This window comes from Ictidomys tridecemlineatus, chromosome 3, assembly GCF_052094955.1.
Source record: "Ictidomys tridecemlineatus isolate mIctTri1 chromosome 3, mIctTri1.hap1, whole genome shotgun sequence".
In the NCBI taxonomy this organism is placed as follows: domain Eukaryota; kingdom Metazoa; phylum Chordata; class Mammalia; order Rodentia; family Sciuridae; genus Ictidomys; species Ictidomys tridecemlineatus.
The window spans coordinates 57,149,324-57,293,502 of NC_135479.1; the positions used below are offsets into that span (position 1 = coordinate 57,149,324).

At 38.9% G+C, this 144,179-nt stretch overlaps 1 protein-coding gene and 1 long non-coding RNA gene across 5 annotated transcripts; one reads left to right on the forward strand and one right to left on the reverse strand.

Moving 5' to 3' along the window:
- Positions 1 to 526: 526 nt before the first annotated feature.
- On the reverse strand, positions 527 to 97,010 carry LOC144376174 (heparan sulfate glucosamine 3-O-sulfotransferase 3A1). Of its 4 annotated transcripts, XM_078042912.1 has the most exons (3): positions 95,625 to 96,997; positions 27,870 to 28,026; positions 527 to 3,574 (listed from the first exon to the last, which is right to left on the reverse strand). In XM_078042912.1, exons 1-3 carry the CDS (start codon positions 96,227 to 96,229, stop codon positions 2,939 to 2,941), a joined length of 1,398 nt encoding a protein of 465 aa, XP_077899038.1. In that variant the 5' UTR covers positions 96,230 to 96,997; the 3' UTR covers positions 527 to 2,938. The 4 variants fall into 4 exon arrangements, with proteins under 4 accessions (XP_077899038.1, XP_077899041.1, XP_077899039.1 ...); XM_078042915.1 differs by lacking the exon at positions 27,870 to 28,026 and having other exon boundaries at positions 96,911 to 97,010; XM_078042913.1 differs by lacking the exon at positions 27,870 to 28,026 and having other exon boundaries at positions 95,625 to 96,991.
- Positions 97,011 to 102,101: 5,091 nt separating this feature from the next.
- LOC144376175 (uncharacterized) lies at positions 102,102 to 108,282 on the forward strand. Its single transcript, XR_013436337.1, has 2 exons — positions 102,102 to 103,850; positions 107,073 to 108,282. It is a non-coding gene; the product is annotated as an uncharacterized LOC144376175 (long non-coding RNA).
- Positions 108,283 to 144,179: the final 35,897 nt, after the last annotated feature.

Below are 144,179 nucleotides of genomic sequence, written 5' to 3' on the forward strand. Positions count from 1 at the left end.
AGGTGAAATGATGCATCTGTTCCATAAATATTAGGTGTTACTGTTTTAGAGTCACATTTGTTTATTCACATTGCCTTTAAGAAATCTTCACTGGTAACAGGTCTCAGATGGCAGAACATGATGAGGGTGTTCAGGAGAAATGTATCCCCCTTTTAACTGCAAAATCAATAGTTAAGAATTTACAGACACATCTATGATTTGAGTGTGAAATGGATATTTGATCCAAATTACCACTGAGGTTTATTCTAGCTTTGAAGATCCTGTGGGAGGGAAATAAAATTAGTGTGGGATTAATCTTTCCAGAATAGTAAATATCCATTCTCTAGAAGCTTATTGATACCTGGTTGTTAGAACAAAATTGACTTGCTTTAAAACTATGTGCTGTCCATGTCTATATGTGGTCTCACAAGCAAACTGTTCAGCTTGAACCTGTAGATCTTTTCTGGATATGCTCCTGCAAAGGTATTCTACCTCTAAGAAAACTGAAGGAAGTTGGTAGTCATGACTTTGGAGAAGATGACTTGGAGAAAGTATGGCCAAACACTTTATTATTTGGTGCAACTAAATAGACAAAATAAATGGGAGGCCGACTCCATGCACAGCAGGAGTAACAACCATATTGAAGGCAGAAAATGAAACAGTCCTATTGTGGGTGAATCTTAAAGGATAGTGAGTCTGGATCATTTTACATTTTTCTGAGACCTATAACTTCAAACACTCCTCCTGGAAATCTTAGAAGTTTGACAGTTTTCCTGCAATGTTCTTTTTTTAAAAATAAAAGGAACAAAAACATCTATGGGTAAGAAGAGATCTTCGGCACTCAATTTTTGTTCTTTTATTATTTCTTCCACACAAAAAGAGGAAGGTTACTGAACGCAATTGTTAGATGCAATTGTCTCTTTGTGCAAGTCATTTTTTTTTGCATAATGTCAAGCAAACAAACACAAAAGATTCAGAAGCACAGACAAAATGAGTTAAAAGATGAGGAGAGTTTAAAATAAATATCTTCTTGCTGCTAGCGACATTCAAGTAGTACAAAAACAGGCTGTAAGTGTTGGAAAACTGAGGGCACAGAAGTGAAGGACATCAACTGAGAAAAGGTGACCTGGCTTTGGGGTTTACTTAACTCCCGTAAATGGAATACTAACAAATAAACCCACAGATTTGGAGCAATGACAAAATATCTGGAAAATTAAAACATTTTTTTTCCTTCATTTTAATCCTGTGTTAGGCTGTTCAAGAAATATTTACATCCCCAGATATAGCATTTATGATAAATGCACAATTGCACAGCATATTTAAAAAGAAAAAAAAACAACTTAATTTTGTTTGTTTTTGATGGACAACATTGGAGAAGAAACAATATTTTTTCATACTAGAGTATCTGGTCCTTTAAATCTTGGCAGATAAAGGAAACTTCCATGAAAAAGAGACATTTTTCCTCTTGGGTTTAAACATATAATAAAACGTTGCTGACAGGCTAATTATAAATGTTTTATATATTTTGTGCATATGTGCTCCTCTCTAGACCAATTTAATTCCCATTAATGCTAATCTTGTTAATACCACTCAGAGAGCAAAGGAATACTCTTAATAAACTCTTGATTTATTTGAGTGATTTAAATGCGGGAAGGCGAAGAACAGACGGGAGAAGAGGAAAAGTCACCATTTTACCCAGAACTGCATGTCTTAGAATATTTTCCAAATGTGAATGAGCAGTAGGTGATAATTGGTAGAAAGAGGAAATGGAGAAATAAAGAATAAAGGGACCAAGTATCAGCCCTCCACCCATGAAAAATAAGAGCATTGTCAATGAGCTGTTAATTGAGCATTTCTTTAGTACTAGCTCCAATGTTAACAGTGAGATATTACAAAGAAAGGTAGATTTTCTTTCTTCAAAGCGAGAGAAGGAAAAATGAGATTGGTACTGGAGGTTCTAATTGAAGTGGGTCTCTCTTAAGAAAAAAAAAAAAAGATAGCCCAAAATATAAGAATCCAGTGATTTCTGGCAAACTCAAGTCAAGTATTGGTCAGTTAAATTTTTGTGTCTCAAGGTATTTTGATCAGCCAATAGCTAAGACTGGCTCTCCAAAGAGGTTGTGTCCAGGTCTTAGTGGTTTTCTGGAGTACAACTATGTAATGATACTGGATGCCATAAGGCTAGCCTGGAACTTAGAAAGCAATAAGAAATCTCTGTCTGTCCCTTTTCAGATCATCCTAAAACTAACTTCTAAACTGGAAAGTTTAGTTCTCATTCTCCCTAGAAAAAAAGTGGCACAGAATAGAAAACAAATGGAAAATGGGATTTTTGTCCAGGATTCCTCATCTGACCTTACACCATTTAACCTCCCTGAGACTATAGTTTCCCTTATCTGTAAAATCTGAGATTATGATCCCCATGTTCTATGTTCTTATACCAACCTCTTAGTCCTATAAGGATCAAAACATGTATCTGAAAGCACTATAAAAACCTTGAAGTGATGTGAAAATATATAGTGTTATTAAATGATAAATGATTTATGAAAAAAAATGTGGCAGAAGAAGAAGGGAGAAAAACATAAAGATGGATATTAATTTTATCAGGGTCTTGTATTAGAGAGAGAAAAGGGATGGTGGTAGCGGGGAGATTACCCTCATGATTTTCTTCAAAAATTTTTTTTAATGGAAATTAAAATGCATATACTTGATGACTGGGTATGTAGAACATAAAATAAAATTGAACGTATTTATATGAGAGAAGGAAGGTTTCCTTTTCTGTTTATCCAAATGCATGACATCGATTGTACATTAAGATGGGGAAGAGGAGTGAACAATCATTCATTGCAAAAAAAAAAAATACTGAAACAAATATTGTCAGCACAAATATTAAACTGCCTTTTCTCTACCGATTGGTAAAAAAATATATTATATTTCCATACTTTTTTTTTTCTTTTTCTTTTTAAATTATATTTGTTATCCATCCCAGCCGAAGTCGTGCCCGGTCATCTGGTAGAACTTCAAGTTGAAGGGCCGGTAGAACTCGCGCAGCCTCTGCACCACCTCCTGGGCGATCTCGGGGTGGGTCCTGCCCTTGGTCTTGCCCAGGCAGTGGGGTTTGCTGCTGCCCTCGGCCTTCTTGAGGCAGGGGAAGCCCTTGGTCTTGTTGAAGTAGAAGTGCTTGTCGGTGATGATGCGCTTGAGGCCCAGGAAGTCCTGCACGCGGCCCAGCTCGCCGGCCGGGTCGCTGATGAGCCGCTCGCCGCTCACGAAGAGCATCTGGCCGATGGGGAAGTGGCGCAGCCAGTGCTCCAGGTGCTTGGCGTAGATGCCGATCTGGATGGCGCTCCACGACGTGTCGATGAGGCCCGTGCTCCTGTTTTTGAACGTCAAGCTCTCGAAGGTGGGGATGTCGGGCCGCTTGGAGAGCGTCTGCGTGTAGTCCGAGATGGCCCTGGTCACGGGGTCGCGCACCACCACGATGAGCTTGGTGTCCTTGGACATGGCCGAGATGCGCGCGGGCGCCTCCCGCGTGACAAAGTAGCTGGGCGTCTTCTCCATGGTGATCTGCCCGTCCAGGGTCCTGGGCATCAGGTCCCTGAGGAAAGCAAAGAAGTATCTAAGTTAGTGACGGAAGACCTTTACCTTTACGTACAGAGGTGGTTTCCAAGGACAGGCAAGTTCCACGTGGGATCTAATCCAGACTTCCTGGGTTTTCCAACTGCACCTCCCCTTTTACTAACTGTGGAGAAGTCACATAATCACTCTGACCTCTAGGTGCCGCATGCACGGAGTGGAGAATAATGTCGCCTTTTTCATGCAGTTGTTGAGATGATTAGTTGAGTAAATGTACCTCAACAGCTTAGAACTGTGCTAGGCACAGAATAAGTACTCTGTTTTTATTTTATTTATTTAAATATCTGTTAAGGTTTTTATTTTATTTATCTTAATATTTATTTATTTTTTTTAGTTATAGATGGACACATATCTTTATTTTATTTTTATGTGATGCTGAGGATGGAACCCAGTGCCTCAAGCATGCTAGGTGAGCCCTCTACTTCTGAGCCACAGCCTCAGCCCAAGTTTTCATTTTTTATGATGGATCTACAATGCTGGGAGAAAAATAACCTTGGTCAGATTCTTTAGGTAAATCAGAATACTCTGCTAATTTACATGATCGTGACGATTTCTGTCTTGTGGATTCTTCCTCATGAGTAATAGAACCATTTTGTCATGTTTGAATAGAAATCTCACCAGAGTCTGGATAGAGCAGTAATAAACCTAATTACACTGCTATGAGATTGTATTAACATATTCATGCTCTTCCTATCCATATTTTATTCTATTTCTGGTGACTGTCCATCTTGTCCCTGACACAATAATCCAGTAATTTCTCTCAGGGTATTCCTATGGACAAAGCAATGATATTTAACATGATATCATAACATAGAGTTGTCCTCCCTTATCCACCATTTTTCTTTCTTTGGTTTCAGTTACCTGCCCTTGACTGTGGTCCAAAAATATTAAATGGAAAATTCCAGAACTAAGCAATTAATAAATTGTAAATCATATGCCATTCAGAGTAGCATGATGAAATCTCACCATGTCCCACTCTGACTTGCCCAGGATGTGAATTGTTCCTTGGCCCAGTGTAGCCATGATGTTTGCATTCCTATCCATTAGTCACTTGGTAGCAAATTTAGTTAACAACTTGACTGTCACATTTGGCAGTGCTTTTGTTCAAGTAACCGCTATTTTATTTAATAAGAGCCCCAAAGTGCAAGAGCATCAGGTCACAAAAATGAATGTACAGATTAACTCTGGTACTAGGTAACAGAGCTGCAGGGAATATAGGGAAAAAAAAAAACATGAGCAGGAGAGAGAAAACCTATTTGCTCTTCCAATTTAAGTATGGTTCCATTAAAAGCGTTATTTATTTGAAATATGTGCTGTGTATTTTTTCCTAACATTAAAGCATTGTCTTTCTAATTCCAAGTTTTCTAAGAAGTAGATGTTGCTCCAATCAGTATTAGATAAAATGATTTGGGGAAATTTATTGCAATGACTCAATGTGTTTTGTCCTTTGATCTATTGACAAAAAGAATCCCACTTATAAATATCCTTATATTGCATTTACATTTATTCCTGGAATAAACTCTGTTGTTGATGGTGTGCTGTTAATTGCATATAGTTTTGGATTTGACTAGTTGTTATTTTGTTTTGAAGTTTTCATCCACATTCATTAGTGAAACGTTCCTGACATTTTTCTTCTGTTAATAGCTTAATCAATTGTTAGACTATAAATTATTCTATACTATTCTACATATAAAATGGGTTGAAACCATTCCATATTTTCTGTCTTTTAAAAATTTAACAAAATAATTTTCTATAAATGTTTTTTGGCAGTCATCTACAAAGTCATTTCATATTCCTATTCTGGGGAATGAAAGTAGCAAAGTTAATATGATCTGTAAATATTTTCTCACTTTCTTGTATACGTAATAGCCTTTTTGCAATGCTCTGCCTTGTGTTTTGTTGATTTGGGAAATCATTATTTTTCTAAAAGTCATTCACTAAGTAGCTAGAGTTATATCCCCATTTTCAACCATGTTTTTGTATTTTTTTTCTTTCCTTCTATCTTTTTGGTTCAATTATCTTTTCTAATTCACTGATCTTCATTTTTATTTTTCTAATGTCTCTATTTTTTAAAGTTATATTTTTTATGGTTCTTCAAACTTATTTTATGGATACTTACCTCATTGATTCCAATTTATCTTTTAAGTAATAAAAGCATTTGCAGGCTATATTTTTCTCTTCAGGTACAGTCTTGGTCAAAAATGCCCAAAGCTTTGACATGCATTCTTGTTATTATGGTAACTAAGTCAATATTTAGTGATTACATTTTACAGTTTGATTTCCCTCTTGATTCAGGCAAGCATTATCCAGGGGTGTGCTTATTTTTAAATCTGTTAATTCATCATCTTATTAATTTTGTAATCAGCGACTGCTATGCATTTGCAATGAAAGGACATATATTGTGTTGTGAGTTTGGCTTTGTAACTGCCTCAAATTTTGTCCCATTTATACCCTTATGTCCTGCTTACACCCCTTTAATGAGCATCCATTGTAGAAAATGTCAAACATAGAAGTAAAGAAAATTGCAAACTGAATTACAGGTACCTTACATTCAGCTTCAAAAATTAAAAACTCTAACCTTTTTCATTTATCAATCCCCTCATATCCATAGCCCCACCATGTCAACTGGATTATATTGACAACACAGGTTAGCATATCACTTGGTTTGTAAATACTCCATCTGCATGATTATCTGACACAAATCCTGCAACTTTTATGATGACCTTTCACTGATAATCCTTTCCTCTTAATGACACAGTTTTTCTGCTACTTTCATTTTCTTTGGTAATTTCAATGAGGTTAATTTTATCTTTTGGGGGAGAGGGTAAAAAGATCATTAGATATTTGATTTCTCTTGCTTTTATAATGGTTAAAAGAAATTTGCAATTTCTTTTTTTTTTTTAACATAACTGTGATGTTCCTCACTAGCCACTATGAAATATACCTTAAAGTTTGGGTATATTAAACAAACAACAGGGAGTTTGAGAGGGGACACACATTGTCCTTTGTCACAGATTATTAAATAAGATTATTTTCTTATTGCAGTTTGGATTTTAGTATCCAATTTTGTCTTTCACAAAAAGACAAAATTCAATTCTTTGAAATTTGTCCAAATGCATGGAAAAATTTCAGGCTATAAAAAAAAGCAAACATCGAATACATGAAGTGATAAGAAAGAAAATTGTTGATTAAAAAAATATAATAGGTCAGCATTCCTTCTTCTTTCCTATAATCTTTGATTTTGACTACTTTATTTCAAGTCTTGGCCAAAATCTAAAGTCCTGATAGCTGATTTCACTCCAGATCTCCTGGATGGCTTCTCTTGGGGGGTGGGGGGGATAAGTACACTTACCACTCCTCTCAGAGATTGAAGCTATAGATTATGCTGCCCCCCCCCAAAAAAATACTAAGATCTCTGAAAAAAAAAAAAAGAAGCCATACTTTAAATTATTTTAATAGAGTAGGTTCGGAAAAGAGCTATCCCAAATAGGAGTTTGAAGAGGAAGCAGCTAAAATAGGATTTTAAAAGGAAAACACATGAACTATATACTCTCATCTGCAGGAGAAGGAGAACCAACTGGTTAGCATGGGGTGGGGGGAGAGTTGGGCTGAATTACAAGCTGCCTGCAGGTTACTTTTTTCAAAAAGGATAAAGTGATAGTCTAAATAAATCCTAAACAAAATTTAGATTGTAAAAAAAAAGTTGCTTTTTTTTTTTAAATGGTCACACTGCAGGATTCTTTACATTGTAATATCCTTTTTTCAATTTTTAGATCATTTCCTTATTGCAATTTGGATTTTAGTATCCCCCCAAAGTACTCATCTTTCACAAAAAGACAAAATGCACGTGTAAACTGCAATACTGCATTTCAGGTATTTAGGAAAACTTGGAAATTGTCCTTTTTTTTTTTTTTTTTTTTTTAATCTGAGTAAGGCCCATGTTTTGACTTGACTCTGTGTAAGCACATGGGCCAGGATGGGCAATGAAGAGTCTGTTTCAGTAGAGGGAGAGGTTTTTAGAACTACCAGACAGGCTATGGGAGAACAAGGTGTGTGAGAAGACACATGGTGTTTCCCTGAAGGCAAAGCAGGTGAGAATTGAAAGGTGGGAAGATGAGGCCCAGGAGGACTTTATTTCTAGACTATGTAGTATATAGATTATTCCAACATCAACTCTAAATTATGAATAGGGTTTGAAGAATTCTTAATAGGTACGGGGGTGGAGAATGGGGTAGATACCAAAATTACCAGAAGAAATTAGAAAGGAATAGTTGATTTTCTTAAAGAAGTCAAACAGAAGCAGAGCTTTCACATGCAAATTAAGGATTATTACAAGATGAGTTATATACATTTGTTCTTTGTCTCCAAAGAACTCAATGACAATTCACCGTAGCCCCAATTGGAAAGCAGGCTAAGGGTCCACCAACAGATGAATCGTAGGCAGAAGGTGGTAAATCCACACAAAATGGAATATTATTCAGCCACAAAGAGAAAGGAAATTCTATCAGATGCTACAAAATGGATGAACCTTGAGGATATCACACTAAGAGAAATAAGCCAGTCACAAAAGGGCAAATACTGCCTGGTTCCACTTATATGAGGTAGCTAGTCAAAATCATGGAGTCAGAAAGAATGATAGCAACTAGGGGCTGGGAATGGGGAATTGTTTAATGAGTTACACAGTTTTAGTTTGCTACAACTAAAAGTTTCAGAGATTGACTGAGTAACAAAGTGCACGTATTTAACGGTACTGAACCTAAAAATAAATTTAGCATAGTGAATTTTATGTTATATATAAATATATAATATAAAATAAAAATATATATAAATATATATAAAATATATAAATATGTATATATATTTATCTAAAGTTTTGTTAAATAACAAAAAAGAACTCAAGAAAGGAAAAAGGCTTTAATGGCATTATAAGATTTAGTTACACAAAGGGTCATTTGGCCTTCCAGGTAATTAAACATGAGAACCAGTACTAGAGCAAGCTGTGGTTTTTTTCTTTCCTCTTCCTAGACCAAAGAAAAATAAAATAATTCATGACATTTTGTGAAGTTGATCTGAAATCAGAAAATTCGGTCTGGGGCCTATCTCTTCCCACTGCTTCTTGGGTGACCACGAGCTAGTAATTTAATGTCACTAAATTCCGTTTATTCTTATCCGAGAAAAAACAACAAGCCAAACGTCCAGGAAATCAGGATCTTAATGGAGAGCCATGCCTGCGTGACCGTTGCTACAGAGAATACATTAAGCATTGTTCTTAAGAAAGTGAAGTCCAGTGCTGTGATCTCCCCCACTGCAAAGGAGAACCCCATTCAGCACAGATAAGAAGGGTCCAGAGGAAGTCAGAGATAGACCTGGGGCATTCACACATCTGCCCATTTGATGTTTAGACAATGAAGCAGTCTGGTTTGAAGGCCATGAGCTGGCCGCTTTCTCTGGAAGGACAGAGACTAGCTTGTTATGGTGTGAGAGACAGGAGCTTAGTTTCTAAGGGGATACGATTTCCTTCCACACACATCCATCAGATGCAAACGCCGTGCCACCCTGCTATGCTGCAGATTTCATTTTTGATCTGATCAACCACCCTGGGTAATCTCTGTGGGCCTAGAGTTGTTTGTGCAGCTGTCCATCTCTGTTGTGGGAAATGTTAGGACCAAGGAGGAACCATGATAGACAGGCTAAATAGACTGTTCTTTTCTATTCAAGCCCTGGACCAAGTCAGTAGTTTAAGGTTGGAGTACTAAAATGAGGCTTTTCCTCTGACATGCTGCTCATAGGACGGACCTGCCTCATTGACGGTCTAAGAGTCACATCCTTCCTTTGGATACAATAGCCAATACATTCCTGCTGGCCACACCATGACACCTCTATAATTAGGAGCACCATCCAAAGGAGCCTTCAGTAGCATGCAACAACACGTATTTGTTATTTATCTAATATGTACAATAAGTATTTAAAAAAGAACCCACCATTGCTTCACCCTTCTTGAAATCCATGTGGGCCATTTCCACTAAATTCTCACTACCCCCATGTTGTCTTCTCCTTTCTCTACCCTCTCTCTAGAATTACTATTGGACCTTTCTGTAAGTAGCCTCTCCTAAATAAATAAACAAATAAATACTTCTTCCCCTATTACATTTTTTAATAGTGTTTTGTCGATGGGTCCTTCCAAAGGAAGAATAAAGATTGACCTTTGCCCCTTACTATTCATAAAAATCATTTTATATTGTTTGCATCTGTAAATATGAATGATAAATCAATGAAATGTTTGGAAGGAAATCTAGAATAACACGATGATTTTGGAAAAAAGCAGATTTTTTAAGTTTTATTAAAGGAGTGACTATAATAAAAATGACAAATTAGACTAAATTAAAAATAAGGACTTTTGTTTTATCAAATGGTACCACTAACTGACCAATAGGCAAAATTCAGAATGGGTAAAACTATTTAAAATACATTTATCTGATAAAAGTCATCCATAGTATACAGAGATCCTATAAATTAGTCACAGAAATTTGGTCACAGGAAAAACTAAATCAGCGTAAGAAAAAAATTGAACAAGAAACTTGAATAACAACTTCATAGAAGGGATAATATTCAAGAGTTCAATGAGCTCATGAAAAGGTGGTGCGTTCCATAGCTGTCCTAGAGATCAGGTAAGTATTATGATCCCCCAATTTTTCTTCCTAGCTGAGATTCAGAGCAGCTCAGAGCATGTTGAATTTCTCATAGTCAAAACATGGAAGGTGACCGGGATCCTCCCAATGCTGCTACAACATTATTTCTGCTACATCAGATAAGAGGTAGTCATCAGTCAAAGGAGCTCAGTCAAAGAGTAAACATTCAATGGTTCAGATGGAATAAATTCAACAGATGGAGAACAGGAGAGCCTGAGTTATCCAGAACATAGCTGAGAAGATCCTGAAAGACCAAAATTCTTAACACAATAAAAATGAGGTGAAGGAGTTTATGTGTTTGGACTGGGGAGTCGTATGAAATAAGACTGAAGAAATGATGTATGGTTACCGTCAGGGATGCATCAAATGTGAGGCAGGGTTCCAGTTAGAGTGGAGCAGGAAAAGAAGGCAGGTGGCCTTGCTAAATTGCTGAGGCTGGCTTTGAACTCTCGATCCTCCTGTCTCAGCCTCCCCAGCCACTGGGATTACAGGTGTGCACCACTGTGCCTGGCCTAAACCATGTCATCTTGAAGAAGTCACTTTCAGTTTCTTCATAAGCAAACATGATCCAAGCTTGAGGATCTGAAGAGCTGGATTAGAGGTGATGGTGGGAAAGTCAGGGATGGGTAAGAATAAGAGACATGCTTCAGGGTGAACTGATTAAGCTGGGGAGCTGATTTCTGAACGGAACCCTAGAGATGTTTACAAAGAAGATCTCCAAGTTTGAAAGGTAGAAAAATGATAGAAGATTTTTCTAAAAGGTCCAGTGATTTTGTAATCCTTTCTTCACTCCAAAATAGAAACAAGCTTGTAATTTTCTTTTTCAATAATAGAGTGAAACCTACTTTCAAACAGTAGTCAGGATTTCTTGTTTCAGGAGTTTAATGGAGACAAAACACCATTGGTTCTTTTCTAAAAACATGGCTCAGTTAAGTCACATATCTCCATGAAGACAATGTGGTTTTGGAGAAAAGGGATAAGAATTTCAGTCTTTTTCTGCTATTAATAAACTGTGTAATCTTTTTCCTTGCGGGGAGTAGGTTACCAGGGATTGAACTCAGGGACACTCGACCACTGAGCCACCTCCCCAGCCCTATTTTGTATTCTATTTAGAGACAGGGTCTCACCAAATTGCTTAGAGCCTTGCTAAGTTGCTGAGGCTGGCTTTGGACTCTCAATCCTCCTGCCTCAGCCTCCCCAGCCACTAGGATTACAGGTGTGCGCCAATGTGCCCTGCCTAAACCTTGTAATCTTGAAGAAGTCACTTTCAGTTTCTTCATAAGCAAAAGAAAGCTATTGTCCTCAATGTCTCTAGAAGTGTTCACCTCTAAGATCCCACGTAGAGCTTGGGACTTTAATCCATGTTAATTTCTCAAATTTGAAGTTTTGCACAGCTTTGAACGGTTTTGTGTTCTCCAGTGCAATTCCACCAATCAAATCAAGAGATTTGTATAAATAATTATGCAGGGCAATTCCACATCCACAGAATTGATTTTAAAAATCAATGAAGCCTGAAAGAATATAGTTCAGATAATTGATGCCAAGAGAAAAAGCGCTGAGGTTAGTTCAAGTGAAGTCTCACTCGGTACTTCCCTTGTGCTTGGGAGCAGGAGAAAGACCAGGAAGTCCATCAGCTTCACGGTCTTAGTGTATCTGATAAGGCAAGTTTGTGACAAAGGAGACCTGTGTATGTATCATGCTTCCCTGTGCCTGGAACATCAAATAAGATGTCACCCTGGAAGATGAAGTTCATGGATTGGGCTACAATAAAAATAACAGATGCAAGGCAGCTAGGAATTCGAGTTCAAAGGCTTTAGGAAGACTGTGATAAAGACAAAAGCAAACGCATATTTACTAAGCTTTTACCTTGGACCAAAGACCTGGTGTCATATTCCTCGAGTCTCCCAGCCACAGTGGAAAACTGGAATTATTTTCCTAATTTCACAGATGAGGACCTAGGTTCGGGAGATAAAATGGCTTGTCCAAAGACAAATGGTCATGAATAAGAGGGAGAGACTGAAAATGTAGGTCTATTTAGTCTTAAAGTGCATGTTCTTTCAATCTCTCCCAAAAGCCAGGCAGCATGAGCGTGATTCCCACCATTGATGTCACTAACCGACTTTGACACTCTGAAAGAACACATTTGAGGACTAAGTACATGGCTTCCTTATTTGTTGTAGAATGCAAATCACCCTTCCCTGAATCTCACAAGCAACTAATACACATAACGTGTTTTTCAAAAGCTGTCTTCTGTCTGGGAAGAATGTACTGCCAGAGGAACTCCCGAGTTGTAATGTAAAAGCAATTTACCTTGAGGAATAAATAAATCTGGCCCCATATACACATACTTTTCTTTTTTTCTTTTTTAGTCTGCACAGTTCAACAGGACCTTGTGTCTGTTTTTGTAAGCCTCCAACAGCAGCAAATGCTAGAGAGAGCATGCTCTTTTCATGGCCACCGCATGAAGGCAGTTCCAGGGGGTCCCTGATGGCATGTGCCTGGGAGGGGAGGAAACTGTTGCAAACACAGGGCTGTCAGCCCACTGTCCCTGGGGCCAAGCCCCACTCACATTCATATTTCTTTTCCTGCTGTTGCTATGTGAGACCTCACTCAAAACGTGACTTGTGAGGCTGGAAAGAAAACTCCCTTTAGATGATGTTTGAGTTGGCTTCTGTAGGAGAGGAAGATTGAGGTTTCTGACCAGCTCCCACACTGGCCAGCCTGGATGTGCAAGTCAGACTGTCATCAAGCTAAACATCCGATTTAGAGGCTAGACTCTTTGCAGTGCTACGGATAGTAGATTCCTCCCAGAACTCTGAAGGATCGAGTAACGAAAAGAGAAAAAAAAAAATGGTTCTGACTCTCACCAGGATTTATGATATGATATGCACAAAACCAGAGCCAATTTTAGGAAAGCAATACAACGTTCCTTGAACTCCAGAGGAGGAGAGACAAGCTGAGAATTCTTGATTGCTAATTTTGGGAGGTTGCAAAAAAAAAAAAAAAAAAAAAAGGACAGAGAATGAATACATTTGTGGTCAGCTCAGGTCTAAAAGCTATCTTGAGAGGGAAGAGGTAAGAGTTATCTTGATGATCAGTTCAAGGGAAAAATCGTTCATGTTGATCCTTGAAGTTTCCCAAGTGAGTCCACTCATTATCTCATTCATTGCGGGAGAAATTTTATAAATAGAACCATATCTTACAAAGCTTATTGCTTCACCAGCATCATCCCTTCTATGATTACTTCATTGGAAAATTCATGTATCCCTAAGATTTAAATGATCGTTCATAACATTGTATGCCCTGTCCCAAACTTTGTTTCAAGTGCGCTTAGGAACCAATGTGCTCCTTTTAGTCTACAGAGCCTAAGAAGCCCCTTGGTGAGCATAGATACATGTCATGCCTCCCCATAGTGGGGGCCTGTCTGTCTTAAGACACTAGTTGTATTTGGAGCAAAAAGTAATGATTATTCTTCAACCCACTTGCATTTCTCTAAGCAAAGTGCCTTCTTAATTTTTTTTTTTAATCTGGGTGTATATCTTGTCTTATCCTTGTCCTGCACCTGGTACTTTAAAAAATACTAGAATTATTTTTTTTTCAGAGTTTGTGATTAAAGAATTTCATAAGCACTCAAATGGAAACAAAGAAACCACAACCCAGATACGGACAAATGAAGAGGTTGGGGAGTGCACCTTGAACTTCAGTGGGAGTGCCCAAAGATAGTAAAACTTAAAAGGAGAAAAAGATCTTTATACTCAGCTGAGTTTTGTTCATTAGAAGTAATATCAAAACAACATTTTTGGATATGCAAAGATCTAAAAAAACTTAACACCTGTGTAAATTTTGGAAAAACCAAATTTACAAGTTCATTTTAACTGAACAGCAGAGGGGTGGGGATGTAGCTCAGGGGCAATGAACTTGCCTAGTAGGTATACAGTCCTCGTTTCAAAAGCAAACAACAAAATGAACAACAAAAAGAGCAAAATGAAAAACCCCAGAATGAGGAAGTTGGAAGTCTGTGAACAACAACAACAACAACAACAAAAACCCAAACATCTAAAAATCATGTAGAATAAAAATAGGCCCTTAGGAATTATTATTAATGCAGCTATAAAAATGAGTACAAATAGCAGGAATGAAATAGAACTGTACTAGTTAGATCTAGAATCTAAAGTCTGGTATTAACAAGCCCTTAAAGAGCCTGTGTGTAAGAAAGAGAGAGAGAGACAGAGAGACAGAGAGAAATGGGGAGAGGATAAAGATAGAGAGGGAGAAATGGAGACATTACAAGCAGAAAGAGGAGAAGAAATCAAGCAGGTGTGTGTGGGGGAGACAGAGAGAGAGAGAGAGAGAGAGAGAGAGAGAGAGAGAGAGAGAGAGAGAGAGAGAGAGAGAGAAATCATCCAGAGACAGAAAAGTTCAAAGTCTGCTGTTTCCTAAAAGGCTCCAATGAACATTAGAACTAGGAGGAGCCTCAGAAATTCCCTAAAATTCAGCTCCTTAATTTCACAGATTTGAAAATTCTGAGAACTGTCTCTTTCTGTAGCCAAATGGACTTGAAGCTGGCCTTAGATTCTGTCTCCTGACACTTAGGTCACTGTTCTATCTACATGTTGTCCTTCTGCCTTAATTCTGGAAATATAATGTTCCCAGGGCTCCACCCCCCTGAAGTTTCAAGTCCCTGAAATATAAAATATTAAATTCATCCATGGAGGTAAAATTCCCTGTCATGTTTTGAACCAGGAAAGTCATATTAAATGTGTGTCTTCACTTTAAAGGGAGAGCCAGTTTTCTTCCACTTATCTCGTACTTTTGACCACAATATAGGGTCAACAACTTAGAAGAGGGAAATGGAATTCTTAATCCAAGTGGGGAGATCAGGACTAAGGGGAGGCACTCTCTCGAGTCCTTGGTCGTCACTGCCACAGCAAACCCTCCCGACGTAGGCTCATCTTGGCTCCTGACAGGAGTTTTATAAATGATTAGTTCAAGAGCTGCGCTATCTGCTTTTGTGCTACTAGGGACAGCTGCTTCAGAATAGAGTCTTTTCATCAGCCTGGAATTATCAGGTCTCTGCATATGTGCAGCTGAAGATAAAGGGGGCAAAAAACGTGCTTTCCTTGTTTGGAAATCAACAATCAAAGGGCAGTGGAGAAGCTAAGAGAGGACCATGATAAAGATAAATCTGAAATTTTAAAAAGGATCTTTGTTATATTTTGGCCATGATGGGTATTTCTTTTTCTTTATTTTTTTCCTTTTTTTTCTGTTTGTTTTATTCTATTCATTAAGATCTAGACACAAAATAGGTGCTAAGTCAGAAGGTCTTTTAACTTTGAAATAGGAAAAAGGATCTTACAGGCATGATTTTAGTGGTGGTATGGGACTTGGACTACCTGGTTATTCTTTCTAAAATCTGCTGTGAGTACTCTAGTGAATATTTCAGCTTCCTTGAACAAGAAAAATGATATACTTTGTGTCTAAGATCCAAACAGAACTTCTGGAATAATTTCACTCTTATGGTAAAAAAAAAAAATCTCCAGAATAAAAAGGTCATTCTGAAATGAGGCATACAGGCAAGACAACCTTCAGGAAAGCAACCGATGAGTCGCATCAGCACAAAGGGGTGAAACCACCTAGCCATAGAAAGACAGACAAGGTGGATTCTAGTTTAAGTCCACAATTTAGAAAGAACCACAAATCACATACTCACATGCACAAATTCATTACAGGAATCATCACTCAGACATTAGCACCGTGCAACCTGCAGCCCTAAACAACCAATCTTGTGACTAATTCTGATCAAGCTCCAGGGAAATGCTTCTCCAAACACCTTGCCTTGTAATCTTCAAACCAAAAGTTCTGAATGCTGAAAATGTGCACAGGTTTCGTTGCTACAAACACTGAAGAGGAACAATGCTTCCAGAATGCACAAGGATTTAAGTAAGGTAAGTTAGCTAAGAGGAAAAACAAATTTAGCAACTTACCAAGTGTTTTACATCAGGTAGCATGAAACCACTTCGAAGTATTAAAGTATCATTTCCTAGTATTAATGAGTGTTCACTTCTTTGCTTCACCTCCTATTCTAGTAAATTGTCCTGGAGGAACTCACCCCTTACCCCAGTACTCACAGCATTTGCACATGGAGGCAGAAGGGCATTTCATATGGTGAAATGATTGGGGCTACCCAGACACTCATACATAGCTGGATCTTGGTGAAACAGGTCAAGCATGACACTAATTCTTTCTATGGGTAGCTAGATGGATGTTAAAAACCTGAAACTAAGAACAGTTCTTATTTTCACAAAAATAATTAGTAAGAATCACAATTTTAAAAAAATTCATAAAAAGTTCATTTTAAATATTTGTATTTCAAAATTTTATACAGATGAATTATACTTTGTATTTAGTCTTTGGATTTTGATAGTTTACTTGGAATATTTTTGAGAAAAAAAACACAACTTTTGAAGACATGAACAAAATTTCTTTTATTTATTTATTTACTTTTGGTATGAGGGATTAAACTCAGGGGCACTCAGCCAATGAAGCCACATCCCCAGCCCTATTTTGTGTTTTATTTAGCAATAGGGTCTCATTGAATTGCTTAGCACCTCACTTTTGCTGAGGCTGGCTTTGAACTCACGATCCTCCTGACTCAGCCTCCTAAGCTGCTGGGATTACAGGCATGCACTACTGTGCCTGGCAACAAAATTTCTTAAATTTTACATTTATTTTAATTTAATATTTTGATCAGAATATATTCCAGTTCATACACTTGCCCTTCAAAAAAATCTTTTTGATCAAGGGTCAATGAGCTATGACCCACAAGCTAAACCTAGATATTTTTTTTCTATTATTGGATGACTTCATTTATATGAAACATCAAGATAATTGAGCCCAGAGTGAAAAAAAAAAAAAAAAAAAAGCAGATTAGATGTTGCCAGAGACTGAAGGGAGGAGGAGGTCATGAAAATGTTCTGGAATTAGGTAGTGTTGGTGATCAGCTATTTCCATAAATTTTATTGAAACAAAGCCATACCCAATTGCTTATGTATTGTCTAAGGAGTTTTGAACAGGATTGAGTAGTTGTGACAGAGAACATATGGCCTGCAGAGTCTATAATATTTATTGCCTGAACCTTTTCAGAAAACATTTCTCCACCCGTGATTTAGACCATTACCGTCAATAGAATAAAATTAATATAAAAAAATCATGATTGTAACATAATTAGTATTTTGCTGAAACTGAGGGATGAAAAATAAATCGTGCTGTGTAAGTTCATCATAGGTCATGATTTGTGTATGTCTTTATTTTATTACTCATCCAAACATTGCTGGCCATCAATGGAATACCCAAATGAGCAATAATAATTAAATTGAGTCATCTTTGGTATTTTGCCAATTTTCTGACATAAAAAAGAAACAATAGATTGAAGCCTGTTTTTTTTCTATTTTGTTGTTATGAAAGAATATTTGTCAAAATAGGAGAAATAGACCGTATTTCGTTTAATCGTATATTAGCTTGATTTATGACTTTTTAAATGTTTAGACATATGGTATGTGAGCCTTCATCTACACTTTTGTCCAGGGACTTGAAAATGTTAAGGGTGGGCCTGAAGAAAATCCAACAGGACTCAGAGAAGCCATTATAATGAGAAGCGAGGCAGACAGATAGGGCTTTTGGTTCCCAATAAGCCTGAGGGCTGTCAGCAAATGAACTTCTCAAACAAAGCACTCTACTTGCGCTCAGAGGTTCCACCACAGCGGAGATGTCACCCACATCTCACACCTGACTGACTAAACAGGGATCCCCCTCTCAGTGCAGGAAAACAAAACATCACAAATTCTAGGATGAGACCAGAGAGAACACAGTTGCCTTCCAAATGAGCTTTTTCTTAATTAATTAAACTTTTTTTTTTTTTTTAAATCACACAAGTGAAAAAGGTTCATTAGAGAAAAATTAGAAAATTCAGAGGGGCACAAAATTGTCCACAATAAAATAACTCACCCATCCATCTGGTGTAGCATTTTAAAATACACCCATCCAAACTTTGATCTATTGTAGATCTTTATGATTGATTTACTAAATAAAATGATATTATCTATATATTTATTCTAAATTGCTTTTGACCTTAGGAATAAATAGAAAACATCACTCCTACTATTAAATCCATTTCTACCTCATTTCAAATGATTGTGCAGTATTCTACATACTAAGTGCCAATAAAGTGTTTAATGAATCCTATGTTGTTGAATACTTAGCTTGTTTTCGAAACCAATATTTTTATTCACATGTTTATTTCCTTGGAGTAGAAATAATAGCATGCCTATTTTAAAGGCTCTTGAATCATATTGCCATGTAACTTTCTATATAATTTTGTCTTCTAATGTTGCCATGTTATTTAAAATATTTTAGTTCTGTTTCAGTATATGTGTTTTCTTGTGTACTCATTAATACTGTGTTATATTGCATGATTGCTACCAGTAAAGATAAGGGAAACTTTTTTTCAATATTTAATACTTATTTTTAATGCATGAACATTTTCCCAGATTATTTATGAAGAATATGCTTTTTAAGAGCTATTTCCTGGTTATGTTTTGGTTTCATTCAGCTTAGTATTTTACCTATTATTTTCCACTGGCATGATTTTTTTCCCCTAGATTTTAAATATTTTCTTTATATTAATGTCATTTACCCCTTATTCTGGTTTCTCATTTCTTATTTCTCTTTTGTTCATGGTGTTTTCAATTTTCTATGATTTGAAATATATCCATCTTTTTCCTACCTCCATTATGTTTTCTGAGTGAGGGCTTTCTTACTTTAATATTAAGTAAATAAATATCTATGTTTGATTTCATTTTTATTCATTTGGATATTCACTTTAAATTACAGTTATGGTTGAATTCAAAGTATTTTTTCTTTTGGAATACTAACCAGGTATGTATCCTCCTTCATCCAGTATGCCACTGTGTCAGATACTAAATTCCTTTATAAACCTTATTTTTGTGCATGAACTTTTAATATTCTGTTCTATGTTTATTTTGGCACTAGTAGAACCCTCATTTAATGCAATTTTATACATCTCAAATCTAACAAGAAATTTTCTATTTATTCTACTTTCGCATGTAATTTACTGGATATATTCTCTTCCAAATGGACAGCAGAATTACAATTTATTTTCCCTTTCTCTTCTTCACTTCCACTAAAATCTGAATTTCATGAAATGTCAGGACTAATTTGGAAAGAAATGACATTTTTACTATACCAAGCCCCATCAATCTAAGAAAATTATATGTTTCATTTATACAAATGTTCAGTTGAGCTCTTATTTTATATTTAAATTAGCATGTAGTAAAATTGACTTTTTTTGGAGTACAACTCTGAAATGCAAAATATGTGTAGATTTGTGTAACTTCTGCTACAATCGAAATATGAGAATTCCATCACTTTGATATCATGCAATTGCTTGGTAGTCTTACCTTCCTCTCAACCCTTACCTCTGGCAAATACTGATGTGTTTTCTGTCACAATAGTTTCATCTTTCTGAGAATGTCCAATGAGTGGAATTTTATAACTTTTTGAGATTGGCTTCTTTCACTCAGGATAAAGCCTTGAAAATTCATTCAGGCGGCTACATGAATCAATAGCTTGTTCCTTTTTGTGGCCAAGAAGCATTTCATTGTGGAGATACATTACAATCTGCTTATCTATTTTCTGTTAGAGAACATTTGGATTGGTTCCAGTTTCCAACAGTTATGTACAGAATTATTATAAACTTTCAGTACAGATTTTATATGTAAAAAAATTTTTTTTCCTAAAGGCAGAAAAATAGCAAGGAAGAGAGTTACTGGGTCATCTGATAGCTGTATGATTAACTTTATAACAAATTGCCAACTGTTTTAAAGAATGATTGTACCCTTTTGTATTTCTCAAAGCAATGTATGAGAATTTCATTTTCCCCACATCCTTGTTGGCACTTTACATTGTCAGGTACTTTTTTATTTTTTATTTTTATCTTAACCATTTGATAGTCATGTAGTGGAATCACATCGTGGTTTTCATAATATTTTCCTAATAGCTAATGATACAGAACATTTTTTCATGTGCTTATTTGCCTCTGTTGAATGTTTATACATGCACACACACACACACACACACACACACACACACGTGTGACCACTATATATTTCATATATAATTTAGAAGTATTTTATTTGATAAGGGATTTGGAACTTTTTTTTTAGTTTGCAATTTTCTCTTTATTCTTTTAAGAGTGTCTTTGGGTGAGTAAAATAATTATTTTAATAAAGTCCAATGTATCATTTTATTTTGTGGATTATGCTTTAGTACACACATATGAGTTCTTTGCTTATCCTTAGGTATGAAACCTAGGATGGCTCTGTATAAGCAAGTCACCCACCCTCTTATGGTGATTATTCCAAAATATTTTCTATTTTTTGCATCTTTTTTGATTGAGATATTGATGTTTCATTTTATCTAGAACCTTAAAAATTAATTTTTTTAAAGACACAGACATTATATTTCCTATCCAGTGATCTTTTTGACACTCTTTGTCTTCCAATAAATCAAATAGATGTATATATTGACAGAATTATAGTAAGTAATGTCACATGAACCATGAGACATCTTTGTGGTAAATCTTTCTATTGGTATATAGTTCATCATCAGTAGCCTAAAGTAATATGTGAATCTTAAAAATGGGTTAGGCAAGATACCTAAAATGTAGATGAAGATATGGATATGACACAATCCATATTTAAGCCACCTGTTATGAAGTAAGAATAAAATAATGAAAGATCATACAGAGTGTGTCATGACAGATGGTCTAAACTTAGTCTCCCAAATCTGTCCTTAGATCTAAGTCTGACACTGGGACAAGTTCCGATCAATTTAAGTTATAAGTTCTTAACTTGAGTGCCAAGAATGAGTATCAAGAATCAGTGACCTTTCTTTCAATAAGTATATTTAAACATGTGACAATGAGCATGTGAGAAATTCCATCAGATACTCTAAAAAGACCATCACATTTCAATAAAGCACATTTGCATTCTCTCTACCTTCTCCTCTCAAATAAAGATCTCCTTAACTTATGATAGGAGATATCCTGATAAGCCCACTGCAAGCTGGCAGGAAATGTCATCATATGGAAATGTAACACTTAACCTACGCACCACCCTGGTAGAGCAACACAGTACCGGTTGTTCACCTTCTCAATCTTGGGGCTGACTGGGAACTGTGGCTTGCTACAGATGCCCAGCATTATTAGAGGGTAACCTACTACATACACCTAGAACAGGAGAAGATCAAAATTCAAAATTTGAATTATGGTTTCTACTGAATGTGCATCACTTTTGCACAAAAGTCAAGAAATCATAAATAGAGTCACTGTAAGTTGGGGACCATCTGTATGTATAATTCACTGCTCATGCCCATTAAGTATTTATTAAGTGAATGAATAAATAAGTACTTATCAAATTGCTAGTATGTAGCTAATGACAAACTTGATCTTAAGTGCAAGATCTTGATTTAGCAAACATTTACTAAGTGTCTACTTTGGCCATTTATGCCCGTAGAAGATGTAAGTAACTACATGGGGAAAAGAAATAAAAGACAATGCCCCTACCTTCAAAGAGCTTACCATCTAGTTGGGAGATTGACATAATAGTAAATGTACCTCATTGGAGAGCTAATGTAATGGGAATGTTTATTACATTCACAGAAGGAGAACAGAATATGCCTAAGGGATTTAGAGAAGGCTTCATGAATAAAGAAGTGTTTGATGCTAACAGATAATGAGAGTGGGCCTGTGGGTGGCCTTCAAAGAATCTGATTGCATAGACCATAAACTTGAGATAATACAGAGTGAATCAGATATGGAGGATGGGAGCTAATCACCAATCATGCTGTATGTAAATTCATCTTATCACAAATTTTCATTACAGTTTCTCAGGTCCACTTGGGACAGGGAAGATTTTAGAAAAAAACAATGTTTGAAGATATAGCAGTGTTAATGAATTGTGGCATATTCAGGGAACTATACGTGACTCAGTCTTGCTGGACAGTAAATAATTTATAGAAAAAAACCAGTGCACATATTATGTAAAAGACCGTCTGTCCATTGTAGTCCTATTTATAAAGTTCCCAACACAGGAAATATCTTAGTCATTTTCACCTAATCCATCATTAGAAAAAAAAATGTTAAAAAGAAAAAGAAAAACCTTCTGGAATATTCATATAATGTACAATTTTATAGTATTAAAAAGATGGAACTTCATCTGGTTGTAATGACTTAAAAAGATCTGTAAAATAGTTCTGGGTCATAAAATAAGCCATGGGATAATAGGCTATTATCTTACATTTGTGAAAACAGGCAATAAGGAAACAATGTGTGTTAGAACACGATTCGGTGAGTCCCAAGTCTTCATCCTGCTTTTTATTCTTGCCCTTTCCCATGAACTTTGCAGCTTTTTCAACATGGGGGGATTTTTTTTCCATACCTTGATCTATAATTCATTTGTGTGACTTGCTTTGGTCAATGAAACATTAGTTATTATAATCTAAGATGAGGCTTGGAAAACCTCTTACATAGTCGGCTCTTACCCTTGTGCCTTGCCATCACAGTGAGGATATGTCTGGAACAGACTTCTGGAGGATGAAATACAAAGTTGAGTCACCCTTGTTATCCCAGCAAAAGCCTCCTTAGATCAGCCTTCAGCAGCTGAGTCCCCAGCCATGATCAGCAGAGCCATCTGGTTGACCCATAGCTGACTACATGAGAAACACCAGCTGAGATCCTAAGCGAGCCTGGATCAGCTAAGCCCTGCAGACTTGTACAATAAATAACTCTTGTGTGTCTCTAAGGTTTTGTGGTAATGTTATGGAACATAGTTTAGTTATAGATAACTGGTCTGCTGTATTTATATACAATGTAAGCTTACCAGAAGCATAGACAGATGCATACCAAGCTACTAACAATGGTTACCTCTAAGGAATGAAATCGTTAGCCACTGTTGTGTTTCCAAGCAGTGAACGTATTGATGCATCCTCAGACATAGAATAGCTACTACTTTTGGTTTTATCCATTTTATTTCCTTAACTTATTCTTAAAATGCCAAAAGAAAAAAAAAAAAACTAGAAGAGAAAAACAAGTCAATCCTGATAACTGCCTAGTACCCAAAGATTGTTTGAGTAGAAGTAGTTCTGAGATTGTTTATTGAGTGTTTTAGAATACATAGTTTTTCATTCTTGTCTACAATGCTGATAGTGAAAGTGTCCCTTCATCTCTATATTGCCCATTTTTTCTTTTGCAAAAATGCAAGTCACCCCTATTGTGGGTGGTGAGCCACCAAGTTCATGATTGTGTCTATTATGAATAGGGAAGGCCCTAGTATAAGAGAGTGTTTAAAATACCTGAAACACTGAGCAAAAGTCTTACAACTGAGAGTGCTTAGGATAGTGATCATGACGATGATGGTGATAATGGCAATGATGATGATGATGAAGGTAACAATGATTTTAGCCAATGAATAGCAGATCACCATAAGATCTATCAAATTCCTCTAGGTTGTTCTAGTTTGGCCTTCCAGATGATTAAAATAGTTCAGTTACTTTACAAATAACTATATACTGAGGTGTATGGTTATTTCATTCATTCATGCCAATGGTCTGAGAGAAGATATGGCTACTGTTCAAACTTCACCAAGTTCAGGAAAAAAATGTAATTGCAAATTATTGTTGATTTCAATTGGTTCAGTCACCCTACGTTAAATTTCAACAAATACTTTTAACTGCCTGCAAGGCACTTAGAATAATGGTAGGCATCTAAAATATCAGAGAATTGTCTTCTGGCATGAAGCACAGATTTGTTAGAGTAGAATGGAAAAATCACAAGCAAATTGGTCAGGTTTGAGGACCAGGAGTATCTAGTTCCATCTTCTAATAACTGTGTGACCCATGGTATCTTAATTTCTCCATATCTAACTCTCAAAAGCCATTGAATGGAAATAATGAAGGTACTTTTGCTATAGAAGTCAAGTTTGGATATTTGCTACCAGCTCCCTATCTTTACCCTGAAATTATTAAAATGCCTGGGAAAGAAACATGGAGACTTGGTAGGCTGGTGGAATTGACACTCTATATTTTTAAACCAGGAAATTTTAACTCACTACTAGCTTTCTTTTCTCCAGTATGTTTTTATTTTCTGTCTGCTTGAGTAATAATATAAACAAGATCAGATATACTTTATTTTGAGCCGTTCCATTATCAGCCAATCCTCTTAAATCTATGGTATGTTGGAGAGGAAACAGATCTGTAGAAGTTATGTCACACATTCACATATTGGGAGACGCTGGTGAGGAAACATAAAGTAACTTGTCATTGTTATACCGACCAAATAGGTATAAAAATCTTGGGCACTAACTTTCAGGCCACGGCAACCTCTAAAATATTTCCCATCCATGTATGTCTATCAAACCAATTCATTCTGATTCCAGTTGACAATGCTGATGAATATGCAAATGTTTCCATCGAGAGTTTTTAGAAGATTGCTTACTTATAAGACAACCAGTAACTATATCCCTATGCGTCACGTTTGATTAGCATTTGCTATGACGACCTCAAACTTTCCAACCCAAAACACTTCATGTGCATCATTCCAAATTCTTCATCATTTGTGAAGATTCTATTGGGCTTTTCTGGTCCCTCAGTCACCCCTACATGGCAACAGCTATCTGAGGTGTTAGACCTCCTGCTTCTTAGTTTTAGCTCACAACTTGCCTCTTGGCTGGGTAGGTCAAGACTACATTAAAAATCTCTCCATTTTGTGTTCTGCTTTCAGATTCTTTGCTAATAGCCTATTTCTTTAGAGGGGCACAAAAACTGCCTGAGATTCTCTGCCCCAGTAAGCAGGATGTTCTCTGCTTTCAGATGTCTCAGCCCTTCCCAAATATAGTCTTGATCTTGGGAAAAGAGGTAATTAGCCTGATGGGGAATAAACAGCCATTTCAGCAGTTTTCTCCCTACTGGGTATTGAAGTAATAAAGGCCCAGGCAGGTCAGAAAGAAGTTGAGTGCTGTTGAGTCTCAATGCCCCACTAAGCTCAAACATCAGCTACTGGCACCCGAAGCTCATTAGTTCTAACCCAACACAGCTAATCACCCAGAGTGATGAATCAGCTTTCATGGACACTTAGTGAGGCATTCATTAACGTTTTCACCTCAAAGTGCCCTGTGTGGCCTTGCGAACCTGAGTTCCACAAGTTGACATAAACTTGAAGAAAGAGTAGGTCATCAAGCACTATAAATAAGGGAACATGGGGCTTACTTTGTGAGGTCCTCATAAAGATGCAAATTGCTCTTATGTATTTCTCTTGGAAGAACTGAGCCTATCATTACAGGTGATGTCTCTCCCTTCTTGGTAACCCCAGAACTGGGAGAAGCATTTTGAGATCTGTGCACACCCCTGTCCAGGTTTCTCAACTTTGGTACTGTTGACATTAGTTGTGGGTCTGTCTTCGTGCATGGTGGGATTTGAGAACATCTCTGCATTTACCCGGTAGATGCCAAAAGCATCCTCCCTTCCCCAATTTCCCTTTCAGGATGTTACAAGAACCAAAAATATCTCCAGATATGGCCAAATATCTCCTGCCCCCTGGTTGAGAACCACTGCTTTAGAAGATTGCAACCAATATTAAAAAAAAAAAAAAAAAAAAGAATAAAATAAGATATAAAATATCAGACAACACACTGTAAGAGTAAATACTGTTCCATATACATGGTTTTTGTATGTATTTGTGTATTCATATAAATAATGTGGATGATGTAAAAAAAACTAACTTAAAGCACTGATAAGAGTATCTTGACTCTCAAAAAAAAAAAACTATTATTTATCTATGCTAAGAGATGGATTTTGTTTTCCACTTAGAAACTTTCCTTTGTCGTCAGTAATATATTTCATACATTATGTTTTTTTTTAAATTCAATATGCATTTCATCTAAGTCTATGAGTAATTATTATTATCATTATTTTTACCTTACTGAGACAAGTTTGAAAATAGTTTTTAAGATGTACTGATCTCACTGAACACTATGGCACATATCTGTGATCCCAGTCACACTTGCCCCAAGAAGACTGAAGTGGGAAGATCAAAGTTTAAGGTCTGCTTGGGAAATGTAGCAAGACCCTGTCTAAAAACAAAGATGAAAAGGGATGGGACTGTGCTCAATGGTAACTGCCCCTGAGTTAAATCCTCAGTACCATCCTTCCCCAGCAAAAGTATTGATTTTATGAATTTTATTTTTCCTTTATTATTACTTTTTACTTGTGGTCAGAGTTTAAGCTTAATACTATTTAAATTTTCTGGAAAATCTTTTACATTTTCCTGTGACTAAATATATAAGTGTTTTATAAACATCTGAAAAGGTGGCTAGTTAAAATAGGAAGCTTTCTGATAGCTACTTATTAAAATCTAGTGTGTTTTTACAGTTCCATATGTTTATTCACACTGTTTCAGTTATTCTGGCAAAGATTCAAATGGGTGTATTAGAATTATCCACCCGAACTATATTTTCAAAAATCTCTGCCTGCTATATGTATTATATGCATATCAGTTTCCTGGTTTTGATGTTTTACTATAGTTACACAAGATGGTGACATTGTGGGAGGCTGGGTGAAAGGCAGACAGAATTATTTTTACATTTATTTGCAATCATGTAAATCTGCAGTTATGTCAAATAAATAAGTAAAAAAAAACCCATAAAATAAAAAACTGTATTTCTGAGAGCATCAAAACTTCACATATTTTGAGGTTCAATGATCATATCATCTAGCACATTCAGGTTCATGAATATTAAGCTACAAACTCTGTGCTAGATTGATAAAAATGATTCTATTTCATTTAAAGTATTTTACCTTAAATTATAAATAGTCTGATGTTAATTGGACCCATCTTACTTAATTTTTATTTTCTTTCTTTTTATCTATTTGAGTGTGTACACACACACAAATCTGGAAAGTCAGTTTTAGCCATCCTTACATTTTTAGATTTTACTGTATAGTGTTTTGATATGTCTGATATAAAATAATTCTCACATCTGTTTAATTCCCTTTGTGTTATATAATTTTAGTTCATTCCTCTTTATTTGGGTGGCTTCATGTTCTTTACACTAACCATTTGGATAGCTAAAAATTGTTAAGCCATAAATATTTCCCTTTAAAACTACAAATCTTAGGCTAATGTTTTCGGAAATTTGGGAGAGGCATCCAGTGCCTATTTCCTGCTTCTTCTTTGAGGCAACCCGTTTTTCTCATCTAATTGATCATAAGGGTTTTCCTGTGTGTTTGTTGTCCCCTTTATAACCTTAAATTGTTCTTTTTTTGGAATCAAGATACTTTGGGTCCATTTTTCATTATTTTCGTATGGTATTCAGTTAATCTTTTACAATTGCAGGCTGTAAAATTGCTTGAAAGCACAAATTGGCTATTTTCTCAACATTTCTCCCACTTTACACTGAAACCCTATAACACAGAGGAACAGAAAAGACGGACACTCACACTGCTTCCACCAATGGGTTCTGTTCTTTCAAATGACGGATTCTTATGTTTGATCACGTTTCTCCTTGCCAACCACAAAGGGCACCCGGAGGTGAATCTATATTTATACGTATTTAGGGCTGAAAGGTACTGTGCTTTTCTGAGTTCCTCGGGAAATCTGTCAGGGGAGAGGAAGGGAGAAGAGAATGGCTACCTTTGGTCTGTGATTTCCGTCGTCCAATTAAAAGTCCAATATCCCAGAAGGAGGAGTTAGAGTGTGAGTGAGAGCAGGACCTCAGGTAGGCTGCACTAAGCATCCAACTGTCCCTGACATGATCCCCTTGGAGGGTCCAAGATTAGTGCTACAGCCCCAAACTGGCCATCTACAGGTCTGGGTGATGCTTCTTCATCCTGGACACTTGGTGTCTCCCCAGGGTGTCCTGGGGTCTGTCCTTGGTCACTGGGTTGCAGCATACCCATGCTCTACCCTGGTGTCTGAGCTCCTGAAAGTGAGCTTTCCCTTCATGGTTCTTGACTTGCTTGCCCATCCTCAATCAAAACGTCCCTGCATCGTATCTTAGAGAGGTTAACAAAACTTTTGGTAGGTGGATGGTGACTGGTCTTATTCCAATATTGAGAGTATTTTTTTTTTCTTGTTGCCGCTGTTTCCGTGACTATTATTCTGGGACTTTAGGAGAAGAGACCTATTCATATTACCATATTAAAGTAGGATGTGTCTTTTATTGTTATGGTTTTTTTTTTTTTTTTTTTTTATATTATCTAGTGGGTGCATGCTATGGTATGTCCCTAAGTGTTCAGGGGCTGAAGTCTTGGTTCTCAGTTTGATGGAAACCTCTATTATTATTATTTTTTTAATTTTTTCATCTTTCCACATTTTTTTTAAACTTTTTTTTTTAATTTTTTTTTTAAAGAGAGAGTGAGAGAGGAGAGAGAGAGAGAGAATTTTTAATATTTATTTTTTTTTTAGTTCTCAGCGGACACAACATCTTTGTTGGTATGTGGTGCTGAGGATCAAACCCGGGCCGCACGCATGCCAGGCGAGCGCGCTACCGCTTGAGCCACATCCCCAGCCCATCTTTCCACATTTTTAAAATTGTCTTGATGTGTTATAATTTGGCGGAACCTTTAAGAAGTGGGTCCCAATGAAAGGTATAGAGGTCAAGTGGGCTCCATCCTCCTGACTGGATTAGCATTGGTCTGCTGGTGTGAGAGTGGTTGATTCTTACAGGAGTGAGTTGTTCAAAGCAAGGCCATGCCACAAACTTGACTTCTGCAACTTCTGCCTGGGGCTATTTTACTTTGTGTTTCTCTGCCATGTTGTGAAGCAACCAGAGAGCCCTTGCCAGGGTGACAGCCCTGCTATTTGAACCCTCTACCATCAGAATTGTGAGCCAAATCAGCCTCCTTGTTCTGATCCAGCCTTGGGTATTTTGTTACAGCAACACAAACCAGACTAAGACCGTGCATGACTGATTTTTCGTTTCCTTGAGAAAGAAAAGGAAAACAAAAAGTCTCTGTACCTGAGGATACCAGACAGATGGGGATGAAGCAAGTGACGGGTAGTTGTGAAAGTTGTTTCCTAGGGTGACTTTCAGGGCTGCTTGCTGCACACTGTGTTTCTGCTTTAGCAGTATTCCAAGGACAGGGGAACTTACTGCCAGAGATCTCCTGCAAAACTGTAGTGCCAGCCCCAAATAGCCTACCCTGTTTCCACTCCTGCAGCCACAAGAGCGGAGGCTGTCTGATGGTTAAGAAGCAGCAAGCCCAGGGCAGAAACCAGATAGGCTGGGTCTGTGCCTACCTTCGGCTCCTCACGTTCATCCTTATAAATTGATTATTTTTTTCTCTCTCCTGTCTGGGCTTTAAAGACCCAGAACAGAGCCCTGCTGCCTCCACAAAAGGATACTTTAGAGAAAGAGGAGGGAGGGAATGGAGCATGAAGAGAAAAAAAAAAAAAAAAAAAGAGAGGAGAGAGATAAAATGCTCAAGGGACATAGAGTTGATTCTGTCTAATTATACTTTTTAAATTCCCCTAATTGCTCTGTTTAATTATTGATGTGGAAAGAGTTTCCTTTTAGGGAGGAAGCTGATCAAGAGCCCTCAGGACCCAGCAGACAGACATCACCTGCTTTGGGTTTGGTAATTAAGACATTATCAGTCACCCCGGGAATGGGGCAGAACCCTGGTGAGGAGTGGCGCTCCTAGCTCCAACTGCCACCAGCAAAGAGACAGCTCGCCACACAGTGCCAAAGAGTGCAGGCAGAGTTTTTGAAAATGCATCTAAAATAAGTGTGCAGCCGAGCCGTCTCTATGAAGGGTGACTGACCAGCAGAAATGGAAACAAATTCTGCTGCAATGGATTCCCATCCTGCTCACTGATTTTTCTTCCTTTCATGAACAAAGGTTTGTTCATGAACACCCCACTCTTCTGTAGCGGATCTGGTTTTGCAGGTTACAGCTCCCTCTCCTTATCTGTAATGGTTTAAGAACTTCAAGTCAAAAAGGCCTAATGATTTGTGTCAATAAATGCTGTTTTTTTTTTTTTAAAAAATGTATCATTGAACTACAACGCATGGCGCAAACAGCACTAACCATTTTCTCATTTTCTTACCTGACATCTATCAGCACTCCTTCCTCTTGGCCCCCTGGAAAAGGCAGTGCCTCCTGGGGTGACCCGAGAGCAGATACCATGATGCATGTGATTGGGATAGGATATAGCAATTGGAATGACTAGACTGACCTACTAGATTCTGATGTAGGATTCAGTTCAGTGGGGATCGCACAATCAAGGAAATCATAACCCAACATGAGCAACAAATTGTCTCTTTATCTGCAAAATGTGGAAGCGGGATGCATGATGTCCAAAGTCCCTTCTACATCCATCTAACAGTCTAGGTTTATAGTCAAGAAATAAAAATTCTGATAGACAATAAAAAGGTGGGAAATATGTCAGACACAGAGGTGCACCAGCAACTCAGATGCCATCCAGCTTTGAAAGTGGAGTTAGCTGACAGGTGTCAGCTGTTACAGCCATTAGTCTCCAACTCAACACATGCTCTCCTCCAGGTAGATCTGGATCAATGACAGAACAAAGTGGTGGTACCCAGACTTTAGCATAGTACTGAGACTCCTGGCATGAGCTATCTTTACTCCAGAGTGCCTCACCAGGCAGAAAGAGACTGTTAAGAATCCAAGAGTTTTGCCCAAAGCACCTTGCTTCCCTTCTCCTTTATAGATGGGCCTCCCTCCAAACACCTTCTGTACCTCTAGCTCCATCTCCGATCTACTTCCCAGAAAACTCAAACAGTGGAATACCATGAGTTGCAAACAAAGAGAAATACAACCCAGAGAGGGTGTCCTGAATCTCATACCAGGGGGACTGGAGAATGTAAAGTCATGAAGGGAGTGGCATTTGAATTTACCTTTGAGAATCAGTGGGAAGTTTAAGAGGTAGAAAAAGAGAAATCGGGGCTTTTCATCAGATGGGTGAACACATGCATCAAGGAACAATGATATAAAATTGCAGGATGTGAGGCCATGGGTAGAGAATGGAGTGGTGGGGGTGGACCAGGGAGTAAAGCTTGGAAATATGGGAGCCAATATAAACAGCTGTCATAAATGCCTCATATATACGCTCCTATTGGCTTGTAGACTCTGATAAAGGAAAATGGTAGCCCTTGGAGAATAATGAGCTACCCAAAGCAATAAAATATGGAGAATTCCATAGCATAGTACTTTTGACAGCCCTCAAAAAAAGATATTTTACTTCTATGTAGGTGGTTTCCTTGAACAAATAGCACCTGCTATTTGTTAGGGAAGAGAATGAATTGCTTGTCCCATGGTACAGTAAAATCAATCATATTATAACATCAATCTATCATGTAAAATTCACTCTCCAGGCTCACATTTTAAGGAAAGAAATTTGAAGTCTACTTCTCCAGGACAGAAAAAAGACCCGCTCATGGGGTCCTGGAATAATTTCCTTAATACCAGATTCTAACAATAAGGAAGATTTCTTTTTATAAATAAAGATTTGCATTGATTACAAAAACAAACAAACAAAAATAATGCATTCCCCCAACTGTGCCAAGAACAGAGTCCTATGAGGTTTATTTGATAAATGTCACCAATTGTTTTAATATGGGAAAAACTGTATGACAAATCCCATTTGACTTCTCACTGTGAACCCTGGAAACACCCCTTAAAAGTCAACTTTGTTGAATCAATTTCCCATTCATATTTGATCATGCAATCCTCCTATTTTTGTAACTTCTATGAGCACTATGGAAATAACATATGGAATATCTTTTGTGGATTGACTTTGAGGAATTCAATGGCCTTTCATATCAAAATTTGATAGTAGTAAAAACACAAACAACAAAAAAAGAATTGCCTTCTAGTTTCACAAAGCTTCATCTCTTATTTTTAAACTTCCTACATCTAGACCCAAGAATAAAGGTAGGACTTTTTTCCCAATCAGGTATCAGGAGGGTTCTTCCAAGCATCAATCAGTGGCGATTCCTGTTAACAGCAGGACCTGAGAGTATTCAATTGGCTGTTCTGAAAAGAAAAACTCACAATTGGCAACACACTTTTGAATGTATGAATAAGATATTCAGGTCTTAGGGTTTGCTGAACTGCCAAACAATTGTCTGTGGAAAGAGTTTCTAGAGTGCAAAATTAAGGCACATTTATATAAAGTCATCTTACAGTTTGTGACTACTATGCAATAATATTCATGTGTTCATTTTTAAGTTTTAGTGGTGGAGTTACAATTGTCCCTTACTAAAATGATTACTAAACCATTCAAACCTATTCAACATAGCTAGAGAAAAAAAATGCAAGCCAATGAGTTTTGCATTCAAACTAAACTGAACACAACCCTAGAAGTTCCATGGAAAAGTCTGAGACTCACCTGATGGGCTAAGAGGGCGGTTAAAAAGATGGGTGCTAAATACTTTACCCATTCAGTCAGTAGTAGTTCTATTATATGTTCAGAGTTGGCAACAGATTGTTCTTTAAAGAATGAGCTCTACAGTGGAAACCACAACTGTAATTGACCTAGGGGTCTCTCTATCTAGTTAGGTACACACTACACATACACAGAGTGTTAAATCAGCCAAGTCATCAGAAAAAAAAAAAAAGGTAAGCCTACAGGCTTGATATCTGCAAGAAATGCTTTATTTTTCATTTCTCTGAACAAATACAACAAAGTTCCCCAAATACTCTCCTGCTCAGACATACCCAATCCCATCTGAAATCTAGTTCTTATTTTTAGCTTTGAATAAACAGGAAATTGCAGGGCTCAGTGCCTCCAATCATTTTTAAATATAAAGGATGTCTATAAATAGGTCCAAAAAAGGTGGCTACATAAGGTCATGGGTTAAATGATAAAAAAATCATAACAGAAATGACAACAAGGTAGCTCACACACGCTACCTCTAATCCTGACAAAAGCCGAATGCGGCAGGAATTATTATCTCCACTTTCCAGATGATGAAACTAAAGTAACTTGGGCACAGTTACCCAGATGACAAGGGGAGGTGGCAGAACCTGAAATCCAGACAGCCGACTTCAAAGACAGCACCGTGACCAAGGCAGAGGATCACACCAAAATTAAAAAATTGTGCATAAAAAAAAAATCTGTTAGGATATAGGACAAAATAGATTTTATCTCAATGCTTTTCAAGGATAAGCTCCCTTTGTGGGAGTTGGGAGAATGTGCTACCATGCAAACTTTAAATTTAATTATATTCCTGAATCGTAGCATTTCTCTGCTTAGTCCTCCCACTGGCCACAGTCAACATGATCCAGTCGGTCAAAGTGTAACAACTCAATCTCTCTGTGTCTGTGGCTTTTCATTCTGTGAGTGTGACACGTGAATACAAGGCAGGCATTGCCCCTCTTCTGTGTAGTGGTTTTAGGTCATTGACTCAATTCCCTCCTCTTTCCTCCTGAGATCATTTCAGGATGGGCCAGGGAGGGTCTTGATTGGTCTGCTATGTCTGAAAACAAACCCAATGGCTTTGACATCCTGACAAACACAATGGAGATGCTCTTGGGTGTTTCCATGTGGTCAGAGAATCCACCTAGTGCAAAAAGATAGCTACAAAAAAAAAAAAAAAAACCGAAAAAGGAAAGGAAAAAAAAAATCTGTCACAACTTCTCCTACATGAATTTCAAGCAAAGCATGAATTGAGTGTGTTCAGAGAGTCAGTGACCACTCATTAGACATGCTCAACAGTCAAGCCCTTGCTCTTCAAGATCAAGAACCCAGAGTGAGATTTTCATCAATGTTGCTTGTAGAGACAATTCCTATGTTTATTACCTCCCCTTCCATCCGAACAAAAGTTTGCAAATGGCGGCTATATTTGGGATGGGAGGGAAGCCTACAGGGTGACAATCCTAATCATATTCCAAATATCTGATGGAAAATAAATAGGTTGTGTCTCCTTTAAAAATGGTTCAGACAGAAAAGACCTCCTTGAATGTTATAAACTTGAATAGGAAAAATGTCCATTCTCCTTCCCCACCCCCACCTCGTTCTCAGCATCTTTGTTTGAACTGAGTCTCAAAAAAAAAAAAAACAAAAAAAAAAACATGTAAATCTTGGCCCAGACTAAGCAAATCACCTTAAAAAGGAAGGTTAGAGAACTGTTTATTATTTGAAATGTCTCTCTCCAGACCTTATTTTTGATAAATTGGCTTCAGCTTCATTACTTCATGATATATCTCCCTTGACATTTAATTATACTTACTCCAAACACATTAAGCGAATCAGTCTGAACAGCTTCTTATTAATATGCAAATTTCTCCTTTGAAAACCCATGAATCTGTGAAAAATCTCTTTAGGCTTCCATTAAACCCACTCAGGAAGTTGTATACCTCACACAGACACTTGCTTCATTCATGGACTCAATGATTCAGCATTTACTAATTGTCCGAGTTAACTATTCTGGCCACATCAAGGGGAGGTGGTAGGAAAGAGAGGGAGGACAGGGAACCAAATGGGATTCAGAAGCTGAACACTTAAAAGATGAATGATCAGAAGACCAGGCTTGAATTAGTGGCTGGTAATTAGAGTTGAAAACCAATCCGCTCTGCAAGCACAATCAGCCAGATGAGTTGAAGCAGCCCACTTGGAGTTGGAAAAGCCACAGACTCCTCACCGGTGATTCCTCCGGTAATTGCTGTTCAGGATGGAGAGGGGGGCTCCCGCTAAACTTGGACATGGGGTCTCCTGTGCTCATAAAGATCTTCCACGCTCTGTGCCCTTGCAAGGGCTGGCTGCACACAGGTTCCTTTACAATTGCACTTGCAAACTGACTGATGGTCATCAAACAACGTGAGAGAACACAAATAGCGTTATCTTAGTTAGCAAAGGAACACAGGGAAGACCTGGAGTTAGCCAAGAGGAAGCTCAGAGCTCAATTCCACCAAAAGTAGTTTTAAGGTTGACAAAGAGGAGAGAGAAGCAAGTTCTAAAGAGGAAGCCAAAGTCACAAAAATCAGAAACCAAAGACCAGCATTGCAGGAACAAGCTGAAGACCTGGTGAACAAGGAGAAGAGTTTTCCAAGAGAATCCAAGGGCTGATTCCAAGGGCCTCAGGATGAAAGTGAAACATGGTAGAAATCAATACAGCAAAGGAAAGTGGGTATTAGGAATTTACAAGAGAGTGAAGTATTCTTCAGTATCTGTTGACAGGACACCAAAGATGAGGGAAGACAACCATTCTCTATAATCCTATCAGATAGAAGTCTGAAACTGGGGACTTCTGGGAAAAGAAGATAAAAGCATCAAAAGCAGCATGTAGGAGTCAGATTTTTTTTCTTAATAATCTCTGTTGAATATTTTCCTATGAACTATTTGCAACTAAGCAAAATGATATTTCATACACATGACATGCATATGCTAAAATGTAAAGCATATACTATGTCACTGAAAATAACTTGCTATATCTCCTCTATTTCCATCATGACTCATCATTTCCACCTGCTATAGTATAAAGCATATATATATTTTATGTGTGCTCTACATAAAGCATGAGAGAATCCATCTCATACATGCACCTGATTTCTTGGTTAATCAGTAAATAGTCTTCTTGCCTGCTCTAGACATCAATCTCATTATTTCATTATTTTACCAAAAAAAAAAAAGAATAAATGAAAAGAAAGAAAGAAAGAAAGAAAGAAAGAAAAAAAGATCAATATTGCCTACTCCAAACTGTTCATAAGGATTAAATTGAATAGGATGGAGTTTGGTGGGGGTGGGGTCCTTTGTGAACTGTAAAAAGAATTCCATTATTACGCAGAGTAACATCTATACAAGTTGGGCTTTCTCATTTACACAGTAGCTTTATAGATGACCTCAAGTGCTGAACAGAAGTTTAACTGCTTAGAAAGGAAGAACTAATATTTAACAGGTATATGCTACAATCTGGATAGCGATTAAGGTGAGTTGTGGAAGTTACCTCACTTTATCCTTACAACAACCCTGAAGGAGCAAGAGAATTAAAAAATAAATAAATAAAAAATTTTTAAAAGCCACTGTCCTGAGTTCTGTCTGGAAGAAAAAATGCCTGGAACACAGACCCTGCTTTAAAATAATCCCCAAACCTTTAAAGTGAAAACAATAAAAAAATAAATAAAAATACCTAAAAATTCTCATAATCTGAAAAATAAGCTTACATATCTAGATGTATACATATATAACTACATATATATAATATATATACATATATGTACATACATATACACATACATATACTTTGCATGTGTGTATGTGTGTGTGTCATTTAACATGAGCCACATCACTGCTAATGAGTTTAAAACACATTATAAATCTAAAAAAAATAAATATGATAAATATAAACATAAACATAAGATAAATCTGATTGTATAAGGATAGAAAGATGTTACTTTCATGGAAACAAATTCCTGAAGCTCTGGGTGGGGTATATATATTGTTCAAACAGGATAAGAATGAATGAAACAGAAGACCAAACTAAAACAAACAAATACAATCTAAAGTGACATTTATTGTAGTCTAGGATCATGTACAAAGTTCTTTTCTTGTTTGCTTAAAACTTCTGCCTTATATTTAATGACATAAATTGGAAGAGTGTGGACTGAACATATTAAGGACTGAAAGTTCCAGAGCTTCTCTGAAAACATTTGTAATGATGTATTAAAGCAAGGTAGAGAAAGAAATTAGGGTGAACTCAAGAAAAATAGCCAGAAAAATATCTATTTTAGTAGCTTCTTTTTTTTCTCAACTCAGTGGACCCTGGAGCCATCACAGCCATTAAGGTATTTGGGGTTTTGATGTTGTTGTTTGTTTGTTTTTCATACAATAGCAATATGCAAGGTTTCTGTTTCTGGGCTGCACAGACAGAAGAGCACAAGAGGATGGGTGAATGCACAGATGTGGAAAGTCAGTGATTCAAGTTCAAATCCCATCTGTGCCACTGAGTAGCTGTGCTAACCTGAGACTTGTTTCTACACATGAAGTTAAAGTTACTGTATTGCTGATAGAATTAGAGTAGATACTACATTTAAAGTGCTTGAAATAAGGACTACAAAACACTCTTGGAGGATAGGATACCTTGGGTCACACTTTGCAATCCTTGGGGCTTTGAATGGACTCACCCATACAGTCAGTTCTGATCATTCCAACTAGTTATGTGTGTGGGCTCTCTCTTATCCATCGAGGAGGTCCATGGAACAGGGTAGAGGAGACTGTGGCTGCGGGGTCACTAATCAAGACCTCTAGAGACCAAGCGGGAAGCAGGTCTGATTTTATTGTGCAGCTACAATGTATATATACTCAGGAAGCAGCTAAGCAGATTACAGGCAGCCACCAATGCAATTTCTGGCCAACTGTCCCTGCAGCGACCAATCCAGGTTTGGGCTGTGGAGCAAGCGCAGAGATTGCAACACGAGGCCTCACTCTCAGGACTGGGTCTACAGGATAAGCAGTTTGCCGCTCGACATGCCTAGCACAGGGGAATGGTTTGCCACTCAGATGCCCTTAACGTATGCCATGTATGCAGTACTCCATGCACTTGTCCCCACACTTATGTTCTATAAAGCTACTGTGAACAACTAATATTGCAACTTGTGTACATTGAATACAGCAGGAGTAGGAGCCGTTTATTGTAGGACATGAGGGGTAGATATACATTCCACACAGCTTATCTTAATTAACATAAACTAGATACAGCAGTCAACCAATAAGGAATCTCTACACTTAATGGCTCGCTGGCATTACTTCACAAACCACTCCCTCTGGCAAAATGCCAGGCGCCATCTTGACTTGTTTACAGACCCTAACAGTATACATTATCAATTCATTAACACTGAGCCACGGCCAAAAACACTACAACACATGCCTTCAGGATGCTTATCTAACACATGCATTTTTTTCTTCTAGTGTTTAAAGAGATTCAAGGCTGAACTAGAATATTCTGCTTAAGGGCCAGTTTAACCTACTTAGTCTCAAGTTTTCAATTCTGAGGCTATTTCAATGAAATTGAAAGAGATACATTAAAGTAGATTGGAAATAATAATCTAGAGCTTATTAGGTATATCATTATAATATATTAGTTTATAATATAATTTTCTTCCTAATATCATTTAACTGTTACATAATTATATCATATATTATATACACTATTTAAAGTTTTTATAGGTGTTCCTCATCTGGGATAAAAGAACAAAATGGATTAAGCAGTGAAATTACCAACCAAAAGCATAAAAATATTTTAAAAAGTCACTAAGTATTTTTTTAAAAATAAGAAAAGCAATTTATGGCATTAAAGTTGAGCAAGAAAGCAGACTGTCACCTCTCCTGCAAACCTCAAGCAATTTACTTTTTCAACTCCATGCATACCCTCAAGTGACTATGAAAATGCTGCAAATATTGATCCTGGAATTGCAAATCTATTTTAATTTAACAGATAAATTTGCAAAAGCAAATCTGGGAATAATTGAGGTTAGACTATATTTGTTAGATGGAGGAATAAGAAAAAATGTAAAATTTAAAACTTGAAAAAATTGACCAAAGATATTATGGTAGGTTTCTTCTCCCAAATCAGTTTTCCTCTCTTATAAAAATGTGTGTAGGCTATAAACACACTCAACTCAATGACAAATGGCAAGTTGATATCATATGGCTTTCTTTTTTGCTAATGAGTAGCTTCTGGACTTTTCCTAGCCTACTGGCTATACTCTGGGCCATGAAAACAGGAAAAAGAGCAAATCCACACATTTCTTAATGAGATTCTCTCATTAAGCCCACAAACTGAAATATCAGCGATTTTTTTGTGTGTGTGTGACTCCAGAATCTTCACGGAATGACTTAGAGAACCATAGAATTATGCATTTCGCAGCTGCTAGGCAGAGAAGGATATTTTTCAGAACTCACAAGTCAAAGTCATACACTTGGGTTTGGTGATACTTCTATGGTTCAAGCAAGAAAAGTTATACTTCCAACCATTCTCATTTATTTTTTCCCAGAAGTTCAACTTTGGAGCCCAAACTATAAAGGAAGAATTTAGGTTTGAATTTCTCTTTTCACATGGATAAATCTGCCAGCTTTACCTATAATGTCAGTTCCAAAATAAATAAGCTCATACTACTTTGTAATATTTCCATTTGGAGACAAAAAGAGGTATATAAGTTGTTTTAAAAGAAAGGCTAGGACTAATTTTTAATGTACTGAAAGAACATGATTTTCTTTTATAGATGGGGAAATATGATTTTTCTTTGTTAATGTAAATCTTTTGTGTGTGTGTGTGTGTGTGTGTGTGTGTGTGTGTGTGCTCCATGAGACTAATGGCTACCAGCTTTTTGTACGCTGCCACCTAGATAACAAAGAGGATGCATAGACGCTCTGCATGATTCTAAAAACAGGAAGAGAAGTCTTTGGGAATTAAAACACATATTCCATAATATAAAGCAGGTCGAACTTGACCAATAACATTGCTAACTGTCCCCACCAGTGCTCCACACCCCAGAGTAAAAGAACTGGTCACTTACTATTGGCTTATTTGAATACACAAGAAATTTCTTGTCATCCAATCATGAAGCCAAGATAGATTTTCAGGGTTTGCAATCTGTGCCGTCATACAGACGCCACACTCAGGCCCCCATGTTAAGAAGGGCTCTGTCTTTAATTTAATGCCCTGACATTGCATTCTTAAATTCCTCCAATCTTTTTTTTAAAGGAGCCCTATATTTGCATATTGTGCTGGGCCACTCAAATTATTGCCCGGGTCCTACAAGGAGCTCATGAATGTCTGAGAAGGAGTTACATGAATTTGTGATTCTATGCTTCTCCCACCTGCACTAACTGATCTGATCTCATCTGTGAAGGACAGGACCTCCCCCTGGATCTAGGATGGCTCTCCTACACAGACGTGTGTGCTGTCAATTTTGTGCCTCTGGATCCATCCCTCTGCTCGGGTGGGCTGTGATCCAATCTCTCACGCACTACCAGAATCAAATGCGCTGGAATCACAACTTCAGCTCCCCTATGCACAGGCTGAGTTTATCTTTATTTAAAGAATGAGTTAACAGACAGGCAGGTTAGGAATACAACCTTTTCCAGCATAAACAGAGTGGCTTTCGCTGGCTCGAGCCGCATCACGCGGCATATTTTATGCCTATGTATTTTTATAAAGCAGCTAGAGAAATAAAGTGATCTTATATCATCTAAGAACAACAATCTAACTCTGTGTTTGGCAGCCTGCCCTGAAATCCTTCCCTTCACAGTTCTTCCATCTCTCTCTCTCAGACTCCCGGGGCAGCCTCCTGCCTGTCCCCATTACTTTGCACAAAGGTGAATAAATCAATGGGAAGCTCTTATTATCTTATTTTCTCTCTGTTCCTTCCTATTCTGTCCTCCCCATCTCGAATGGTTTGAGAGAAATTAATGTCTGTGTCTCCGGCAAATGTATTGCAACTATAATTCAGTTTTAAAACAAGCATACTAGCCGTGGCCAAACCTTGGGTAGAAGGTTCATTTTTCACATGAGTAATTGAATCCTTCCATTCAATTTTCTTCCAAGTATTGAAGGCAACTGATGCCGTGCTGCAAACTCTTATAAAATTTCTACCAGACACCAATCAGCAGAGGATAGAACTACCTCTGATACAGGGGAGGGAACAAGGGAAAGCAGATGACAGTGGCAAAGTATTTTTCTGTAGTTCACAGGTATGAGATTGTTCCAAGGCACTGAAGGTAATAAGAATTTTTGATGTCATCAGCCTCTATGTCATCATTATTTCTGTTAAATTTAAAATCTGGGATTAGGTGACAATACCACTGAATTTAACCGAGTTTTCAACTGATACAAGGAACAATATTTAGCAGACTGTTTTACCCTGCCAAGATTTTAGAAGGTGTTTTCTATCAAGAAATCTCTATCTGATTTACAGTTGTGTATTTTAAAAGGCACATCACATTTATAGTGTTTCTTCCATCCAAAAGAAGTGGTTCTTACTATTTAATGGTGATGGTTACATCCTACAACTGTGTTTCAGGGAACAAGGTTTACTGTGGTACTAGAAGGATAAGATACTCTGGGTTTCTACAAAGTGATTCAACTTTTTTTTTTCCCCCAGACAATTTTATTTTACAAATGATTGAAAAGACATGATTACTGTCTGGGCTCCAAAATTCATCCAAATTCACTATGAAAGTAGACTCACCATTCTGTAAGTCACTGAAGTTGCCTCTGGTTATTTTATTAATGGTAACATCGGCTTTCCCTGGAAGTTCATTCTGCTAACCCTGCTTACTCCTTAACTGTCTCTTCTTCCTATTTCTGGTCTTTATATGCCACCTTGGTAATGGGACTTGAAAACTAACCACCAGTAAAATAAAATGGAGTGTGAAATTTAAGAAACCAGGATCTACATCGGTGACCGCTCCTACAGAGCTAAGCACCACATCAAGGAATTCCAAAAGGGTAACTCCCCCAGCTCCATCATCTGAGCAGAAGGGAAGTTCATCCAAGGTCCACCGCTGAGAAATTCCCTGGGGTTTGATTTTGGTTTTCGTTTCTTTGCAGTGATTCTGGGCAACATCAGAGGATGTCCAAGCAGAAGACTCTATCTGAAGAGGGTCAGGGAAGAGTCTATGAAACAAAATCTGTCGGCATTCCCCAGGTTGAATGTTAGTTGCCGCTATAGAACGAAGCACCCCAAAACTCCATGCTTAATATAATACATGACATTTATGTGCTTATGATTCTGAAGCATAGGAAGGGGTGGCTAAGTGCTGCCCTGCTCCCTGTGATTGACATCACACACAAACACAGATAGGAGAGATTGCTCATCGACCTGGGGAGACAATCAACGAATGCAACCCTCAATGTTCTTCTGAACCCAGACTCTAGCACAGATGAGGATACTGAAGGTCACTTGGCAGAGTTAATGGTCCTGATCCATAATTTCACTCCACAGGTAAGAGGCGTTTGCCAGAGAACACCTTTTTCCTTAAACATCACTGTGTCATTGTTACTATATCCTCATTTCAAATTGATTTTGAGTTTCAAGTCTGTGCTATCACCAATCATCAATGTGTGAATCGAACAGCTAAACTTGTATAGGAATCTGATCATATGCAAATCCTCAGAATAGTCAAACAATCAAGCTGAAAGAGGACAAAATTCCCCTTTATTTATCTTACCTTTCTCAATTCAAAAGAGATCTTGGCTTCCAATATCAGGAAAAGGAACATGTCAGCCAAATTTCCATGGACAAAATAATATATGATTTTTCACTGAGATTCTAAAAATCCAAAGGATTCTCAGAATAATTATTATTTTGCACAATCTTTACCTTCTTCCCTGACTTTAAAAACTTACCACCAATCATGTAAGATGAGATTCCACTCTATAAGGTTCCCAACTTGCAATTGTAGAACTATAATGCTTTGGACCTTACTTAGTAAATAAAGTTAAGGTCTCTCCATAAAACATGGTTTATACTTGCAGGTCTAGACAGATTTATCCTTTGGAATTCCAATGAAAAGGTTAAGTATAAATGAAACATGTTTTTGTACAAGACAAAGTAAATTATTCCTTTTTAATTTCCAATTGACCTCTGATTATCAGGTTTTTATGACAGATCACAATGTCCTCAAGCAACAATCTATTATGTTCTAGTGTTATATGTGTCAGTAACTAACTGCAGGACATCGGGCAAGATAATTTTCCTTTTTCTGAATTTCCATTAAGGGGTTTAGGGTTGAATGTTAAAGGCACATTATGGCTTCAGTTAAAAGAAGGAGTAGAATATCATCTTCATCAACATTTATTATTGCAAAATATGCTGTAGGTCAAAAGTACTTTCATGTAATTATCTCCCTTGATTTAAATTTATAGGGTCCCTTACATCTTCAACATTGCAAGCCTTAGCAAATTCAAAATGCATGCTTAATTGATAAAAGATACTTTTAAAAAAAAATAGTTTGCCTTCAACAACGAGTTTCAAAATGCTCCTACAGTGGAGGAAATGTATTTCCTCTAATATCCGCATTACGTAGGAAGACCACACTTCATTTTCAAAATATTTTTCTAAACTTAATAAGTGTGACTTCCTACTGAACAGTCAGCTTTCCTGCACACATTTCTGCAGTTCACTGAGAGAAATTCAGTGTAGAAGGAGATCAGATTCCTACAGAAAAGGCATTGAATCTTTCTTCTTAGAAGATTATTTAAAAAGTATGAAATGGAAAGGGCGGTCTAGGGACCCCCACATTCTTATTGAAGCAGAGCAACTTCTTGTCAGTTTAGTTCATTTTTATTTTAGTGTAAAGTTTCCTTTGAACTTAGAGTTCTAAGGTCATCAAAAGTTTGAAAAACTACTGCTTCAGGGAGCGCATGTGGATTTGTAAATCCTGCTGTATCTATTTACATATTGCGATCTCCCTCCTGATACTATAAAAGAATTTTTTTTTCAAATGAAAACTATGATATAAGCCATCAGATTGACCTCATCTACCCCCAAAGGCCTCCTTTAAGGTTCTACCCTGTGGTTTGAATGAGTTTTGAATGGATGTCAAAGATTTCCTATCTCCTCTGCTAAAGAGGCTAAGAAGCCAAGCCAGGGGGGCGGAGGGGAGAAATCCCAGCCATAACATTTCAAAGGATTCTCAGATGTTAATTCTGACCCAAGTGCCAGAGTGATTCACTGGCGGGTGATGCAGAGTAATCTTACTTTGGACTTCTTAATCCATGTTCTATTAATGGATTTTAGCCACAGCGCCAAAGGTTAGGAATTAAAGACCCCATTTCCACCTCTTTTTATTAAATTATTCGAACCGCATCCTGGGTAATTCATCACTGTCTCGCTGGCTCTTGGTATGCATGTTGGGAATGGAAGGGCCCGTTTATATAATCACCGTCTCCATCTTCCAAACCTATCCTAAGAAAACAATCCCCGCGTCCAGTTTCTTTGAGATTTGAAAGGGTGATTCTTCCAATTCTACATCCTGAGCTGCAGGACAGTCAGTTCCAAGACGCTCTTGCCCCTTGAGAACTCTCTTTCTTTAGTAGAATCAAATCCCTTGCCTTCGTCTTGACAAGCTTCCATGTTGTTTGAGGTTGAGCCTTTGAACATCTTGGCCAGAGGAGCATCTGTTGGCTGTTTACACAGTGTTCATTCAGTGGACACAAATCCTGACTGGCCACTTGAAGTAAGGAAATGGAGGTCAAATACTTCACACAGACCCCCAAACCCTCCTGCACCTGTGAATGGTGTAGGCTTTCTCTGGTTTCTGTATATTTAATAAAGTACACCGAAGAAATGGATGCCTTGACTTCACTGGTAACTGTTCATGAACTCAACTGTGTGCACTGAAAAAATTGACACATCTAGGTCCTAACCCTCAATGTGACTGTATTTCATAGAGGCACTTAAAGGAGATAAGTAGGTTAGATGCAGACATAAAACTGGGGGCCTACTCTGGTGGAATTTATGTCCTCATAAGAAAAGAAAGAGACAACAGGAGCATGCCCACATAGGGGAAAGGCCATCTGATGGCACAGTAGAAAGATGGCCATCTGCAAATCAAGGCAAGAATGCAGGAAAGACCAATCTGCCAAGACCTTGACCTTGAACTTCCTGCCTCCAGAACTGTGATAAAATAAATTTCTTTTAAGCCAGTCCATCTATGGTACTGGTTATTAAGATACATATTTGGTTTTCCTCCTGTATCACTGCTCCAAAAACCCTAGAATCTCTGAAGTGGTCAGTGTCTTTTGCATGCTAATGAGATAACTCCTAACTGGGATTCCTGGACAGCCTTAGTTTGGAGACTAGTTGCCAGGGCAACCAATAAGATCCCAGGGCTGAACCTTTCCATGCCCCCAAAACACACTCTCCAGCCTGGAGGGGAGAGGGGCTGAAAGGTCAGTTGATCATCACTGGTCAATGATGTGATCAATCATAATGAAGACTATGGAAAGAAAAAAAGAAAGAGAGAGAGAGAGAGAGAGGGAGGGAGGGAGGGAGGGAGGGAGGAAGGAAGGAAGGAAGGAAGGAAGGAAGGAAGGAAGGAAGGAAGAATCCAGGGAGCTTCTAGTTAGCTCAAAACATGGAGGTGCTTGGAGAAAGCATGGAAACTTTCTATCCCTGTCATGAACTCAACTGTGTTCCCTGAAAATTGACACATGTAGGTCTGTGAATCTCTTCCATTTGGCTGTTCATTTATATCCTTTGGAACACCTTTTATAATACAGTTAAATAATAAGCAAGTGAAATACTTTTATAAAAAACAAGTAAAATGTTTCCAGGAGACAATGAATTGAATCCCAAAATAAAGGAGTAAAAAACCTCGATATATATAGCCAGCCATTTTTTGGTCAGAAGTAGAGGTGACAACCTACTAATTAAGACTGGAATCTGAATGGGTGACAGTCTTGTGGGACTGAGTTCTTAGCCTGTGGAATCTGATGGTATGAGTATGTACAGGTAGAAGAGTGTAAAACCTGAATGGGGTAGGAGGACACTCAGCTGGGATCTGCTGGAGGATCTAGTGTTTGGAGTGTTGTGCTGAGTGGTCTATGGGAATAGGAAAAGAACCATTTACCTGTCTAACACAGCCCAATAGTGCGTTACTGCACAGCTTAGATACCTGAAATTACCTGCAAGGGAAGTTTATAGGAGACATTAGGGCTGCTTTTTAAGTATCTGAAGATGGGGGCTCCTATAGGGAGAATCAGATTTGTTCTCTGTGCACCTAAAAATGAATGCAGAACTGCTTGGAAAATGTAAATAGAAAGAGTCTGGCACAATTATAAAATAAAATTTCCAACTGTTAAAGCTGCTCAAAGAAGAAGATGAATGGGATATATACCCAAAGGAAATAAGAACTCCTCACATAAGTAACCGTTTATCAGGATTTTGAAGCATCACATAGAATATCAGTCTACAATAGAAGATGATTTTAAGGTAATAAGAGTAAGATTAAGAAAACTTCTCATCAAGGACTATCTTTAAGTGGCTCCTAATCTTGGGAAAATTGCATAAAAGTTTCTTAATCTCAGTTTACAAAACATCTTTTGAAGCCCATGTAATTTTGTGAAAATCAAAAAAGAATGTATCAGTGTAGCACTATGAGTAGAAAGCATCATCATCATCATCATCACTATCACCACAATCACCATCATTACCACCACTATCATCACCATCATTACCACCACTATCATCACCATCACCATCATCATCATCATCATCATCATCATCATCATCACACTATATGTGGCATCCAATGACAATATCCCCAGAAGTGAAAAGATTTCCATACATATTAGACCTTACATGCATAAAATTAAAAATGTAGAAATAATATTTTTTTCTTAGTTTGGGTTTGCTTGAAATATACAAATATAAATATATGACCATTAAAAAGGGAATCATATAGAGTCATTAAAAACCCAACTCTGGAAGTTTGTGCTATCTCAGGAGAATAACCAAAAGCCCAAGGCAAGTTAGACAGAATTCTCTTTTCCAGGATGGGTGAGATGGCACTCAAACCAGTGCTAAGTGCAGAAAAGCACAGGTAGCACAAATTAGTCCTTCAGTTTTAAAGGTCTGGACACTTGACTCCTTTCCTGTGAGTCACTCTTTGAAGAAAGAGCTCTCTTTCCGGGAGCAGTTTTCCCTGCTTCTCATTTCTTTCCTTCATCACGGTTCAGGCCCTGTGCTGCCTGGTACAGCCCAGCCTCTTTGTGTGCTCAGTCTAGTTCACATTACTGTGGAGAAGTGATGTCAGAAGGCTGTGACTCAGGTGAGCCATAAGGAGCAGATGGCACCTCCGCAAATGCAGTGTGTCTCTCTCACATCCTGCTCCTCAGCACAAGAGTTAATTATTATAAATGAGATGGATAATAGGATGAGCAGAGATCCAGGTTTTCCAAGGGGATCTGCAAAGCAGCATCCTCCAGAAAGAAATGCATCCACAACTCCAAACAACACAAAGGCACCCTGATTGGTTATTGTTTGGGAACATGGTGCTGCTCCCTCCACTGCGGGTGATTGTCTTAATCTGATTAATGAAACAATGATGCTAATGGGGGTGTTCAGCTTGCTGCATCCTGTGGCCGACCCAAGTGGGACAATTCCCTCTAGAGCATCAATTCTCAGTGCCCTTGTCAGATAATTGGTTATGAAAAGACGGATGCATGTGGCAATCTCGGGTGAAGGAGGCTGATGTATGTGCTGTTAATGATTGAAATAATCAGTTTGGTCATAACTGGCATGTGTGTTTGTCAAGTGGCAAGCTGGAGGAGAGCATTAGCATTCCTCAGGCACTCTGCCTTTATCACCAGGCTGGTGTCTGACAACTACCAAAGATCACCCATGAATAAATACAGGGTCTTACCCAGACATAATTAAACTGCCAATGCAGATACACCTAAATAAAATTGATATCTTAATGACACCAGATAGGGCCCCGAATAATGAAAGTCGTGCCAGAGGGACACGGCACAATGAATGGAGAGATCAGCGCTCACTCCCTGAACAACTCCTGGCAGAATTTGCTGGTTATCAAAGTAGAGCATTTATTTCTGGCTTTTTCTCTTCCCTTAGGATGCCCTCACCATCTGAGAAGCTTCCCTTAGTCCTTCCAAGCTGTACTTGGGAGCTAAGTGTCTCTATGCCTAGGAGAGGAATTTTTGTCAGTTGGCACATTGAACTGGGCTCCTGGGATTGTGGTCCTGGGTGTCCTGTGACCTCCGAAGTAACACAATGGAGTTTGGGACATGGATGAGTATAGGCCTTGAACCAAGACTGCAATACCTCTCCCAATGCATCCATGGAAGAAACCGCTGTTGCTCATGTCCCTGTCTAGATAGAGCATCGAGCACAATACTCAAAAACTAGCAGGTGAGTGTGTAACTCCAGTCTCACTGTCGTGGGGACTGCTTGAGGGTGGGAGTACCTATGTGCATTTTCACTGCTTCTTACCACCAGGCATGCCTCTCCACTTTCCCATGATTACCAGGCAGATGCTCTCCTCACCAAGATGTTGCGTGTTCTCATTTTCTGGTCCTTTATCTTTATATGTCACCCTTAGAAAAAAAACCAAATCTGTCTCCTGGACTTCGTGACTGCCCGCTCTGATTTCCAAGGTCCTGCTGTAGATTTTCCCTGCTGAATTTTCTATGGAAAGTACACCCCCAGTCCTTTTCAACCTTTTACCTGTGCCCTTTACCCAAATCTGATCACTTGTAGACTTCAGTTTTTCACACGGACAAGAACTTGGACAAGGTCACCCTTTCTCAAACCATGTTCTCTAGAACACCAGGCTTCCCTCTCCAGGAAAAGTAGTAGATGCTTAAAAAGTATTTGAGAATGAATGGAAATACATGAGCCATAATCCTCTGATTTTTTTTAATCATCCGTATGAAACCCCAAGATTATATTGTATGCAACAATAAACAGGCTCATTTAACCATCATTTAACCACAGGATTCGTGTTTTGCATGTTTCCTAGGTACCCCTCTCAAAACACATATTAGACTTAGTGACTACCACATTTCCTTCTGGTTATTAAGTTTTATGACCACATCTCTTACACAGAGACCAAACTCTCACTCCCATCCATCTCAGGGGAAGAAAAAGAGTCTTCAACTTGGTCCTTGCCCAACCCTAGCATCTAGCACTCTTTCTTCTTTTTTTTTAAGTCCTATGACCATAAAAAGTATCTATTTGGTCTTTATGACCCTGTTCTTGGCATTCAGTCCCTAGAACCCTGAGATTTTCTGGAGGAATAAAAGTGTCTTTTGTATGCACTGCCTTGTGGCTAAGTACTCTTGAACAGCTTCAGAGTGGGGTCTGATTGCCAGAAGACCAACTCATGTATTCTGGTTTGGATATGAAGGATTCCCCAAAGACTGGTGAGTTGAAGGGCTGGTCCCCAGTGCAGTAGTGTTCAGAGGTGAGGGTATTTGGGAAATGACTGGATTGTGAGTGCTCTGACTTTATTAGTGGATTAACCTATTGATGGCTTTGTAGCAGATGGCATTACTAGGAGGTGGTGGACACCACAGAAAGTGGGACCTCACTAAAGGGGGTGGGTCCTTGGAAGTCTGCCCTTGGAAACTGTATTTTGTCCTTGATCTTTTTTCTCCCTCATTTTTTTCTTGAAACCAGCCAACTATGGGCCAAAACCCTGAGCAAAAATAAATCTTTCCTCTTTTAAGTTGTTTATGTCAGATATTTTGGTCATAGTGATGAAAAACTGTTTAATACAGCATGATTGGAGAGCTGGATTTTTGATCACCACCTCCAATCCATGCAGAGGAGAGAGGGGCTAGAGATTGAGTCAAACCTCAAAAGCCAAAGATCCCGTAAATCATTCCTACATAATGAAACCTCCATTTATGAAAGCCCTAAGCTAAGGTTCAGAGATCTTCTGTATGGGTGGACTTCAAGGTGCTTGGAGGATGGTGTACCCCCTAGAAGTTGTAGAAGCTTCCCTTCCACTAGGCCTTATTCTAAGCACCTCTTCCATTTGGCTGGTCCTGTGTTGTATCATTTAAAAGAAGCCAGTATTGGTGAGTAACTTGATTTCCTGAGTTTTGTGAGTTCTTCTAGCGTTCTGTTGAATCTAAGAAGGCAACCACGGAAACCCCAACTTATAGTGAGTCCGTGAGGAGTCCAGGAGGAACTGTGGTTGACATACGAAGAAGAAACATTCTTACAGGACTGAGACTTTAACTCCTGGGGTTGAACGCGACCCTTAGATAGAAAATGTCAAGATTGAATTCAATTGTCAGACACCCAGCCAGTGTCCAGAGCTGGGGAAATGGTGGGTGGTTAGGAAAATGTCAACCCCTTTGGGGTCAAATGTGATGTGATGTTGATAAACTCATCTCAAAATTATACTCTTAAGTTCAAAGTCTCACTTTCATACTGTGATGTTTCACATTTTCATTGTCTTAAATGACTTTGTAGCTATATTACTTTTACATATTTCAATATCTTTTATATTGTTACCATCCAGTTTGGGGTCCTATAACACCATGTCATAGGTTGGATGATTTAAACAACAAACATTCATTTCTCACAGTTCAGGAGTCTGGGAGGTATGAGATCAAGATGTGGCCACATTCACTGTCTCTTTGTGATTTATAGAGTCACCTCTTTGGGTTTTCCTCACATGAATCTCCTCTCTTGCTCTTTTTGAGGGCACTAATGTCACCATGAGAGCTCTTGCCATCACCTGATTCCAATTACCTCCCAGAGGCCCAACCTCTAAATACGATCATACTGGAGGTCAGTGTTTCAACATAAGAATTAGGGAAAGCCAGGTATGACAGTGCATGCCTGTCATCCCAGCAGCTTCGGATGCTAAGGCAGGAGGATCACAAGTTCAAAGCGCGCCTCAGAAATTTAGTGAGGCCAGAAGCAATTCAGTGAGACCCTGTCACAAAATAAAATTTTTTAAAAAAATGGCTGCCTTTTTAGATTCAACAGAACACTAGAAGAACTCACAAAACTCAGGAAATCAAGTTACTCACCAATACCGGCTTCTTTTATTTTTTTAAATAAAATTTTAAAAAAAATGAGGATGTGGCTCAGTGATTTAGCACCCCTTGGTTTAATCCCTAGTACAAAAAAAAAAAATAGAATTAGGGGGCATGCAGACATTTAGCTCACAGCATGTCTCCACTAGGTTTCTCAATACACTGGAGAATGTTCAGATTAACAAACCAACTAGAATTTTGATCTCCAGTCTATTTTGTCCCTAAACCTCATAGTAGTCCAACTCCTGTAAATGAACTGGTAATATTACAGGACCCTTTATTCATTTCATATTGATGACCTCTAAGCCCATCATCTTCGAAAACTCCCACAGGCTATTGATAAATGTTCTACGAAAAGAAGAGTCAATGTTCGTATGTATAGATGTATATGTGTGTGTGTGAATATGTGTGTGTATATATGTGTGTGTGTATATGTGTTTATATATGTGTACATGCAACATAAGATTAAATTAAAATCATTGTATTTCATTTATTTCTCAGAGTCTTATATTACTGGCATGAATTGTGAATCTTCTAGAAGGTATGACGACATAGAACATGTGCAACTGATGACTGAAAGGCAAAAATTAAAATATATATATATAGGGCAAATGGACTGAACTTTAAATAACATTTCATTTCACTGTTGTCTTCAGTGTCCAGAGTTGGGGAATTGGTGGGTGGTTAGGAAAATGTCAACCCCTTTAGGGTCAAATGTGATGTTGATAAACTCCATTTCAAAATTATGTTATTAATTTCAAAGTCTCTCTTTCATACTGTCATGCTCCACAGTAACCACTTTCATTGTCTTATATGACTTTGTAGCTATATTACTTCAGGACTATGACAGAGGAGTTTGCAGTCAGTTCATTTCTTCCTGGGAACATGCTATTCCACATTTGCCAACCTCTTCCAATGGACCTGCAGCCAATGAAATGAGAGTAAAGGGCTGTACATCACTCCCCAGTCTGACACATCCACAGACATCCTCCAATGTTTCCCACTTCTGGTTGCTAGGATGGAGAGAAGCCTCTGAGGTTGCTGTTTTAGAAGCCCTAGTCCCTAAACAGAGTCACCTGCAAGAACACCTACATGGTCCATTTTACAAGTTGAAATATAAACTTTTGTTACGTGGACACTCGAATGATATAGAAACTCATTCAGGGCCAAGACCAAGAAAAGAAAAGCGAGTATTTGCCTTGAATACCAAATTTAAGTGTAGGTGGGGGTAGGGGTGGGAGGGAGGGCACCAAAAAGATTCAGATATAAAGACAAACAAGAGGCAATATTTTAAAAATTCAAGTCAATGTGGCAACATCCTTCATGAACAGACTATCAATATTTTAAATACTCCCAAGATGACCATTTATTTGCTCTAGCAGCCACCTCTGAACTGACAAGAGCTTCGTAGTCTGCACATAGCAGTAGATGAACTGCCCCTCCATGTGACCATGCTACTGCCCTGCTTCTCAAGAACTCCAACCTGCTCAGCCAGAGTCATTCACTTTCAGACTCCAAACTCTTTTCCCCAATAAAATGAATTTTGCTCTTTAAAAAAAAAAAAAGTGGCATTCTTTATGTTCTTTTAAATAAATAGTTTTTGCTTTCATTTTCATGTTTGTGTTTAAACTGCTTCCCACGCCCAGAATTTCATCCTTTATCTTCATCCTCATCTGAAACCCTTATCAATCAAGGTCCAACTACTTCCTCTGTACAACTCTACCATAGGATCTATTCTCTACACATTTAGAATTTCCTGTGAAAGTTCCCTTCCTGTTTTCTATGCTTTTTTTAAAAAATATTATTAAATTCAAGAGTTACTCTGTAAGATTTCAGGTCTCAGCCTCCTCTATTCACCAAAGCGGCATGCTTTGTCAATGTGTGTGGATACTCTTATTTCTCTTTTTTTTCCTCCCTCTATAAAAAAGAGCCAACAGACGTAGGCACTTACTGATTTGATTTCGACCTGATGCTATCACTGTCTGATTAGCAATTACTGTACTGGGTTCTTTAACATGTTAATTTCCCTTCGGCTGACCAGGGTACTTATCCTCTAAGAACCAAACATGTCAGGGCAAAATATGATTATGGTATTGATTGACACATCTTCCCCATTCTCAAGGGCAGGATGGACGGTGAGTCCAGGGGAGGATCTTTCTGCCTTTCCTTAGGTGGTTGACTTTGGCTCTATCTTGTCTATAAGGAAATGTGTTTTCTCCAGAATTCTGCCTACTGGCCAAAGAGAGAGCGCTGAACCGAAAATGATCAACTACTACAGGCAGGTCTGGAGAGCTTTTCCAAGTGTGGATAAAGACAGAGAAAAGTACAACTCATACTTCTCCTAATCCAGCGTCAGTATCAGCTCACGTACTTGTGAAGTGGAAATAGATGGCAGTAGAGGGAGGTGGTGAAAGGCTTAATGCGTTGTACATTTTCCTTTGCACGGAAGTAAATTTGAGCCTCAATATCAAGGAACCCATCACTCCCAGGGTGCTGACTTTTCTTCCTTTCCCTTGAGCAGCGAGGGAGATTGCAATCAATTATCTAGAAAAGTGGCCTGTTAGTGTCATAAGTTCAAGGCTGCTTCCTGGTCTTTCCATGGTCATATAAATTTAAATTCTCTTTCTTTTTTTTTAATGAGGCAGAGTCTACACAATAAGTAAGGATTGCTTTGGCCCAAAGGCACATAGGAAATGTAGTTAGAATCCTAATGACAAGGGATTCCAGTGTGTCTTTAAGGTTGAGCATGAAGCTGGGGATGTCCCTCCTTGCAACAATGACAGTGGAGGGCTGCAGTGAGGCGAATGAATTAAGTGTGATGAGAGTCCAGGGCACAGGACACGCACCCATGTCTCACCAGCAGCAGCCCTAAGAATGGCCGCAAGACTGCCTTAATAGAGCTAGCTGCACCCACTAGTGGTTTAAGCCATCAGAGGTCACTGCTCATCCCAACAGCTTCACAATAGCATCCACAAGGATTCCCTTTGTGAGGACATTGTACTTTCTTTTTTTTTTTTTTTTTTTTTTTTTTTTTAAAGAGAGAGTGAGAGAGGAGAGAGAGAATTTTTTAATATTTATTTTTTAGTTCTCGGCGGACACAACATCTTTGTTGGTATGTGGTGCTGAGGATCGAACCCCGGCCGCACGCATGCCAGGCGAGCGCGCTACCACTTGAGCCACATCCCCAGCCCCGGACATTGTACTTTCGACAAGGACAGTGAAGTGTATGTAAATACATACATGCAAACTAACATCTTTTCTAGCCTTGGTTCCTTCAGGGTCCTCAAGACCTGTGCACATCGGAATACATTCTAAATTTAAAAATCCACATTTCCAAATTCTAAATGGAAGTTCAAATCCCCCCTCGATTTCTTTAATTTGATTCCTCATTAATCAAATACCTGTGCACATCACTCTTTAAAGCTTTCTCTTCTGAGATGTCCCTGGTCAGCTACTTGACCACTTTCTGATTGCTCCTAGAATTATTTCTAGATACATGAAGTAATACTAATTCCTCAAACTATGTATTTTTTTTTTTTTTTTGGCATGGGGTGGGTACCAGGGATTGACTCAGGGGAACTCTACTACTGAGCCACATCCCCAGCCCTATTTTGTATATTATTTAGAGACAGGGTCTCACTGAGTTGCTTAGTGCCTCTCTGTTGCTGAGGCTGGCTTTGAACATGTGACCCTCCTGTCTCAGCCTCCCTAACCGCTGGGATTTTATAGGCATGTGTCATCATGCCTGGCCCATAATATGTATTTTTTAAGTTCTTCATTCTCCTATTCTCTCACCCATTTTCCCTCTCACATACTTTCTTTTAAAACTATAAGTAGGCTCTTGGCTTAAATACCTAAATTTTTATCACACGTCCCCTAAAATGATCCAGAAGGGCATGTCTTCCTTTGATACCCCTTACATAGAGGCGCTGTAGGACAATGCATGATCAGAGAATATTTCTATCAATTCTCTAGGGAGGGATCTGTAAAGTAAACTAGGCATCCAGGCAAGGGGTGGATCTCAATAGGACATAAGGAGACTCGAAAAAAAAAAATCACATATTCAAAAGGAGAAAGAACATTCTTGGGGACTTCTTGCCCCATCAACAAGATATTGTGAACATTTAACTGAAGGGTTTTGTTTCTCTCCGAGTTTCTTCTGAATGGCCAGCCAGCGTGCGCTTCAAATAGGATAGAAGATTAGCGATTCTGTCAGTCGAGCCGCAAAGCCCAAGGCCAAAGTCTCATTGGTTTGAGCAGCTCTGAGCCTTCCACCAATTCCAGAAAGGTAAGCAGGGAGTTTCACAGTGCTCGGGAGGTAATTGCCAGTTACTGCTCTACTGGTTCCAATTTTAGCAGCAAATGAGCAATGTATAATGTATCAAGCTTATTAAAAAATAAAAAATGAAGAATAAAAGTGCTCACAAGGGGGATGAAAAATTTGCGAAGTTTTACAAGATCCAGTCGTTACCAGGGCTAACATCTGACAGCCGCCAGGCCCTGCGAGGAGCTGATATCTCTGTGACACTGTCACTGGATGGGAGCTCAGGGGCAGCTCCCTGCAAACCTCTGAATGGTGCAGGGCTGATTACTGCCTTCCTCACTGAGGGGGAGCTAACTGGAACTGTCAAGTCCCCAAACCTTCCAGGGAAATCTAGTTAGAAGAAAGCTCAGCCTTCCTTCAGAAGAGAGATAAAGCCAGTGTTTTGTTTTTTCAAGCAGGAAAAGGAAATGCTCTTTCAGATTTTTAAGACCTGCTGGGATAGGATAAGATGCCATCCTTGAGATTCTATGAGATGTCACCTCCTGCCACCATCGCCTCCATCCCCACCACCTCTCCAACTTCTTATCTTGAAATTAAACTGCGGCAGTATCCTCATATATCATCTCCCCCCCCCCATTCCACTCTATCCTGCAGGGAAGTGTGCCAAATTGCTCTTCCTCAAGCTCCCTGATAACAGTGCTACTTGCAAATCAGCACCTGGCTGATTTGCAAATAATGTACTAACATTTCAATCTGGAACTCCCCCGGCTGTTTCCAATTGGTCCCACGCTACCTCCCTCTACAGCATTATCACCCACCTCTCCCCAGCTTACGACCTGCATTTCTGCTGATCCGAAACATCATGGCTCCTGGGCCCAGACTGAAACTTCTTGCCTCCTTACCGGTCCCTGTCTGCCTGGAGCTCATCCACCCTCCATCCACTCCAGGAACCTTCCGCTCAGTGCTTTTCCTACTACACGGTTCACAGTGCAGGGATCAGAACAGGTGCAGGGAAAAATAGAACCTCCCCTTGTTTAAAGGAGGGGGGTGTCACATTGAACGGTGAGTCCTGGTGACTTACACAGATTCTTTTCAGCAACTCAGAGAGACACACAATGGACATAGTGCCAGTTTCTTGGATGGATGTTCCACTGGGAGCAGGTTCTCTCAGCAAAACAGGAAGGAGTGCTGGGATTTGCCAGTCTCCTCCCAAAGTCTCACATCCCACAGGGTCCTGTGGAGTGGATACAGCTTGCCTTATATCTCTCTAGTCCTGAATGGAGAGTTTACTTCAGCTGATGTCAGACCACCTAAGAACCTATTGACGTGTGGCCAACCATGGTTCCAATGTGTTCCCTAAAGTGTGCTAGAAACTCAATCCCCAAATTCCTATGTTAAGTGTATTTGAAGGTAGGACCCTTGGGGATCAGAAGAAATCATGACAGTAGAGCCAGGAGGATGACATTAGTGGCTTTATCAGAAGAAGAAGAGAAGCCTGAATTAGCAAGGTTGCTCCTTCTTCATTATGTGGTGCTCCATCATCTCATGATGCAGCACGAGACACTTGCCAAGTGCCCAGCAGGGGCCAAGGACCATATTCTTGCACTTCCCAACCTCCAGAGTAGTGCGTTGGATTACCCTTTATTTTTATGAATGGTCCAGTCTCAGGTTCTTTGTTATAACAATAGAACTATGGACCAACACATGAAGTTTAAGACCTAACTTCCACCGAAGACTTTGCAAGACTTTATATCTTACAAAGTAAATGCTTTGTTTCACAAAACAATGAAAACTAGAATGATATTTAACAGATGGCGCTGGGACAATCACCTAACTAAGAAATAAAGTTCCAGTGGCACTTTAAACCACATACAAAAGTCAATTCCTGAGGTGTGAAGAGTTAAACGTGTAGCTATATTAATTTAAGAATTTGAGGGAGAAATATGCACACATTCCTAGAGAGGTGTTTCCTAAGCATAAAAGCCAAGGTTCAAATTAGGAAGTAAGAGATGCTATTGGCTTCATGATGTTTCCTTCTTCTCATGTCCCTTCCACATCCCCATGCCAACAAAATGAAAGGAGCATAATAACATTCTGGGAAGCCTTCCTTTTAGCACTGAACAGAAGTGAACAGCAACAATCCATATTCCGCTTCCAGATACCTCTGTGGATATAATCCAGATGGAATCAGGTTAAGGGATGGTCTTGAGGTCCCTTTGGTAAAACAGCGTTGTGTGGTCAATGGTAAGTAGGGGCTACATCAGAGCCTCAAATTCTCTACATCTAGGGAGGATTAGAACATAAGGAAAAGTCACAGGACAAACAGAGAACCACGGTTCTCAAAGACAGCAATGCTTGTCCCCAGCAGGAAATCCTCAAAACCTTGGCAATTCTCCCTGAAAGAGCAGAGTACAGTATAGCCAGTAGGTCAGACCCAGGCAAATAGCCTAGCCAGAGAGAGGGAGCAGCTGACCCCAATTAAACACACCAACAATAAACTCCCCAGGAACAAGAGCACACGGAGAGAGCAACCATCCAACCCAGCTGATTCATCAAAAAAAAAAAAAAAAAATGAGCAGGACCCAGGGATGTTTCTCTGTGGGTGTGTGCTGAGATCCAGCTTCTCTTCCCCTCCCGGCAGTGGCTGAATCACTTAATTAGAATGGATTTTTTCATTAGCTGAACCTCCTGTTTATCTGAAGTGAATCACACACTCTACTTTCTGAGCAAATTAAAAGCCTGAATAAAACCTTGAACAGTCAAGCATGAGTCAACAGATAACAACCAACCTAAGTTCTAGAAAGAGAAGCCGCAAGATTAGAGGAAAGGGAAAAAAATCCTAACTAGGAAGAGACGGCAAAGGTATGTTTTAGAGGGAAAAATAGAACCAACAGAACCGGAGGTACATTTTTAATAAGACTTGTCCAAAATTCACAAAAATCAAAAAAAAGGAGCTTCGTCAATACAAAGACAGAACTGGAAATACTAACAGGAAGAATAGCCTATGAGGTAGATAGAAAGAAAAAGGGGTCAGGTAAAATCATGAAAAGAAACTAACGATGCAAAAGTAGACAGATTATCAATGTGGAAGGCAAACTTAAAAGCATTTTCTCCCAGGTTGCAGAGGAAAGCTATCAGGAGATAAAGAAAGGAAGAAAGAAGGGCAGATGGATTAGAGAATACAGCTTCACGATGTAGGTAATTTGGAGTTCTGGCAAAAAAAATCTCCAAGCCCTTGCATCTGCAGATAGAAAATGTTCACCATTTACAAAATTACTTGCAAGGATGATCATGTGATTGTGAAATTTTCAATTTCTTTTCTTTTTTATGTTTTTTGGTACTGGGGATTGAACCCAGGGGTGCTTAACCACTGAGCCACATCCCCAGACCTTTTTATATTTTATTAGAGACAGGGTTTCACTGAGTTGCTAAGTGCCTCACTAAATGCTGAGGCCGGCTTTGAACTCACGATGCTCCTACCTCAACCTCCCAAGCTGCTGGGACAACAGGTATGCATCACCGTGCCTGGTCACACCCAGCCTTTTTAATATTTGGAGACAAGGTCTCACTAAGTTATTTAGGGCCTTGCTAAATAGCTGAGACTGGCCTTGAACTTGTAATCCTCCAGCTTTAGCCTCCCAAGTAGCTGGGATTACAGGCATGCACTACTGTGCCTGGCTGTAAATGTTTGAGATTTTAAGAATAAAGGCAGAATTCTACAAGTTAACTAAGAACAAGACAAAAGAAATTGTCTAAAGCCTTTACTTCATACCACCAAATACCATAAGGAATCAGATAATCAGCATGCAGAATTTTGAAGAAAAATACCTATGACTACATTTTACAAAATTTCATTTGCAAGGGAAGATTTTTTTTAATTAACTGGATATATAAAAATCTTTTATCCTTTTTTCTTTCATTTCAGAGTTGGCAAAGAAACTTAGGGCCTCCCACATACTAGGCAAGGGCTCTACTACTCAGCTACAATCTCAGTGCCTCCAAAGAATCTTAATGAAATGCTAAAGATATTACCTAAACTACAATGAATCCATAGAAATCAAAATAAAAATGTATAAAAACTTATGTAAAATTTTAAACAGAAAATAATAGTTAATTTTTAAAAATCAAGGAATGCAAATAGATGATTAAAAATGAAAGCAGATTCAGATGGTGGTTACCACTAGGGGAGCAGGGAAGATGGCAGAATCTAAGAAAGGCACAGAGAGGCTCACCCATAACTCTACCAGTTTACTTCTTTACACAAAATCTCCAACTACAGCTGTGTCTGAAGCCAATATGGCCAAAATATCAAGTCGGATACATGAGAGATTGTTTGAATCATTTGTATGCTTGATGCATTATATATAATTTGTTTTTAAAGAACTGAATAATGGAGAGACAGGAGAATAAAAGGCTTAAAAATCAAATAAGCTGAATGTGAAAATCTAAATTTTTTAAAATATCAGTGTGAAAAATTTTCATCCAATGGCTTAATACTTGAGGAATAATATCAGTCTGTGTTCAGATGGTGCCTCTACCACTTAATGGCTGTGTGACTTTAGGCAAATGACAATGTCTTTGTCACTCCCTTTGTAGGAGGGCTCATAATGATACATGTCTCATGCAGTGATTGTAACAATTATGCAATTCAATGAATAGGATCCGGAATACAGTTGTGTTAAACAACGAATATGACTCACACGCACAAAGGAAAATGAAATGAACCCCTAACATCAGTACAGGTATTAAGAAAACAACAAAAGATAACGAGCAATGTGCAGCTTTGCAGAGACACAGCTGCAACAAAGCATCCCTGAACAATTTTGGAAAGTAAAATGAGTAGCAAAGAAGTTAGATAAGCAAGAGAGAGGGAGAGAGAGAGAGGGAGAGAGAGAGAGAGAGAGAGAGAGAGAGAGAGAGAGAGAGACCAAGCAGAATTGCAGAATTTAAGGTCAAATGCACTAAATAAGAGGGTCAAACCATCTTGCTCAAGGCCAATTTAACTCTATTAGTAAATATCATAGATAAGTATCACTACATAATTAAACCTTATAATTCTATTTTGTTCAAAGTGCAATTGCATGACAGGTGCCCGATACAGACTCTGGCTTTGAACTAGAAGTACTTAGTACTTCAGAAAAAAACTTTAAACATTTTCTTCTTTTTAAAAGAGAAATGAAAATGTGCACATTAAAGTAACATTCCTCAAATTCACGCACTGAGGAAGTATTGGTGAAATTCAAACTTCAATCCCAGCCATACCGTTCAGCAAAGTGCAAAACCTTGAAATGTTTAGCCCATGGAAAATGCAGGTATAAAAGACACACTAAGAGACAAGAATCAAATTGCTTCCATATCCCCCGTTTCTGTTTATAACACATCTCAGGCAGAGGTCCCCATTCCTTAATGCATAATAGAATCATCTTGGGAGATTTTAAAAGAGGCACTGATGCCTTGGAGCCCACATTAACCCAATAAAATTCAAGTCTCTGAGGACCAAACCGAAACACTGGCATTTACAAGCTTTCCAGGTGATTGAAATGAGCAGCCAGCCCAGAGACCCACTGACCTGGTGCACGGGAAGCTCAAACTTTGGGTGTGGTGTACTTTTCTCCATCACCACCAAGTCGTCTCCCTTCCTAGGAGGTAACAGGAGCCTACATTTTTCTTTGCCTCTGCTGCTGATTTTCTTAAAAGCATTCACCCTGAGATACTGCCAGGCCAGAACCATTCCTAAATGCATTGGCAATAATTGTATCAGACATGCCGCCAGGCTGGAGACACGGGAATTCCAACAGGCGACAAAAAAAAAAAAAATCATACCAAAGGGCAGGCAATTCACTCACACAAGCATCAAAAAGACAGAACTGTGCATTTTGCCAGTGCCAAAATTCAATCACAAGGGTGCAGAGAGGAGACAACAAGGGGCAGAGAGAGGATATGGTGACCCTGATCTGCATCTGAATTTGCATCTCCCAGTAAACTCACAAGGGCTTAGTGGTGATGGGCTCCCATGGGGCCAGGGAGCTCTGCTGGAAGAGAAACCCACAGTTGATAAAGTCACAGTGTAAATGTCCCTTTTAGACAGTGAGTCCCGCAAGCAAACACCACCGTCTTTACCTTCTCAAAAATACCTAAAAAACGGAAACAAATGACAGATTTGACTGTGCTGTTCTTTTCCTTCTCCCCACCACCTTTACCACTGTCTTTTAGGGAATAATAGAATAGTAACGTTGGTTGTGTCTCTAGTCAAAAGGAGCTCCCACAGCCTGCAACAGTTTATGGAGCTCCTTCCATGTGCCAGGAGATGAGTCAGACATGCAACGGCTTGGCTGGGACAAGCCAAGCTCTCTCTTATGCAGGGGGCAAACGTGTCTGTTGTGCACAGACACCCTGGTCCATTCTGCAAACATTTAACATCCTGTCACCAGTGTGGCAGCCAGGGCACACACGAGGGACAGAGGGTGGAGGGGGACAGTAACCCTATCCAATTCCTGACATCGCAGCCCCCTCCCTCCTGGCTCTGATCTCCATTACATCCTGGGATTGAATGGCCCTATAAAAATGTCCAGCGTGAAAGACAGATTCAAAAAAACCCAAGAAACATTATCCTGATGGAAGTTCTTTAACATCATCCACCCTCTGTCTTCTGGCCCTGCCCCCAGACCCAACTATGCCCACCCTCCACCCCCCGACACACATCCCACCTCCACCCCTCCCCACCCCCATCCTCCCAGGCCAGGCAGAGAATTTATGGGCTGCAAGTTCTGTTTTTCTACGTTGATGGAAATCACTGGCAAACATTTCCACTGGGCCCAACTCCATCCAAAGAGTCAAATATCAAGGCACCCAGCTGAGTTCCAGGAGTCTGTCTTTATGAAGCCAATCAGTGTGCCCTGTGACTGTAAACCATCTTGTATTTACTATGACAGCCAGCATTGGAGTTCATAAAAAGATGATTTTTGCCTACGTTTGGTTGCCTGAAAGGTCCTAGCCATTTTTTTTTTTTTTTTTAACAAGAGGAGTGTGTATCAAATGCAAAACGCACAGCCTGAGAGTCTAAGTCAGCCAGCTGTTACTCTATCACTTTGGTGGGGTAAAGGCACCAAGTCAGACATAAAGGACCCTAAACAAGATTCCATAGATTCTCAGAGGTGCATCCAATGGTGGAAAATTATATATCTGTTATCTCATATGCTGCAGGTGGAAGGAGGAGACATTTTCTTCTTCCCAGATCCTGTTTCCTCCAGAGACAAGTGGATTTCATTTGGAAAGAAAGGGGTCTCTCAACCCTGGGAACAGGCAGAGTCACATCTTTTTTTTTTAATTTTTAAAATTTTTTTGTAGTTATAGATGGACACAATATCTTTTTATTTATTTTTACGTAGTGCTGAGATTCGAACCCAGTGCATCACGCATGCAAAGCGAGTGATCTACCTACCACTGAGCTACAACCCCAGTCCCACGTGCACATCTTTTGAGATTGGTCATGCTATTGAAGGAAATGAACTTGGAACACAAGAGGAGGGAAGGGATTTAGAAGGGACTAATTACTGAAGAAAGAGAAGGACAAATTCTCTGCTCCTACAGTTACCTGAGGTGTTCCTATGTGGGCTGGTTTTCAATGATTCACTTCACACAAATCATCAAACCTACGGATCTTACGTCAGCCAGGACTTGGGGAACTGGAGTAGGATTCTTGTGGATAATATAGGAGAAGAACATAAGCAAATGTAGATGCCATTTGTCCTGCTACTCTGCTATGATGATCCCCCAGGTACGTGTGCATAGGCTGGGAGGTGGGAGGTTCAGTTGTTCTCATCTCTGTAACAGTTTCATGGGTTGGAAATGCAGCAGGTTCTTTCTGACACACTCTGATACTAGGAATCACTAAGTGGATAGAGTCCAGAGGATAGAGAAGTCCAGTCTAGCTATTTTTCCCAGGCTGCTCTTAAACACCTGGGCTCAAGTGCTCCTCCTGCCTCTGTCTCCTAAGTAGCTGAGACTACAATCACTTGCCACTTTGCCCAGCACTCTGTACTTTTTAAGTACTATTAAGTAGATGTGAGGGAGCAATTTGAAAAATCACACAATTGCAACTGTAAGCACTGGCACCAGGCAAATAGCTTGTCTTAATTAATTATTGTTGAATGAAAGGGTCAATGACATCATGAAACATTTGAATTAGTCCCATAGACCCAAAGGCTGAATTACCTCTTCTTTTTAGGAAGCTAAAGAACGTAGACAACTTTTAGGAAGTTTTTACTCTTAATCCAAGAAAGCAATTTTGCTTCCATCATCAGCCCCTCATAACAAGGGTCAATGATATTTATGATATTTTTTTTCTATATACCGTGCTTTCTTCTGCCTGTTCACAGAAACATGCATTTTTACCCCTTGCACAGAAGATAACAGAACTGAAATAGAATTGAAGCAGTTTGAAGGCAAGTTTTCAAAATGTTCGGGAGCTTTTGGACAGAGATTTATATTTCCAAGGGTAATTATCCAATCGGAGAATACTTTAATATTTGATTCTAATTCATTTACATTTATTTTGATGACTTACAGCTTTGGACATGCTCTCTGACCATGGGATATTTCTTTCTTTGTTTTTTCTATTGGTGTAACCAAATTTATTTTAATTTTGCGTTATTCTCCTCTAGTTTAGAAGTTATTTATTTATTTATCACTATACTAGAGGTTGAAAGGGTTGAGGGAGAAGCACCCTACTAATGAGCCACAACCCCAGCCCTTTTTATTTTATTTATTTATCTATCTATCTATCTATCTATTTATTTATTTTGAGAGTCTCACTAAGTTTTTGAGGTTGGTTTTGAACTTGCAATTCTCCTGCTTTTTCCTCCCAAATTAGCAGGGATTACAGGTGTGCACCACCCCAGCAGGCCAAGTTTATTTTATTGCCAAAGTGGTTATATTTAAGAGGATTTCTGATGGGAGAGGGAGAGTATGGTAATTAACTTAAGAAAATCTAATGCAAGTTTGCAATCCTTCCATCAATACAAGGGTTTAAAACATTCTAACTGTGGTCTCTACTCCACCTTGCACTTATTCTAACCTTAGCCCTAGTAAAGATGTTATTCATCCAACTCATGTGTTTCCTTTTATTAATTTTGTAGCTATTGCACATTTAGATGTATGAGCATGTTTACCAGTTTCTTGGTTCATTGTTACTTTTATCACATCATGCTTTCCCTCCGGATTCAATTTTTTTTCTTACAGTAACATGTCATTTAGTAATTGCTTCAGCAAAGGTCTATGTGCAGTTAATTCTCTTTGTTTATGTGAAAGATCTTCGAATCTTGCCCTCTGCAAGTCTTATTAAATGAATCTTGGACCTATTCAGTCTAGTCTCTGTGCAAATCACCTTTTTATAGTTCCCATGTCTTTATCTCCTTGGTAAGTTTCTCGAATCTTTCCATTATTAATATTTTCAGGTGTTTTTGTTCTGCTCTTCAGTAAGTTTATCATTTAACTTTTCATTCTTACAAGATTTTTCTGCTGCTTTAATCTACGATGTATCCTAGCCCTTGCGTATTTCATTTCAACCTTCCAGATTTCTCATTTCACATTCTATTCAGTTCCTTTTCAGATCTCTTTTCTGCTGTCCTGATTTTTTTCAGCATGATTTTTGTATTCTAGTTCTTTAGTTCTTTGGACAAGCATGTGAGTGTCTTTCTAAGGGTTATATTTCTGACATCTGTCTTGGGGTTTGCTGTGTCTACATGGTTATCCTCATGGTTGGTTTCCTTCCTCACATGATTGAAATTTCTAATTGGGTACTCGTCCTCGACTGTGGTGGGTCATTCTGGGGAAGTCTCTTAAGAACCAACTTGTGAAAAAAATCACCCAAAGTAGTTTTTGTCTTTCTTTTGCCATTGACACCAAGAGTTTTGGTGGCCCTGAGACCAGTTCTTCATTGGTTTCTCATACTTCACAGGAAGCAGGAACCCAGACCACAAGCAAACACAGAGCTCGGACCTGGGGTTTTAATTTTGTGGGGGTGATTTTGGTTTGTTTGTTTTGTCCAAAAGTCTACAGAGAAGGAGCAAGCTTCCTGGCAATTTCTTCTGAACCTGAAAAAGGAAAGCTTTCTAATCTATGAAGCCAAGAGGTTTGGAAAGACATTTGGCTTTATGTCGAGAACATAGTTTTGTCTCTCAGGACAAATGCAGGTTATTGCCAAATCCTACAACATCATCAGCCTTCAGCCCTAGGTCCTGTCTCCTGCTTCCTGAGCCGTCACTTCCTGTCCCCCACAGATCACCTTTCTTTGAACTTGGGCTAGTGTCCTCCTTTTAATGATGGTGGTTGTTATATGTTATGAGCTAGGTGTTTATTGTCAGCAGGTAGAGGGAGGAGGGAAGCAGATCCCTTCTTTCCCTAGCTGAGTCCATCTCATTGCTAGAAATGTTTCTGAGAGAATGAAAAGTCTGAATTATGAGGCTGTCTAGGTACCGCATCCCTCTGGTAGAGCAGGGTAGCACTCACCATCTGTATGCTTTACTGTAAGACAGGGCCGATACACACACCATGGTGTGAAATGGCACAGGATGGAATCAGGTACACAGAACCAGAGTGAGTCAGGTGATTCACTGCTGGGGTCCTCTGGCCGGACCCTGCCAATCCTTCCATTTCACTTTATACAACAAGTAACAATTTTAAAAATGTTCTTTTTTTTTTTTTTTTTTTTTACAATTATCAATGTCTAATACTTCAATGCAAGAGACTAAGCCTGGAAGTAAAATTCTGATGTAACCTCAACCCCTGGAGAAAGGATGTGGAGCAAAAAAGAATGGTAAGCAGAAGAGCCCAGCCAAAGAATCTCCAAGCTATGTCCTTCTTGGAGTGGGCTTATCATTAGCACTGGCTGTAACCTCCCTGTTGGGACATTCTTTGTTCAAATCCATCTAAAGTGGGTCTTTAGCCATTCCACACTCCACCCACCTTCCTGCTCACAGGAGCTTTGTCTTGGATGTGTAGGCTGGCAAGTCTATTTTGGGAGTCGCCATTAATCCCACTTGGAAAGCAGCATAATGCAGAAGATAAAGAGTGAGCAGGTTAATAAACAGTTATTCTAACCTCCTCAAATCCTCTTATAGCTCAAAAGTGATAAGATCTTCAAGAATTAGTGACATTCGGATATTCTCCCCACATTTGAGAACCTCCAGCTGTTACCCCAGAGGGGATGCAAAGTAAAGGAATGATCTTAGGACCTGGAAGGTATAAATCAGGGTCAGAGCTACTATTATTCGACACAATGTCTCAGCTCTATGATATTTAAATTTCTCTCCCAAATGGCTGGGGTTTTTTTTCCTGCTGCAGCCAACTGTTCCAAAAATCACTGCTTTTTGTCCGAAAATGATAAGAATAGCCACTGTTTCGTTCTAATACACTCTTTCATGATAAAGATAATATCATATTATAAATGACTTTGGAAACAAGAAAAAGAAATCATTACTCATCTATAATTCTAGCATGCTAGTATTTGGCTGTATTCCTTTTTTTGTTTTCCTTCTGGCTTTTATTTAAACATAGTTAAAATCACAAATATGAAAAATACATAGACATTATGATTTTATGTTCCTAAGAAAACCAATCTCTCTCTCATGACAACAACTCTCTATTAAGGGCAAGGTAAAAAGTCTAGCCATATTTTACAGAAGAGGAAACAGAGGCACAGGCATTAGACAGTGAATTGCTCAGGATCCCAAAGAGTCTGGGGAAGCTTGTGTTTTTAAGCTCTCTCCTTAGATGTCTGCACACTCTCATATTTCATCTCACTCCAGTCAGAATGGCAGCTATTAAGAATACAAACAGGGATGGGGATGTGGCTCAAGCAGTAGCGAGCTCACCTGGCATGCGTGAGGCACTGGGTTCAATCCTCAGCACCACATAAAAATAAATAAATAAAATAAAGGTATTGTGTCCAACTACAACTAAAAAATAAATATTTTTTTAAAAAAGAATACAAACAACAATAAGTGTTGGTGAGGATGTGGGGGAAAAGGTACACTCACACACTGCTGGTAGGACTGCTGGTAGGGAATCCACATGGGCTGCTTCAGCCCACACAAACTAACAGGTGATAAAAACTAGAGGCACAGATGGAATTAATGGGAGAAAAGAGTGGTTTTGAGTAGCAGTGATTATAGGCCCAATCAGTTCGTGGCCTATTCAGAAGCAATAAAGTACAATAAAGTAAGGTTTTTTTGTTTGTTTGTTTTTTGTTGTTGTTGGGTTTTTTGGGTTTTTTTTTTTTTTTGTAAGACATACTTCTGAGGGAAAATTCCAGGAGAAAAATAGCCCCCCACCAAAGTACTATGTGGGATGGGAATAGTGAAATAAATATATAACCTCTGCTGAATACTGCTTTGATGAACATTAATTATTTGGATCTATACATTGTTTTATTTTGTTTTTATAACTCAATTTTCTCCTCTTAGTATTTTATATGGTTCTGTTGATTCATTCTTTTAGCAAATGCACTGCTCTTGAGATTATAGGAAGGAAATCTTGTTCAGAGGGCATCCAAGATGGTGTGGATTACCAATTTGCTAACTCCAGTTTGTCTCCATGGCTAATTGATAATGTTTCCTGATATTCTTAAAGGCCTGTGGAGTCTGAGGAGGGCGATAATGCCCAGAGGGATCAAAAAAAAGAAAAAAGAAAAAGAAAAAACAAAAAACATTAAAAAAAGGGAATCCCCAACTGGATAGATAACAGAAAGATATGTGATAAAACCAGTAGAGGAAAATGTTAATAGAATCTGGGCAGTGGGGAGATGGGTGTTCATGTAAAGTTTTTAACTTGCTGTTTATTGGAAAGTTCAATAATCAAGTAGAGAAGATATACAATCAATCCACAAATATATGAAAAAAAAAAACGTTCAGCATCGCTAGCAATTAAAGAAATGCAAATCAAAACCACTCTAAGATTTCATCTCACTCCAGTCAGAATGGCAGCTATTAAGAATACAAACAACAGTAAGAGTTGGTGAGGATGTGGGGGGGAAACACACACTCATACATTGCTGGTGGGACTGCAAATTGGTGCAACCAACATGGAAAGCAGTATGGAGATTTCTTGGGAAACTGGGACTGGAACCACCATTTGATCCAGCTATCCCTCTCCTTAGACTATAGCCAAAGGATTTAAAAACAGCATACTACAGGGACACAGCCACATCAATGTTTGTAGCAGCACAATTCATAATAGCTAAACTGTGGAACCAACTTAGATGCCCTTCAATAGATGAATGGATAAAAAAAAAATGTGACATATATACACAATGGACTTTTACTCAGCAATAAAAGAGATTAAAATTATGGCATTTGCAGCTAAATGGGTGGAGTTAGAGAAGATAATGCTAAGTGAAGTTAGCCAATCCCAAAAAACCAAATGCCGAATGTTCTCTAATATAAGGAGGCTGATTCACAGTGTGGTAGGGAGAGGGGAGCATGGGAGGAATAGATGAACTCTAGAGAGGGCAGAGGGGTGGGAAGGGAAGGGAGGAGACAGGGGGTTAGAAATGATGGTAGAATGTGATGGTCATTATCATCCAATGTACATGAATGAAGACAGGAATTGGTGTGAATTTATTTTGCATACAACCAAAGACATGAAAAATTGTGCTATGTGTAAGAAGAATTGTAATGCATCTGCTATCATATATAAATTAAAAAAAATAATTAAAAAAGAGAAAGCACAATAAAAAAATAATAAAGTGGTATTTTTAAACAACATGAAGACTCTATAGGAAAGTGCTGCTAGATAGATCACCCCTCGACATAATATTTTCCCCTCTATGCACTGCTTAGGGACATTTTACTAACAGTCTCCAAATAGGATCAGAATGTACTGAGATGAACCCATTTTTGAGAGGACAAAACTGAGTCCTAAAGAAGAGAGATGACTGATCCCAAACAGAGTCATCCTATGTCAAGTTGGCCACAGAAGTTAGGCTTCTCTGTCTCTTAGCTCCCAGATGACAATGTAATAAACACGTCCCTTCCGAGAGGATGACCACTTGAATTTCTTTTTAATCAGGCCTTACTGGAAAGCATAGAGAGCTAATGCATTTGGAAATGGTACATGGAGGTTTCGAAAAAGTTCGGGTATCAGGGATTGCCCATGAACAAGGCCCCGAGACGGCTAGCGGAGGAGATGTGAGAACTGCTTACAGGGATTGGAGCCCCGGAGGTTGATAACAAAATTGAATTGGCTGCTGTCGAACTTCTGGCTTCTGTTCACAGCGGCTGGGGTCCCAAGAGGAGGGGGTTCCTGGCTGTATTTTAATTTGCTAAGGTCATTTTGCCTGCCTGGTCTTCAGACCTGAGCTCTTATTTTACAGGATTAAGGAGATGGGGAATTCGACAGCTATTTTCTGAGTTTCTACCATGCGCCAGGCACCGTGCCAGAAACCACAGGAAATTTTTTTTTTTAAAAAATCAAGCAAAACAGACTCAAGGAACTAAACATCCTGTTAGACACGAAAAGGATAAGTTAAACTTTTATATGTTGAATCCGAGAAAACAGATGACCCTTTACCATCATTTAGATCCTGCTCATTTAACAGGTTGGTCCCCAATGGGGCCAGAAAGGGTTTTTGTTTGTTTCTTTTCTTTTCTTTGGGTATAGGTTGGAGATCAGGAGGTCCAACTGACTCTAGTAGATCTTTTACCTTTATGTCTTGACTTCGGTTACAATATTGAATATGTGTGAGATTGCTGATCCTGACCTCGTAATGTCCAACCCTTCAATGTTCAGTTACTTTGGTTCTACAGAGCCTCCTTCCTGTCCACGTTTAAAACGTCCCCTGCCCCTCAGTCTCCCAGGGCATGCTAGAAGCCCTCTTTGGGATTCAGTTTCCCTTAGCATTTTAAAACATCTTTGCATAGCCCAATGACCCCACTAAGTTTTCTTCCAAGGCCTCTATCTCTAAACCTCTCCTTCAAAGCAGATCACTCCAAGTTCTGCATTTGCAACATTATGCCCCTCTCTGATCTGGAAGGTTCCAGCTGGAACTTAACCATCTCCCTGGCCTGTTCGCTCTGTCCACCCAGAAGGGCCACCTCTCCATACACCTGCTTCACCCACTCCCATACGGCCACACAGAAAGCTCAGAGTCATGCTATTTTTTTTCTAATCCTTTTTATTCTCCCAAACCAATCAGACTCCCAAACTGGATGATCCTTCCTCTCCAGTCTTCCTGGCCCAGGTCTTCATTTACCTGTGAACCATCAAAGGATTACAGTCATCCCTTGATGGAGTGCCCACCTTTGGTACCCTCTTCCCTCACAACCGACATTTACCCAGATGTTATAGATTTAAGGCTTGTATTCCTTTAAAATTCCAGTGTGATGGTATTGGGAGGTCAGACCTTTGGAAGGTCATTAGTTTTAGAGGAGGTCACCAAGTGGGGGACAGGATGGGATTAATGCCCTTTAAGTAAGAGTGCTGACGTCTGCTTTATTCTCTCTGCCATGTGAGAATATATCAAGACAGTGGTCTGCAAATAAGAAGATTGCCCCTGTTGGACATTAAATCACTTGGTGCTTTGATCTGGGATTTTCCTGTCTCTACATCTATAGGGCATACATATCTGTTATTGTAAGCCATTCACTCCACAGTACTTTTTGTTATGGCAGCCCACATGGACTAAGACAGTCTCCATGGTGGACCTCCAATATTCTGTCCCCTCATTCAACATCTCTCCAAATTACTTCAGTTTGTCCATACTGTTATATAAATCTTCCTAAAACATTTAAGGGTATTCAACAGATGAATGGATTTTTTAAAATGTGCTATATACAAACACAATAGAATATTACTCAGCCATGAAAAGAATGCCTTTATGACTTTTACCAGTAAATGAATGGAGCTAGAAACTATCATGCTAAGTGAAATAAGCCAATCCCCCAAAACCAAAGTCCAAATATTCTCTCTGACATGCAGATGTTAACACATAATAAGGCAGGTGGAGAATAGAATTTTATTGGGTTAGACAAAGGAGAATGAAGAGAAGGGAGGGGGATGGAAACAGGAGAGACAGTAAAATAAATGAGACTTACCTTTCCAAATGTTCATATATGAATATACAACCAGTGAAATTCTACATCATGTGCAACCACAAGAATGGGATCCTAATTAAAATAAGTTATACTCCATGTATGTATAATATGTCAAAATATACTCTACTATCATGTGTATTCATGAAGAACAAATACAAAATAATTAAAAATAAATTTAAGGGCAAATATCATTACTCTGCCCAAAAAAAGTTCTCTAAATCCATATAGAAAAAAAAAATCTAAAATTATTCCCTTCCCACCCCATTTTGCAACTGATCCTCCTGGAATTTCTTTCCAGTGTCTGTTTACCCAATCTTTACCATTTAAAAAAATAATAATAATATCATTGGCTTCAAGAAGTTTTTTCCCATACGCCCCAGCTCTCTTCCACACTCTCAATTCTGAAATCCCCTGATACTAGTGACCTGAACCTTTTACCTGGCATTGCATAGGCTGTGCTACCCTGAGATTCTTTGCTGATCTTTGCATAAATTGCAAGCTCCATCACTATGGGGGTGGGGAGTGCTTTTAAGGGGTTCAGGAAAGTTGGATAATGATGCTTGAAGTTTAAAAGGAATGAAATTCTCAGCCTCAATTGTGATTTCGTAATTTTTCCAAATTGATAAGACATTGGAAATGCAACTGCTCTGGTTAGATAAAAGCAGAGACTTTTTTTTTTTTTTTTGGAAGAAGGAGCCACAGAAACTCTGGACTCATAAATTGATATCTAGTTGATTCTTGGTTTCAACTAAGTAGGTTTGCTCTTTCCATCTCTTCTAATTGTAGAGACTTCTGTTGGGGCGGGGGGAACAGAAAGGAAGGAAGGAAGGAAAAACCATTTTAGCTCACAGTTTTCATACTATAGGTTAAGAGATTTTAGCTCCTTCTGCATTTGTCTAAAAGATTTCTTCATAGCACAAGACCATGCAAAAGGTTCTCAAGGAATCCAACTAACAGAAGTTAAGAAGGGAGGGACAGAAAGGTTGCCAATTGAACTATTTCACTCCTTCCCTTCAAGGCTAAGGAGTAAACACAGACAGACTCCAGGTGGATTGAGAAAGCTGGAAAAATCTCCCAGGAAAGCAGAATAGAAAAGCTCTCCCCTGCTGAGGGGAGCCTACTCACAGCAAGCTCTCCAGGAAGCAGATAAAGGCCTTCGCCCTCACAGGATGGTGCCTCACTAGCAGCCACAGGATCACCTGGGAGCTGCTTAGAGATGCAAATGCTCTGGCCTCACCTTAAGCCACCATTATCAGCTTCTCTGGGACTCTGGCCCAGGAATTTGTGGTTTATTGAGATCTCCAGGTGATTTAAACACACACTCAGGATTGAGAAGCAGTGCTTTAGCAAACACGTGCTGGTTATATTAACCGACAGCTGCATAACAAGGGACTCTAGATCTTAATAACTTAAGCTAGCAAACATTGATTAGCTCACACCACTGCAGAGGATTCAGGATCCTGGAGCAGTTCATGTGGGTAGCTGTGGCTCAGCCTATCCCTTGAGATGACAGTTGTCAGCTTGGGCTGCCTTTGCCATGAAGCCAGAGATGGAAGATCCATCTCTGGCTCACACACATGGCTGCCAGGAGGAGGTTAGAGTTGCTTGCCACGTGGGCCTCTCCAGAGGGCTGTCCCCAGACATCCCAGCTGATTTTCCCACTCCAAGTAGCCCCAGACAGAAGCACCCCCCAAGACCCAAAGCATAGTCTTTTATAAGCCAATCCTAGAAGTTAACATGGCATTACCTCTGCTCTGTTTGTTTTAAGTGCGTCACTTGCTTCATTCCACCCTTAAGGAGGATTAATCTCCACTTATTGAAAAAGGAGTAACAGATATAAATATGAATATATTTATACTATACATATTTATACATTGCAACATATAAAATAATAAGAACATTAGTGGTATGTAATAGCAAATATAATAATTACATAGCAGCATCAGGATCATCTGGGACCTCCAGGTGATATATATTTATAATTATATATACATTATATATATATACATTATAATATATCACGTTATAATAGAAGGGATATGTAGAAAGAGAGAGAGACATAGCCTTAAAACCAACTCAACAATATTAGAGGTGTTCAGCAACCTTAAACAGCACAGGGAATCTAGACTTTTCATTTTAATGTTACTTAAAAGTGATCACATGAGAGGCTGGGGATGTAGCTAATGGTACAGCGCTTGTCTTGCACAGGTGAGGCTTCAACCCACACTTAAGAAGAGGAAGATTAATCTCCACTTCTTGAAAATGGAGTAACAGATATAAATATGAATATATTTATATTATACATATTTATATATTATAACTTAAAATAATAAGAACACTAATAGTATATAATAGCAAATATAATAATTATGTAGCAGCATCAAGATCACTTGGGACCTCCAGGTGATATATATTTATAATTATATATACATTATATAGACATTATAATATATCACATACTATAATGGAAAGGATATGTAGAAAGAGAGAAAGGCATATCCTTAAAACCAACTCAACAATGTTAGAGGTGTCCAGCAACCTTAAACAGCACAGAGAATCTAGACTTTTCATCTTAATGTTACTTAAAAGTGATCACCACGGGAGGCTGGGGGCATAGCTAATGGTACAGCCCTTGCCTAGTCTGTGCAAGACCCTGGCTTCAATCAGCACCAGCACCAGCATCAAAAAATTGAATTGGTCACTGTGGGTGATCAAGAGACATCCTGAGAATTAGTTCATTGTTCCTAGAGCAAGCAACTACTCTAAAGGAATTATTTTTGGGGGGAGAGGGGGCAGGAACTTGATTAGTGTGATTAATTACAATTTTCGTGTCCAGCACCAATGATGATGATGTGGCAGGTATTTTTTTTTGGTAGGATGAGCTCTCCAGCAGTCTATTAATTCATGCAATTAAGTTTTCCATAAATTCTGATTCTGGTCTGCATGAGCTCTTACAAGTACCCCGTCCTCCAGGCCTCTATGGGTTCTCAGTTTCCAGTGAGTCTATGGAGTTCTTTCCTAGCCACCTCACTCTGCTTCCACACTACCCAGCCTTTAGGTCTGAGGAAACCTGCAAATCTAACTTCCCCTCCCAAGAAAGAAGGAGAGAGTCCCGCTTACAAGCTCTCCCCAGTCCGTATTCATTCAACACAGTACAGAACACATATAAGAATAGCATAGTTTCAGGCTTGAAGGGAACTGGTCGAAATCACTGGATTTGACATTCTTAGTTGGAAGTTGAAAAAAACCTCAGTCACAAGGTAATCAAGTGTCTTGTAAAATCTAATTTCTGACAAAGCCAAGTCTAGATCGCACTGGAAAACACTTTATTACCATGATCAATATGATTGCCATTTGCATCAAATTCAGGTGTGCACCAAATTTTATGTCTAATGACTACCCAAAGAAAGCCAAGAAATTTTGATAACAGTTTTTGTTTTATATCTATAACAAAATGTGTACTTACACAAAATAATACATACAGGTGCTCTTCAACTTTTGATGGGGTTACATCCTGTCTCATCATAAGTTGAAAATACCATGTAATACACCTAACCGACAGGACCTCACAGCTGATTTTAAATACTCAAGATAGTTATATTAGCCATCGTTTAGCAAAAACATCTAAAACAAGCCCACTTTATAATGAAGGGTTGGATATCTCATGTACACATAGATGGGCATTTTGTAGACATGATTGGATATGAAAACACAAAACCAAATAGAAAAAAAAAATGCTGTAGAGTCTCAATGTTTTCCCATGGTGATGGGGGGAAGGGCTGAATGGACAATTGAGGCTCCCTAGCTCCTTAGGCCTGCCCAGCATGGCATGAGAGGATGGGACACAGGGTCACATACTGCAAGCCAGAGAAAATACCCAAATTCACAATTCAAACTATGGTTTTTTCCTGAATGCATATGGCTTTTACACTCTAGTAAAGTCAAAAAGTTGCAAATCAAACCATCATAATGTAGGTACTATCTATATATGTGCAGATGTTCTGAGAAATATTTTAACATACACACAACATACACGCATAAACACACACACACACACACACATATATGTACACACATATGTGGTGAACAAGTTCTCAAAATTGCTATCAATCTAGAACCCAATCAAATGTACTTCCACACAATCCAAGTGAGAATTCGACACAACTTTTTCAAAGGGCAAATTTGCAAAATATCTCCAAAATCTTTAAAAAATATAAGTACAGTTTTAGTCAACCATGTTCTTCTGAGAAATTATCCTAAGAAAATATAATCATGGGTGAGCATTAATGATTTAGTTATAAGGAACACACTGCAGCAGTATTTGTTAGCGTGAAATATTGGAATCAAGTTAAACAATGGATGCTCAAGTGACTTATGACACATCCAGATAACAGAATTGTGCAACCTTTCGATTTTTCTTTTATAAATGTTTAAAATCTACTTTAAAGACAGGGTTTCTGCGGTGTCATCTTAAGGTTGATTTAACCCAATCTGGAGTCTGGATCCCTTGGCTTCTCTTTCTATTCATGTCACAGTGCTCAGTTCGGGAGAAGGACTTGGTCATACTTAATGAATGAGTAAATGAATGTATGATATAGTTAGGTTCCTAGCATGACACTGGATGCACCCAAATAACAAACTTTTACCCCATGAATTATAAAGATTATGTCAATATAAACAATTATTTGCAAGTATGGCAATTATTTGCAAGTATGGCAATTTTTTACAATCATGTTGTAAAAACAGGCATTGATTCTCCATTATAAATGATATCCAAATTTTTCACTTGTACAAAATATGCAAGCAACTTGTAGCTGATTGATGTCTAAATGTCTACAAAAAATATTTTATTATTAGATAAAATGAACATTTTTGACCATATCATACAGTGTATATTTTAAATATGCATACGCCTAACATCGAGTGAGTTATGTTTTTTAAAAAATCAAAACATTCATATAATGAACATATTTTACCATTTAAGTGAATGTTTCCATCTTTGTCGCTTCCTCATCATAAAGACAGGCAAACTCTATCATAGTTTTGTCTGTACAATATCGATGGGAATAAGAATTCATATAATCATTTTGGAAATCAGTTTATCAGTATATACCAAACATCTTTAACCTTTGAACTCGTGATTTTATTTCTGGAAATACACTATAAATAACTCCATAGTAAAATAAGCATTACAAAAAAATTCCATCAAAGGCACTGTTTCTTGTTCAAAACATTACAGAGCTCAAGACATATCATCTTTCATACATTCGACTCAATTGGGTTTTGAACTCCCCAAATACATAATACAGACTCACTTCTGTTACATACTCACATTTTTACATAATGGCATATTAGTGACTGTTGTATTCTGCTACCTTTCCTATCCCCTACTATCCCCCCTCCCCTCCCCTCCCCTCCCAACATCCCTCTCTACCTCCTCTGCTGTTGTTCAATTCTCTCCCCTTTTTTTCCCCCCACCCCCTTGCCCCTCATAACCTCTTATTATTTTGTGTATCACTGAAGGTCTCCTACCATTTCCATATGTTTTCCCTTCTCTCTTAAAGGCACTGTTTCTAATAGCCCTGATTGGAAAGTATCCAAAAGGTGAAATAAGTAAAATATGATATCTTCTTAAAAGAGAATTTAAAAGTCATTACAATATTTACAAAAGACTTAACAATAGAGTAAGAGAATGTTCATGCCATATTTCTAAGTCATGATTACAAAAAGTTGTACCTGTATTATTATTCTAATTAGACTAAAAACAATATACACACATCACTAGAGCGAGACAAACTGTGATCCACAGTAAAAATGCCTGGGAGCAAATACATTAAACTGGTTGTAAAGATTGTCATTTTTTGTACTTGCTATGTTTTCTGTAATGGATGAGCAAAGACAGTCATTTGTGTGATAATGCCAATGTATGCACTTCTAGTCACTGGTCCATATAAAATTTTGCAAACTAAAAATCATAGGGTTCATGGGAAAAACAGGGTTAAGGTATATGACATTTAACAACTCTTTCATTCCCACACTAAACCCAAAAAAAGGAAGGGACTTAATAACAATGGGAGCAAAATTTTACACATGTTAAATGGTTAAGCAACCTATAAATACTATAATTATTATGACACTTTGCTCTTGAAAGAGCCCTAAGGTTTTCATGTGGAAGTGGGAACTGCAAGGAATGCAGCTTGTGAGTTACTGTGAAGTGATGGGAGAAAAACTATTTAAAGTTGCACTTTAGAAAATTATTTAAAATTATTTAGAAGACATCATACGTGGATGGGTGTGACTTGTAACACACACAGTGACCAAGGCATGTAGGTGAATGTTTGTGTTTTCCTGCATGGCTGGGTGCAGTTTTCTGCATTCATCCTGTATTTTCTTGTGGACCAACATATGTAAGACACATGCAAAATTCACGTTATGCTCCAATGGTTTCCCAGTTCACAATTTCAAAACTGATTATCTTCCTAATAAATAAATTTTAATACAAGCTAATAAAATAGATTTTCAAAGTTGCCCACACTCACTACACTATCCCCCAAACAACCAGTCACATGAAAAAAAGAATCTCCTGGGCAAAGAGTAGGCAAAACAAGCAATGGAACAACTAAATATTTGACAATCCAAATAAATTATGTTATATCAATATTTTGAGAACTTATCTTAAAAACATTTTTTATGACAGGAATAACTATAGAACTGTTTTAATAAACTTTGTTCTATCAGATAAGTACTGAACTAAATGACCCCCAGGTCATTTCCAATGCTAATAATGAGATTTAATGATAGTGCACGTTTCACTTCATAATCAGGCACTTTATTTTTAGATAAGAATAAATAAGTTCAGTTCCCAAAGGGTGGAGATTCGGTACAAGCTCCTTGATTTTCAAATAAAAACAGAATGAAAGTAAATTCAGTCACACCATTCTGAGACTTCATAATTCTAATTTATAAAAAAAAAAATGTTTAAAAAGGCACTTTATTGTAGTTGTCTCAAAAATAAGGTGCTAATATGTGAAATATCTCTCATTTTCACTATTTTTTACAAACACAATGTTATTACACAGTTTAAATTACTCTCTTCTAGTAAGGGAGAACATGTATTTTTTTAACTACTATTTTGGCATTTCTGGGTCAATAAAGTACAACCCACAGACCCACACCTAAATGTTACCTGAGAACAGTGTGAAGTCTTCCTCTCATTTTAAAATTACCTTGAGTTAAATAAACACATACAAAAAAAGGTCTTTTCTGAAGAACAGTTTGTCCAACTAAACACTTCCTTTTTTTTTTTTTCTCCTGATGGATGTTATAAAAGGGGAAACAACTCGTTTGGCAAAGTATAGTACATCATCACTCAAATCTGAGTTCAATAGTTCAAATTTCTAGAGGCCTTGGGGAGAAAGAAAAAGAACTTTCTGTTTTCAAGGAAAATGATTTTGCCTGAGCTTTCAAAACCGAACCAGCTTATTCTACAAAAGTCTGATAACAGACACATATAAAATGTAAGATGTAGAAATCAATAGATTTCAGTTGCTTAAAAATCCGATGGTTAATTAATTTATTTATTTATTTTAGAATTTCCTGTTTTGAAGGGCAATGACTTTCTTCAAACCTTTAAGTCCCGGTTTGCATATTAGGATAATAAGTCTATATAATTAAGATGTCTAAATCAATATACTCATAAAGCTGTTTAAATGAACTATTGGTTATTTGCTTTTTTAAAAAATAAATTTTAGGAGGAATAAAGCCAAAATACAATCAACCCACTTGTGTACTTGTGTAGCTCGCTGAATGACCAAAGGATTATGCTTAGGGGAAATAAATATATATATATATATATATATATATATTTCATATCTGACAGATTTCTAAGCATTTCATAATAATCACATTTTTATATTTGCATAGCACTGCTTTCTCATTGGTTTTAATACTTGATTAAGGATTTCCATGCTTCTTCCCACTGACAAATCAGTACTCTATTAGAAGCTGTATTTGAAACACTGTGACTTCTTTCCAAATGCCGTATTTTTAAACTAACACTGGCATCCACAGAGACCCTCAGCATGCACAGGTTCCCACGGCTCACGTGTAAGTACCCTGCACAATTCACATGTAAGGACCGTGCACAATTTTGTAGAGGTAGATCATTGAAATTCCTGGGACAACAGGACAGCAATTTATTTTCTTCTTTGTGAAAGACAGACCCAGGGAACCAAATGACAGCGGAAACTGAAACGACTCTAAATTGAGGATACCAGAACATTCACTAAAACCCGGGACCACAGAGAGGCACAAAATTGGGGAGATGCGAGAGAGTCAGGATGCACATTTCAACACCTGTGAATTTCAGGACTCATGAAAGTCTCCAGAGTTAACCCCGTGAAAATATCCAGGTGGACCACGAAGGAAAGAACCTGGAACTGCTTTTTAAACCGGCCTCCTTCCTGGTGGCCCCTTGGTGCTTTTCTGGGTTGGCCTGTGAAGCGTTTGATTAGTGGTACCTTCTCTTTTCTGTTCTAATTTCCTACTTTTCCTCTGTTCTCCAGTTTTGTGGAGTTTCTGGTCACGCAGTGAAACATTTGAAGTCCTGTCACATGTGCGTAGAGGGTCACCTGGAGGGTGCCTCTATTTTCTATCAGGGTATTAGAGATGGAAATGTTTTTTTGCACTTATTTTGTGTCAATTTAAGCCAATAGCGTTTTTCTTTTTCATCTCTCTGGGTCCCTCTTCTCAACTCGCTCATATCCTCCAAATACATCCCCTTAATCTGTCAGCTAAAGGCTCCCTGGTAGATTTTTGAGCAGACTAGAAGGCCACTGATGGAGAAATGAATGAATTATTTGCAATGTTCCAGTCCCAGTCACTGTCGATTAAATGAGAAATTAAACCCTACCACCATGTGCTTTGGGGGCACAAGCAATAGATCTGTGAGTCAGACAATAGGGAAGTCAATTGGTTTGCTTTGCTTTTTCTCATTCTCAGGGATTTTCTGTGTGTTTTGTTTTTGATACTTTCTCCTCAATACCAACATTTCCAGAGAAGAGAAAGGAAAGTCTCAGGAGTGGGGACAGAGTGTCTGAACTTTATCGGGTATTTGATGCTCATGGGGAAGCAATAAGGATCCATGTTCTGATGGACAAACAGCCAACAGGTGAGGCTTCAAAGGAAAATTTCAATTTTGTGTGTGTGTGTGTGTGAAAGAAAACATAAAAGTATTTAAATTTCTTCACTGTCTCGTGGAACTTTCAAACAAGTATTAAAAACAAAAAAAATAGAGATGCTTAAAGCAAGTTTGATTTTCTTTTCACTCTTGTCCCGGGATTGAGAATAGGCTGGTATAGTACTACTTTGGAAAGGAGCCACTACTCTTTTACTAAAATACTCGAGAAAAATAAACAGGCATATCAGATGCCTGTGTTCAGTAACTAATGCAGGAAACCATCAGCATCCATCTCAAAAGCACAATCAGCAATTAATAGAGAGGAAGAGAGACAGAGACAGAGAGGAGAGAGAGACTGAGACAGAGAGGAGAGAGAGACTGAGACATGATCACCAATGACTTCCTCACTGACGAGGTTAACACTCTCAAATCTCTTTCCAGCTTTTCCTTAGAGCAGTTGATACCACTGAACTTGAAACTATGTCCGCACCCTCCGACAACCTATGATAATTTTAAATACAGCAAAATTTCGTTTTGAGAACTCTACAACAAACACCTATCTCCCCATGAACTTAATTCTAAATGTGTATTTTTATTCTTTTATTGACACGTCTCTCTCCATCCTTCTATCAAAATTTTCAAGATATCCATCCATCCATCAATCCACTTTTCAAAAGTAAATCATAGGCATTGATACAGTTGCTTTAAACACTTCTGCAGACGGGACATAAACTACAGAAACTATCTCCCTTTGAGGCCAGAATATAAACTCTTTTCACTCTCTCCATGTTCTGCCACACATCTTTGCTCCCCAGCTTTGCTGACAACTGACACAACCTCACTAACCATGTCCTGTGATGGCTCCCAAGTCTGACCTTATTCACAAACTTGAACATACCCAGGGCACTTTCCATTTCATGTGTCTACAGTTGTTTAGTTTGTTTGATGCTAATATTCCCCTTTCTGGTTCACTATCAGAGTTATAGTTACTAATAAATATGCTGAAGCTAATAATCGTCAAATATTCTCCAGTTTCTCTCCTTTTCCTCATTGCTAGCATTCCGCACACAGTTTTATAGTTCCCATTAATAAAACATCCAGCTAATCTTTCCCCACTTCCCATGCTCCCTGAGTTGTGTAAGTCCCTGCCCCCACCATCGATAATATCCTCTAGATTCTTCAACAGCCACCTACCTGACTATGCATTCAGAAGCCACCTTAAGGATTAGGTTTCCTAAGCAGAACCAGGAGGTCTGTGAAACAGTCCTCTGATAAAAGGCTTCAATATTTCCCAATGCTGCCTTTAGAGCTACGTGGAGCCTGTATGGTAGCCAATGGCCTCATGGAGCCATTGGGCTCTCAAAATTTAGTTAATCCAAATAAAGATGTGATGTAAGTGTGATGTGCATATGAGATTTTGAAGAATTGGTATGAAAAATGCAAGCTATCTCTTTAATCGTGTTTAATTTGACTACATGTTATAGTAAATTTTAGACATATTCACTTAAATTATATTTTGATCACCTATTGAATTATGTTTTGACATGGACCTAAATTATAATATTGTTAAAAATTAACTTCGCCTTTTTATTCTTACCATTTTAAGGTGGCTACAAGAAAGTTTAAACATACAGTTTCCATTACATTTCTTTTTTTAAAAAAATCTTTTTTATTCAATAATAATTGTCTATATTTATGGAATGTAGTGTGATAATTTGATACATTATACAAGGTGTAACAATCAGGATAACTATCATTTCCATCTCCCTAAACATGAATCATTTGTGTTAGGAACATTCAAATCACAGTTCTACATTCTGCTGATGGGGATTAAAGTCCAAGACCCTCAAATATTCCATTTAATAATCCTCAAAACTCTTTCTCCCACCTTGTTTCCGAATTTGATGCACCTAAAGAATGCTGAAGGAAACCACATTTTGGGATTGTTTCTATATGCAGAGGTCAGGGGGAATAAATCTTACTAATCCTTTGAAATGATCCGCATGATGCCCAAGCATCCAAAGGAAAAAAAAAAAAAGAAAAGAGTGAGTAGAGAAGATCTGTAAATGAAACACACTCAAGTACAGAGTCATGGACACATCTATGGATTATTCAGCTTAAAAACATAAAACACAACTTCTTTGGTGCTTATGGGCCCATTCCAAAATAGAATGGTTGTAGTTCGAATCACTCAGCACACTGATAGAAAATGACATCATCTCAAACAACTCTGCATATTTCCAAAATTTCCTCCTATGTCACTGCCCTGCAGTTGCAGGTGGAGAATCCCAATTCACTTCTCCCGCACAACAGCAGGGGGCTCTGTCATTTCTGAATGGATATGAAATGGGAGGTTATTTGCTTATGTTGTGTATTCTCTCACTTCCCCTGGATATTTTTTGGGGGTGTTTATCTGAAAGTAAGTGAAATAATACAAAGGAAGAGTGCACACGAGCTGTGTGAGGACTTTAGCTTAGCCCAGAAGTTGGCAAACTATAGCCAGTGGTCTTGTGGTGTTGGTGAATAAAGTTTTATTGGAACACGGCCACGCCCATTCATTCATTCAAAAGCAGAATTGCAAAGCCTAGAATGTTAATTATCCGGCCTCTTCCAGAAAAACATTACTGACTCCTAGCCTAAGGGGTCATTTACATTTTTTTTTCATTTAAAAAATGTAAATCCATTATGTGACAGGTAAGTATAGTTCCAGGTCCCAAGCATGCGAGGTTGATAAAGAACCTAGAATTCATAGCAGAGAAAACTCATAGTTTCTAAAGGGTCCTTGAAACACATTGACCTTAGCCCCTTCGAACAGAATTTGTGTTTACACTATTCAGTGTTTTTCAAAAAATTTTTAAGATCCACAATAACAGGTAGATTTTACACCTAACCCTTCTGTATATGCAAATAACAAACAGAACTAACATTTTTCAAAGTAACCTTTGCCTTGCTTACTACACAGGATCGACTCTTCTATCTCTGCAGATTTTATCTTTATAGTAGTTCCATTAAAAACATAAAATAAAATAAAAAGATTGATTTCTTATGCATTGATGTCCTGTGATTCACAGGTTGAAAAAGTCTTGGTGCAGGGCCGCTTTCTATGGTTTAATTCTGGTCTTCACCACAGCTTCAGTTGAGATGGACTCACTCATTCTTTGCAGAATTTTTGTTTTGTTTTCATTCAGGTTTTTAATAGATGCATTATTTTCGAAAATGTTAAAAATTTCCCTATTCTGATGTTCTTCTGGAAAAATCAGAGGACATGGAAATCATAAGTCCCCTTTTTTTCTACCCAGTAATCATCAGTTGGAGCTGAGAAGAATTTTCTCCAGTGCTTGCTAACTTGCTACCCTTCGCCACAGGGTAAATGCACCTGAAAATCCCAAGAATTTTCATCACAGTACATTAGTTCCCCACGAACCTCCCCCCATACAAATATAAAACAGATCCAATTTGTTTTCTTTCCATCATTAAACCCTCGTAGGGCATTCTAGTAGACCCTCTGGCTTCAGAGAAAGGCTTTTTAACAGATACTGTTGTAATCCCAAGGCCTCCTACACCAAGAAGAAAGAGTAAGGCCCATTAGAAAGAAAAACAAACGGCCTTTATTTCTTAAAAAAAAAAAAACTAAAATAAAATAACCCACAACATTTGATGAAAGAAACTACAAGAATAATTAGAGTCCACCAGGAAATTAAAAGAAAAAAAAGAAAAAACAGATGCCCGTTTTTGTTTACTTAAACAGTTTTGTTTGTGACATAAAATCAGGGCTTTTTGCTGCTGCATTTTCTTCCCTCCCACCAGAACTTTTCAAAACATGAAGTGTGTGCCAACAAGGCTTCAGTTAAGAAAGGTGATGAGGAGAGCCAGCTCCTAGCTCCAGGAAGGTTACTTTCTGTAGCTTAACCCAGTTCCTTTTGTTAAATACCTGAACTTAAAGAGAATCTGCAAAGATTTATGACCATAACAAACACATCATTTTTTTTGACTTTGTCATTCAAACCGGCCTGGCAACCTTGATATTTCCTAGTGAAAGAAGAGATCGAATCCAAGTAAGAACTCTGCAAAAGGGAAAAGGAATTTTATTCCCATAATTTGATTGATTACTTCCTACTCTGAACACCCAAGAGAGAAAAAGCAAACTTTTTCCTGTCTGTACTCGGATTTCTCCCACTAATCTTTTACAAGCAGGCAACAACCATAAAACACAAATTACTTACAAGGATCCAAAGGCCAATCATGCTAGCTGGGTTGCAAAATCTATATGCATCAAAATATTGAGGAAAACATCTGAGATGAAAAACAGAAATCTAAAGATGAATAGACCCCCTGATCCGACTCAATTCAATGCTTTAATTCACCAGTTCTGGGAGAAGAAAAAGATAATGCTGTAACTGATTCCACTCAAGGAATATGTGTATCATTTTTGCAAAGCCTCCCAAACTTTTATATATATATATATAAAAATTAGGGCACACCAAGTTTTTTCCCATGTATAGTCTCTTTGGTCTTTTAAGTTTTGCAAAGCACCCCTGCTTCTTCATATGTAAAAGTTGATCCTTATCACTAAGATACCTACTCTATCCAACATGCTATGGGTTTGCATTTCTATCTCACTGGAACTAAAGGAAATCAACAGCCATTTCTTCTGAGACTAACAGCCTGGTCACTTTAGTAAGGGCTTAGTGCTAATAATGACCAGCTGTCAGGAAATCATTTAGATAAAAGTTATCAATAACAAAAGCAATGAAGATAGGATAGTTCTTGGGAACTGTGCTCTGCTTAGAGGGATTAACATATCTAAAGGATAAAAACTGACATTTTTGTCACTTGAGAGGTGAAAATATATAAAGAATGAGAAAGATAGTGCTTAGCAGGGAGAATGTTCACTGGGTTATCCCTGCAAGTGCAGAAGGGAGCACAGATCACTTGGTGAGACCAAGCCCATCAATTCACCTTGCCCAGTTACAGGAGCCATAAGCATCCTGCTGATTCTACTTCTTAACAATATTTTGGCTTCTTCCTGAAACAGTTTAGAAGTTGCTCATTTGGTCTGCCGAAGAGGTCTCTGTAGCGGTTACTTCAACTTTTAATGAATCAGTAAAAAAAATTTTGACAACAAAACAAAAATAAGATGTCTCTGATGGGTTTAACAGGATGAGTTCTGTGATCAGATTAGAGGGAAAAAAAAGTTGACAAAAACCAGATGACTTTGGTTATGCCACATAATAGGCCAATAAACTAATGTGGCTCTCTAAACAGTTTTTTAAATTCATCTTTTTAAACTGAATTTTGATGTGTTGCCCAATTTTCTATCGGAAGGTCAAAGATCAGGATCAAATGTGTCCTAATCAACTCTCCAGCATGGGACAGCCTTTCAGAGGCCACTCTGTGGATGATGACGGCTTGCTATTTGGGGAGGAACTATATATGGGAAATTCAGTCAAAGAACATCATAGAATATTCTACTAGGGAAGTACTGCCATTCCCCAGGTGGGTGGCTCTGAATTCAGCACCAATTGTATGGGTTTTTAAATTCTTTGACTTTGAGATTTTACTTCACCATTCTGAGCCTCTGTTTTCCACTATATAAAATGCAGAAAATGATAGACCTCTTTAAAACTATTTAATACGACTAATAATACTATTCAGAAGATCATTCAGCTTCATTGAGTGCTTAGTGAGGGCTCGACATATTTAGTTATTGTCACTTTTCACCTGAGATGATGGATTTTATCAGATGTACATTACAGGGTTCAAATATTTTAATATTCGAAAACTGATTCAAAGGGCACAGAGAACAGCGTATACCCACTAGAATGATGAAAGAAATTACAAGTGGAGAAAAGTATTAAATCACAGAAATTATTTTTTATCTAAATAAGCATTTGCAGCCAATGCTTGCATAAAAGTGGTTTATAAAATCGACTCAATAAAGATAAGTGAATCAACTAATAAAAGAAAATATTGTTAGCTTCCTGGAGTCTCTAGATGGAGCGGGTGTTGTTTTGCTTAAGTGAAAATATAATGTGGAGAAAACTATTTTTACAGTTGTTATAAATATCAAAGGGGAAATGTTTGGAGGGAGATTTTCATTTCTCTGCTAACCCAAAAGCCCAGCAACACAACCTTGTGTTTAAAAACAGAAGTAGAAATTGCTAGCGTGGCACCTAGAGAGGGGACTTGGAGTCTGGCAATGTTGATGGTCAGGGCTTCACAGACCACTCATAGCTGTAGGATGCTCGAGACCTGGTCCTGCAAGCTCTGGAGTTTGGACTCTCTCTTCTTCCCTCTCTACTGAACACCATAATTGCTCTAGGTCTGTTTTGTTCCAGCATCTGGTCCATAAGCCACAGTACTTCAGCCAAGGGTTAAAAAAAAAAACAAGTATGGAAAGTAGACAGAATGCTTAAGTAGGTTTGGAAAATCTACATCATGATGTCACCTTAGCCTTCAGGAACATCCACAACCCTGGTTCCAGGTTCCCAAATTCATTTTTCCTCTGACCCCTACTTGGGCCCTTTCTGTCCTCAAAGACCTTCCGTTTACAGGAAAGGTTTTGCTCTCCATCACTGGAGGGAATCAATCAGAGGTGGAGTTCTTTGATACCTTCTTCATTTTACATTTACCAATCATCTCAGAGGAAGAAAGATCAAAAAAACAAACAAAAAAAAACAAACAAAAAAACAAAAACACACAAAGTTCTCTATGCGTGTTTCAAGGATATGAGAATTGGTGGGGAAGCTACCCGCCAGTTTTATTATGCAATTAACTCTGAGGGAAGAATCAGCATGTCTGGAAGCAACAGGTGCTAGAAGGAGGGAGGCCAATAGGCCCATCCCAGGGGCCTTTCCAAGGAAAAGCAGGAGCACAGAATGAAGGAAATTAGCGTAGAGTATCTCAGCTGGTTCTTTGAGGCTGGTTCGGCCTCTTTGAGGCTGGTTCGGATCTTCCTTTACTGTTTTCACTTTTGGTTTTAGAATTAATTTAGATATTAAAATTGCAAAAAAAAAAAAAAAAAGCACAGAGAAATTCCCTATACCTTCCACCCAGACTCCTCTAAGGTTATATCATCTTATACAACCTTAGTACAATATGATGATCCTAAAAAAGACATTTAGCTTAGTACAGTAGGAGGGCATGTTCCAAGACCCCAGTGAATACCTGAAACTGCACATGTTATTGAACCCCCCATACATTTTTTTCTACACATATATACACAAATTTAATGCTGTTCCCATTTTAACTAAGAACTTATCCCACCCTTTAGCTATAACTTGTGTATTTTGAGCAACGGCCACATTGAAACAAATTACCTTTTTCTTCTTCTTCACAATTTCAAAGGTAGAAGCCTCGTTCTTACCATATCACTTAGCAGACTCCGTATCTGATTTTTCCCCCTGTTAAATTGAGAATGTTCACCCTTTCACTTAAAGAAAGCACTTTGTGGCTTCTCTTTAGTATACACATCACATCACTACTCCTATATGCTGAGAACTTTAGGTACATGAAGGGTTACTTGAACACAAACACTATGAGACCACAACAATGGAGTTAGAAAGTGAGGTAACTAAAAGTAACTAACAGGCAGGTAGTGTATACAGCATGGATACACTAGACAAAGGGCTGAGTCACATCCTAGTGGGACAGTGTGAGTAGCATCTCCGAAAGCCAGGAAATTTGAAACTTACGAATTGTTTATTGCTGTAATTTTCCATTTAATATTCTCAAGTCTGTGGTTGACCACAGGTAACTGAAATCTCAGAAAGTAAAACCTTGGATAAGAGGGAGGACTACTGTCTAATACTGTTAACTAAACTACACATATTTTCACATTTTTTTCCCATAGATGCCTAGTTTTTTTTTTCATTGTTGTTGTTGTTCAAGAACCCAATCAGAGGTTATCCCTATATTTACTTACTCATATTAATGAGTCACCTTTGTTTCTTCTCATCTGAGAGAGTTTATCAGTTTTAACTTGCTTTGCATGATCATGAAGCTTTTGAAGCGTACTGCTGAGGTACTTCGCCGAGTGTCTCTCAATTTGGGTATGTCCAATGTTTTCCTCCTGGTCAGACTGGATTTATGGACGTGGGAGAAGAGTAGTCCACAGAGAGGAAGCATCATTCTCTCTGGATTACACCAGGGAAACATGACCTCAACATAACCAGGGATATTAACCTTGGTCACTTGATTAAGGAGGTGTCTGCCAGGTTTCCCCCAATGCAATGTTTCTATTCATCTCTTTCCTCCTGTCCTTGATTTAACCCAACCATCACCCTGCTTCCCAACCTACTGTCCCTAGTCCCTGGACTGCAAGCTCAGAAATTCCCTGCTGTGGAACTGCTAGAGCACTGTGCCCCGAGAAGCTGCCTCCTGGTGCAAAGGGCAGGATTATTCCACAGGGTATCTCAGGTGCATTAAGGGTTAAAAAGGCTTCTGTTTGCTGCCTGTTAGGAAACAGGGGACCCTCCTCCAGAGCCTGTACCACACAGGGGAAGGAATAAGTCTGCATTAGGGATGTTGAAATAAAATCATCTGGAAGTATTTTCATCTGAAGCCGGCTTTCAGAAACAGAGGCAAAACACACTAACAAAAGTAATCTGGGGCATATGGCATTCCTTTCCGCCAAACATATTTCTAATATAAATCCTCTAATCATTTATATCTGTTTTCAGGTTTATTGTCAAGTCAAGTCTCTTTTTCTTTCTTTCCAAATAATAAACTCCCTTCCTAACAGACATGAACTATCCTTGTGTGAAAGAGGCAAAGTACAGCTCAGCAGTGCTAGGAAAATAGACTTGCTATGGGTGCTACCGAAACACAGCTTGTTTTGTTTCTTTCTTCTTCTTTTAAATGAGACTGCGAATACACCCTGATGTAGATGAAGTTTTCCAATTTCTCCCTCTGGGGAGGCCGTGTGTGTGTGTGTGTGTGTGTGTGTGTGTGTGTGTGTGTGTGTGTGTGTGTGTGTGTGTGTGTGTGTGTGTTGGTGTGTGGGGGGGTCTTTGATGCTCCCCCCTACCACTAGGTGGCACTACACATCACATTCAAATTAAGCTGCTCTCAGTGAACAAGATTTTGTTTATAACCTTTGCAAGATTTTCTCTAATGGCAAGCATTTAATGCATTCTTAATAATCATTTCCCCTTTCCTCTTTCAAATTTACTGTTACCAGACAACTTCTGAAATGAGCCAAATCTGAACTCTGGAATATAGTACTCAAGTGACCTTAGGATCATTGTAAATTTTCACTGAGCATGAATAGTTTTGAGAAATAAAAAAATTCAAGGATCACATCATTACAGGCAAGAATTTGGATAGATTCTTTGATTCGCTGAACTCAGCATTTGCCTCAAATCTAAATTTTGGCTTCATATAATCTAAATTTTGGCTTCACGTAAGTGTGTTTGTTAACTATCTTCATATACTCCCAAAAAGATTTTAAAACTGTACCAAATTAGCGAAGAATTTAAACTGCTGACAAATATTTTAAGACATTCTTAGAATGACAAAGACTAGGGAGCTAAGATATTACTTTGTGCAATTTCCTCCAATTATAATATAAAAGTCATATATTTAATAGCAGTCTATTTTCACAATTATAACTCATTGTGTAAGCAAGAAACAAATTTCTAAAAGCTTAGGGTCTCATGTCATTGGGAAGCATAGACTAAGCCATGGTGCTTTTTTTATCAGCCGAGTTATTATTACTTCATGGTAGAAGATTTCCCCCTAAGGAAAAGAACTAAGAATATCAGGTTCCTGAATGGGCCTAACAATTTGACCGATGGTAATTGCAATTTGTGATTGTTCAAATTCATCCCAAATAGATCTATGAGGCCCCTTTTGTGTTGTTTATATCAGGAAGGTTTGTTTGCTCTGAGACTGACACTCTTCTTCTCATTATGTGAGCATCTGGTCTATGTAAGTTTAGTCCCTGTTGTCATTAATTGCACAGGCTTATTTTATTCCCATGACCCCTCCAAAATACAGACTTGGCACTTATTCTTCCTTGGCCAATCAACAGATTTATTTATATGAGACAAATATTTTGGCCAGAGTGTTTTCTTTTTGAGGGGAGGGCAGGAGAACACAATGCTATAGTGAGCTTCTACCCAAAGATGCCTATGCTTTCATGTAAAGTCTATTAGTATACCATAAACCTCATCATAATAAGGGAATGTACACTCATACAAGGTACTCCAATTCTGAGATTCACCAAAAATGTCTTTAAAGCCTGTTCCATACCCATGATGTCTGTTATTGCTTAGAAGCTCCCCAACCAATTAATGACTTTACTCTTAAAAATTCCATTACATTTTCCCTACCTTCTAGGTATTTGTTTTTGCACACACATGCATGTGCGTGAGGGCATGTGTGTGCACACACATGCACGCACACAGGAACGAGGCTGATTGACTTGCATTCCATCACTACTGGGGATGAGCCCAGAGTTGAGGGGGAAAAAATGAAAAAATGCATCTTGACACATCAACCTCTTGCTGGGTTGCAAGTGTCTAGTCACTAAGAGATTCTGAGAACTACATGCAAGAACGAAGTTATACCCTCTTCTTCCATGAGCATGGATGTGAAACTAAGAGTCCAAAGCAATTTCTTCCTACCCTGTTCCCAGCCGTGAGCCTCTCCCAATGTTCTTCCCTTGCTCTAAGGTCAGAGTCTTAGGACTTCAGTCCATATGGCCTTGCATGGGTGGCCAGCCCTGCAGCTTCCTTGGCTCCAATTTCATTTCAAACCCTTCACGCAGAATGGCTCTCGGTTCAGAAGGGTGGGAAACTGCACATGGAGGTACTCCGCAGCTGCTCCCAGCTGCTACAAAATGCCGATTTCTCCTTATAGGAACCGAAAGTGCCTCTGCTCAATTTGTCTCTCCAATGGCCTCGAAAAATAAGGCCATGATCACTAGAGACCATAAGATTTCAAATTTTGTTAAAGTCAAGGGAGTACTAACTTCATACCCCAAGCTGAGTAATCTTTGATCTTCCTATACACTAAAAAGTGCTTTTAGTGATGTTCTTCTCTGCTGAAATTGTCCAGACTTATCAAAGAAATGAAAATATACGAAGTAGACATGCCAGAATAAGAAACTCTATAATGAGTACTTCCTATTTTATACCAAAATAAGAGACTAAGGTGTCATAAAATCTACTTATATATGTGTTTATATGTACATAGACACACAGACAGATAGACAGACTCACAGCAGGAGTTTTGCGTTTGCAGCTTCCTAATTCACAGATTCATAATTACAGATAAAAAAAAATATTCAGAAACTAAGCCAGGCAGTAGTGGCACATTCCTGGAATCCCAGCTATTCAGGAGGCTGAGGCAGGAGGATCATGAGTCTTAGGCCAGACTGGGGAACATAGCAAGACCCTACTTCAAAAGATAAAATAGAAAACAAAACAAAGTCTCAGAAAAATATTCTTATCTGTTCCAAACATATACAGATGTTTTTCTTGTCATTATTCCCTAAACAATACAGTATAAGACTCGACACTTACAACATATTTACATTGTATTTGATCTTTTAAGTAATCTAGAAATAATTTGAAGTAGCATGTACATAGGTTATAACAAAATATCATGCCATTTATAAGGTACTTGAAAATCTGAGTTTGGTACACATAGCAGGTCATGGAACAATCCCCCACAGTGTGCCTATGTGTGTGTGTGGGGGGGTATATACACATTTAGATGTATATATGTGTATATATTTGTGTATTGTATATATATATATATATATATATATATATATCTTTTAACTACTTTATAAGTAAGTGTCTATTATCTTAGGATTAAAAAAACATACCTTTTAGTTGGTGCAGGTATAAATAAATAGAGAAGAAATTCTTGTTCTTAAAGTAAGCTCACATGCTCTGGAACTACAGTAGAGGCAATTGGTCTAGACCTCTAGGAGAGATCTCGACATTTTTAAAATGAATGAAACAATTTTCCACTTTCCTTTGTGAACTCACCACACATACAATGGAAATGGAGACTATTCATTGCAAAGGATTGCTTTCCCATGACATGCAAGCCACAGACATTTGTTGTACTGATATCATGTCTGCTAAATTAAGTAATGAGGAATGTTTTTTAAACCCTATCAGGGTGGAGTTTCATATCCGGTGAACTCCACTGAAGTGTCCTAAATTATTATTAACAAAGCCCTACACATATAAAAGTTTGCCAGGAGGTTTGTTTAGGATATTAAAACATTTTAAATCAATAAGAATAATTTTTCTCTTTGGAGATCTCACCTAACAGAGTCATTTTCTTTGCTTTTAATACAAAACAAAGAGCTGATGACTTGACTCTAGAGACACAGTTTACAAATAATTTTATTTTATTCTGAGTGAGGAAAATTTATTGGAACATCTCCGCAACAGGCATTTCTAACTTTCAAATTCCTCCAAAAGCTTTTCTTCAAACTTCCTAATAGCAGTGTCTCCTCATGAGAACAGTAGGGGGCGCTGCCACAGCAAACTATTATGGCAATGTGAGAGATTCCACTGAGAAAAAAAAAAAAAAAAAAAAAAAAAACCACAAGGATTCTCCCAAGTCAGTGAGTGTCTAAAAATATTTTTTAGATATTTTTCTCTTCCATCATTCACTTTAGGGTGAAATATTGGGCTTTTTCTTTCTGTTTGTGTGTATGTGTACGTGTGTGGTCTTTAGGGTGAGTAGAAATCCTATATTGCAAATTTGGGGCAACTCAGGAAGGACTAACTGAATACCCTATTCTGGAATATTAGTTAAATATAAGTGGTGAGAATGCATTTAGTAGTTAAGAGACATTCTGTGTGGTACTTTTTTTTTTTTTAATATAGCTAAATCTTCAGTCTTTCTTACAAACATTACACTCCAAGTTCAGAGCCAAGATGAAAGAGAACTGTGGGGAAATTTCATTAAATAATCACATAATCCAGGCTCCGTAGGTTGGTTGTTTTTTTTAATAAAAGTTTTCTATGTAATTGAGTTAAGCTTAAATTTATGCATTCAATAAAAAAAAAAAGTTGCAAATGGTAAAACAAAGTCATTGCTCCAACACTTGGAAAATTAAATTCACCAAACCATGAAGTCTACTGTGCAGTTATTTTTGTAACCACCATAAATTGTTTTATAGAACTCTTCTGCCGGCATAAACAATCCAAGCAGAGATTTACTTTACAGCATGCATCCAGTTTCCAAAGGAGAGGCCTCAAAGTTTATGACTCTTTTTTCTCTTCTTTCTTACTATTTCTTTCTTTTTTTTTTTAAATACTTGTGTTTCTAGTTACCTTGAAACCTTCCTGTCTTACATGAGTTCAAAAAAGTTCTACAGAAAATAAGATCCAGGTCTGTAGATATACTGTGTCCTCAAATACTCATTGCTGGAGTGAGAAGAAACAATCCTACTTTGTGGAAATAAAGTTTATATGGCAAAACGAAAATAAAGGGGTTTAGTACTAAATATTTCACCATATTTAATAGCACCTCAGAGCCCAATGTTGGATTAGATGGTTCAGACTGTCGGCTTGAAATGTGTTCCCTTCTAGCACTGTACGAACCCAAATTCAATGCACGCTGCTACAGATAAGAGTTTTAGGGGTCTTTATTCAGTGTTTCTTGTGTCCTTGATGAAAAAAACAGAGCTGCCTTTGTGCTAAAAAGAAGGACCTGTTGTTTCCAGATTCAACAGGTCATTTTTATAACAACTTCCCAGAGGATATAACATAAATGACAGAAACACAAGGGGATAGTTTAAGTGGCCGATGATTTTAAATGATATATATTCTATATTAAGGGAAGGTTGTTTGTTTTTCTTTCCAACAAATGGAAAGTTACTCTTTTAAAAGCATTCAATGTTTGGATATGATTTTTAGGACCAAACCTTTCCTCATGAGCTGAATTACTATAAATTCGGCTTCTGAAATCAATCTGAGGGTGTGCTTGACCCCTCAAGTAAATAAACTTGTCAAATTATGTCCATTTCTGTTTGGTGAATGAATGGTTAATTGAGCAGACTTTTGGAGTATATGTAAATTGTGTTGTAACTCTTTATAATATTGTTTCAGTTAAAATAACAAGAATGAATATTTTATGAACACAATAAACTTTATAAAGTAAAAGTTGTAGTCCCATAATTTCTCCTTGTACTCGGAGGGAAGAAAAAAAAAGTCAATATTTTATGGCAAACAAAATCCAGGTGACACTACAATTTATGAGTTTGGCCAATTCCTTTATTAAAGGTGGCCTAAATCTGAAGAGATTGACAAATTGAACATTAATGTCTAAATGAGACTTATTTCCTAAACTGTATTCTCAGAGTTTTCCACAATGTACTTTTTTACTTTTCATATCCTCCCCACCTTTTAAAATTAGCTACCTTATTTGTAAAAAGCATTGCTGGAAGCTCCTTAGAAAACTTTTTGCTAGTCCAGAGACAAAAGTTCCTTTTCCCTATAAATATCAAAAGCCCTTTACCGAACTCACTCCTCGCCCCAAACAAAAGTGATTACCAAGGAAGCTTCTTTAAAACATGGTGACTGGTTGCTGGCACTTGCTGAGACTTAGATTATCCAAACTATGTCCACTCTCCACCACTTGCACTGTGTCTCTATATGACTTACCACCTCGGATAACTATCTGGCAAAGCGTCAAGGTAAATAAATACCTGATGGTAAGGACTGTGTTAGCCGAAGGGAATTGCCCAAAAGATAAAGAAGAAATAAAAACAGATTTCCTTGGGAGAGGTAACTTAGTAATGATGAACAGGTTTCTAACTATGGGGCGCATGAGGCAGTGGGGGGGCGATCCCCCCACCCCCTTTAGCTAAATACGCGCATACTTTCACAGGGCAGGAGAAAGAGATGAGACTGGCTTTGGGGAAAGGGAATCCCAAGTTCCAAAATTATTAAGACAAAAGTTTCCCTCCCACTCGCTCCCTCCTTCAACACCCACCTCCCCGCTACCCCAGAAGAGAAGGTACTTTGAGGAATGGGTTTCATTTCCTCAACTTAGAGTCGGGTTTGCCTTCAGCAAGAAGCGGGAAGGTAAATGTACTAGGTTCCAAAGGCTCTCCGGAGTGTCCACCAGCCCAGCCCCCCCCCCCCCCCCCGCGCTCTGACTCTCCCCGGACTCTCCCCGCCAGGGCCTGCGCCCGCTCACCGATACCAAGCGAGTCCCTTGTGGTAGCTGCGATCGAAGAAGTGGGGCTCCGCGCCCACAGCGCGCACGTCGGGGTGTACGCGCAGGAACTCCAGCAGAGCCCGTGTGCCGCCCTTCTTCACGCCGATGATGATGGCCTGCGGCAGCTGCTTGCTGCCTTCGTCCAAAAGTAGAGCCAAGGTCCCCGGCGGAGCCTCCGCCACGCTGCTTCCCGCCCCTGAACCTCCGGGACTGGCGGCCAGGCCAGGGGTCTCCTCTATCCAGGCTGCCTCGTCGTCGCCGTCGTCTCGCGGCACGGGAGGACGGCGTCTCCGCCACTGCTGCAGTTGCAGGAGACGCTTTCTGTGCGCCACCGCGGGCCACACCGCTAGCTCCCTCGGGCCTCCGGCCAGGACGCCGCGACCCGGGGCCCCCGCCTCCTCGCCGCCGCCGACCGACAGCCCCACGACGGGGCCGGACAGGGTCTGGCAGCGCTCGGCCAAGCAGTAGAAGACGTAAAGGGACGTGAGCAGGGAGCAGAGCATCAGTAAGAACTTCCGGAAGATGCTGCGGGACAGCGGCTCGATCGAGGTGGGGTGGGCGCCGGCTGGGCCCGGAGGGGCCATCCTAGCCGGAGGCGACTTGGGGCAGCGCGCGGGCCATGCTAGGCCGGTACTCCGCCAGGTGCCATGACATCCCCTAAGCGGGCCTGCGCTCTGGACCGAGGCCACATAGGCTGTGCGCCCCTGCGGCGGTGCGAGCTACCCTGGGAGGCGGCAGCCGGGCTCCTCCAGGGAACCGAGCACCGGGAGCCCTGAGCGGGATCCCTGCCTCCAGTCGAAGGGGAGAAGAGGAGGGGACCGATGCCGTGCTTAAGAAACCATCGTCTTAGGTCTTAAACTCGCCCAAATCCTGAGGCTTGGGGGCAGCGCTGGCGCCCCAGTTCCCTAGGAGTCGCTGGGATAGTGGCGAAGAAGTGCGACTCAGCCCAGATCCTGAGCGTCCTCTCCCGCGGATCTCCCTCAGAGGTCGTGCATTCTGGGTTTGGTCCCCGTAGAAGGGACGCGCGGCTCCAGGGCCGCAGGGCTGCGTGCGCTCCAGACAGCGTTGGGCGACTGTGCCCCAGACCCTGCTTCCTCTGGTCTCCTTGCCCGACTGGGCGCGCCCTCTAGGTCTGGGCTTGGATCCTCCTGGTGCGAGGTGCCCCCTAGTCCCTCTGTCCGAGAGTGACCCAGAAGGCCTACGCCCCGAGCGGTCCACCCAGCTTGGTGCGCTCCAGGAGGCTGGAAACTGTTCTTGGGCCCCACCTGTGAGCCGCGTGGCGCAGGCTGGCTGCGCGGGACCTGTCAGCGGCTGCGGTCCCAGTTCTCGCAGGCGCTCCCCTGCCGCCTCCCAGGCCGCCGCAGCTACACGTGGGGCGCGGAGGGCAGCAAACTTGGCGGTGACGTCAACGGCCCAGGCGGGACCAGCCCCCGGACCAGCGCAATGGGGCGCAGACCGCGGCGTAGGGGCTGGGCCAGTCGGGCGGGCGGGGTGAGATGGAGAAAAGGTGGCGCGGGCTCCACAGCGGCGGCCCAATGGCACTGGAGAGGGCGGGGGCGATAGGGGAGACGCCCCTTCCTCACTGATCCTGCTCACTCTCGATTGTCTTGCCCCTTTCCAGACAGCGGAACTGGGGGCTGCCGGGGCTCCGGGATTGTCTAACTGACAGCTAGCGCCAGTCCTATCCCTAGGGCCTGCCTTCCACCCAGAGGGCCGCTCGCTCGTTTACGGGTTGCCAAACCTTTCCAACTCTGCTCAGAACTTTGCACCCTTGATCCTTTCCAGATTCGCGGCGTTCTGCCTCCCTCCTGCTCCTGCTTCCACATCGGTCAACCCCTTACCCCTTCCCATCGCCTTGGTCCCTCTATCTCCTGAACCTTTGGAAGTTTTTTTTTGCAGCGGTGCCCAGTATCATGCTGCAAGCCAGGTCCCCATTTGTCTGGGGCAAGCTGAATTTATCTCAACGGCTGTCCTTTGCGGGCCCTTGAACAAAGTTTTATATATATAAAATGGGGAGGGGGGCTCCCTTGAATTTATTTAGAATGATCCAGGATCCTTCAGAGCCTAGAAGTGAACCAGAAAATAAATCAAAGACAAAAATTAAAGATTTTTAAAAAATCAGCTCTGATTCCAAATCCGTATGCCTAGTTTTTTATGAAATGTCTTTTAGTTAATGTTGTGTGTATGTGTTTATGTGTGTGCGCGCGTGTGCTTCAAGGGGTTAAATGCCCTTTCATAAACAGAGATTTCCTCTTTCTCTTGCCTTCCCTGACCCTATATCCTCTTCACGCACTCCCCAGAGAGCAGGTCTGAAAAGGATACCTACCGCCTTGCTGTTTAATGGCAGGAGGTGGCTGGTGGAACCCGCATGAGGTGGGGTTTTTGTTCCAGTCCTATTTGTTCCTTTTTTCTAGGCTTCCTTGTCTCCCCAGGACACTTTGCAATGTGGGTGGTGGCCTGGCAGCTTCATTCCAATCCCTCTAAATTGTGGAGGCAGTTTTCTGGAGAGGCCACAGCTGCAACACCACCCAGGTGTAAGGAAATTCATTAGGAATTCCTGTTGCCTAGTGTTGGGGCTTGATGTATTTTCCCTCATTTTACTTCCTATATTCTACTTGGCCTTGGAAGTGGAAGTCGCCTTTAAAGGGGAACCTAACTCTGGGCTTGGATGGAAAGGATGTATTTTGTTCCCTGTTAGGAAAGTACTCACTGCTGGATATGGTTTTATGTATAAACTACCATCCCGCCATCAATGATTACATTCTGATGTTATAGACCTTTGGACTTTTACGAGAATGAACAGCAAATCCTGCAAACTTTAATATCCTCTTGTGTCCGAAAATTGGATATTGACAAACCAGTTGAGATTTAATACTAGCTTTAAGTTTAAAACATTCCCCAACTTTTCTCCAATTATTTGAGTTTACTTTGCTAAAGGAAGAAAACAAAGACCATTTTAAACCAAAAGCGTGCAATTCCATACATGCTTACAAACATAGCTGGGTTTCCTCATCTGGAAAATATTGGGCTTCAAGTTTGTTTGTAGCTCCAATGTGATCTGATATGGTGTATTCCTGCTTTCTCATTGCAAGCATGGGTATTTCTTTTATGTGGGTATTAAAGACTCATACTGGGTTGGAAATATGATTCTCACCATCCCTCACACATCTAAGGCAGCTCTGTGCATTATAAGTCACAAATATGAGCCATGTAGGTAACTTAAAAATTTTGACTGAATTTTATAATCTGAAAAGCAAGTAAAAACAGGTAAAACTACTTCTCATCTCTAAACGTGTGCTTTTAACATGTAGTCAGTACAAAAATTATTGAGGTCATTTATGTTCTGCTGTGGTTTGAAAGTCCCCTCCAAACCTCATATTAAAATTTAATTGCAGGGGCTGGGATTGTAGTTCAGTGGTTGAGCACTTGCCTCTCATGCATGAGGCACTGGATTCCATCCTCAGCATCACATAAGAATAAAATAAAGATATTGTGTCCACCTAAAACTAAAAAATAAATATTTTTAAAAATGTCATTGCCATCATGACAGTATTAAGAGGTAGGAACCTTAAGAGATAACTAGGTTATGGGGACTCTCCCTTCACAAATGAATTAAGGCTATTATTTCCCAAGTGTGTTAGTTATAAAGGAGGGAATTCAGTCCCCCTTTTCTATCTGTCTGGAGCACTTTACTTGCCATCCCTTCTACCTTTTGCCCTGGCATGATGCAGCATGAATGTTCTTGCCAGATGCCAGCCCCTTGCTCTTGGACTTACGAGCCTCCAGAAGAATGCTCCAAATAAGTTTTCATTATTTATTATTTACCCAATCTGTGATATTCTGTCATAGCAGCAGTAAAAAGACTAATACTCATTCATTTTTTTTTCCATCCTAAGTCTTTGGAATCCAATGTATTTTATATTTCCAGAACATCTTGATCGGAACTAGCCACCACATTTCAAATGTTAAATACACACAGGGGGCCAGTGGCTACTCTGGTAGAACATAAAGGTGAAGATGTTGTTTTGGTGGCAGGAGTGTATGTTGGGTTCTCATTAGAAGTCAGACAACATATTTAAATTAAGCTAAATTATGGAGAGTTAATTGACAAAAATAAAAATAAAAATGTTTACAAAGGAGTAGCAAAGACAGAGTCTGACTATAATCCTGGTCTAGAAGCGGGGAGCACTTATCATGCTTACATGTAAAGGCATAAAGGAAAGGAAAGTTGATTGAAACTAGAAGGCAAAAGTCACATAGAAGCAGCATGCTTCACTGTGAGACAGCTTGCTGAAGTCAGTCTCCTAGGCGGAAGAGTCAGGAAAATAAATGTTCTTGACATGACAATAGGGGATAGGTGGGTGGTGTTGCATCTGATCATGACAAAACCCAAGACGTGGGATTAAAGTCTTTAGATCGCATTCTCTTAGAAAAATGCTTTCTTTCATGTATTCAGAAGTATTGATTAGAATGGAAGCAAGTCAGAGCTAATAATTATTATGGTTCTTTAAAGGGGGAAAAAAAAAATGCCTACCCAAACACCAGAAAGTACAATAGACTTTACCACCCAGTTTCTTCCTGTTTCTCCCTTTCTCTTTGTAATTCCATCTTAAAGCCTATCTCACTCCTCAAAAAGCATAAAGCTCTCTCTTGGTCGGCTTCTCCTTGATGAAGTAGGTGAGGTTTATATTCAGGGACTTTTGAATTGCCTCTCTGTCTCCTTCTCTACTCCTTAATGTGATATCCATTCCTGAGATGTCACTCTGTGTCCTTTAAGGCATCTGAACTTCAAATCCTTCCCAGCTTGGATATTATGGATCCATTACGCTGTTGTGAAACAGGTTATTTATCTCTTCTTACATCTTACCACATGGGGTTTACATTCTAAAGTAAGGAATATGTTTTAAAATGACTTTCCTCCCACCTGCTAAAGTATCAATAAGGCACTTTCATTTAAAAACGACAATTTAATATGTAATATAAAAATTCACAAAGGAAAAAAAAATCACTCCCCACATTTCACTGATCTAAAAACTCAAGTGATAAGGTTAGTTTCCCTTAAATTTCTCATCCCCTACCCCGGCTCTCTCTCTCTATAGATAGATAGATAGATAGATAGATAGATAGATAGATAGATAGATAGATAGATAGATAGATAGTGCTTTCCTGGATTTTTTACCTTCCCTTCCCAGGATATGAGCAGATCCATAAGACACTTGTGATAGCCCTCCAACACCCCATTTCTTTCCTCTTTCTCCCCCAGTTTCATTCCTGCCTCCATCTCCTCCCAAGGCACCACGCTGGCTAAATTGATCTGGAAGTCAGAATGCTCAGGAGACCATTTATGTCATATATCCAGGTCAACCTCTTGAAGCAGGAGGAGAGGGCAATATGGATCTAGGAGCTCTCAGTATGTCCTGTCTGTGGGGGAAACGTGACTTACAAGAGCTTATCATCTTCATGAGCCAAAACATGCACACACTGCTTAGAATGTAAACTTGTGTTATATTCAATGAACTACCAGACACTTTGCTCCAAATTCAGTTCTTCGATGTGCCTTTTTCCTTCCTGTCTCAAGGCATGTGGACTTTCTGTCTAGAATGCACCTCTCTCAACCTGTTCTGTGATTATCAGCTCAAAACTCTTCTTCAAGGATGTCTTCCCTGTCCATCTCCTGCTCCTAGTTTGATGAAAGCTCCTAGTACAGATTCTCAGAGAGGGTTCATAATTATATAGATGGATAATTATGTCTATGCCTTCCCCTTTGAATACATGTGCCCCATGGGGCCACAACCATTGCTCATTGGTATACCTGGAAGATCTAAGATATTACCTGATGCAAGGAGGTACCCCATAAAGATGTGCTGCATCAAAAGAAGAGATGGAGATGGTGCATTTCAGTGGCAAAGAGAAACATACAGAAAGGCCCAGAAGATGAGAGGAAGTGGTGTATTGTAAGCAGTGTGCGTTTTGATGGGAGTGGATTATGTGATTGGCCTGGGAAAGAGAAGAAACCAGGAGACTTGTAGGATGTTCTTGAGAGTCCGGACTTCTGTCGGACGTCTGTGAACAGGGACATGGCTGCATTTGCTGTTGTAGGAAACTTTCTCTTATAGCATTGTCAAGACAACACAGTAGAATTCAAGCTGAATAACCAATTCTCACTAGAGGAGAGCATAGGTGGCAGTCAATGACTCGCTGGCAATTGGAAGGGAGGTTTGGTGGAGATGGCAGATTTTAAAATGGTCCCTGAGGGAACTGGGGGATGGATATCACATATCGTGTCAGAAGCAATAAATACCAAGGTGACATTCCAAGGAGTAGTTGAAAAGTATTTGTTGGATGTTTGACTATAACTAGACCTTCATATTTTTCTTGTTTTATCTTTAAGTGTTTCTCTTATCTATTAAGGAAGAAGCTTCCTGGTAGCAGAAGTGTGATTTTAGCAGTCTTTTGCATTATATTGTAGCTTCTGTTTCCTGTTGCACATATTTCTTGTTATTTTCTCTAGTTTACACCCATTCTTGAAAATGAGGTTACCAGATGACAAGACATACTTCTTTTTTCTTGATATTCTTACCCAACATTTCTGATTGGATCTGATTCCATTAGTCTTTCTCTCCCTCCCCTCTCTCTCTCTCAATTGCATCTTGAGAAACCATCTTGAAGACCATCTTGAGGAACCTCACAAAAATTGCCTTGTTTACCTAAAATGTGGAGAGCAAAGGAATACCAAACTTTGTGTCGTAGTTAGGTTGTGTGGGTTTTGCCCACACATTAATCCCAGGGCACATCATTCATGTAGTAGTTGCTTTACTGTGTTTTTGGTGACTATAACTGGATACCTGAGGCTAGGGAATTTACAAAGAAAAGAAATTTATTTCTTACAGTTCTGGAGACTAGGAGATCCAAGGTGATGGGAAGATCACCTGGTTAGATAATCTTGCAGGTAGATAGCATCTTGTGGAGTTCTAGGGCAGGTCAACTAGGCATCACATAGTGAGAGGGGCTCATAAGAAATGGCCAAACTGGCTTTTAAATCAGTCTTACTCTCATAACCTATTAATCCATGAATGGGTTAATACATTCTTATGGGCCCAACCCTCATGAGCCAATCACCTCCCCAAAGGTCCCAAGTTGAATGCTATTAACTTGTGACTTTGGTGTTATATTTCCAACATATGAATTCTGGGGGGAAAACTTCCAAACCATATTATTAGTCATTGCATATTTGTAATTTATGATGACAATTTTCTGGCAGTAAATGTTTTGAAGAAGCCGCACCTTAATCTAATTTGTACACTGGTGTCAAGTAGACTCATGTATTATAACACTCTCCCAGATGAAGTTTGCCCCCAACCTGGGGGAGATGTGTTTTCTACTATATGTACCGGAAGGCAGCCTAGAGGGGGGGAGCTGAGGAAAAAAATAGCGACTGTAGCTATTACAATGACCATCTCTAATTTTTGTCTTTTCTTTTTCCTTTATAAGCACCCACATTTAATTTTTTGGGGGGTGGCGGGTAAATGCTTCTCTTACGCATGCTACAAATTCCAGTTTCCCAGTAAAAGCAAGCCTCATCCCTTGGTTTAGGTATCAAAGTAGCCATCTTTATGTCCAGAGGGTTTGATTTAGAAGGTGCAAGAAAATAAAGACAGGAACAGAGAGGTTCAGTTCTAAGACCTTGCTGGAATTACTAGAAAAAAATGTACCCTTTTCTCTAGAAATGCCAGGCTGAAAGGATACCAGCAGAGTTGTTAGAGGTTGTACTCTGATGGAGTCAACACAGGCATGAAGAGGTGAGTAAAGTAGAGAGAGAGAGAGATTCTAAGAAATGGGGTCTATGCTGCTGGATTCACATACACTTGGGTGCTTGGAGTTGTATGCACTGATAAATTCTATTGATGTTGTTTTTGTTGTTTTCAGCATCCATTGGGATGTCAGAGCATCATGTCTATCTGGGTTTTATCAGATTTTGTTCTCTATCCCACCCTACAGGTGTCCTTGCTGGCCTGGACAGCCATTCCCACTGCTGGTCTTATAAATGACCTCAGCCAGTATTGCTGTCTGCTTATCAGCTAAGACTCACCAGGCACCGTCTGCTCTCACCTGTCTGACTGTACCTGTTCTCTGGGCTCCAGCATACCACCCTGACCTGAACTGTGGTAACCTAGCCTGACTCCAGAGAGCCTAGCACAAGAGGAGGTAGTTAACCCACCTCTTGATTTACCCTATGATATATTTAACATACTACTAAATTATTTACTATAAGATGAGATCCTTTGCTCTTTGAGATCCAATTCATCATTTGGATACAAAAATTCATCTGCTGCTTTGGATTGTGTGTGTATACCACTCCAATACAGTTTTTTTTAAAAAGTTTGGTTATTCATGCATGAAAGCTATTCGCATCTCTGAACTTATTTCAATCACAACAGTGTTAATATATTAGAAGTCTGAATCGGTACTTCTTGGAATGTAAAACTACCTGCTCTCAAAAATTCAGGTGTATTTATAGCTAAACACAAACAGACAAAAAGAAATTAGAGTTCAGGATCTTCAGACTTCATATACAAGTGCCTAATTTTTGTTCTCTATTCCAGGAATAAAATAAAAAAGGAGCATTTTAGAAAACTTTGAGAACTCTATGAGAGAGAGATAGGAATAGCTTAAAGCAGACCACCCAGTGCTGAAGCTACAATCCGATGCAAGTCATGAAATCCTACAATCCCAAATGCAATGTTGGCAGAGGGTAAAAAGAGAAAGAGAAAAAAATCTAAATTAACTTACAAAAAAAAAAAAAAAGAAATGTAAAATTTTGTGGTAGGGCAAATACAGCTGGTGAACTTTAAGACAGGAGGCAAAAGCCACTTCAAGTGCTACCATTGAATCTGTCCTTCCGCAGTGGCCTGGTATGTGTTTGCTAGTTGGTTTTGGCATCTGTCATCTCAGTCGCGCATGCTGATGCCCTGCTCTAAATTGACTTGGGGATGTGCCAATAGGACTGGACAGGTGGACTGAGTGGGTGGCAGACAAGTAGCCAAGCAGGGATAAAGGTTATCAGACTAGAGCCCGCAGCCTGGGTTGCCAGTTACTTATCACCAAAGAACACAGTGGGCCTGAAATGGAGTCCATGGTGATTACTTCAACCACTGTCTAAATCATACACAATTCCTACTAATCTCATGTTGGGAGCCAAATCACTTTCTCAATCTCTGGTGAGATGATGATTTAAAAAAGAAATGTATTCATTGCTAGACTGGGAGTTAGAGAGAGTGAGTTCAAACAAAATCGAGAATGGTTACAAAGAATTCCCCCTTAGTAAGTGGAATCTGAGAAGGACCTTGTAGGAGTGAGATTGTGCAGACGGAGGTGAGCAGGTGGTTGATTCCGACTGAGAAACAAAATGAGCAGAAAATGTATGGCAAGACAATTTTAAGTAGCGTTCTTATCCATATTGGTGAACAAGACTCTTCTGTGTCTTTTGGATCAGAGAGGGAGGTGAGGTGCTTATTTTCAGTGAAGGTGGTTGTGCTGAGCACCAAGGGATGCTTCCAGCAAGCCTATCTCTGAGTGCCTACTTCAATGTCTCTTCTTGCTATTTCTAACATGGGGAGAGGCCACAGTGACCCCAAATGTAATCCTCATCCTAGGAAAGTTCTGTAAAATATTATTCTGTGATTATATAAATTTGGGAAGCCATATCCCCTTCTTCAGCATTCCTATCATGTGTGAGACAATGCAAGAGTTTTCCAGGGTGAGAAAATTAGACTATGAGAGTTGTAAACTATTCAGTGGATTAATCCATTGATAGAGATTAACTGGGTGTTAACTATAGGTGGGTAGGGTGTGGTCAGAGGAGATGAGTCACTGGGGTTTTGCCTTTAGGGTACATATTTTGTCCCTGGTGAGTGGCATATTTCTCTCTCTCTCTCTCTCTCTCTCTCTCTCTCTCTCTCTCTCTGAGGTAGCTATGTCCTGAGCTGCTTTTCTCTTCTGCCTGGGCCCACAGCAATGGAATTGGCCATTATGGACTGAGACCTTTGAAACTGTGAGCACAGAATGAATTTTCCTCCTCTATATTATTCTTGTCAGGTCTTTTGGTCACAGTGGTAAAAAGCTGGCTAAAACAATTCCTGATAAACATTAGCATATTATAATCTCTGAGATGACTTTGCAAAAAGAAACTAGTTAAATTTTGTCTAATACCAATGTTTTCCAGGTCTTTAAGGCTACATACTTCCTGTACCCATGTCTTACTCAGGAATATCTGAAAGTATGGTATTTGCTGGTAAATGGATGGAACTGAAGTCTATCATGCTAAGTGAAATAAGCCAGTCCCAAAAAAACCAAGCACAAATGTTCTCTCGGACATGCGGACGTTATCTCACATTAATCAGGGGGGCCAGGGAAGGACAGAAGTTCACTGCATTAGACAAAGGGGAATGAAGGGAAGGGAAAGACTGTAGAATGAATCAGCTATAACTTTCCTGTTCCTACATGAATACACAACCAGTGTAACTCCACATTGTGTACAAAAAAAAAAAAAAATGGGAAGTTATTCTCCATGTATGTCTAATATGTCAAAATGTATTCTACTGTCAGGTATAACTAAAAAGAACAAATAAAAATTAAAACAAAAAAAAGAAACAGAACCCTCATCCACATATGCCTGCTGTTGACTGGAATTCAAGATGCATGTTTTCTGAACACATTGGGGACTCAGCTGCATACAGTGAGGGATTGGTTTAGTCGGAGACCAGGTGGGGCATATTTCACCAAGGATCTGAGATTTTTCATTGTTCTGTTATTTCTCTGGGGTCCCACTCCCCCTAAGGGATGAGGTTTTAACTAAGGTCTTGACAAATGGTAATTTTCATGAATTATTGATTTGGCCAAAAATAATTGGAAAGGTTTATAATTACATAGGGATATCCTCTTGCTTCTATTTTAATTCAAATCTCTCTCGTATTCTGTGACATATGAAAGCCATGGGTATAGGTTTGGGAAAGATACGCTATTAAGAAATGCATTCATATGGCAATAGAATGAAGAGCCACTTTTTAAATAAATCATCCAAGTTTTCAAAATTGGCTGAAATAAACATTAAGCATCAGAAGCAATAAGAACTCTTGGTTGGAAAAAATGAGGTATAGCTAAACATATCCCATAGTGACAAAAGTTGATTGAGCGAGGATGCTGTGGTCATTTTATTTCTTCTCTCGTCTCAGCTCGTTTTTCTGAAAGTCGAGGACACTGGGTCCATAATTGTCTTGGTTTTACCCCAATATTTTTTTGTTTTCTTTTGTTTTAAAGATAGCATGTACTTTTCCTAGTAAATAAAATTATCTTTTAGGCTGTGGGGTATGAATAATAGACCTGAAATGCAAGGGGAGTCTGAATCTCATGGGTTTCTCTCCTCTGCAGGAGATTTAAAAGAAATCCTGTGTTTCAAGACAAGAGGAAAAGGATCAGAATGCTCCCCAGCACTTCCTGACCAAGAACCCCTTCCTAAACCACAGTCCAGCAAGAGCTGGAGGAAAGAGATGGATCTCTAGATAGGCCCTGAGGGACTCAGACTGCAAAGGAGACCTCTACCTATTCTTGATCCTCTGAGAGTCTCCAGTGAGGGGGGGATCTCAAAGAGATCCCCCACCCCAGGGCAGTTTGGAAGCAGAAAAGGAGAAGAGCCCTGGATTTCCTCAGCAGAAAGTGGCCTGCAGCAACTTGAGTAGAGGAGATACCTCGTCTTTACAATCCTTATGAACATTTAATATTTAATTGGAGCTTGGAACAAGGATGCCTCTGTGCTCTCTAAGAGTACCCCGGGGATTTGGGGACAGAAACGGAAGAACTGACAAAGGACTTGGTGGGAGAAGAGGGTCGGGTGCATGGATCCTGATATAACCCAGAATGAATTCAGGAAACTCCAGCTGTAGTATGAATGTGGTGTGACCCACGAAAACTCACAGGGAAGCTTCGTTCCTCTGGGTCGCCATGTGGAAATGGAAGTGGCAGGATCTTTAGAGAGATTCATGTTTTTCTCATGGAAGTGGGACTGGATTACTTACCGCCAGAGCACATCATTCTATTCTAAAGTAAATCCGGCTTTCTTGGTTTTTCTCTCTTGCTTCCTTTATTTTTATGATGTATTTATTTTTTAAATGAGATGCTTCTTTCTCTCTTTCTCTGTCTCTTCCCCTTTCTTGTGTATACACAAATGCACATCTCCTACCATGTGATACTCTGCACATCCTCCAGATTCTAACAGTAAGAAGACCATGAACAGATGCAGGCACTAGCATTTTGAGCCAAAATAAAGCTCTTTTCTTTATTTTCCTAGCCTGAGGTATAGCATCATTACCAATAGAAAGCAGACTGGCAACCTTCAAAATGGAAATGCAGTTCAGTTTTCCAAAAAGCACATGGACATTGTCTTTTGCACATGAATTGCCCAGCCTGGGATTTTGTGTCTACAACCTTCACAGATATGGAGATTAAGTAAGTTTACTAATGAGAACACATAAGCCATGCCTTGAAACCATACCATCTTTTTCAACAGTTCTTATTTTCTTTAGTGTTGCTTCTTATTTCCTGCCCAACAATGTAGTTGCTTCGGTCATATAAAGCTCCAAAAGTGAAAGATTAATTACTGCTGATCTTTATGCACATCAACTTGGTCACATCTAAATACGGTTTTAAAAGTTTGGATGGTTTGATCTCCAACAGGGTAAACAAATCTCATTTGGTCCAGTTATTACATGTTCATAAGGTTTGTAAAGATTGACATCCTTTCAAGATGAGATACCTCCTCTACTCACTTTGCTAACACAATGTCTTATTCCTTGTTCTCTGGAATACTGAGTGAAGGCAGAAACACATCTCGCATCAGCATTCAGACACACAGAAACAGAAACAGCTTCATATTTATTGCAAGAGATTTGAATTGATTGTCCTCTTAGGACTCCTCTCATTTCCCTTCTGGAGACTGAATTTTTTAATCATAAAAAAAATGATGAATGTGCCTGAGCATGAATATTAACTGAAATTAGAAAGATCATTGCAGATGCTCCTTGGGTGATTTAGTATTCCACTTAAGCAGGTTCCACAGCACTATTGGCCACATCCTCTCTTTCCTCCTCCATGGCACTTTTGCCACCAAAGAGGAAGATCCAAAGGATGTCAGGCCCCTAGAACGAATGCCCATCTCCTCTTTCCTCATCTCTTAGTTCTGTAGGAGTTACTCGCATTGGACTTTCCAGGGCCAAATGATTGCATGGGTTCGTTTGTTTATTTTTAGACAACCAAAACATAGAGTACAACAGTATAAAACAATGCCCATTGGTAGTTATAGTTTTTACCTTACACACAATGGTATATATTTTTTCCAGGCTTATTATAAAGCAATTAAAAGTGAAAGATTAGATATCACACACTGTATTCATTTCCGAGAGCGGCTGTGACGAATTACCCCATACTTAAAACAACAGAAATTTGTTTTCACATAATTCTGGAAATTTAAAGTCTGAAATCAACGTGCTGACAGAGCCACATTCCCCGCCAAGTCTCCAGGGAAGAATTTTTTTTGTTTTTTGGTCTCTTCCAAGTTTCAAGACACCCCTACATTCCTTGTGTTATAGATCCTCACTCTAATCTCTGCATCCATGTCATATGTCCATTCTCTCTCTGTGTATCTCTGCCTATAAGGACACCAGACATTGAATTGAGGGTCCACCTGAATCTTGTATCAACTCACTTTAATTTACATCTTAATTAGCAAAAACATCACTTCCAAACAAGGTTGTATCCATGGGTATAAAGGGTGAGCACTTGAACATATCTTTTGAGAACATAATATAACCCATAATACACATGTATCAATGCAATTAGTTTAGTAATAATAATTAACATTTTTTAGCTCTTACGATGTGAGGCACCATGTTAAGGCTCTTGCAAATATTGTCTCGTTTAATTCTCATAAGGTCCCCCTGAAAGGAGGCTTTACTATCCCATTTGATAGATGGAGAAATTGAGGTTCAACAATGAGTAACCAGGCCCAAATAAGTGACAGAAGCAGGCTCTCACGCCCTTCTATCCAAATCCAATGACCTTAATCACTAGGCTGGGCATCTCCCTAGTTAATCAACTTATTCTTCAAAGGTCTTCATCGCCAGGTGTGATGGTGCATGCCTATAATCCCAGCAAGTTGGGAGGCTGATAGAGGAGGATCTCAAGTTTGAAGTCAGCCTCAGCAAGCAAGGCTCTCAGCAAATTAGTTTCAAAAATTAAAAAAATAAATAAAAATAAACAAGACTGCTGGGTTCAATCCCTGGTATCAAAAAAAGTTGCTCATATTTTATCTCAGACTTCAGTAAAAGCACTGTCATATGTCCATTTTGTTTTCAAGTCAATCTGCAGCTCTTTGCTATATCTTGGTCACATTTGTAGAACCAAAAGAAATACCCTCATTGTTAAAACTCCATGGTCTGTCTTCTCTTAGACATTCACTCATTTTTATTTTTGCTATTTCTTAGGAAAAAAAACTGTAGATTATTTTCTTATAGACTTTGCCACTTTCCTAATTCTTGAGAGGAAAGAGAGGGAGAGAGAGAGAGAGAGAGAGAGAGAGAGAGAGAGAGAGAGAGAGCGAGCGCCAGTTCAATTCTCTGAAGGTATCTTTTATTTCCCAATCAAAAAAAAAAAAGTGTTTCATGCATCTGATTGTCTCTGTGCTCTAGCACTTGCCCTTTAACTGTTAGAATAGTATTAGCTGAGGCTTCACAGATAATGCTTAACTTTACTAATTAAACACTGAAAGTCCAAGTTCACCTTTAAGCCTTCTACAGTTTGACCTCTGACACAGGACTCACTCTTTTAAAGGACTCTGATAACTTAACTCTCAAACTATATAAGAATGTGACATTTTATTATCCATTTTATAGAAACAAAATAATGTTTTTAGGCAAGGCTACATTGTGACATTAAAAAAAATTCCCTACTCTGTTTGTGTATGTTTAGGACTTTTATTAATAGTGAAATTTAATCTTCTGTATTAAATATCCTAAGAAAGAGAGTAAGACTAGAAGACTAGAAAGAGTTACAGGGAAGGAGATTCAAAGAACGTTTCTTATGTCTTCGTCTGTTCTGTGCTGTAACAGATTACCTGAGACTAGGTATTTATAAAGGAAAAAGGTTTGTTTGGGCTCACTGCTTTGTAAATACAAAAGTATGACACTGGTATCTGCCCAGCATTTGATGAATGCCTCCTGTGGCATCAGTTCATGGTAAAAAGCAGAAAGGCAAGGTATAATAAAGAGGAGAAGGTAGATGCTTCATAACTAACCTGTTCTTGTAGGAAACCACTCTAACTCATTCATGAGAGCAAAACCGCTTCTTAAGGTCTCCACCATTATATGATGATTGAATCGCAGCATGAGTTTGGGTGGGGACAAACCATATTCCACCCACAGCGCTTTCCTAATCAGGGTCTCTTTTGGTTATAAGGTGACCATATGACTATTCTCACAAATGATTAACTAGTTTTCCTTCTTTCCCTCATCACTTGAAATGGCACATTCATCTTATGCTGAACTGGACATGTGCCCAGGGACATTTTATTTTCTTCAATTGATCTGTCACTTTCGTCAGTGTCCCACATTACTATCATAATTAATGCATTGCCTTTTGGCTCCAATCCCTAAAGCAGCTGCTATAGACTGAATTTTTGTGTGTCTCCAGAATTCATATGCTGAAGCTCTGGTATTTGGAGATGAGACCTTTGGGAGATCAGGAGGATGGAGACTTTGTGCCTTTATAGGAAGAGACATGAGAGAAATGATCTCTCCCCATCATGTGAGGACATGGCAAGAAGACCCAGCTATCCCTCTCCTCGGTCTATACCCAGAGGACTTAAAATCAGCATACTACAGGGACACAGCCACATCAATGTCTGTAGCAGCACAATTCACAATAGCTAAACTGTGGAACTAACCTAGATGCCCTTCAGTAGATGAATGGATTAAAAAATATGGCATATATACACAATGGAATATTACTCAGCAATAAAAGAGAATAAAATCATGGCATTTGCAGGTAAATGGATGGCGTTGGAGAAGATAATGCTAAGTGAAGTTAGCCAATCCCCATAAAACCAAATGTTTAATGTTTTCTCTGATATGAGGAGGCTGATTCATAGTAGGGTAGGGATGGGGAGCATGGGAGGAATAAATGAACTCTAGATAGGGTAGAACGGTTGGAGAGAAGGGAGGGGGCAGGGAATAGAAATGATGGTGGAATGTGATGGTCATAATTATCCAAAGTACATGTATGAAGACACAAATTGGGGTGAATATACTTTGTATACAATATGAAAAATTGTGCTGTATATGTGTAATAAGAATTTTAATGCATTCCGCTGTCATTTATTTTTTTAAAAAAATCAATAAAAATAAAAGAAGATTCTTCTTCACACATGAAAGACAGCCTTCACCAGGGTTCATCCAAACATGCTGGCACCCTGACCTTGGACTTCAAGCCTCTGGAAATAAGTGTCCATTGTTTAATACCAAACTGTTGAAGACAACAGTATTTAAAAATAATTATTTCTTCAAATTAATTTTCCCAATTTTTTGGTATATTATATAAATCACCCTCAATTATGCTATTTATACTTTCATTAAAATTTTGTTACCTTTAGTGATTGATGGGAGAAGGCTTCACATATTTATAAAATATTATATAATTTCTTCCAACAACATGCCATACCTTTTTATCCTCATTCAATGAACCATTTCATTATACAGGAAAAAAAAAATTTTATCTTAATAAGATCCCTGTGTGGTCATTACAGTTATTCCTAAATGTCTTGGATATGGGATTCTTTTGTGAATAAATCTTTTCCCCCATATTTTTCATGATTTTCCCCTGATGTATAAGCAAGTGATCAACTTTTCCATGTTTATATTCCAAAGCTGCTGTCTTTACCAGTCAGTTCTGCTAGCTTTATAGTTTATCAGTAGAAAGATCATCTAATCTGTTAATGATTAAGATTCAAAAATCCTCTTTTCAAAAAAGTTGAAATCATTGTCTTTCATGCCACGTTACTTTGGTTAGAATTCTAAGACTGCAAAGTAATCTTTGGTTTATATTCTTTGGTTTTGTAACAGTAAAATAATAGATATTCTTCTACCTAGGTTATCAATGTTGGTGCTTCTGTAGTGTGATCTTTAATTATGACATGTGTTCTTTTTATTCCAATATACAGTCTCTTTCTTATTAAGGAACTAGTCAACCTTATTTCTAATATTAAAAATAAAAATTTATTATAAATGGTTGAGTTTTGTTTAGTACCTTTTACAAATACTGATATATTTCCTTTTTGAGGTTGTTTGCTTTCTGTGATCTCTTACATTTTATCAACTTTCTATATCAATTTGTTTTAATGTTGAAGTGTCTTCAATTCACCTACTGGTGTGTGGTTTTATTATTATTTATTTTTTATTATATGTATTTTACTAAGATTTTATTTGGGGTGTACTTCAGATCTGGAGTCTTCATGGGAAAGGCAACTCATTGATAATTAAAAAATATTTTTCATAGTATTTATATTGAGATTTTCTACCATTTTTTTGATCAGTAATTGTTACTTAAAATCATTCATAAGAACTAAGAACTAGATGGTAAACTGAACACACCCACATTCTCAATCACTCAAAATGAATCTATTAGCTTATGGAGAGGGAAAAAAAAGGAAAATAAAAGCATACTAGAAATGTTGCAGACTGCATGAAAGCAAGATGGGAGAATAGATCATGTGTATGGAGCCAAGAGCTGCCTTAAGTACCAAGGAGAAACCATCTCAGGGATAGGTGTGGCCCCAAGTGGTCCCAATGCCCAAGTGGACAGGGGAGACCTGTTGGGAAAGCAGAGGGAAGTTCCTGCAGGTGGAGAAACAGGAACTGATGCTCAACTCTCTTCCCTGAACTCCCCAACGCAGGCTTCTTGCTTGAGTGGACACTCTCAGGGGTCCCAGTCCACAGGGGCCACCTGATATGCCCCTCACTGCTGTGACCAAACTGCATGGAAAAAGCAAAGGCATGGAAGCGAGATTCTCACTACATTTGCCAACTATTAGGATGAACCATGTGCAATTTCTGCTTTTTTCAGTTAAGAAAACAAAACATCAGTCATGACATCTGGTCCCCCCTAATTTGAACCACTGGAAAAAGCCAATATTTGTTTGGATGAAAAGAAGAAAGAACATCAGGAGATAAAATAGTGAACAGAAGAAACAACCACAAAAACACTTTTAATAAGTAAAATTAGTATTAGGATCAAGAAAATATTGCCTTTCTAAAAAAAAAAAAAAAAGTCAACTAGACTTCTGCTATAAGGTTGCAATTTTTTCATAGAAAATCTTTTTCCCAGTATGATGAAATAGATAAAAACTAATAAATGATTGACATCAATTTCATGCCCAATCCACCAATTATAAAGAAGGAGGAGAGGAGGACAAAGAAGAGGAGAAGGAGGTGGAAGAAGAAAAAAAAAGAAGAAAGGGGGGGTAGTGAAGGAAGAGGAGGAGGAGGAGGAGGAGGAGGAGGAGTAGAGAAGGAGGAGAGAAGGAGGAGGAGGAGGAGAGAAAGAGGAGGAGGAGAAGAGGAGGAGGAGGAGGAGGGGAGGAGGAGAGGAGGAGGAGGAAGAGAGGAGAAGGAGGAGGAAGAGAGGAGGAGGAGGAGGAAGAGAGGAGGAGGAGGAGAGAAGGAGGAGGAGAGAAGGAGGAGGAGAGAAGGAGGAGGAGAGAAGAAGGAGGAGGAGGAGAGAAGGAAGAGGAGAGAAGGAGGAGGAGGAGGAGAGAAGGAGGAGGAGAGAAGGAGGAGGAGAGAAGAAGGAGGAGGAGGAGAGAAGGAAGAGGAGAGAAGCAGGAGGAGGAGGAGAGAAGGAAGAGGAGAAAAGGAGGAGGAGAGATGGAGGAGGAGGAGAGAAGGAGGAGGAGGAGAAGAGAAGGAAGAGGAGAGAAGGAGGAGGAGGAGAGAAAGAGGAGGAGGAGGAGAGAAGGAGGAGGAGGAGAGAAAGAGAAGGAGGAGAGAAAGAGAAGGAGGAGAGAAAGAGAAGGAGGAGGAGAGAAGGAGGAGGAGGAGGAAGAGAAAAGGAGGAAGAGGAGGAGAGAAGGAGGAGGAGGAAAAGTGTTTTCTAATTCAATTAAAGTAAAGTAGAAGAATAGAGTTGATTCTTCTCTGACACTTGTCTTCAGTCTCCAAAACCCATTCTGGGAAATTTCTGTTTTTTTTGTTTTTTGTTTTTTTTTTTAACTAATGTAACTGAGCATAGAGACAAGAAAGTGAGGGGGTGTCTTTATCCTTTGACTCTTCTGACCAATGAGTAGAATAAATTGTTGCTGGGGAGCAGTAAAATGTGTGAAATGAATTAAACAAAAACTGCAGGCTGGGGCTGGGGTTGTGGCTCCGTGGTAGAGCGCTTGCCTTGCACATGTGAGGCACTGGGTTCAATTCTCAACCCTACATAAAAATAAATAAACAAAATAAAGATTAAAAAAACTGCAGAGTGAAAACATTGGAGATAGAAAATATTTTCAAGAACCAACCGAAAACAGGAAATCTAAAAGAGGGGAAAAGTTATCATGTTGACTTTCAGGAAGGCAAGTTGCTACCCTTTATCAAAGTAGAAATGATAAATCCCTCCAGGAATTCATGCTAAAGAAATACCTGCACTTGTGCCCCAAGATGGATACACAGAAATGTTCAATTTCCACATAGTTTGCAATGTCCATCAGTAGAGAAGTGGTTTAACAGTTCAAAAGACAACCTTTTGCGGAAATAGACTGAGGCTCTGAAGTTGGATGAGTTAGACCCATATATCATTATGAGGTTTATCACCAACTTATTTGCTGAAGTTAAAAAAAAAAGTTTCAGAGCAAAATGAACAAAATGATCTTACAAGTAGATTTTCCCAAATGACAGATAAGACATAAAAACATGCACACTCAATTGCATCAGTGAGGATAAAAAATGAACACCCATATCTTTGAGAAGAGTACAAAGCAAGGGATATGGAAAAGAGAATATTCTTGATTTGCTCTATACTTAATAGCTTGACTTTCTTCCATAGTCATATATTTACGTTTCATTTGTTTAATAGTTAATGAACATTCAGAGCTTGTAATGTATGCTATATAATGTACGAAATTTTAATGTATGTAATTTTAGAAGATATTGCATCTGTCTAAATCATAATTCGAATTCTTATTTAATATACTTTTATGTTCCTTTTTTAAAGCTTGCCAGAGTTATGTCTATTCATTTATTTTGTTCAAAAAGGCAACTAAGAAATATAGCTACTATTTCCTATTTTCCAATTCATTGATTTTTGCTTGTAGCTTTATTTCCTTTCTTCTTTCCTCAGATGTGTTTTGCCATGCAGTTCTAGAATCTTAAGCAAGAACAGAGAACATACGCATCAATTCTTATTTTTCCTTATTCATTGGTGAAAGTGTTGAGAGTTGTAAATTTTATCTGAGGTTGTCAGATATATCAGTGTAAGACAGTGTTTTCCTTCAAAAAGTGTTTCTATGTGCTGTTTGTATCTAACCATAATAGATGAAATGCTGTGTGGCAGGCCTTGTGCTTTGAGCCTAATATAAAATGTCCCACTTAACCATTGTAGCAACCTTAAGAGTAGGAACACTTTTGCTGCATTTTAAGTATAAAGAGATTGAAACCTCTGTTTGGGAAACCACCACATCTGTTTTTAGTTCCTGTTGTTTGGAACACATGGGTCCAGCCTGACTACAGGGGCCAGTGAACAAATGAGCCAGGAATGACAATTTTTTGGCCACAGAGATTGGTTCAAGAGAAGGCAAGTGACCCAAACGTAGTCAGTTGGAATTCTCCATGATATTGTTGCTGGAATTCCCAGGAAAATTTAAAAAGGAAAAAAAAAAAACTGTATCCCATGAAATCTTTAGTTATAAAACAATATGCCCCATTGTTGAAAGAACCATCAAGGCTTGCCATCGGAGAAAATGCCCATTTATTGAGGAACAGCTCTGCATATTTATAGAGCCGGGGATGGTGTGACAGTTGGCATGGGGTACTTTTTTATTGGTGGGTAAGGATCAGGTGACCCAACAGGGCTAGTCTGATTGGTGGGTAAGGATCATGTGAGCCAGCAGGGCTCACCATTGGACGGCTCTTCTTGGGGGATGGGGAAGTTAGGCTTTGGAGCCGGGGCGACTCCCAACAATTGTGGATAGGGATTATCTGATGTTGAACACACACACACACACACACACACACACACACACACACACACGGGTATCTGTGTTGATTTATGGAGAAAATCAGACACATTTTAAGGGTACCAACCATCTTGCCTTCTTGCTGCATCCTTCAGAGGGATGGAAAGCTGTATCCTCCCATGGCAGAAGGGGCAAAGGAGAAAGCCAAATGCCATTAAAGCCTCTTTTATAAGGGTCCCAAACCTGGTCATGAGGGTAAATTACCTCTTAGAGACCCCACCTCTATTAAGATATGATATTAAGATAAGAATACCTGGATTTTGCCTTCTTGAACTAGGATGTTATTGATGAAGTTACTGATAAGAAAGGATATTTGAGATGCATTTTACAGGTAGAGCAAATTACATCTCCAATATTGACACCATAACAAGGAGCAAGAAGAAACAGCCAGAACTTGTTTCAAGAAGAATCGCCTATGTCAACTGGGTCCAATGGTGCTGTTGACCAACCAGAATTAGGAATGAGAATTGGCCAGAATTTGGCGAGATGTAATTTGTTTTGGAGCTTTGATCAGAAATAGTTTTATTAGATTGGTAAGGTCTAGGGAGGGTTTAATATTTTCCAGATGGGAAATATTACATATGGGTAGTATGTTTGTTTCTTTGTGGAAATATTCTAATAGAGGGAAACATAATTACAGGTAACCTTTGAGGAAGGTTTGGCAAACTGAGGAGAGTAGAGAAATGCAGTGGGAACTGGGAGGGAGATATGATATATTTCATGTTGATAAGGAAGAGAGATAACTACAGAAACTAAGTCCTTCCATAGGTGAGAAGTGGGGGGATCTGGTACCCAGGTGGGGGAAATGGAGAGAAGCAGAAATTGACACAGAGTATCTGAGCATACATACAGGGATCTGGCATTTGTTGTGGATGGATGAAGCATGGCAAGTTTTCAAGTACTTCCCGTTATTTTCTGTTGTGCATGCTCACTTTTCTCAGATAATTATATTTTATTATCTCAGTGGGTATCCAATACATTTTTTTAACCATTTTTCCCAGTTCATTTATGTTTTTTCAAGATAGAGTGGGAAGTTGATAGAGGAGTTTTGAGGTGGGAGGTGGGGAGAGAAAGTGTTGAGATTGGGTCCTTTCTTATTGGGAGAGTGAATTACCCAGGAATTCTAATGCAGACAACACACTTGGTATTTGTAATTAGGAACTCAAAGTGAGACAGTTCAGCACAGGGGCATTTTCTTGATCCCTGCTTACATGCCAGTGTACAGGCTAAAACAGATCAAGATCTGGGATCGATCAGGGAGGAAATTTTTAAACAAACACTATGAATTGAAAGAATAAAGGGGAAATTAAGAAGGATGCAAGCTGGGTGAGAAAAGAGAAGGCATGAGTGGGTATCAGTGAAAAATGAGGGAAAAAACTACATAGGGGGCGCTGGGGATGTGGCTCAAGCGAAAGCGTGCTCACCTGGCATGCGTGCTGCCCGGGTTCGATCCTCAGCACCACATACCAACAAAGATGTTGTGTCCGCTGAGAACTAAAATTAAATAAATAAATATTTAAAAATTCTCTCTCTCTCTCTCTCTCTCTCTCTCTCTCTCTCTCTTTAAAAAAAAACTATATGGGGTGAGTATCTATCATGGGTAATGAGACGATATAACACAGTATTTAAGATCTTTTTTTTTTTTTACCTTGACTTATAGGAAAAAAGCCTATCTAACCCAATGTGCATGCATACACACACATACACACACACACACACACACACACACACACACACACACACATACACACACATCCCTCTCTACATATCATTGGTGAAGTTCGTATTGCCTGATCTTTATTACTGAAATGCACTAACATGATACTAAAAATATTGTGGTCTTTTCCAGTTTATTCTATTTTTTAAATTGCGGGTTGCAACATATTATATTCAATTTTAATGGTATTTTAATGGGTTATGGCTCATAGTTGATAAAGCACGAGTGTTGGGTATAACTGTAGAAGTGGGTGGCAGAGATGGGGTGAAGGAAAGAATGGTTGGAAATGATCAAACAATAGGGGAAAAAGGATTTAGAATGGCTCATCAATGTGGACATTAAATTCACTGCAACTGATGGTGAATCATCTATCTAGGCTGTCGCCACTATCCACATGTGACTACTTAAATGGAAATTTTAAAACCTTATTGAGTTATAATTGACTGACAGTAAACTGTACATACTTAAAATGTATAATCTTATAACTTTTGACACACACACATATCATAATCTCGACAAAATATTAAACATACATCACTCCCTTCCTTTACCTCCCTGCTCTGTCTCTGACCAGGTTCCCAGGCAACACTGTCTTCTTTTTGACTCTATGCATTACTTTTCATTATCTAGAATTTTATGTGAGTAGGATATGACTGCTATAGTCTGACTTCTTTCAGTAGTATTACTTTGAGATTCATCTATGTTGTATGTATCAATAGTTTGTTGCTTTTTATTGCTGAGTGGTATGCTACTGTATGGATACACTGTAGTTTGTTTACTCACTCACTTGCTATGGACATATTGGATTTTTCCATTTGGGAGCTATTAAAGATAAGTTGCAGTAAGCATTTGTATACGGAAGCATACTTTCATGTCTCTCGGTAAGTAACTATGAATGCTTGTTATCATTTTTGCTCATTCATATGTTTTCCATTTCAAATAGAAATCGACATGCCTTGCCCTCCAAAGAAGAATCAATATACAAATAAGCTGATTTTCTGCCTAGACTATCTAAGACAACTTTGGAGTCTTTATAATTTTTTGAATCTTTGGTTATTTGCATATATCAATGAAGGTTTAATGTTCCACAGTCCAATATCACAGCTACATTTGCCCAAGATCTTCGATTAAAACCCACACAATCCCAACTCCAATATCTTTCTAGAAATTCTACTTTAAAAGCTTGATTGCCTCTAGGGAAGGGAGATACAACTTTTCTTTCTGCATGCTTGTAATTGACACTCGAATGCTTCATTTTATAGTATGACAAAATATTAAACAGCAATTTGCATAAGTTGGGCGGTTTGATCCAAGTATGAACACTGATTTCAGAGGATCATTTAACAAATCAAGTTATGAGTTTACAACTAGCAAAGATACATTCAATTACATCCACCCACAGAAGTGGGCAATATAACAGAAGTTCTCAAATGTCACTCTGTATTGGATGTACATAAAATACACATTGCTGGCCCCATGGCAGAATTTCTAGCTCATTTTAAGTTGGGGGTAGGGCAGAGCTTGCAGCTCTGAGTTTAACCAAGGGTTTCTGGTGGAAGGGCCACATTTTGAGAACCCTTATAATAGCACATAGAACTGTGGGCTCATCTGTGTTCAAATCACAGCACAGTCATTTCCAGCACCTGTGAGACCTCAGGTGGGCTATTCCAAGCCTCTCATCTCTACAAGTGGAAATGATATGACATAGCTCAGAGGCTTTTGTGACAAGGTAATTTAATAAAGCACTGTAAGCAGAGTTTACAGTTTACTGATAGCTATTATTATTATTATCTTTAAAAAACATGGTAGCCTATATCAACAAACTTTGTGTGCAATTATAGAATTTCAGGGTACAAACATAATCTAAAATGAGGCAAACTTGGGTCAATAGTCTGTATGTTTCTATTTTCTTTTCCTTTTTTTTCTAATTTTTTAAAAATTATTTTTGTTCCAGAGATTGAACCCTGAGGCACTTAACCACTGAGCCACATGCTCAGCCCTTTTTTATTTTGAGACAGGGTCTGGCTAAGTTGCTTAGTGCCTTTCTAACTTGCTGAGGCTGGCCTCGAACTTGCAATCCTTCTTCCTCAGCCTCCTGAGCTGCTGGGATTACAGGCATGCACCACCACACCCAGCCAGTTTGTTTCTCTTTAGGAGAATACATTTAAAATTGAAATCTCTTCTATGTCTTTCTCATCTTCACTTTCTTGTCTTCACTTCACTTCCCTAGTCTTCCTTGCCTCCTTATGAAGTCAGAAGAGGTCAAGAGACATTCAGGAAGCCGTTTGCTTAAGTTTCTTGGTATCTATAATGATGGGGTCATTAATCTCTAAAAGCATTGCTGGATCTCTCTATTTGAGGCCAAATCTATCTATCTCCATAATTAACTCCACCTGCATGAATCCCTTTCTCGTCAATGCACATAATTAAATGCAGATCCTCCTTATTAAAGTACAGACTATGAAACCTATTTTATGTTAACAAGCCCTATTTACAGTATAATATATGAATTTTGAGTTGTTGAACTTTAGGCAAAAGGGCATGGAAATATTTTGTTACAGTGAAACATACTCATGACACCAATCTTATGAAAGGGTTGGGAGATCATTTTAATACAAGAAACAATGAAAATATAGAAAAACTGGAGGAACTCATTTTGTGTCGCATAGAATATTTGTGTCAATAATAATCATTATGGGGCTGGGGATGTGGCTCAAGTGGTAGTGCACTCACCTGGCATGTGTGCAGCCCGGGTTCGATCCTCAGCACCACATACAAACAAAGATGTTGTGTCCGATGAAAACTAAAAAAATAAATAAATAAATATTAAAATTCTCTCTCTCTCTCAAAAAATAATAATCATTATGATAATTTGCTCTCTTCATTTAGCAAATAGTTATTAATTGCCTTACATATACCAGGTGTTGGGAACAGAGTTAAGAACAAGACACAATTCTGGCTGCAGAAAGATACACAACAAGGCAAGAAATAAGTAGGGTGAAATAGTGAATGAGAAAGACAATATGAGAAGTGGTTAAGAGGAAGCAATATAAGATAGGATAGTTGGGGTAGGACATTTTGCATTGAGCATTGACACTATGACACATTCAGCCAGTCATGCTACACATACTTTTAATTTTTTTCTAATTATGGAGGTAGATAGATTTGGAAAAAAGACAAAGACTTACAACCCCTCCTAGTATCATTCCCAATTTGCAGGAGAGAAAACCAAGGATTACATATTTGAAGTACATTGTCCAAAGTCACCTACCTAGAAAAAGGAAGATCTGAAGATATACCCAAGGTTGTTGAACTTGAAAGTCTAAGTCTGAGTGACTCTTGCCTTGTGCTGTTATTCACTATTATTCACCATTATACATTAATTTCAACCTGCAATTCTACAACTTATTGAATTGGTAGTAGGGTTAGTTGGATGCTGGATGCTTTATTTGTGTCATTATTAGCACTCCTCTAGGATCTTAAAAATGCTGGGTCAAGTTCAGAAAGTTGAACAAGTATATGTTGGGTGCATCTGGGATCTGCCTGCCTGGGGTCTTTCCACTCATATGCACTTGAAGTTTTCTGAGGATCAAAGGTGGGCTTAAGAAGGCTCATTAGTAAATGTTCTTTATCAATTTGGCTGGTTCCTATGACATCTCAGGGAAACGAGCTCTTGCCCACAGTCTAAGGTTTCTGCTGCACCACTAAACTTACCAGGTATAGAAATGCTTGGATCAAATACCAATTGTAATTGTCATGCACCGTCATTACTCACACAAGTTTGAGCTGCTGAAGTTTAACTCCATTTAATTTACATCACGACATAATGAAGGATTACCAACAGACGGAAAATAGGTATAAAATTTACTTTCACGTACCTTTGAATCATGGATGATTCATAATCTAATACTTAATTACTAAGTGTCAACACTCTTAATTCAATAAAGTTTTCATTTTGAAAAATCCTTGGAACTTTTAGGCAGATGAAATTCTGCTCATATGCTCCTTGTAGAAATCAACTGGAATATACAGATGCTCCCTGATTTATGGCAAGGCAGTTACATCACACCCCCCCAAAAAAACCCAACAAATTGAAAATATCACAAATTAAAAATACATATAATCTACCTAACCTATTAAGCATCCGAGCTCAGCAACACAGCACACTGCCTGGTATCAGCTGTTTCCCCCTTGTGATCCTGTGGCTGATTGGGAGCTGATAGGGAACTGAGACATCTTGCTGCTGCCTAGCGTCACCAGAGAGCTTCAAACTACATATTGCTGGTCTCAGAAAAGATCAGAATTCGAAATTCACAGCACAGTTTCTACTGAATGGGTATTGATCTGGCACCATTGTAAACTCAAAAAAAAAAAAATGTAAGTTGCATCAAGGAAAGGTATCATCTTTCCTTTCTGTACATCAGAGATGGTCTGTGTCTGATCTAATTTAACATCTCATAGGCAACATCATTTTATAGATGAGGAACTGAGGGCTTGGATGGAAGAATAGCTCACCTTTATAAAGTGCTGCTCTAGTTTCCTTATTTATGTCAACCCTTTTGCACTTCATGAACAGCCTAACCAAATAAATAAATAAATAAATAAATAAATAAATAAATGACAATCATTATTCCCATTTTGAGATGGTGATTAAAGTGCTATGGAGGGTGGCAATCAGGATTTGAATCCCACAGCAAGGTTCATTCCCTAAGTACTTGGTGACTACTCTTTGCTACTGTGTGTGAGCCTGAAGCATAACCCTGAACATTAGAGCTTCTCAGCTTGGTGGACTTCAACTCCATCTCTGTTCTCTGTTCTCTTTTTCTTTTCTTTTGTTTCTTTTTTGCTCTACATTATTTTAGGTGTACCCCTCTTCAGACAAGGAAAGGAAAAAGTAGAAATAAATTATAAGATTGTTGAACTGGAAGACACTTGGTTAAAAAGAATGCCTCTGAAATGTAGACATCTTTTCTTTCTGTAAGAACTTTTTTTGTATTTATTGGAGGGAAATGATACTTATGAATCAATACACTGTGTCCGTATAAAACAGTAGGAGCAGATTCTTATGATGAAAGAAAATATGAAAGGAAATTATAACTAGGAAGCCTGCAAAAGCCATGAAATTCTCAAATATTACTTCAGGGAGGGAGGGAAGAGAAAATTATTTATGTGTCCGAGTGTGAAAACTTCTTGAAATATAAATATATATTTTTGAAATGTTAAAGACTTGGAAAGAAAATGAATATACTGTATTCCCCCTTTTATCCAAGAGGGATAAATTCTAAGACCTTCAGTGGTTGTATGAAACCACAAAAAATACCAAACCCTATGTATACTGTATTTTTCTTATACATACATACCTATGATAATGTTTAGTTTATAAACTAGATATAGCTAAGAGATTAACAGCAATAGCTAATATTAAAATACAACAGTTGTAATAATGTGCTGTCATAAAAATTATGTGAATGTGCTCTTTCTCTTCCTCAAATATTGTCTTATTGTACTGTACTCACCTTTTTTCCTTGTGATTATGAGAGATGATATTTAGGGGAAATAGATTAAGGTTTCTCTTTTGGCATATTGGAATTGCCAGTATCATTATGCTTATACTTTGCAGCAAATATTAAATGAAATAAGTGTTCTTGGAATACACATACTATGATATTGTGACCATAGATTTAATAACCAAGATGACTACTGAATGATGGGGGGGGATGTATACAGTGTGACTACACCAGACAAAGTGACAATTTGTGTTCTGGGTGGGATGGAGTAGTAGGATGGTTCAAGAGTTTATCTCCCTGCTCAGTACAGTACTCAACTTAGAACTCACATAAATTGTTTATTTCTAATATTTTCCCTTTTAACATTTTCAGAGCATGGTTGAGCATAAGTAACTGAAAACTTGCATAAGAGGGAACAATTAGTCTTTTCTAAGAAAATGAATTTTTTTTTTAATACTAGAGATTGAACCCAGGGGTGTTTAACCATGGAGCCACATCCCCAGCCCTTTTTTTATATTTTTATTTAGAGACAGGGTCTTGCTATGTTGCTTAGGGCCTTGCTAAGTTGCTGAGGCTGGCTTTGAACTCGTGATCCTCCTGCCCCAGCCTCCCAAGATTCCAAGATTATAGAATCTCAGAATACCTACTTGTGCCAGCAGAAAAAGGATTTTGATATGGAAAACAATCCAACAAATTACTGAATTCAGACAGGGCAGATGGTTAAAAACATTTAGTGAGACTGACCACCCAACATCATTAAGTGAACTTAGTTTACTTAGTATGTTTTTCACCGCAGACTTACTAGCTCCCATCTAAGTTTGGTTTAATCAACACAATTTCTACTCCCTCTCCAAGACTGCAGAAGAATATTTTTTTAAAGAAAGTCACTGGGGGTACGTTGCTCAAACTCTTTCTAGGGTAGGGAAAAAAAAAAAGAAAAGAAAGTATCACTGGCTGTGTTGGCAACTGTACAATGGTACTGCCAGAAATGGGATTCTGTCTATAAATGCTACTTTTACATATTCAGAATCTTGAAAGCCAGGTACTTTTTTTGCATCAATTTAATATTCTGGATAACAACTAGATTTGCTACTCAGTACTAACAAGAGCTATATTCTCTAAATATTTCCCATGGGATATCAAACATCTCAGCTCAGTCTTTCAGTATTTTACAAGACTGGAGTATTATCATCTCCTTTACACGTATAAGAAATCTGAATTGAAAATTGTTCTCTTTTCCTTTATGTTACAGAATCTTCTTGTGTTCCCCACGCTCATTGTTTATGAGGATGCCATGACATTGAGACTGTAATCAAGCATACAGGTCAAGTTCAAAGGAATACGGGAACCAATTTAATGTATCAGAAATCAAAAAAATACCTCCTAGATAGAAGTCTCATCATGCATGAATGAAGAAAGGGAAATGTAAATGTAAGGATATAAAAAAATAATGAAAAATCTAATTTTCAAAATTGTATTTCCTGGTACATTTCAGAAGACATTTGCTTGACTCTCAAAAAAAAATTAAAAACACATATTGTCTTTCTGAAACAAAAGAATGAGAAAACAAGATAAATTGAGATTAGGAGGGAGACTCTGCAAAAGAAACCAGAGAGAAACTTGATGACATCCTACCAAGTGACATATATATTAAAATTCACTAGAAAAAGTGAGAAACAAGTTTACCCTTAAGAAGATAGATTTGGAAAATGGAAAATGGAGGGTATATTAGAGAACTTATGCTAGAATGGCAGGAGAAAGAAAATGAAATAAAAACATGAGCAAGAAGAAATAAAAACGGAGAAGAAAGAACTGAACATGGAAATCTTCAGCGTTCCTGAAGTCTGTTCCAAAACAAATGTGTATCACAAACAAGAATCAATGTCTAATACAGGACAGCATTCTTTATCTGAACAAAGCAAAATAAACAAAGCAAATCTCCAGATGAAGAGAAGTGGCCAGGTAACAGAAAATTAATAAATTAGAAAGGAAAAGCTATTTCAATACAATAAAAAGTAAGTTGGCCTCAGACCTTGGTACAACTGCAAATGCTCACAAACAACAGGAAAGTTTTAAAGAACAGCTGTGATAAGCAAAGGGTTGAATACGTAATAAAGCTCTTTTCCTCACAGGAAAGCAATGTAAAAATTACATATGTAGAAATCCAGAAAGTATGGTACATTTATATTTATAGAAAAAAATCTATAAGTGAAAAAAAAATCTCAAACGAAAAATAGTTTTTAAATTTACTAACAATATTGAATTTGTGTAAAGACTCAACTTTTTGTACATGGTTAGAGATTTCAATACAAGTAAAAATATCTGATATGAAAATATGATAACTTAAAATACAAAAGAGGATTTGAAATACGTCACAAAATTCTAGGCATAATCTTGGCAGCAGCTGTCTATGAGGGTTCATGTATGTACATTTAAATTCCCTCAAAAACTGGGGAGAGATGGAACTCCTGTGTACATGGCTGTCTGCAATAAACCAAAAGAAACAGAAATAGCAAAGATGAAATATTTCTGAAACCAACCACTTTTAATAAATCTGGGGAACTATCCATAGTTCATCCATCAGATTCAAATATTTCCTCAGGAACATTAGCAAAAACCGGAGCAGATAATTGGATGATTACTGAAAACTAATTCAAGGTACTTATTATGGTTTAGATATGAAGTGTCCCCCAACGACTCACGTTTTGAAGACTTGGTCCCCAGTGTGGCAATGTCCAGAGGTGGGCTTCTGGGAAGTGATTGTATCCTGAGGGCTCTGACCTCATCAGTGGATCAATCCATTGGTAGTTGAATGGATTACGGGAGGCTGTAGACACTCTAGGCAGGTGAGGCATGGTTGAAGGAAGTTGGTCACTGGGGGCATTCATATTCTCTCTCTCTCTCTCTCTCTCTCTCTCTCTCTCTCTCTCTCTCTCTCTGTCTCTCTCTCTCTCTGTCTCTCTCTCTCTCTCTCTCTCTCTCTCTCTCTCTCTCTCTCTCTCTCTCTCTCTCTCTCTCTCTCCTCTCTCTCTCTCTCTCATTCCTGGCTGCCATGAGCTACACAGTTTTCTTCCTCCATGTCCTTCCACAGTGATGTTCTGTCTCATCTAGGGCCCAAAGCAAGGGTGTCCTCTGACTTGGATTTGGAATCTTTCTTCCTTTCAGTTGTTTATGTCAAGATATTTTGGTCATAGTGATGAAAAGCTGACCAACCCAAAACCACTTCATTAACTAAAAATTTGAAAGGTAAAATCATCATCAAAAGGATGTTAAAATTCCTTAACAATGAAGAGTTAAAAATAAGCAATAATTCTTGAAAAAATACAAGTAAATATTGTTATTGGTATTATATATATATATATATATAATTTATATATAAATGATAATTTTTGATTCTTGAAAAAAATTAACAAATTTGAAATTAAACAATCATGTAAAGACACTGGAAGAAAAATTTCATAATGTAACAGAAAACGAGAGAGAAGATGTAACTGAATTCACATTTCAGGGAGGGGAATTAACAATGATTTGGTTTTTGTAGTTTTAAAATGAATGGATATAGGGTTAAGTGTACTTGTTTGATATGAAAGACCTCACTATAAGACTAAAATCAGACAGGATATCTTCCAAATTAACACACATATGTGAATTTCCTAGATTGGATAGTGGGATATGAAAAAGGCAGAAAACAGAATGAAAGCCTAAGTAAAAGAAAACATAAATTATTAAAAGGATTCAAATTAAACCAAATAGACGAGTTCCATCTTAGGATAAAAGAGACACACTCATCCATTAGAACCTAGAGTTTTAAAAATCTGGTCAAAAGATAAATTGAAAGATTAATTATCTACCCACCTATCTACCTTTTCATCCTTCCTGTGCCCTATGAGTCATATATCTCTCTTTAAAAACTGAGCAAATTAAAATACAAAAAATTCTCAATTTTTTTTTCAAAACAAGAACAAATTTGATAAATCTTATTTTCTGATCACAATGCAATAAGACAATGATAATTAAAAACTACTGCTTTCTTAATGAATACTTGGACAATGATAAACCCAACTGTACAATAAGCTATTGGTTAATAGTATTTACTGAGCATCTACGATGATCAGATGGTCATCTCAGTACTCCAGGTAATCCACAGGAGATTGGAACATTAGGATTTAAGACAGAGTCCCAGTGGTGAAGAGTTTGAGTTCTGGAGATGAACTACCTGTGTTTCAACAGCTCCACCTGCTCTTAGCTGCCTGAACTGAGTTATTTATATTTCTTAGATTCAATTTCCTTATCTGTAACATGGGGACAATAATAGTGTTGGCATTACATGAGAGTATCACAATCAAGTTGTTATGAGTTATACATGAGTGTGTGTGTATATGTGTATGTGTGTGTGTGTATAACCAACAGATATATGCTATATAATATGTAAAAGATAGTATCAATTATATTAATGTATTATATATATGGTTAGTAGAGTATCTGGCTCATAATGCTCAATACAAGTAAATATTGTTATTGGTATTATTTCACTTTACTAACTCCCTAGACATGACAATGGGAATTATTATTCCCATAGCTAAACATATGGGATGTCCCTATTATATCTTGTTTTGCATGTATTTTAGCATTAGTAATAAAAGACTTTAGCATGTGTCATTGCTGTTGAGGAAATAAAAATATTTTTTAATTGAAGGAAACCGGAAGATTGTCAGAACCACAGAGGTGACATTAAGCCTTCCTTGCTAATGACTGTCCCCTGGCATAAGCTTGGTTTCAGTAGGTCTTTGCTGACGGATCCACTAATTTAAAATTTAGTTAGGAACATAAGATAGATACTTGAAAACCTTATTAACTACAAATGGAAGAAAGTAAATACTCAAAAATAGAAACAGAATTTGGCTAGCCGAATGTCAAAATGGAATTAATTCATCACAGAATTAAGAGGCCTAGCCTAAAATTTATACCTGAATGCTACTTCATGACAGAAATAGTATGTAATTAGGCACACAATTGTGTGAAAGATCTTCTACAGTGATAGAAATTCATCAAAAGAAGGAGCTTGCTGTTGTCTAAATAATAAAGAAGGCTGAAAGGAGAATTCCTGTATTTGTGCTTGGGGTTTGGCTAGGGAGAAGGAAAGGGAGAGACGTCCAAGCAAGAAGAAGAATTGCATGAGCCGCAGCATCATCAGGGCAGGAGTGAACAGAGGAACAAACAGGGCAGAAGGGACAGACAGGCCCCAGGAAGAGCAGCCGACCTTCTACAAGGTAGGGAACAGGGCATCTTGACTAAGGTGCCTATACCTGCCTGGGAGGGTGACAGACCCCATTTTGTGAGGTCTTGCTTGAACTCAAGATACAGAGAAATTCTCCTTATGGAGGAGATCACCTGAACAGATGCCTCTTTGCATTGTCTGCCTCGGGTGATCCTCGTAGCCCACGAGAAATGTGACTTCCCCAGGGGTAGAGCTAGACATTAAAAAAAAAAATACAACTGAGGGCTGGGGTTGTGGATCAGCGGTAGAGTGCTTGCCTAGCATGTGTGAGGTCCTGGGTTCCATCCTCAGCACCACATGAAGATAAATAAATAAAATAAAAGGTATTGTGTCCAACTATAAGTAAAAAAATAAATATTTTTAAAAAATATATCTGGGGTCTGTCTATGTGCATGCAGACACACTTAAGGTACACCCCGTGTGAACACTCCTGCACTTTTACCTCCTTTACCGGTATGAACAAGGAGAAGAAGGTTTTCTGAGAAAATCACCGTGAAAGAAGAAGGATTCACTTGTGAGTTTAACTCTGGACAGGGCAATCATGGTGGGGTGGCTTCAAGAGTAGTGGCACATTGTGATTGAACTACTCCCTTCTCAGGGTGGAGAAATTTTAAATGATAATCTTACCAGGGTCTGAAATCACTGAGAGAATCTTTTCTGCAGAGGATCGGAAGGACTTAATCACTCAACGTCCCCCTGTCCCTCCTCTTAAACACATAAAGGTGATGGGAAAGAATCCCTGTCGGGAGGGAAGTGAGAGCTGCTATCTGAAGACAAGTAGCCAAGAACACGACGTGATGGAAGGAAGAGAAGAGGTGTCTCATGGTATCAGGGGTGAAAAATGGTCCCTAACACTTGATATGCAAGGGTGGACAAGAAGACATTGGGAGAGAGATGGCCAGAACAAAGTATGCAGTCCAGCTGATATCTTAGCTCCTGTTCACCTTGTACACACAGAGCCACCAACACACTCTTTAGGGCATCGTGACCCAGATTTTTGGTTGACTAAACTCATAGAGGATGTCTGATAGAAAGATCAGAACCCCCACCCACCTATACCTATTGAAAAAGGAGGACCCTCTGGGGATTTTAACAAGCACTCTGCTCATTCTTATCACCAGAGAAATTTAGGCACTATTCATTTAAGAGACTTCTAGAAAAGTTGAAGGGCGGTAGGTGGACGCCTGGCCACTTAGCCGGCGGGGGCTATCGACACAGCAGAGCTGTTAACGTGAGTGATGCTAGTGTATGGGAAGCACAGGGCTTTGGGGGGAGAGTGATAAACCACTCTGAGTTGGCGTGCTGTGCAGATGTCAGCCTGCGTCTGTGGCAAGCATTAAGGAGACCACAAATCCTGGGCAAGAGGGACAGTTGCCATCAGCAAATGTATCATAAGTCTTTCTCCCTCAGAATTTTCCCGATGACCGTGTAGGAAACAAATCTAGATATTCCACTGAATCAATGTTGTCATTAACAGATTTACAATTTCATCAATAATATAGGCACTTTGGTCAAATGAACCAAGTAGGAATAACAGTATTAAATACCTGACAGCTTTACAAGTTATTTATCTATTCTTCTATTATATCTATTTTATATATATGCATGAATATATAAATAAATATATCTTATAAATATATATTTCTTTCTTTTTTTAAACTATGGTTTTTTTTAAATTTTTTTAGAGACACAGAGAGAGAGAGAATTTTAATATTTATTTTTTAGTTTTCGGCGGACACAACATCTTTGTTTGTATGTGGTGCTGAGGATCCAACCTGGGCCGCACTCATGCCAGGCAAGTGCGCTACTGCTTGAGTCACATCCCAGCCCATATATATATATTTCTTTATTAGTAAGAAAAAGGAAATGCATATAGAAATACAGATGTTTCTTTTGAATAACCACCAGCTTCTACTGAAGTTATTCTCAATTCTTGAATGCATTCTAAATACAAGTAATTAAAGTATGCCATAATTTGTCCAGCAAGTCTTTGGGGGAGGAGTGGAATAAAGTTTTCTTGCCCCCCACACCCCCCCCCTCCTCCTTTATTGGAGGGAAGAAAAAAAATTCATAGGGCCTCCCTGGGGAGAAACTTCTGTCCATCTGCCTTTTGTATATAAATATTATCTGCATTGCAAGTTGAGCATATCTCATGACTATAATATGAATTTGCATTTCCTGCATGTATTGATCTGGTTGAGGTTCACATGAACAGCAGCACTTGGGCCCACCAAGCAAGCCATTCAAGTAAACTTTCATTTCTTTCTGGAATTCACCCCGTTCCCCTCCTTGCCTCCCTCCCCCTCACCTTCACCCCTCTCTCAGCCCAACTCTGCCCTTCCCTTTAAAAAAGTTGCATTAGTTCTTTACAAGTGAGCAAGAACAGAACCAAATGTTTCACATCTGCTCTCTGAGTTCACGGATTAGCATGAGAATGAGTGGCCAGTGTTTCAATGATGCACAGTCCAGTGGATGAGAATGGAGGCTCAAGCCCAGTATCAGAGAGCTCTCTGGCTCCTGCCAGATGTCCTAGGCCCAGGGCACAAAAGCATGAACCCAGGGTTTTAACAAATCACCTTTCTCTGAGGCTAATCACTCAAGAAAAGATTTTATTGTGGGCTGGAGAGGGTCAGGTTGGTATTTCTCCAGTGATCTGTAGCCTTGCCCAACCCCTCTAGCCTTCACCCTTCAAGGCTTTCTAAAGAGGCCTCTTATTTCTTTCCCCCAAATGCAGGGCTCCGAGGGCAAAAGCTGCATGCCAGAGTGTCCCGAAGGCACAGGGGCAGCAAGGGGCTCATTAATCAATGGTGGTCATGTTGCTGGTCTCTCACTCACCCTCCCTCTGAACAATAAAGACTTTAGCAAGGACAAAACGGCTCAATGGGCATGTACAAGGTCAGGCTTAGTGGCAAGATGGTTCAGCCATAATTGTAGTTGGATGATTCCCGTACTTTCTGCAGATAAGGTCCACCCATGCAGGAACGATGCTTCTCAAAGTGTGGTCCCTGGGCCAGCAGCAGAAGCAGCACCTGGGCCTTTGTCAGGAAGGCAGATTCTCCCTGCCACTCTGCCTAAGGAAATCAGAAACCCTGGGGTAGGCTCAGCAATCTACATATTTCATGCACCCTCCTGGGGACTCTGACTCTATAGAAGGTCTCCTTACTCCAAAGGAAAGGAACTCTAGGTAAATGCCTCTTGGTTATTTTATGCTAATATTATAGGCAGGCTGCAGCCAGACCAATTTATATGTTTCATCCCATTAGGATGGGGTAACCAATCTTCTCAGTTTGTCTAGAGTGCAGTAAGGGGATTTTCAGAATGCAGGACTTTGAGTTCTAAAGTGAGAAAGTTCAGGCAAACGGGGACAAGTTGGTCCCCTAATTGAGGATCAAGGCCAGCTGGGATATCCTAAACTCACCTGCAGATCCTTGGACCCATCTGTCATTGCCCTACTTTTGCATTACCTGTGGAGGTCAGGGAAGACCAAGACAGAGAAAAGGAAGCGATAATCATCAGCCAAGGAGAGAATTTCATAACACAAAAGCAAAACAGGACTCAAAACAAAAGAAAAAAAAACAATAAAATAAAAATAACAATAAAATAAAATAATAAAATGAAATAAAATAATAATAAAACAAAATACTTACAAAGAGTTGAAACAACTACAAAAGTTCATTTTATGTAAAAACAACAACAAAACTCCTTTAACAGATAAGTGATTTCTGCTTTAGATAAAAGACCCAAAAAGTTCTTCCTGTATTCATAAAGAGAGATTATTAATGCAATTATTATCACATGCAAACCAAGCGTGTTGATGAGTTTCAATGCAACCTTTGCATAAATGCACGTAATGTCCCTTGATCACGTCCACCTTCTCTTGTGCCCTCTCTCAGCATCCCCCATCTCCACTGCCCCATTTCCCCTTCCCCTTCCTTTGCTGCCCTTCTGTAATCTCAGCAAAATAGCTTCAGGCCATTTCATAGTGGCTCCACTCCACAATGTGTCTTATAAGCATTTCAGTTGGGATACTAGACTCTTTTTTGGTCCAAGCTTATCTCCTTTTTCTGTTGGAAAGTGCAAGCAGCTCTCCGTATCCGTGGGTGCTGCACCTGCAGATTCAACCCTGGGAGGATTTCATTCACTGGGGATTCAAATTATCTGGAAAAAAAAATTATGTCTGTATTGAACACATACAGATCTTTGGTTGTCCCCATTTCCCAAACAATATGCTATAACAACTATTTACATAGCACACTTGGGTTAGGCTGTAACAATTATTTATCTAGCACATTGTACTAGGTATTATATACTAGGTATTATATACCTAGTCTAATGTGCTAGATAAATAATTGTTAAGCAAGCGAAGCTGACTTAAAGTGCACAGAATGTGTATATGGGTAATTACTACCTCATTTTCTATAATGGACTGGAATATTCATAGACTTGGATATCTTTGGAGTGTCCTAGAACCAATTCCCCACAGACACTAAAGGACAATTATATAGAGAGATGTGAATATATATCTGTCAGATGATAGATAGATGATAGACTAACCAATAGCTACAGAATGCCATAAATATGTACCCTAGGGTCAAAAGAGATACTTGAGCCAGAGACAGTCTGGGGAGTTCCCTGAATTTGAGCAGTAAAAGGAAGAGTCAGGGATCTATTAGCTAGTGGGATGCAGGTGAGGGAAGGGTTAGTCTCCTTCTCGGCTGGAGGAGTGCTGAAAGGTCAGGTATGCAGAGGTCACAACGTAGCCACCCTCCCTGGCCTAGAAGTCCTGACATAGGAAGTGATAATATCTGGCAGTGCTGCAACATTAGGAAGGTAGTATTTGTTCCCTAAGATAAAAAGAGATGGTTTGGTGGTCACTATGAGGAATATGGTCTGTTTGTGTGGACAAGAAAGCATTATAACTTCCTGATTAAATTTGCAAGTGTGTTGTTAAAAAAAAATAGAAATTTTAAAAGAGAAAAGAAAAAGAAGACCTATGGGATCATAGAAAGAGCTTAAATTTTGGGCTAATAGGACTCAAGTCTCCCTCTTTTATTTGTTGTATGACACTGGCCAACTTCCTTAAGCCTCATTTTTACTAGCAAATAAGACAAATAACAAGTATTATTTCCAAAGAATTCTTTGAAGGTTAAGTAAGGTAATATATGCATTGTATATTACAGAGTACCTGGTACTCAGCTGGTGTCTATAAATGCTGAGGAGCAAGGTGATACAGTAGAAAGCTTTTGGATTTTTAATTCAAAGCAAATTCAATTTCCACTTCTGGATCTGACCCTTTGAGTTTATGATTCAAGCTCCACCTCTGAAATGAATTAACCTAATCTTTATGTCTTGGAAACTGCTTAAAGAATTAGAGGAGACTGGGATGATCAGCACTTTATTGAATGTTTACTCCTTTCCTCATGCCCTGTTAACTGTCTTTGAATTCCCTCCTCATGGCTTTTGAACTTCCACCACTCTCTGGAAATTTCTTTGGTGTGTCTCTGACATAGCATCTGGCAATGAACTCCGAGATGAACTGAGACTTAGAAAGTGAACAACTTGCAATTATGAGAACCAAGACCAATTGAAACTCAGAGTGCAGGTCTGCAAGAGGCAGGTTAATGAACACCTAAGACATTGGCTTATCCTTCTGATCATGAAGCCCAGGCAGGACAGGGGTGGGGAGTTGGGCTCAGGACTCCACTCCCTGGTGAGCACTCTTCCCCGTGCTGACACCTACTCAATACCTGTGATGGTTGGGGATGGAGGATGGAATCTGAACTCCACCAGACCTCTGGTTTGTATGTGTGCATTCTGTAGAGCAACAGGCTGCAGTGGCAATAATCATGAAGTTAAAGTCAGCCATTGGGGACAGACCTCCAGGCTCTGCCACTTCAGTTGCATGAATTAAGCAGAAATAAAAACAGCCACTACTACCACCATTCAAGAAGTACTTGCCGTGCCTAACCATCATCCCATGCGGTCCTAGACTTGTGATTCAGGCATGACAGGTGAGATTCTAGAATGTAGTACACTAAGATATCACAGAGAAGCTATGTGAGCTGGTAGCTATCATTTTGCTGGTATGACACAATTAGAACTCAAAGTAAATGTCCTGATTCAAAAACTTACATACTAGCTACTTCTCCTTCAGTTTCCTTCCCTATAAAATGGAAAAGTTCCATCCCTGGTAGGGAGCTAAAGAAGGTACAGTCAAAAACAGACCATCTGGGAGCCTCAGATTCTATTTTCCCACCACTCTAAGGGACAGATGGTGGCATAGTAAACAGAAGACTGTGTTAGCATTCTATTGCTATGACAAGATACCTGAGATAATCAATTTACAAGGAGGAAAGGTTAATTTTGACTCATGGTTTCAGTCCATGGCCAGTTGCCCCAGTTGATTTTGATGAGGTAGAACATCCTGTTGGGCAGTGGAGGGTAGAGCAAAGCTACTCGTCTCATGGAGGATGGTAAGCAAAGAGAGAAAGACAATAAGGGGCTGAGTTTCCAAATATTTCCTTTAAGGACATTCCCAAATGACCTAACTTCTTTCTACCTGGCCTCACTTTCTAAAAATTCTACCACCTCCCAGAAGCACCAAGATGAGGATGTGGGTCTTGGAGTGACATTTCAGATCCAAACTAGAGCAACTTACTTGGAGTGGGCAGGCTGGCAGTAAAACGCTGGTTCCTAGATGTGCAGCATCTAGGAGGTTGTTTCATGCCTATATGCCTCAACTTTTCCATTTATGAAATGGAGGTTGTGAAAAATGGTAACAGCCTCATGATGTTTCCAAGGAGTTAACATAGATAAGGGATGGTGGAACTATGCCTTGAATTTAGGACTATTGAGTGCTAGCGGTCATTCTTGTCCTGTGGAATGGATCCATCCCATACTCATTCAACCCAGGCCTGGAAAACAAGGGCCTCAGGCTTAAGCCTCAACCCAGGGCCCTATTCCTTAGGTTTTCTTGATCTTCCCCTTCTAGCTTGGCTCACTAATTGTGGAGTGAGTTGAAATCCCACAATGGTAACAATCATCGACATTTGCTGAGATTTACTCTGTGCCAGGTGTGTTTCTAAAACCATTTCTCCATGTGCCAACGCTCCTACTATGCCAGTGAGAAACAGGCACAGAGATACTAAGTTGTCCAAAGTGGCTAGTAAGGGATGAAGCGGGACGTGAGACCACAGAAACAAAATCAGCAGGAATTTGCTGAGCATCAAGTCTCTGCCAGGTGCTAGAGATAGAGATGAAGCCCCCGGATCTAGACTTGGTTTCTTAGTCTGCAAATTCAGCTGCTCTTAAAGGGTCTCCTGCAGCCTCTGTTATCATACAAGGGGGGAGGAAAGGAAGAGATGGGGCTTAAGAGCTGATCTCTTAGCAGCAGTTGCTTAATAACCATTTCTCCTTGTGTTTGTAAATCATAAGTGGAAGATGATGTTTCTGTAATCCCAGCATTGATATTTGTGGGCCAGCCGCTGGCTGTGCCTCCTCTTTCGAAAGATTCTAGCAAGCATGAAGCATCTTTGGCTAACTGATTCCATTTCTAGTCCAGAGTGTATATATATATATATACCAAGCCGCCTCAGGGAGGGAGACAAAGACAGGCTCATTCCTTGAGTGTTTTTGTGGCCTCATCGCAAGCAGATGGCAGCATGAGTCCTGCTGTGGTTGGGACAAATTGAACAAGCATCAAGCACCAGCTTACCAGAGATTCCCTTCATGCTGTAAATCAGGGCATAAAGCAGCCCGAGGCCCCTGCAAACCGAACAAGGGGCAGCCCCATCCCCGATCTAATTGCCCACAAGCACAGGGCCAAGAGGAAGTGGAACAAAAGCCGGACCCTTTGCAAAATGAAGCCATGGAGAGGAGCAACCCAGGCTGACTTCCATGGGCTCTTTAGACTCTAAATCTTGCATCAGGATTCAAGTGCTATTTAGCATTGGTGAATTGGGACTTGAAGCAGAATTAATTGCATCCAAATTGTATCTTTCCTCCCAGCCATCCATTAGTTTAGTCTGGCAGAAGGATAATGACACTTCATGAAATATTGCTGCAAAATCGAGCCTTGTTCATTGCAATGCTGGAAAGCGCTCAAAAAAAAAGTAAAAACTTCAAATAATATAGTTTCCCCCAGGGTGAGGATGAATATAAATGTTAGGTTACTATAGATGTCTCTTAAAAGAAAAATGCATTTGTTTGTTTTCAAATAATGGAATTTCAGGACCTTTCAAATCAAATCCTATCTAAGAATGTGTGTGGTTTTAAAACACAGTAAAAAAGAAGAAGAAGAAATAAAAAGAATCTGGTTGAAGTTATCTGACCCAAGTTTCAGTATCTTTTTGGTGAAGTTTGCAGCTCTGAGAGAGGAAACTGAGGACAAATGAGGCTGAGATAGACCTGTCACCCCCTGCTCCCCTTAAGAAAATCACTGGAAAAAGTCACAGCTAAGATATGAATTCAAATAGATGCTAGTAGTGGCTCACTGGCTCAATTAGAGAAACAGTGATGCCAGATCATTTTAAATCTCATTGAGGGCAGGTAATATTCAGAATAAGTTGCAGGAAGATGCCAATGAGGTATTTCATGCCTGATTGCAACCAGCAACCCGACAGGATAGATATGCTCCAGGATCAAAGGTACCAATCTGCAGTTCACAAGGGAGCTGAAAAGATTTAACCAATAGTGAATGAGTGAGTGTGTGTGTGTTGTGTGTGTGTGTGTGTGTGTGTGTGTGTATTAGTCTGTTCAAGCTGCAATAACAAAATGCCATCACCTAGATAGCTTGAACAACAGAAATCAATTAATATTTTCACAGTTCCATAGACTTGGGCGTTCAAGATCAAGGTGCCAGCATATTGGTTTCTGGTAAGGTTTCTCTTCCTGGCTTGTAGACAGCTGCCTTCCTATTGTGTCTTCATGTGACCTTTTACCAGTCTATGTACCTGAAAAGAGTGTGCTCTCTGCATCTCTTCACTTAAAGATACTAATCCAACCTTATGAAGGATGTACCCTTATTATATCATTTAACGTCAGTTACCTCCTTATAGGATTTTTCTTCAAAGATGGTTATAAATGCCAAGAGAGGGAGGATAAATGATGTAAATAATCAAAGCAATGGATGAGAGAAGGCAAGCTGGTCAGACTCCATCACACTGTTGCCAAGTCAAAATGTAAACCCTGTATTAATATATGGGCCGATTCTTCAAGAAAATGAAGCTCAGTGGTAGAGCATTTGCCTAGCCATATGCAAGGCCCTGTGTTCCATCTCCAACACGGCAATTAAAAAAAAAAAAAAAGAACCTAGACGTTTTGCGTATTTTTTAATGTAAAAATGTAAAATCTTTTAATTGGCTTAATTGTTAAATATATAAACATATGACTCCATGTGCCTGGAGTACATGGAAGTCAGTACCTAAGTGTGAACTAACATGGATTGCTTGGAAGGAATCCAAAGTTCTCTTCAAATGGCCCTAAACATGGAAGACTGTAGGTGAAGGCAGTGTTACCCAAGGTCAATATTTTTTTGATTTCACTCTCTTTTTCCACATGTCCCCACCTCCAGGTTTATTATGTTTTAATTTCCTGCTGATCGCCTCTTGGTAATTCAGCAGAGAGAAGAAATGAGAACTGCAGAACTCTATGTGTACATGTTGAATCAATGGTGAAGCCATCTGACAGCTGACACGTATGTGAGTTCTTTAAAATTAGCCTTGGGTTTTCTAGGAGGCTTTGAGATGTGGAGAAGGTCTTTGAACTGTAAGGTAGGAGTCCTGCATCAAATATTGGCTCCACCCTCTGCAGGTGTCCAATCCAGGAGGGTTCATCTCCGTCCTTTGCAGTGATGTTGGCTGGCGATGATGTCTAAGACTTTTACCTGTTCTCATTCTCTATGATATTTACTATTACATTTTCTTTCTTTGGATGGAGGGAAGATTCTGAATCTGAGTGGTAAGTGAATTTAACTATATATATCCAGTTATAAGTATGTGTGTGTGTGTGTGTGTGTGTAGATACACATATGCAAAATCTGCTATGTTTAAGGCACTGAGATCAGTATTGGACTAGAGACAGAGATGAATGAGACATAGTCCTTTACCCACAAAGAGCATACAATCTGATGGGTAAGGATATAGGGATGTAGCCTTTTTAGATATTATTCTACATTTGAACATTTTTTTGCCTTTGTTTTATCTTCTTTCAAGTGAAATATCCAGTCATGACTTCACCGTCACTATGGGATTAAGTAGAATGCATTGTCAATCATTAAAAAAAAATGGGAAAAGGAAAAAAAAGATCAGAAAAAGAAACTATGACAATATCTTCATCATCTTGAAAAAGGCAAAGATTTCCTAAACAGGAAACAAAAACATTAACCATAAAAAAGTCGGTATATTTAACTTCATTAAAATTAAACACTTCTAGTCATAAAAATATGTCATTAAAAGAGTAAAAGTAAATATTCCTATTCATTAAAAATGTGATTAAACACCGGACAGGGTGTTGTGTTGCACATCTGTAATCCCAGCAGCTTGGAGGGCTGAGGCAGGAGGATTGCCAAGTTCAAAGCCAGCTTCAGCAGTGGTGAGGCTCTAAGCAACTCAGTGAGACCCTGTCTTGAAATAAAATTCAAAATAGGACTGGGGATGTGGCTCAGTGGCCAAGTGCCCCTGAGTTCAATCTCCAGCACCAAATAACAAACAAACAAAATAGTGATTAAACAACTAAAAGACAGTTGATAGACTGGGATAAACTATTTGCAACATACATAAGCACATGAGGATTTAGATACAGAATACATGAGCAATGCTTATAGATAATCTTTAAAAGAAAGAAAATGCAGTTTAAAAATGAGCAGCAGACTTTAATATGTGCTTTATTAAGAAAAAACTATCGGGCTGGGGATGTGGCTCAAGCGGTAATGTGCTCGCCTGGCATGCGCGGGCGCTGGGTTTGATCCTCAGCACCACATAAAAATAAAAAAAATAAAGATGTTGTGTCCACCGAAAACTGAAAAATAAATATTAAAACATTCTCTCTCTCTCTCTCTCTCTCTCTCTCTCTCTCTCTCTCTCTCTCTCTCTCTAAAAAAGAAAAAGAAAAAAGAAAAAAACTATCCAAAAGGATAAATATATAAAAATGTACTCTACATGATGGTTATCAAGGAAATGCAAATTAACCCCCATGTACTTTTACTTTGTGCCCTCTAGGAAATTATAAGGCTGAAAATACCAAGTGTTGACTAGGGTGTGTAGCAATCAAGACTTCTGAACATTGCATGGGAGTATAGATGAGTCTCACCACTCTGGAAAGATATTTGGTAACATTTTCTCACACTGAACATATAGGTAACCTATGGTCCAGAAATCTGCTTTTGTAATTCTCTTGTCAAAGCAATCCTATTCCTTTGTAAGTGAGTGCCTGTGTTCCCCCGAAAAGCATGCAAAAAACCTGATCGTTGCAACTTTGTTAAATAAGAACTTAAAAACTTACAAGAAGTTGTGTCTACCTGACACTAAACACGAGGCAATTATTGCCACTTGCAGCAAAATAGTTGAATCTCGAATTTAAACTATGGAATATGAAAAGAAGACACAAAAGCATTCATATTATATCATTCCATTTAAGTAAGGTTCAAGGACAAGCAAAAGTAACCATTGGTGCCAGAAGTCCTAATAGTGGCCAACTTTGAAAGAGGTACGGCCAGGGAGTGCCAATAGGCTGCCCTTCTGGAAATGCATTGTATTAAAATACAGATGGTGAGTACCAGGGTGTAGATACTAAAAATTTATTGATTGGTACACTGAAGATTTTTGCATTTTACTTAGCCAGTTTTTCTTGGATTTGTGTTTAAAAAATACAGTTTTTTTTAAAACTCATATATTAGGATTATCCACAGATATTTAAAAAATGACATGACTGTATTCATTAAATTAAGTCAGGTGTGCCCGTTCAATCAGAGGCTACAGGAATGGAAGGGATACTGATTTCTAAGGAGCAGAATGCTATTGGAATGGAATAGAACAGAAGGGAACAGAATAGAATTGGACAGGACAGAATAGGATAGAATAGACAACATAAATGGAAATCACACACACACACACACACACACACACACACACCAGACCTCAAGTAATTCTAATTATCATTCAATATTGAAAAGAATTACCATAAGGGAAACTTAGAGTAATGGTCAGTAAGTAAGATAAATAATCTAGGCCTAATAGACAGCTGTCTTATAAACAGTAGGAGATGTGGGTCTTCCCTCCATGTCCTGCAATAACTAAGCAAAACTTCCCCTGGGTGGTAGAATGAGTGCAGGTGGACGTCTCAAGCAAGATCTCTGATAAGTGGCCATGAGGTCACACCAAGAGGGAGCCAGACTTCACTGAGATCCCTAATGACCCAGGCTGCTGGCATTCACCCTGGGGTACAGTCCCCACACAGTGAATCTTAGATCTGATATCCCAGTGACCGATAGGCTAAGGAATCAGTGACAGTGTGTGACTTCCAAGAAGAACCCCAACAGGTGTTACTACTTTGGCTGTCTCTCTAGGCACACTGTAGACACTCCAGCAGTCCCGTGGAGGAATTCACGTGGAGAAGAGCTGAGGTTCATCCAGCCACCACCATCCCATCCATGCTCTCCTCTGCATCATGGCTCTGTCGGATGTTCACGGGTCTTGACTTGCCCTTCAGCACATCTCAATGTGCACATAAAGAGCACCGAGGAGTGCGACTCAGGCTCTGTGACTTTCAACCATCACGGTGCCGATGTCACAGTGAGGTTGTCAGAAAGAAGAATGGTGCAAATCAGACCACCACCTTCTGTCATTCTTTTAGTACCCATTTGGCATGATTGATGTTTTTGAGTGCTCTTAAGATGGCACTCCAGAGATTTGGTCCAGAGAAGTGATGCAGAAACTGCAAAATGAAAGGATTTTCCCCCCAAAGAATAATGATTCCAAGATCAATCTGTGGAACCTGACCATTTCACTTTCAAAATGATTCCTTGCTTTGAAAAAAAGATGCTATAGTTTGGGGGGGGGGGGCGTGTAAAAGGACTATTTTCTTGTGCTCTGTTTGGAAAAGAAATATATCTGGAAATATGCATCAATATCCTATATTAACAATATGTATGCTGATAATGGTGCATAATATGTTTAGACTCATAGTCCTTATGAAGCAAGCATAGTTTTCTGAAACATTTTATCAATTATGACTATTCTTAAACTGGAAATGTTTATTGAAATGTCATCTAATAATGAATGAGCTAGAAAGTGATGAGACTCCTTAAAAGCACTAATGTGCAGGCATTCCATAGAAGACTCCTTTCAGTGAGGATGTTTGCATTGATCCATTGTCTGAAAGATGAACAATGAGTTTTTTCCTTAAATCCATATTATACAAATGAAGTAATTCCCACACTACTTCCATCAAATTAATAATGTCATTTTAAAGTCAAATGAACATGATGTACAAAGCTCACGGAATTACATGGAAAAGAATGCATTGAGTTATTTAAAATATGTTTTCAATTTTAGACTACCAATAATTATTGCTCCAAAGTGACGATAAATAAACCTTTAAGAATTTACGAGTTAGGCTTGGGCTATTCAAAACAGAGCACAAGATAGAAATTCAGGTAATAAATGCTCCTGTGGTTTCTAGGATATAAAATATATTATGATTTTTTTTTAAACCAAGGTAATGTAAAAAGACAGTCTCAGGAAAAAAAAAAGATTTCATTCTGTAAACTGCAAAGGAAAGTAGTGAAGAGAAATGAGGACAGATATTGATAGGGACTTCACAGAATGGTTTGTTTTCATAGATATTTGAAGCCTACCCCGTGCAACAACAGACACCTTAAATCTCTACGAACTAGGCACTTCGTGAATTTGAGCAATTAAAACAGATCATTGTGGTGAAATTTACTAACATAAAATTTTCCATTTCTGTTGTTTTAGTCAAGTTTTTCACTGCGGTGGCTAAAAGGACCTGACCCGAACAATCATAAAGGAGGAAAAGTTTATTTGAGGGCTTGTAGTTTTGGAGGTCTTAGTCCATAGAAGTTCAGCTGCATTTGGGGCCCGAGGAGAGGCAGGACATCATGGTAGGAGAGGGTGGTGGAGGGAAGCAGCTCACATGGTGATCAGAATACAGAGAGAGAAGAGTCTACTCACCAGATACAGCATATATACCCCATATCCCATCCCCCATTGAACCACTTCCTCCAGCCCCATCCCACCTGCCTTCAGTTACTACTCAGTTAATCCCATCAGGAATCAATTCATTGATTAGGTTAAGGCTCTAGCCTAATCATTTCTCCTCCAAACCTTCTTGCATTGTCTCACATGTGAGCTTCTGGGGTACACCTCACATGGTACCATTCTCATAACATCCTTTTTTGAATGTGCACCTCAATGACATAACATACGTTCCTTCCCCTCCTTTCACTTCCCTCTACCTAATCTAAGGTAATGCTATTTTTTTGCATTACAATTCTTAATACACATATATACCACAATTTTTGTACCTCTGTTTGTATATAAAGTATGTTGACACCCAATTCATGTACTCAATACGTGTAAATACTGTACATGTATATGGACATAATAATGTCCATCACATTCTACCATCGTTGTTAATCCCCTCCACCCCTCTTCCATATCCAGAATTCATCTAATCCTCCCATGCTCTCCCTCCCTAC

Bases quoted from the DNA above. Each gene is read 5' to 3' on its own strand.
- LOC144376174 (XM_078042912.1), bottom strand. From the start codon at position 96,229: ATGGCCCCTCCGGGCCCAGCCGGCGCCCACCCCACCTCGATCGAGCCG. The intron at 28,027-95,624 runs GTGAGCGGGCGC...CTCCCCTGACAG, and splicing joins AAGGGACTCGCTTGGTATCG to ATTTCCCGAGGAACTCAGAA. The intron at 3,575-27,869 runs GTGAGTGTCCGT...TGCTTTCCTCAG, and splicing joins AACCCATTGGTGGAAGCAGT to GGACCTGATGCCCAGGACCC.